Source organism: Canis lupus, chromosome 26, assembly GCF_003254725.2.
Source record: "Canis lupus dingo isolate Sandy chromosome 26, ASM325472v2, whole genome shotgun sequence".
NCBI classification, from domain to species: Eukaryota; Metazoa; Chordata; class Mammalia; order Carnivora; family Canidae; genus Canis; species Canis lupus.
Genome location: NC_064268.1, coordinates 37,842,447 through 37,979,661, shown reverse-complemented (window position 1 = coordinate 37,979,661; position 137,215 = coordinate 37,842,447). Strand labels below are relative to the sequence as shown.

The 137,215-nt window shown below is 56.6% G+C and overlaps 4 protein-coding genes and 4 long non-coding RNA genes across 21 annotated transcripts; 5 read left to right on the top strand and 3 right to left on the bottom strand.

Annotated features, from left to right (window-relative positions):
- The first annotated feature begins 3,868 nt into the window (after positions 1 to 3,868).
- On the top strand, positions 3,869 to 10,379 carry LOC125753752 (uncharacterized). 2 transcript variants are annotated; one of them, XR_007406241.1, is made up of 4 exons: positions 3,869 to 4,665; positions 8,378 to 8,625; positions 9,400 to 9,624; positions 10,025 to 10,379. It is a non-coding gene; the product is annotated as an uncharacterized LOC125753752 (long non-coding RNA). The 2 variants fall into 2 exon arrangements; XR_007406240.1 differs by having other exon boundaries at positions 9,400 to 10,379.
- An 8,788-nt stretch (positions 10,380 to 19,167) lies between these two features.
- On the top strand, positions 19,168 to 33,082 carry ACTA2 (actin alpha 2, smooth muscle). Of its 2 annotated transcripts, none has more exons than XM_025441419.3 (9): positions 19,168 to 19,265; positions 22,612 to 22,766; positions 23,985 to 24,113; positions 26,294 to 26,404; positions 27,852 to 27,936; positions 28,230 to 28,391; positions 29,676 to 29,867; positions 30,268 to 30,449; positions 32,795 to 33,082. In XM_025441419.3, the coding sequence occupies exons 2-9, from the start codon at positions 22,638 to 22,640 to the stop codon at positions 32,936 to 32,938; spliced, it is 1,134 nt and encodes a 377-aa protein (XP_025297204.1). In that variant the 5' UTR covers positions 19,168 to 19,265; positions 22,612 to 22,637; the 3' UTR covers positions 32,939 to 33,082. The 2 variants fall into 2 exon arrangements, with proteins under 2 accessions (XP_025297204.1, XP_035562060.1); XM_035706167.2 differs by lacking the exon at positions 32,795 to 33,082 and adding an exon at positions 31,938 to 32,108 and having other exon boundaries at positions 19,234 to 19,265.
- Positions 33,083 to 39,708: 6,626 nt separating this feature from the next.
- On the bottom strand, positions 39,709 to 68,075 carry STAMBPL1 (STAM binding protein like 1). 7 transcript variants are annotated; one of them, XM_049101715.1, is made up of 13 exons: positions 67,974 to 68,027; positions 57,758 to 59,018; positions 56,966 to 57,124; positions 55,883 to 55,960; positions 53,004 to 53,221; positions 50,844 to 50,919; positions 49,050 to 49,145; positions 47,241 to 47,598; positions 46,400 to 46,524; positions 44,258 to 44,395; positions 41,644 to 41,756; positions 40,717 to 40,816; positions 39,709 to 40,031 (listed from the first exon to the last, which is right to left on the bottom strand). In XM_049101715.1, the coding sequence occupies exons 4-13, from the start codon at positions 55,910 to 55,912 to the stop codon at positions 39,975 to 39,977; spliced, it is 1,311 nt and encodes a 436-aa protein (XP_048957672.1). In that variant the 5' UTR covers positions 55,913 to 55,960; positions 56,966 to 57,124; positions 57,758 to 59,018; positions 67,974 to 68,027; the 3' UTR covers positions 39,709 to 39,974. The 7 variants fall into 7 exon arrangements, with proteins under 7 accessions (XP_048957672.1, XP_048957671.1, XP_025297179.1 ...); XM_049101714.1 differs by lacking the exon at positions 67,974 to 68,027 and adding an exon at positions 66,458 to 67,381; XM_025441394.3 differs by lacking the exons at positions 56,966 to 57,124; positions 57,758 to 59,018 and having other exon boundaries at positions 67,974 to 68,075.
- Positions 68,076 to 77,480: 9,405 nt separating this feature from the next.
- Positions 77,481 to 79,011, bottom strand: LOC125753754 (uncharacterized). The gene is made up of 2 exons (XR_007406247.1): positions 78,329 to 79,011; positions 77,481 to 77,923 (listed from the first exon to the last, which is right to left on the bottom strand). It is a non-coding gene; the product is annotated as an uncharacterized LOC125753754 (long non-coding RNA).
- A 9,063-nt stretch (positions 79,012 to 88,074) lies between these two features.
- Positions 88,075 to 109,886, top strand: ANKRD22 (ankyrin repeat domain 22). 5 transcript variants are annotated; one of them, XM_049101806.1, is made up of 7 exons: positions 88,075 to 88,302; positions 89,354 to 89,552; positions 100,878 to 101,084; positions 105,109 to 105,216; positions 106,636 to 106,713; positions 108,987 to 109,085; positions 109,454 to 109,886. In XM_049101806.1, exons 2-7 carry the CDS (start codon positions 89,532 to 89,534, stop codon positions 109,529 to 109,531), a joined length of 591 nt encoding a protein of 196 aa, XP_048957763.1. In that variant the 5' UTR covers positions 88,075 to 88,302; positions 89,354 to 89,531; the 3' UTR covers positions 109,532 to 109,886. The 5 variants fall into 5 exon arrangements, with proteins under 5 accessions (XP_048957763.1, XP_048957764.1, XP_048957765.1 ...); XM_049101807.1 differs by having other exon boundaries at positions 88,075 to 88,307; XM_035706160.2 differs by lacking the exon at positions 88,075 to 88,302 and having other exon boundaries at positions 89,199 to 89,552; positions 100,878 to 101,069.
- Positions 109,887 to 110,671: 785 nt separating this feature from the next.
- On the bottom strand, positions 110,672 to 125,012 carry LIPM (lipase family member M). Its single transcript, XM_025441453.3, has 9 exons — positions 124,821 to 125,012; positions 122,781 to 122,898; positions 119,492 to 119,690; positions 118,650 to 118,759; positions 116,705 to 116,841; positions 115,443 to 115,589; positions 114,674 to 114,745; positions 113,537 to 113,608; positions 110,672 to 111,115 (listed from the first exon to the last, which is right to left on the bottom strand). Exons 1-9 carry the CDS (start codon positions 124,965 to 124,967, stop codon positions 110,825 to 110,827), a joined length of 1,293 nt encoding a protein of 430 aa, XP_025297238.1. The 5' UTR covers positions 124,968 to 125,012; the 3' UTR covers positions 110,672 to 110,824.
- Positions 125,013 to 125,096: 84 nt separating this feature from the next.
- Positions 125,097 to 127,589, top strand: LOC125753721 (uncharacterized). The gene is made up of 3 exons (XR_007406175.1): positions 125,097 to 125,188; positions 125,367 to 125,522; positions 127,325 to 127,589. It is a non-coding gene; the product is annotated as an uncharacterized LOC125753721 (long non-coding RNA).
- An 11-nt stretch (positions 127,590 to 127,600) lies between these two features.
- Positions 127,601 to 132,587, top strand: LOC112656229 (uncharacterized). 2 transcript variants are annotated; one of them, XR_007406174.1, is made up of 4 exons: positions 127,601 to 127,838; positions 128,207 to 128,318; positions 128,896 to 129,273; positions 131,364 to 131,554. It is a non-coding gene; the product is annotated as an uncharacterized LOC112656229 (long non-coding RNA). The 2 variants fall into 2 exon arrangements; XR_007406173.1 differs by lacking the exon at positions 131,364 to 131,554 and adding an exon at positions 132,103 to 132,587 and having other exon boundaries at positions 127,602 to 127,838.
- Positions 132,588 to 137,215: the final 4,628 nt, after the last annotated feature.

The following is a 137,215-nucleotide window of genomic DNA, read 5'->3' as shown; positions in this document are numbered from 1 at the left end:
AAATGATTCCGTGAGCTAAGGGAGCCCCGCTGTGCCGACAGCTCACGAGCGACGCGTTTTGCTGCTTGAGCCCGTCTTCCCCTCCAATGACCACGCTGTCGCCCGAGCGAGCTGCGCTGTGCTCGGCTCGGGGCCTGGGCCTCGTCCAGAGGGGGGCAGCCGGTCACGCGCAGCCGGGCGGGCCGTGCTGTTATTCGAGCCCCCCGTTAGGGCATGGGAGGGGGGCCCTAGGAAACCAGCCAACCAGATGGACGTAATGAACCACCGGGCGCATTTTGTACCCCTTTCCATTTACCTTCACGTTACGCCGCCCGGACCAAGTCCTACCTGAGCAGGTGCGAGCGTGCCCTGACCACACGCCCTCCCAGCAGCAAAGGGCCGAGCCTTGTTGGCTCTCAAGCCGCGGAGCTGCCACCACGGCCACGGCCAGAAACCCGGCTGGAGCTGCCCCCGTGCCTGAGTGTGCGCTCACCCCTCGGTGAGCCCCGGCCGTCTCTATCTGTGTCGCGGGGACACGCGCTTTACAGCCCCACGCACACGCACAGCCCAGCACGGGACACTAGGCTCCGCGGCTCGCTCGCCCGAAGTCCGTGGTCTTGGATGCTGAAGGGTGCTCACGGCCTGCAGCTTCTCCTCGCCCGGTGCTGGTGTCTAATGGCTGCGAGCACGGACGACGCCTCGGGTTCTGTATGAACGTGCTCCCGTGTGGCGCTCGGGCGGGTCCCCGCGGCCGGAAGAGGGGACAGGGGCCGCGGTCGGGCGTGGGCACGCCGGAGAGCGGGGGCTGCACCCGGACACTGGGCCGCTGCTCGCCCTGGGCCACAGGCCGCCCCTTCCTGAGCCTGCACACTCGCCTGCATCCACTTCCACGGGCTGGTCCGGGGGCGTGACTCCCTCGCTTCTCATATCCACGCCCAGAGGGAAGGTTGACTTTTCTTTTCCGCAGGAACAGGTAATGGGATCAAGTTCCCGAGGGAACTAAGGGACTCAGGTCTGCGTGTCTCTGAAGCTGCGTTCTCGGCTAGCCCCTGGGCATCGCCTCCCTTCTTCGTGATCGAGATGGTTGGCCTCTTTTTTTGAAAAACAAAATATTTATTTATTTATTTATTTATTTATTTATTTATTTATTTATGACAGAGAGCAAGCAAGAGAGCGAGCAGAGGGAGAAGCACCGTCTCCTGGGGCCCACATGTTACCGGCGCATGTGATGTCCTCGTCATATTACAGATTAGGACCCGGGCCGACGTGCCCAAGGCCCCCCGGCAGCAGGCGGTGGCGCTGGGCTGGGGCACAGGCCCGTGTCCCCTCACTGGCCCCTCCGCCAGCCGGTCCCGCACCCTGTTGGGCCGTGTGCGCTCTTGCCCTTGGCTCGCGCTGACCTCCTCCCAGAGGCCTCCCCCACCCTGGCCCCACCCTGTGGCCCCAACGGCCCCTCGGGACGGACCCGCTCTCTCCACCTGGAAAATCCAGCTCCCACTTTTCACATAAAGCAGCAGTAAGCCCTTGGAGCCTTCCTGGCTCGCTCCCCCCTGTGGCCTTTCCAAACTCAGTGCTCGGGCAGTGAGCGACACTGGTTTTTCTATTTGGAGTCTCCCTGAAATTAGCTTTCTTTTTAAAAATTTCAACTTCAGGGCAGCCCAGGTGGCCCAGGGGTTGAGCGTCTGTCTTCGGCCCAGGGCGTGACCCCGGGGTCCCGGGATCGAGTCCCACACTGAGGTCCCCGCATGGAGCCTGCTTCTCCCTCTGCCTGTGTCTCTGCCTCTCTCTCTGTGTCTCTCATGAATAAATACATAGAATATTTTTAAAATAGATAAATAGATAAATAAAATAAATAAATACTCCCACTTCAGACAAAGCCACATGGACGTGGAGCTGAACCACGCCCCAGCCCCGACGACACGGGACTTTGGACGCTAATCGGGGAGCGAGTTGCTTGGGATGAGGCAGTATTTCCCCGACCGCACTGACGTCTCTCATCTTCCGCGTGGCCCCTCGGCTCCTCGTGCGTGTGCACGCGAGCCCTTCACTGTCCGTTGTCGACCCAACGGGAGGACAAACAGGAAGCCGTGAACCCAACTGATGAGACAGTAAAATTTCCAGTGGAAAGAGGGTCCCGTGGGTGTCGGGCCCCCGCCGCCTCCCGAGCCACAGGCTGTGCCAGTGGCGCTGCTGCATGTGTGAGGGTGGGAGCCCCCGTCCCGCGACCCCGGGGCTGCTGCAGCCTTGCACGCGCGCGGGCAGGTGACCAGGACGTGGGGCTGGACGGGGCCTTCGCGGCCTCGGTAGGGACACACCGGACACGGGACGCGCAGGCAGGACCCGGCAGCCACGAACCGCAAGGCCGGACCCCGGTAACCTCCCGCCGCGTGGGCTTCGCATCACTCCTGAGTTTGGACACAAAGGGTTTGGTCCAAACGGTGACATCCGTGCTGTCCTTCCCCGTGTCTCAGGGACGGCAGGCGTGCCCGCAGGACCCACAGTGTCGTTATCAACGGCAGGGAGACAGAGACAGAGAGACGGAGACAGACATGGAGAGACAGAGAGAGACAGAGACAGAGACAGAGACATAGAGACAGAGACAGACACAGAGAGAGACAGACACAGAGATGGAGAGATGGAGAGAGAGAGACAGAGACATAGAGACAGAGACAGAGATGGAGAGATGGAGACAGAGACAGAGAGAGACAGACACAAAAAGGCACAGAGATGGAGAGATGGAGAAAGACAGAAACAGAGGGAGACAAAGAAAGAAACACGGAGAGACAGAGGTAGAGAGACAGAGACAGAGAGATATAGAGACAGAAGCAGGGAGACAGAGACAGAGACATGGGGAGGCAGAGACAGAGACAGAGACCAGGAGAGACAGAGACAGAGAGACCGTGATAGAGAGACATTAGTCTCAGCGTGGGAGCATCATGCTCCCTTCCCTACATTTTCCGGAGCCACCGCCACCTACACTAAGCAGAGCCTGAATCCGTCCCAAGATGAGTAGCCTGCACTTGAAGGTTCTTGAGGATTATTTAGGCGGCCTGTCGTCTCCTCTGAGCGCTGGCACGTTCAGCCGACGTCTCTCTCTGGAGCCAGCGGCATCCGGTGGGGGATGAATCACAAGGCCTGGCGTCGGCAGGAGACGGGCTGCCAAGCCTCTGGGCTGCGGGGCCTGGAGCACCCCCCCCACCCCGCCCCGGCCCTCCCTACAACCAGCCTCGGAGCCGCCAGAGGATCTCTGGCTTGAGTCGCGCTGGGGCCCCACGTGCGGCAGCGGACCGGGCTCCTGCCCCTGGGACTGCGCGGGATCCTCGGTGCCTCTCCCCGGTGCCCGGGTTTTGAGGGACGTCGGTTCTTCTTTTTTCTCTCTGCCTCCGGTCATGCTGCTTCTTCCTTCAGCAAACAGAGTAGACAGGGGACAAGTGGCCTCGCGAGCCTGTGGATGAGGACAAGGGGAGCCCTGTGTCCGCGCGTGTGCTCCAGGACGTTGTCAGGGGCTGCACCCGCGAAGGACGGCGACCCTGCCTGTAGAGCCACGTCTCCCCGCTCTGCCGGCGCTCCGGTGCCACCTTACGGGGGAGGTAGGGGCCTGGGTACAGGCCCCGGGTGGCCAGTGACACCCGAGCTGGGGGGGAGACGCTCTCCGGGTCACCCCGAAAACCAGCCGCACTTCGGTTGTCCCTTGGCCTGTGACTCTGGTGGTTTGTGCTGTAAGGTCACGGCCTCACCCCAACTCGCCCCCAACGGCTCAGGCCACCCGCACAGCAGAGAGACTTAGGGCACAGAGACGCGGGGGAAGTGGTCCCATCCCCCAGAAGAGCGGAGGTGGGCGGGGGCTGTAGGTGCGGGGCGGGGGGGGGGGGGGGGGGGGGGGCCGCAGGGTCGGCTCCGGCTGCAGACACAGGAGATCTGTGGACGCGGAGCAGCTCCCTATGCTTCTGGCTTCCTGTCCGTGACGGTGCTAACAGCAGGTCAGCGTAGACGCTCGGATGGGGGTGTCGGTCAGCCGTGGGACCCGCCCACCGTATCCGACACGGTTCCTGGTGAGCATCGGCTCCTACGCGTGTTCTTGTCACCGCAAGCGACGTGAAGTTGCCAAGAGAGCCAAGAGCGAGACGGCGGCCTCCCGCTCTGGGTGCCCGGCCGGCTTCACGGAGGAGGCGTGCCGTCTGTGCGGTGGGAAGGGGCCCACTGACCAACAGGCCCCCCGGGCGATGCTGGGCCCCCCCGACTGCGCGGGTCCCTGGTGTTCTACTGCACCAGACCAAGCGTGGCCAGCCCCAGGCCTCCGCAGGAGCCTGCCCGGCGTCACCTCTTCCCTCCGGGCTGGGGTCCCCATAGAGCTGAATCCTCTCTCTCTCCCACGGCTGCGGGCAGGCTGACCGGTGGGAGCGGATGGCACAGGCCCTCCCGGTGCCAGGGGAAGCAGGACCGCGGCCAGTGCAGGGCCTGACAAGCGTATTGGCGGTTATGCTTCTTCAGCTTCCCCAATTTAGCCGAAAGGGGGGGTAGAGGCTTCTTTTAGCTTTTCAATGATCACAAAAGTATCAATCCATTAGGGACCAAATGTGCAAGGAATAGATCTTCTCCTTCGGGGTCCATGGGAGTACATTCCACGACTCATCCAGAGGAATCTGGGCAAAATTCCCTAAAGCACAGGAAAGCATCTCAAATAAGGTAATTGTGTTCCACAAGCTACAGTAGCGGTTAAAGCCTTTGAGAGGGGCCGATGTTTAACAAAAGAAGTAATTGGGATGCTTGGGGGCGTGGCTCAGTGGTTGAGCGTCTGCTTTTGGCCCAGGGCATGACCCCAGGGTCCCGGGATCGAGTCCCACATCGGGCTCCCTGCATGGAGCCTGCTTCTCCCTCTGCCTGGGTCTCTGCCTCTCTCTCGGTGTCTCTCATGAATAAGCAAATAAAATCTTAAAAAAAAAAAAAAAAGAATTGTTCAATATTCAAACCTCACCTCGTATCTTAGTGGCTGGAGAGTTGCGTGTTGCTTTATTCTGTGAAACATTTTCACAGATTCGGTTCAAAATCTTCTTTGTATCATAGCTTCTTAATTAAGAATACGCATTTTGAAATGTCAATAGACTGTAATTCCATCAGTGGAAAGGATATTTAAATGTGATTAATATACCGTCTTTCTCCATTTCGTGTAACTCTCAGAATGAACCACTATCTCAACCCTATCAACCGTTGTTTGGGACTGAATACTGCCCCCTCCCTTTACTTGGCATCGCTTATTAATAATATCACTTATTGATATATTAGTTATATATTATCTGTAATAGGTCATATAATCATTATATTTAATTTATAATCATCATCATCATCATAATCATCTGTGACAGAGTCTTAACCTAGAAAGGACATAATGTGGCTGAGCCATTTGGCCCCGGCCCCAAGTGTGAGAGAGATCTCAGGTTTTGGCCGCAATGAATTTGAGAGTCTGATGAAGAGGAGCCAGATTTAAAAAAAAAAAAAAAAAAAAAAAAGAGGAGCCAGATAAACATGGACTCTGAGCGGAGCTCACAGAGCCACGTCTGTCTAGCAGCGTGGTGGGCACCGCGGGTTGCACCCTGATGCCGCAGCCAACACTCCCCACCTCCAAGGGGCGACGGCGGATGGATCCAAGGAAGCTGAGCCTCAAAAGCTGCAGGTGGCCGCAGCCTCGCTGGGGCTCCCGCTGCCTCGTTACTGTAGGGTGCCGTGCCCCCCTTTCGGGCCTTGTTTTTGTTCTAGGATACCCACCGAGAGCCCGCGTGGCCGGGCACCTTCTCGGCATGCAGTTGGAACAGAACTGAGAAACGGCGCCAAGTGTCCTGCAGCTCAGGACCCGAGGGAGGAGCAGGCCTGGCCGGGATTTGGGATTTACGGAGCCTGAACCCCCGCTGGCCTTCCGCAGGCTGCCTCCTCTCGCCCTGTGTCCCCCCCACACTCGCCTGCGACCCCGAGACCCTTGACCCACCAAAGGTCTGGGAGGTCAGGGGTGACGGGAAAGTTTTGTCACGTCTCCTCTGTAAGGAGCCCAACGCGGAAACTACAGACCTCTGGTATTTTTAGTTTCCTAAAAAAAAAAAAAAAAGAAAGAAGAGAAGAGAAGAGAAGAGAAGAGAAGAGAAAAGAAAAAGAACACATCGCAGAGCTGATGGCTTTCTCGTCTCCTCCGGATAGGCGTCTTCTCCTGCCTCTGATTTGTCACCTCCCTTCTCGTAAATTTAGCAGCTTTCTTCACAAACCTTACAATACCCAAAGTTCAAAGATTTAAACAATGAAGAGGGAGTACAACTGTTTACTCTCGCTTGATAGTTTTTTTTTTTTTTAACATTTTTATTTCTTTGTTCATGAGAGACACACAGAGAGAGGCAGAGACACAGGCAGAGGGAGAAGCAGGCTCCATGCAGGGAGCTCGATGCGGGACTCGATCCCGGGACCCCGGGGTCACGCCCTGGGCCACAGGCAGGTGTCAAACTGCTGAACCACCCAGGGATCCTCATTCTTTTTCTTTTTTTAGACTGATGACTAAAAATGTCATGTTATGTTGAATTTCAGTTGGTAATTTAATGGGATACAAACACAATCCATAATAGTAGTCAGACGCCTTGTGCGCTGATTCCACGTAGACACTGCACTAAACAATTCGCATTATCTCATTTAATCACAAAACAACCTTGTCGTTCTCCCCACTTTAAAGATGCAATTCTGGGGGCAGCCCCGGTGGCCCAGCAGTTTAGCGCTGACTTTGGCCCAGGGCGTGATCCTGGAGTCCCGGGATCGGGTCCCACATCGGGCTCCCTGCATGGAGCCTGCTTCTCCCTCTGCCTGGGTCTCTGCCTCTCTCTGTGTGTCTCTCATGAATAAATAAATAAAATCTAAATAAATAAATAAATAAATAAATAAATAAATAAATAAATAAATAAAAAAAAAGACACAATTCTGAGAGGTGAAGTAAATAGTCCGGGGGTCACGAGGCCAGCAGGTTGCTGACCCGGGGTCTGGAATGAGCTCAGCTGACTCCCGAGGCTGAGCCCTGAACCACACACAGCCCTCCGCTTTCTCTCCTGGAAAGTTACCCGGCTCCCGGCCATCATTAGGAATATTATTTCAAAGGGGGGCAACATTCCACATAGTTTTCACCCCACCGCGTTAGAGCCCTGGTCAGCTTCCCAAAAATGCTTCCTAATTAGAAGGAGACAGATTCGTTTTACCAAATAGAGTCTTAAGTGGGCTACAAATGCCAAGATCAGGTGGGATTCATGAACGCATGTTTGTTACTTAATGAGCACTAACTGATCCTGCTGGCCCAGAGGAATCCGTTTTTGCCAAAGGCCACCACCGTGTAATAAGCCGTATGCTATGGCGGTTGCTTTTTCCGTATTTTCTAGTAAGTTGGGCAGGGCGTTCGTTTTCATCTGGCATTTATTTATTTATTTATTTATTTATTTATTTATTTATTTATTTATTTATTCATAGAGACACGGGGCAGGGGGCAGAGGCACAGGCAGAGGGAGAAGCAGGCTCCATGCAGGGAGCCCGACGCGGGACTCGATCCCGGGACCCCAGGATCACACCCCGGTCTGCAGGCGGCACTAAACCGCTGCGCCACTGGGGCTGCCCTTTCATCTGGCTTTTAATCCATGAAGCCTAAGGCAAGGATGGAGTTCAAAGTGCAGATTCTTTGGACATGTGTTTTGGGGAAAGATGCCAAGAACATTTTTCTCTCTGCTGAGTGTCTCCTCCACGAGGGTCTTGAGAGGCTGTTTCCTTATCGAAGCCCGAAGCCCAGGGAAGTCTCACTGCAGGGCGACTTATTCACAGTTCACCGCAGCACCCGGGCGGGCCCCCTGTGAACATCTAACAGATATTATAGCTCAAAGGTCGCTGTTTATGTGAATATGCACGTATGCACGTGTGTTCTTGCTCACGTGTGGCCTGACGGAAACTAATCCGCCAGGTGACTTGGGTTCAGTGGGAAAAATGAGCACAGACTTTATTCAAATGGCTGCAAATTAATGGAGGCCTCTTGAGGTTCATGCAGGTCAAGAGCTTTCTTTCTTTTTTCTTTTTTTAAAGATTTTATTTATTTATTCATGAGACGCAGAGAGAGAGACAGAGACACAGGCAGAGGGAGAAGCAGGCTCCCTACAGGGAGCCCAATGCGGCACTCGATCCCGGGACCCCGGGGGCACGCCCTGGGCCCAAGGCAGATGCTCAACCGCGGAGCCACCCAGGTGCCCCCAGAGCTTCCTACCTGAAGAGAGAACAGCCCACGTTGATGAGGCTTTGGGGGCACAGAGGTTGGTGGACAAGCCTAGCAAGGACCCACAGGGCACATGAGTACCCGCCAAATCGATGCACCAGGATGACACAATCCATTTTTCTTTAGGAAGGGGAGAAGAAGACATCATTTCTAATAAGAAAGAAAGTCCGCACCACCCCCATCTCCGGGGCTGCCCTGTGAGCCCCCACTAGGACATCCCGCTTCCTGTTTCTCTTACCCCTGCTCAGAGGGCAATGACCTGGAGGACGCCGAGAGCGGGGCTCCAGTAGATCCAGGCAGGAATCTGCAGGGTCAATCCTTCTCGAGTCCACAGCAGTGCCAGAAATTATCCCGATGAGGAATTTTTTACTTCGGTGGGTCACACGGGGCCGAGGGGGTGGGGTTGGGGGTGGGGAGGGCGGGCGGGGGGGGGGGGTCCTGGCAAGATGCAAATAGAAAAATGACACATAGACGTTGAATTTCATTTTTGGAAAAAACGAAGGACTTAGAAATTTAGCTTTTAAGGTAAACCGACCACAAACCCCGTATGGGTTTGCTCTCTTTGGTACCCTGTGTGGCACCTTGCGACAGCTCCGCGCACACACGGAGTGGGTATCAGCCATTTACACCTCGAATACTCCAAATGGAGTTTGGGTTAGGGTTCTCAGTTAAAATGGATATTGGGGGGCAGCCCCGGTGGGTCAGGGGTTTAGCGCCGCCTTCGGCCCAGGGCGTGATCCTGGAGACCCGGGATCGAGTCCCGCGTTGATTTGTCACGTACGTTGTAACAGGATGAGGGGTGAATGCACGTAGACACCGGGAAGATTTTGACGCTTCCCACGCGGGTACAGCATCCACCCTACGTGGACGGAGGCGGTTTAGGGACGTATACTGTGAACCCCGAGGCCCCTGCTCACACAGAATGCAAACAAGTCAGCGCTGGGACAAAGACGGAGGCGGTAAGACGACGTTTAGAAAACATCCAGATCCCACAGGACAGGTCGGGGAGGAGAAAGCAAACCAAGGCGACAGACGGAGACGAGCCGTAGGACGGCAGGGTGGAATCCAACCGCACCAAATATGACATCAGAGGTTAATGAATTTGAAAAGTGGGGATTGACCGTCTTCCTAATCGCTCTGTCCCCCAGACTCCAGCACTCTGACAATAGTCAGTCACTATTGGGATAATGGTAGCCGGTCTCTTACTTTTCTGCTGTTGAAGAACAGCTGCGCGGAGGCTCCTCTCCTCCTCCGATGACCCTGCGGCATCATCGCCCGCGGAGTGGACAACTATCAGGCGGTCCCGGGCAGCAGCCCCCCGGCGCCCCAGAAACTAGAAATCTGGCTTAAACCAAGTGCTGGAAAAGCCACAGGTGCGCCCGTCAGCTCCCCGGGAACAAGCACCCCGACCGCTCACCCCGCGGGGTTTTATGGTTTTATGGGGTCGGAGGCAGCGCGGGGGAGGGAAGAGGCCACGGAGTTGCCGAAGCCACGAAGCCACGACGGGCCCGCGGCCCCCTGCGCTGTGGGCTTGACTCCCTGGGCTGGGTTGCTCCTTGGCGGCGTCTACCCCACACGCTTGGGAGTCCCGCAGCTGAGGCCGTGAGCTGGAGGGAGAGGGAGGGGGACCGCCGTCCTCTCCAGCTCCGACAGTAGGGTTTTCTGCAGCTCCCTATTTACTCCCTAAGTTAGAGGTGAGAGGTGCACGCGTGGCCTGAGCCCGCAAACAACGCTCGGGTCTGAAGACTCCTCTAGGTTCATCTTTCTTTGTAGGGGTTGATGCAGCGACAGCCCAGGCCGGTCACCAGAAGAGGCATCGGGGCAGAGACCCCCGCGCGGCCCTGGATGCTGGGCTGGGGGCCGGGGCCCGCGGGGGAGAGGGGGGCACCCTTCCACAGGCCGGGGAAGGTCAGACGCTCTGAAGGTGTGGCCGGGCGTCGGGCGCTCGGGGAGAGGCGTCCTGGGGAGACCCGCTGTGCCAGGGGTCCGGGAAACCCGGGTGGGGTGCCCCCTGCGCCCCCTCAAATGGTCCGGACAGACGCCAGCACGTGGAAATATTCATCTCTTCCATTGCAGTTTTTTGGACTTTTTTGGGATTTTTTTTTTTTTTTTTTTTTTGGTTTTGGATTTTGAGTGTTTTTTTTTTTTTTTTTTGGAATGGACTATTGACATTTAAGTCTGCGTACTTTTCTGGAAGATGAGAAAAATGAGGGCCAGCAGGGCCTGGGAACGATCTATTTTAATCTTGTGGAAATAACGCTGTGCTGCGATTTCCTCCAGTCTTACCGCCGAGGGTGGTACTTTGTGGTCAACCACCGGGATCCCACTCACTGAGTCGCCTCGGGTATGGGGCAAAAAATAAAAATAAATAAAAAATAAAAAAACCAAAGTCCAAGTGCAATACGGAGGAGAGCTTTCTTGCCGCACGAGGTGGGGGGGCTCTGCTGGTCCAGGAGGACCCTCCACCCAGACTCGGCTCCATCCCTCTGTGGTCTGGAGACTAAGACCCTAAGGCGACGGCTGACCCCACATCCCACCCCTGCCCCGGGTTCCGAGGGACGAGCTCTCCCTTTTTGGGGTCTGAGAGGCTCCCCGGCGGTGGCCACTTTGCAGAAAGGAGGCGTAAAGGGCCTGGGGGGTGCGGGAGCTGCCGGCCTCCCCGTGGTGGTCGGGGCCAGACAACGACGGAAATTCCTGGGCAGCCGCTGCCGGGATTTAGCGGAGCCTCATTCCAGGGGATGAAGCGGGAAAGGCCGCTCTGCGCCTCCGGAGCTGCCTTCCCTTATAAAGCAAGGCTCTCCCCACTGGTATTTCCACTACTTGGGGAGGAGGGGCTGCCTGCACCGTCTGTCTGAAGAAGCCTGGGTTTTCTGTTCGTCTCTCCCAAAAAAGCACTCGGTGGACACACGTGTGTGTGCGGCGCAGACGTTGCCCGCATTCCTCCAGGCCCGCGGCCCCCCGCGCCCGCCGTGGGGGTTTCTGGGTGAAGTTGTCGTCGTTGTCGTGGATTCAGGAGAACAAACAGGCTTTGGATTGTTGTGAGCCTGGAGCCTAAGGCGACCCAAGACTCTGGGCAGACGAGTGGCGAGGGCGGGTGAGGCGCACGACGGTGGGCCCCGTGGTCATTTGCATTCGGGGTAAAATAGGAACCTGCAGCATGAGGATCATCCCGACGAAACCTTGAGATGTCTCATTTTAAAAACTCCAAATTACACATATTCCGGGGAGTTTCCCAAAGCGGAGGGAGGGGAGAGGAGACCCTTGTCAACCATCTTCCTATTTTGTGACAATTAAAACGTGTGCAGGGGACGCCCGGGGGGCTCAGCAGTGGAGCGTCTGCCTTCAGCCCAGGGCGTGACCCCGGGGTCCTGGAATCGAGTCCTGCGTCAGGCTCCCTGCATGGAGCCTGCTTCTCCCTCTGCCCGAGTCGCTGCCTCTCTGTGTGTCTCTCATGAATAAACACATAAAATGTTTTTAAAAATTAAGAACCAGGAAATAAATAAATAAAACGAGTGCAGGCGCGTGGACGCCCAGGCCTCTGGGCGGGCTGAGGCGACGCTCGCAGGTTCCGTCGGCCTTTGGGGGACGTGACCCAAAGGGAGGAGCGCGTGAAACAGCGTCCCCAGCCCTGGAGCTCAGGAGTGTGGCCCTGCGCGTGGGGGGGACGTGGAGCACGGAGCACGCGGCGGCTGCAGCTGGGTCCCTGTGGGGTCACGCACGGCGGGGACAGACGTCACCGTCCCGTTCCTCCCGGAGGCCCCGCAGGCAGAGGCGCGTCGTTCCCCGTGTGCAGAAGCCTCAGGAGAAGCTGGAAAACTGGGGCTGGGGCACGAGCCAAGGGTGCAGCCGGGGCCTGCTCCTCCGCGGTGCAGGGGGTGAGCGCCTGGGCCGTGCCACCTTCCCCCAGGTCCGGCCTTTAAAGGAGCGGGAGCTGCTCCTTGTGAAATTACCCTATAGGGTCTCAGTTTGGGTGGAAAAGGAAGTGAATGCCTGGAATTCCAAGGCACAGCACTTGGAATTCCTGCGGCACCGAGGAACTGAGGAACCGTCCCAGGGTCCCTCCTGTTCATGCTCTTTTCTAGGAGCTGAAGTGCGTCTGACGCTAAGCAGAGCCCTGTGCACCCCCTGCACCCCCAGGGCCGCGGTGCTCCCTGTGGAGCCTTCAAGTGGAAGCTCCCAGGCCCCACGTCCCTTCGGACGGTCATCGCGGAGCATCTCCGCTGCCTGAGTGGCTTCTGACCCGAGTGACAGCCGGGCTGTGCCCTGGGCCGCCCTGCAGGCTCCAGACCCCTGGACGGTCCTCGTGTCGCATGCGGGGTGTGCTCGGGGCCCCGCAGGGTGGCCGATGCAGGATGGACCCCCCAGAGGCAGCGGGTGCTCCATGTCTGAGCCTTCAGCGACTTAGGGCCAGGCTGAGTGACAGGACGTTGAAACATGCAGGGCCACAAGCTCTACTCACAGGCAGGCCATCTGCTCAAAGCCGCCCCCGCCGCCCCCCGGGTGTCCCCGTGCCCTCCAGGGCGGTGCCGGCCCCTGAGCCCTGAGACGTGCCGACGAGCCCCGGAGGACCGGCCTCCCTGCTTCTGCAGGCTTCTGACAGCTGGGCGGCCGCGACACCCCGGCCCGGCCCCACGCAGGACACCGGGCTCGGGTCTCAAGGGATCCGACGCCCGGGTCTGTGCCGGAGGCCGCGCCTCGGGACAGTGGACGTGAGGCTGAAAGTCGGGCAGGGAGCTCAGAGCCGGGCCGCAGCGCGATGCACCAGCCCTCGGTGAGCTGCTAATCGGCCAGCACCAGCGGCGACCCCGAGGTGCCACCGAGGAGCAGCCGTTCCGCGGGTGGGGGTGTCCCGCCGGCCATGGGGAGAAGCCGGGCGGCCTCGCTCGCTGCCCTGACCCGGCCCCGCTCCGGTCCAGTCTCCCGCAGTCCCGTCCCGCCCTCGTGGGCCGCCTCTGTCCCGACGTGGCCGGGGGTGCGGATCCGAGGCATTCTCCGTGCAGACGGCCGTCCGCCGGACTGATGCCCTGTTACCCCGTTCCCTTAGAGGATGTCAAGTGATTTTTTAAATTTTATTTATTTATTTGAGAGAGAGAGAGAGCAGGGATCTTAAGCAGCTGCACGCCGAGCTGGGAGCCTGACACTGGGCTCGAACTCACGACCCCAAGATCACAACCTGAGCCGAACCCAAAAGTCAGAGGCTCAGCGGACGGAGCCACCCGGGCGCCTCGCACGTAAAGCCGCTTTTTAGGACTAAGTCTTGGTGGCACCTACACTCCCACTCCCCTCACTCATTCTAGAATTAATGATCCAATGAAACACTGTCAGGCTCCCGGGAGCCCTGGAGCTGCGATGGGATTGGTTACGATCGTCTGTGCCTCAGTTTACCACTGAAGGCCCACAGGAGGATACATTTGGCCCCCTTTGCTTTTTTTTTTTCTTTTAAAGTGAATCAGAAAAAGGAAAATAAATAAATAAAGTGAATTAGTTGCCTACATTGAAAAACAAGGGAGTCGCACATGAAACTTGCCATTTCGGCCTCGTCTTATATAGCGGGAGACCCCGCAAGCCTGACCGAGCACATGGGGCAGCTGACCCCCGCCGGCCGCCTGGGGCCCCAGGGCATCGCCATCTGCAGGTACCTCTGCCTCTGGAGGGATCTGGGTTTGCAGGACTTGCCCTAAGTTCTGAGCCCCGGACCGATGAGGGGCACCTGGCACCCATGCTGACGCCGGGACGCGTGAGTCACCGGGTCCCTTACGCGGCAGGAGCAGCCTCGTGGATGGTATTTTCTGGAGCACCGTCAGCAAACCCCAGGCTTCTTGTGTTTTTCACCCAAAGGGGACGCCCGGTTCCTTCTCGTTGAGACTCAGCAAACTGAAGGGAGGGACAAGGGGAAGCCCGCATGGGATGTCAGCCCCGGCAGAAAACACGAGAAGCCCCTCAAACCTTCACTTGAGAAGCGGCGCATCCAGCGGGCAGCCCGGGGCTCTGGTTCCGGCCTCAGGCTCTGTTTCCTGCACGGAGCTGGGGCGCCTCCGCCCTCTGCCCTCCCGGGTGGGAACGGGGCTGCTTCTGTCCTGTGGCCGGGTCCACCCTCGTCCGCGTCCCCGGGGGCTGCACGGGTCCTCCGAGAGCGTGGCTGTCCCCGTCCTTTGCTTCCCGCCCAGGCCTGAGGTCCTTGGGACCTGAGCTTGGACCCGACTCCGTTTGCTCTGACCTTGGGGAGGTCGCTGAAGTTCAGTTTGAGCTTCGTAGCGTCAGGAACGGACATGGTCGCGGTTTGGGCCGGGGCCCTCGGCCACCGACGGCTAGGGAACCTCTCTTTCCACCCCCGTGTCCCAGGCCCCTTGGCTGCCGCGGAGCAGCCCCCTTTCCATGTTTAGTCCCCGACAGCGTGTGACCCCGGGTTGGCGCCTGGTTCGGCCTCTCCTCCCCACCCCCCCTCCGACGCGAACTGTTCCAACTCCCAAACGCTCCACGGTGGCAACACCAACAATCCTGTATTTATTCACTATTTAGTGCCCCGAGGATCCGTGACGTGGTCTCCAGACTAAATAAGTGACCAGCGGTCTCCCCTGAGCCCAGCAAACCCGCCTGTCCACCAGGTCAGGCACACCCGGCGCACCTGTCACCAGGTGGGAAGGACCCCAGGACACACATGATCCTGCCCCTCGGGCCCGTGATATCCAATTTGTCTACAGATATGAGTCATTAGGGGTCCAAGCAAACATAGGCTCCGTTCTGGATGATTCCTGTAGATACTCAGCCCTCCAGGAGGTCCTGGGATCGAGTCCCGCATCGGGCTCCCCACAGGGAGCCTGCTTCTCCCTCAGCCTGTGTCCCCGCCTCTCTCTGTGTCTCATGAATAAATGCAGAAAATCTTTAAAAAGAAACAAAAGTCACTTCCTGTACGTGTGCTTCCTAGTGTGGCCGCCACCAGCCACATATGGGCTATTCAAATTAAGATAAAATAAAAATTTCAACTCGTCCCCACATTTCAGGGGTCAGTGATCACCAGTGGCGGGAAGTTCTGTTGGAGAAGGCTGCTCTGTATGGGTGGGGGGAGGAGGAGAGAGGGGGGTTGGGGGTTTGGGGGTGGACATTGGGGTGGGGGTGGGGGCCAGGGTGGGGGTTGGGATGGGGGGTTGGGAGGGGGTTGGGGTGGGGGTCGGAGTGGGGGTGGAGGGGTAGGGGTCAGGGTGGGGGTTGGGCTGGGATGGGGATCCGGGGGTATGGGCATCGGGGTGGGGGTGAGGGTGGGGGTTGAGGTGGGTGGGGGTGAGGGTGGGGGTGGACATTGGGGTGGGGGTGGGGGAGGAGGTTGGGTGGGAGAGGGGGGATCTGGGTGGGGGTGGACAGCAGGATGCGAGTGGGGGTGGGGGTGGAAGTGGGCAGGGGTCACGAGCAAAGGCCCTGAGCTGTGTGCTGGGCGCTGGGCGCTGTGTCGGGAGGCAGAGGGTGCACCATCCAGGGTGATCGGAGTGGGAGGGGCGGGGTCCGTGGAGGGCAGGAGGTCGGAGGGCGACGCCGGAGACGTGAGGCACAGGTGGCAGAGAGCGGCCTCCCCCCAGACTTGGCCCAGCTCGAGCTCCCTCCGTCCAGGGTCAGCCTCTCCTCCGGCCTCTGGGGACCCGGGGACCCGCTCCCTCTGGCCAGGGTCAGCCTCGCCTCTGAGGACCTGGGAACGTCCCGCAGGGAGGGGCGAGTCTTTCGTGCTTCGGCCAATGCACCGCAATGAAGTGGAAGTGAGCGGAGGCGCTGCAGGCCGTCTCCTCCCTGTGACCATGACCGTGACCGTGACCGTGACCGTGACCGCACTGGGCGCTCGGGCCACGTTCTAAATGTTCTAAATGGAGAAGGTGCTGCCGATTCCTGGGGGCACAGGGGGCAGCACGCGTGGCGGGGTGGGAAGGGGTGGAGGGGCCCCGGCGAGCCGGGAGTCACCTGAGGTGGAACAGGCACGTGAAGGAACCTCGCAGAGGTGCCTAGCGGGAGGCGGCCCTGTGGCATCGGGGGGCCCAGTGGGACCACAGGCCTCCTCAGAGGCAGAGGCGGGATGGTTGGAGCCAGAAAATGAGGTCTGCGGACGCTCCGCGGTGGCCTTGAGGACCGCATCCCACCTCTGGAAACCAGAGGCCCAAATCGCGTCCCCCCAGAGCTTCCAAAAGATCCGCAGCCGCCTTGATGCTGGCCCGTGAGACCCGGCGTGGACTTGTAGTTCTAGGAGCCGAACACGGTACGAACGAGCCAGGGAGTGTCTTCAGTGTAGACAAAGCGATTCCTACGGCCCCAATTTTCAACAGCAGCAGCAGATCAGGTTCCTTACCGGACCCGGATTGTGCGGACGTGCGGCAGGATTGACACGGGCGACTCGGCCACGAGGTGACGGGCTGCAGAGCCACCAAGAAGTTGTTGGGAAAAGTGGAGCACGCGCTGCTTCCTGGGCTCCAGACGGGCCCGGAGAGGATCCTACTGGCCCCAGATCGTAAGGGTTTGCAGTAGATGATCCCTGGATAACGAGAGGGAGGTGGCGGGTGACGTTCCACAACAGCACGTCTGGAGATGATCCAGGACTGTGTGCTCGCGGCCTGGAGTTTGTTTCACAGTTTTCCTGAACTGCGACCAACTCATCGGACACTAGTGTTTTTCTGATGGGTTCGTGACTCCTCGGATGCGGAAGGTGTGTGGCCACTTGGCTGGAGATTCCTCCTGGCGCTGCCTACGCACGCGGGGCTGTGTTCTCTCAGCCAAGGGACCTGAGCGGGGCGTGTAAGACAGAGCCAGACAAGGAGGCCATCAGTCACTCGCTTGGAAATTTATTTTCAGTTATGGGTCCTCCCTGGTTAGTATCATAGATGAAGAAAGGAAAGAAAGGGGGGGAGGGAAGAGAGAGGAGGATGGAGGGAGGGGGGAGGGAGGGGGAGGGAAAGAAGGAGGGAAGGGGAGGGGAGGGGAGAAGGGGGAGGGGAGGGGAGGGGGAGGGTAAGGAGGGAGGGGGAGGGAAAGGAGGGAGGGGGAGGGAAAGGAGGGAGGGGGAGGGGAGGGGGAAGGGTAAAGGGGAGGGAGGGGGAGGGAAAGGAGGGAGGGGAAGCGGAGGGGAGGGCAAAAGGGAAGTGAAAGAGGGAGGGAAGGAAGGAGGGAGGGGGAGGGGGAAGGAGGGGAAGGGGGAGGAGAGAGAGGGGAGGGGGAGGGAAGGGGGAATGGGAGGAGAGGGGAGGGGAGGGCAAAGGGGAAGGGAGAGGGGGAGGGAATGAAGGAGAGAGGGGGAGGAGAGGGAAGGGCAAAGGGAGGGGGAGGGGAGGAGAGGGGGAGGGGAATGGAAAGGTAGGGGAGGGCAAAAGGGAAGGGAGGTGGTAGGCAAAGGAGAGGGGGGAGGAGGGAGGGGGAAGGGAGAGAAGGAGGGAGGAGGAGGGGTGGGAGAGGGGATGAGGGAAGGAGAGGGACGGAAGGGAAGGGGAGGGAGGGATGGGGAGAGATGGAGGGGGAGGGAGGGAGGGAGGAGGGGATGGAGAGAGGAGAGGGAAGGGGAGGGGAAGGGAGAAAAGGAGAGGGTAGGGGAGGGAAGGGGATGGGGGAAGGGGAGGGGAGGGGAGGGGAGGGAAGGAGGGAAGAGGAAGTGTGTGGGGGGATGAGGGAAGGGGAGGGATGGAAGGGGAGGGGAGGGAGGGATGTGGAGGGATGGAGGGGGAGGGAGGAGAGGGGAAGGAGAGGGGAGGGGGAAGGGAAAGAAGGGAGAGGGGAAGGGAATGAGGGGAGAGAGAGGAGGGGAAGGGAAAACACCCCCAGGCAAAGCGAACCAGGGTCCTTCGCCCGCGCCCCCGCCCCCGCACCGCCCCAACGAAGAGGACAGCGGGTGGGCACGAGAGGGCGAGGATCCCTCGGCTCGGCTCGTGCGTGGCCGTTGGAGGAGCGTCCACGGGAAGTCGCCAGGCCCCTCGCAGACTGGCTGGAGGCGACTGCGGCCTCAGGCCCGGGTCCTCTCACCAGGGAGACCCGACGTCCTGCCTCGCTCGGGCCCTGGGACTCAAAGCCATCGGCTTAGTGTCTCCAATTTTATTGATTTATTTTTGAATCATAATCGACAAAGTTCACTGTCACACGTGCGCACGACATACGTGCAAGCTCGCCTAGTGCGGGTGTGAGGATGGGAGACGGGCAGGAGAGGCCCCCCGCTGGGTGAGCACGTGAGTCGCCTCACTTTGCTTCTTCATTTTTATTCATTCATACATGTTTCCATTTGCTCTTACGGACGCTCCGTGTGCGGGTTGTGCCGTGCGGCCCTCCTGCCTCAACACCCGGGCCGTGTGCGTGCTGGCGACAGGGACGAGGCAGAGGGGGAGGCTCGCGCCCCACTTGTGGGCCAGCACGCGGTGGACAGGGGTCGCGGCTGTCGAGCGCCCGGTCACCCTGGAGTGTCCCGGCGCGGCGGCGCTCGCAAGCACCCGGGCAGCGTGGCCGGGGCCCGCGTGGGCACCAGGGGGTCAGGGGGCAGAGGCCCCGAGCTGCCTCGTGACAGGGCGGCGTGGGCGCTGCTGGAGCCGGGCCTCGGCCGTGTCAGCGCGTGGATGGCCGGGCCCCTCGCGCCCCGGGGCTGGGCACCGTGAAATCACAGCCCGCCGTCAGCGTGTTTAGGAGCCGTGGGCGCCGTGTGTCTGTCGGGGGCGCAGCTGCCGCGGGGGGAGGTGGCTGGGCCCCGAGGACGCCCCGGGCCGCGTGTGCCCCCGCACCAGCTCGTGGCCCTGGGCCCTCGGCGGCGGCTCTGGAGGCCCGGGCCCTGGTCCCCGGGCGCCGGCAGCCAGCAGTGGAATGCGGTGGAAGAGCCCAGACCCGGCCCCGCAGAGAGGAGGCTTTCGTGCCGAGGCCCCTATATGGTCGTGTTGGCCTGGCCGCGCCCGAGCGGCTCTGCTCCTTGTTTGGGAAGCCAGTGGGAGGGAGGCCGGCCAAGGGGCTATATAACCCCGGGGCCCGGCCGCCCGCGCACCCGCCGCCCAGCCCAGCCAGCGCCGCCGTCGGGGTAAGTGGCAGCCGCCCAGGCCCCCCGCCCCCCGCAGGCCAGCGGCAATCGGAGATCCCCGAAGGAACGTCCTGCGTCGAGACGGCTGTGGCCCCTGCTGCCGGGGCTGGGGTGGAAAGCCCCGACAGGCGACAGGAGGCGGGGGCAGGGGCGCCGGGCCAGCAGCGTCGCAGCTGCAGCAGGGCCCAGAGACGCGGCCGGGGTGCCCAGGACGCCGTCGCCTGCACCAGGGTGGGGGCTGCCGAGCGCGGCTGCGGCTCCCGCCCCGACTGTGTCGCTGTGCGGCGGCCGTCAGGGGGCAGGCGGCGCCCGGGCGCTGGGGTTGAGCCTCTGGTGTCGGAGTCCCTGTGGCTCTGACAGAGGCGGGGCGGGGAGGGCCCGTCTCCAGGTGTGTTGTGGGGCCACAGGGGGGCGGCAGCCAGCGGAGCCTTGCCCTGTGGCTGCGGGGGGCGGGGGCTGCACAACAGCTGTGGGTCCTCAGGCGGCCACCTGCCTCCTGCACCTGCCCCGGGAGCTGGCTGCCCTGCACCCCAGCTGAGCCCTGGGGTCTGACCACCCTGTGCCCCAGCTGAGCCCTGAGGTCTGACCACCCTGCACCCCAGGCTGCACCCCGGGGTCTGGCCGCCCTGCACCACAGGCTGAGCCCCGGGAGCTGACAGCCCTGCACCCCAGCTGAGCGCCAGGGTCTGGCCGCCTTGTACCCAGGCTGAGCCCCGGGAGCTGATTGCCCTGCACCCCAGGCTGAGCTCCAGGGTCTGGCTGCCCTGTGCACCCCAGCTGAGCCCTGGGAGCTGACCACCCTGTGCACCCCAGCTAAGCCCCAGGGTCTGACCACTCTTGTTGCGCTGACCCTCTCCTGCCATTTTGCGATCCATGACTAAATATGGTTTGCATCTCAGGAGGGACGAGCTGGGAACCCAAGCCCCCCCCTCCCCCCCATGACACTAACTACTCATTTTTGGCACCAGCTGCGCGGGCGCTGGGAGCAGCCCCTCCCAGCTGGGGGCAGCTCCAAAGGGACACTGAGTGTGTTTTACCTAATTAGGAAATGCTTCGCTCCAACCCCGCGGCTCCTCCAGGTTGCAGATAGGGAGGGCAAACCTCCGGCAGGGCTTCTGAGGACGCAGAGACTTCCCCTCTGATGGTCAGAAAATCCCTCCTGCACTTTTTTTTTTTTTTTTTTTTTTTTTGCCCAATAAAAGCAGGCTTACTGATGTCGGGTGCCCCCCTGCCCCCTGCATGCTGCTGGTGCTGAGGCCGGGCTGTGCAGGGGCGGTGCAGGGGGCACCCCGCCCCAAGCCCTCGGCCCAGACAGCACTCAGTAGGGACGGGCGCGCTCACGGAGTGCATCTCCTCACAGCTTCGGGGGACCCTATTTCCAAAGAATTCATCCTATTCTCAACTGTTTTGGTTTGGAAAATCTGCTTAGTGCATCGGCGGAAAGCCTGGAGCCGGAGCTGGCCGCCTCCCACACGCGCGCCGGCTCTTCCCGCGGGTTTTGTCTTGTCCCCATGTCTCATTCCTCCTCTAGCCTCTTACTCCGCTGGGACGGAAGCCAAATCCCAAGAACGCAGAACAGAATCCAGTGTCTGGGAAGGGCAGGGCGGGGCAGGGAGGGGAGGGGAAGGGCAGGGAGGGTGGGGATGGGAAGAGCCGGCGTCCATGCGGCTCCTCTTGCGTTCTCACAAGTGAGGTCCACAGGTCAGGGGTCTCTGCGCCACAGCTGCAGGCAAAGACGAGAAGTGAAGCGATCTGGGCAATAATTATGTAATGACACTAATAACCGTAACGTTAAATCTCACGTGTGGGGAGAGCTCCTCATGCGTGCGCCACTGCAAATCACTTTTTTTTAAATATTTTATGTATTTATTCCTGAGAGACCCAGAGGGAGAGGCAGAGACACAGGCAGGGGGAGAAGGAGGCTCCCCACGGGGACCCGACGCGGGACTCGATCCTGGGACCGGGGTCACGGCCTGGGCCGCAGACGGGCGCTCCGCCCCTGAGCCCCCAGGTCCCCACCACTGCATATTATTCCACGTGCTTTTAAAACGTGTGGCTCCCACGCTGGCCTCTGCACAGCGCCTGTGGCGTCCTCGCCGTTGGGCAGAGAGGGAAGCTGTGACTCCGAGACATGGGGGCTCAGGAAGCGGCCGGCCTGTGCGTGGGGCCCAGGCGCCCCCCCTGTGCCTGCAGAGCGCAAGCCCACCGCCCGGCGCCCCCGCTCGTCTCCGAGGTCCCAGCATCGTCGGCTCCTGGACGGGTCACACCAGCTCCTTGAGTCTTGATTTCCTTGTTTGTCAATTGGAGCGAATAGTCCCTGTCCCAGATCTTATTTATTTTTATTTTAATTTTTGGTCCCAGATTTTAAAATGCATCGTCCTGGGCACCCGGGGGGGGGGGGGGGTGACGCGTGTGCCTTCGGCTCAGCTCATGATCCCAGGGTCCCGGGTTCGAGTCCCGCATTGGGCCCCTGCTCAGCGGGGCGTCTCCTGCAACCTCAAAGTCGAGCCGAGAAGCCTGCGCGTCCCCCTCTGTGTGGGATATTCCCACCTAATTCAGCTTTGGGGGAAGTGGAGGGACTGTGACCTGGAGGCCAGGACCTCGCCTCTCCCTCAGCTCGGCGGAGCCCGCGTGCCCTTGAGCAAAACCCCGCCTCTGGGTTTTCCCATTAATAAAAATGAGACATTGAAAGAAAACGGTCCTACAGTTTTGTAGGACCTTCAGTCCCCCAGACCCATAAAGTGGCCGCGTTTGCTCCCGTCTTGCAGATGTTGTCACGGGATCCAAGCTTAGGAGCCGGGGCCCCTAGACCCCAAAGCACCTCCTTAGACACTTTCCATCGGCTCTAAATCTTTTTCCAAAGGTAAAATGAAAGTTCTCTGGACCCAAAAGAGACTTTCCTCTTAAACACTTTACATTAAGCATCCCATCGCCACAGCGTTTCCAAATTTTCCCATGTTGCCCGTCCCTCAAAATGCACCGTTTTAAGAAAATACATCAAAGTGACAACATGTCTAGAAAAATGCGTTTGGGTTGATTCAGGGAGCGAATTCCAGAGGCTCCTGCAACGGATGACGGGTGCCTCGCGTCCCTGCCCACAGCCGGGCCCACACGGGCGTGGCCGTCGTGTAACGTCCTCGGAGCATGCGTGACCAGCCGGCTGCCGGGGCCGGTCGGGGGCCGGTCGGTGAACGGGGCCGCCTGGGCTTCGGCCTGTACAACACTGGGGGGCTGGTGGCTTGGAGACCCAGGGGGGCTGGGGTGTGCGCTCTCGGGGCACCCGCAGGAGGAGACGGCAGCCACGGGCCCCGAGAGCCGGTGACAGCGCCCCCCTCCGTCCCCCCAGGACCCGGTGAAGCAGCTGCAGCCGCCATGTGTGAGGAAGAGGACAGCACCGCCCTGGTGTGTGACAACGGCTCCGGGCTCTGCAAGGCCGGCTTCGCGGGCGACGACGCGCCCAGGGCGGTGTTCCCGTCCATCGTGGGCCGCCCCAGACATCAGGTGAGCAACACCGTGTGGTCCTCGGTCGCCGCACTCACCACCGGGAGACGTGCAGGTGGACCGAGGTAGCAGCTGCCCGCGTCCACCTGGTGCTGCACCTCGAATCCGTGCAATTAAAAAAAAAAAAAAAAAAAAAAAACTCCGATTGGAATAGAGAGAAACAGGGCTATAGATTAGGGCCCCTACGTCTGCGCGTCCGCGAGTGTCCAGACTCTGCCCAGAAATGGCGGGGCCGTGTCGAAAATGCAGCTCTGATGAGGTTAGTAAGTGCAGATTTCAAGTACCAGGGAGACAGGTTGCCTGCTGGGGGGCAGGGGGGGTGCTATGATGTCACCGTTTTCCTCCAATTCCTGTTTTTCTCAAGACGATCGTCGCATCATCGTCACGCAGCCCCAGTGAGGGCACCACAGCTGCTCTTTGGAAAGGAGCTAAAATAAGACCCGAGACTGCTAAAAAAAAAAAAAATTAAAAATTAAAAAAAATTAAAAAGACCCGAGGTCGCTCCCTGGCGGGGATCTGGACCTTAGAAGAGAGGAGGCCTTGCTGCCAGATGTAATCTCGCGTGTTTTAGGGTCGGTGGCGCCGACGTGCAGAGACACACGGCCCAGCTCACCGACCGTCTGTGTAAGCGAGGTGTTGGGGGCGGCCACGGCGTGAAGACGCCAGAAACGTCGCGGCTCCCGGGCCTGCCCGGTACTTTCGGGCCTCGGCGCGGCGGGCGACCCTGAGCCTGAATAACGGCCTGTTCCCCCGCGTGGAATCTGAGGCCCGTCTCCGCGGAACGGCCGCCGTGGTGCCCTGGCACCTGCCACCGCTAGGCGACTCTGAAGCCTCCGCTGTGGGGCGATCACACATCCAGGGACGGGGATTCCCTTTCTTGTGTTGCCTTTTTTTTTTTTTAAAGTTTCACTTTGATGATCAAAAAATACTTCTGAGCAGTTTAGGCCAATGTCTTTTTTTTTTTTTTTTTTTTTTTGCCAATGTCTTAACACTGATTGGCGTGGACTCAGCTGTTAGAAACCCAAAAGCCCCAGCGTAAAGTGCTGTACCCGCGGGGCCCCTGGGTCCCCTGGACACCCAGTCGGGCGCCCCCGACGGCTCAGTGGCCTCGGGCAGGGCGCCAGCGGCTGGCACCCAAGGAGGACCCTCGACGGCAGGACCTCCCTCGTGATTGGCGGCTGCCGGCTTCCCAGGCTCATGCCCTGTGGCTCTTTGCAGGGAGTGATGGTGGGGATGGGACAAAAGGACAGCTACGTGGGCGACGAAGCTCAGAGCAAGCGCGGGATCCTGACCTTGAAGTACCCGATAGAACACGGCATCATCACCAACTGGGACGACATGGAAAAGGTACCGGGAGGGTCTCTGCGGGTGCAGCCGTCAGGCCATCACCTTCCGTGGCTCGGAACGTCTGGCTACTGGTGAAAAATAAATCCTGAGACGCTCCCCTTGCCCAAGCGGGTGCATAAGCAGTTCCAGGGAGCTGTGCTGCCCACGAGCACGCAGCCCTTCGCCAGTGCTGGGTGCTGCGGGTCTGTCGCGGGGACACTGGGTGGGCTGTCCGGGGCCTGCAGCCAGGAGCCCCCCCCCCACCCTCCGGGGCCTGCAGCCAGGAGCCCCCGCCACCCTCCGGGGCCTGCAGCCAGGAGCCCCCCCCACCCTCCGGGGCCTGCAGCCAGGAGCCCCCCCCACCCTCCGGGGCCTGCAGCCAGGAGCTCCCCCCGCACCCTCTGGAGCCTGCAGCCAGGAGCCCCCCACCCACCCACCCGGCTCCCCAGGGGCCCAGGCCCAGCCTCCCAGCGCATAGGAGCTGCAGCAGCCCGACTGCACGGCCAGGCTTCCCCTTAACTCACCCTGAACTTTTTTTTTAAGTGTTTTGGTTCTCACACTGTAGACAGTGTGGATTTGGTACGTCCCCCAACTGTCCCCGAACCATCCCCAGCATGTGCAGGCGCAAGCCACTGAGGAGCGTTCCTAAAGGCATATTTTAGAGAGCGCGTCTCCGTGTGGCAGCAGGTGAACCTTATCTCCCGATTTCACATAAAAGAGCTTATGAGAAGAGTTCAGTCCTAGGGATTTTTTGTTTCTGTTTTTTAGATTGAGAGGGATTGCGGAAGGGAGAAGGGGGGAGAGGGGAGGGGGAGAGGCAGGGCTCCAGCTCAGCACCCCGATGTCATGGCCCAGCAGAAATCAAGAGTCTGAGATTTAACCAACTGAACTGCCCAGATACCCCAAATCCTAGGATTTTTTTAAAAAGATTTTATTTATTCATGAGAGATGGAGAGAGAGGCAGAGAGACCCAGGCAGAGGGAGAAGCAGGCTCCCTGCAGGGACCCAACACGGGACTCGATCCCGGGACCTCAGGGTCATGTCCTGAGCTAAAGGCAGACGCTCAACTGCTGGGCCCCCCGGGTGCCCCCAAATCCTAGAATATTAATGTGTATTATTAGGCATCATAGAAACACAAGTGATTGGGACCATTAGACAGACTAATGAGAAAATGGCATTATTTTTTTTTTTTAGTGTAGCAAAAGGGGTTAGAACCACGATATCTGGCTTTCACTGGTCAGTTCCCTGTAGGTACACGCGTGCACATGCATGGAGGAGAGGCTCTGACGCAGTAGGAAACCCTCCCGGGGTCCCTATCAGGGTCCCTCCTGGGGTCCCTATCAGGTTGTGCAGGGAAATTTTCCCAAAAGGTAAGAAAAATGGTCACTAGCGGGGGCCTGGGGGCTCCGTGAGTTCAGTGTCTGCCTCCAGCTCAGGTCATGTCCCAGGGTCCTGGGGTGGAGCCCTTGGTCGGGCTCTCTGCTCAGAAGGGTCTGCATCTCCCTCCCCCAGTGTGCTCTCTGTTTTTTTCTCTCTCTGTCAAATAAATCAAAAATTTTTTTAAATCTAAGAACAAAAAAACATCCATAAAACCTCTATTAAAAAAAATGGCATCTGGCCTTTTCAGGCCACTTTCCTGCTTCCACCCATTCATGCATCCCCGGCTCGTCCTTCCCTGCTAAGGGAAGCCGTGTCCCCATGAGCCTTGCCCGAGGCGGTTGGGGTCGGGGAGGACACAGCCGGGCCAGCCCGCTCAGTCCGAGGAGCAGAGTGCGAGCCCCAGGGTCTGGGGTCATGAGGTCAGACTCCACTTCGGGCATCGACATCACTTTTTAAGGACGCAGAGCCGAAGGATGACAGCCCCCCTTATTGTGGGCCAGGCGCTGGACTGAACAGCCGCCCGGGCTGTGGCCGCGACGCCCGGTTGTCCCCGTGGTCCCTGCTCACGAGGGGGCGAAAGTCCTTAGCTCACGGCCGGGAGCGGCGAGCTGGGGTCTGCACCTGGGTTCGACTCTGCAGACCGCATCCTGCCCACAGGCCAGGGCTGGGGGGCTTCGGGCACCCACTCCATGGGGGTCGTGGGTAGGTCAGTCGCAGTCTGAGCCCTGGTCTCTGAGTCGGTAAAAACGTGGACGTTTGGACCCGTGCAGGGTCCGCGCTCCCTGGGGTCACGTCACCGTGTTTCTCCTTGGCCCCCCCAGATCTGGCACCACTCTTTCTACAACGAGCTCCGTGTCGCCCCCGAAGAGCATCCCACCCTGCTCACCGAGGCGCCCTTGAACCCCAAGGCCAACCGGGAGAAAATGACCCAGGTAGGCGGCTGCTGCGGGACCCCGCACTCCGCAGGGCAGGCCCAGCCCCGCCGCCTGCTCGCACAGCGACAGCCTCCGGACCTCGGGACCCCGGGCGCGGGCGCCTCCACAGGGCTCACCCCCTGCCTGCGGGGCTGCCCTCTGTCCCGCGGTGGGACGCGCGAGGTTACACCGTGTCAACCTGCGGGGCAACGTCCGGCGGGAGCTTGGTCCTTGGGTCCGAGCTGGGTTTGCAAACTGGCCCCGTGTCCCCTGCCCTGCGAGCGAGTCTGCTCCGTTTCCCTCCTCCTGGTTCCTCCGTCCCCCCCCCCCCCGAAAGACCCAGTGCCGGTGTTTCTCCAAGTGCAGACATGAAGGTCAGGGAGGCCAAGCGGGGTGCGGGCGGGGGGCGTGTGGAGGGGCGTCCGGCTGGAGGCAGGCGGGCCTGTACTTGGGAGGTGCCGAGCCATCGCCTCCGGGTCTTAAGGACGGGGAGCAGGTCGAGCTGAAACAGTGGCGCGTCACGTAAGCCATCGCACGACGGCGTATCCGGGAAAAGCAGTGAACAATCCGGGCCCCTGGGCATCAGGGGGCTCCCCAGGTCGCCGGCCAGAAGCCGCAGCGCCTGGAGCCGACCTGGGCCCTGATGGAACACCTGCCAGTCCTGCAGGGCCTGTTCCTGGTTTGCACCAACACGCTCGAGTTGTCCTCTGCCGGGGGGATGTGTGCGTGCCTGGGAGTCACCCATGTGGCAGGCGACGTCGTCCCCGACAGCCAGTCCCATCCCTGTGGCTGGTGTCAGGGGGAATCGTGATGGGAAGCCCGGCCGCCGGCAGATGGCCTCAGATGGCCCGGGGGACCAACAGGGCGGGGGGTTGGCCGGGGGACAGGCGGAGGCCCGGGGGCATCTCCTGCGTGTGGCCCGCAGGGGCTCAGCTCACACCGTGTCCCCAGCCTGCGGGAGCCGAGGGGGCCCCTCGTGTCCATGTGTGTCGTCCGCTGCCAGCGGCCAGGGGCCATCCTCCAGGGTCCTCTCGCTGCGGCCCCGGGCCTCGGATACCAGGGCCGGCATTGGACAGCCCAGCAGTGCCGCGGACACCGCGGCCTGGCTGGACCCCAAGCCGGTCGCCTTCCGTAGAGCAGAGAGGCCAAAGCCCGGGGCCGTCCTGTCTTGCTCTTGGGCTCCGGCGTCACCCATGGGGCCCCAGGCCGCTCACGCTGCAGCTCGCAAGCCCCTCCGCCCGCAGTGGAGGCGGGGTGACGCCCCCGGGGTCAGCGGGGGTGCGGAGCTCTGCTAGGGCACGCTTGGACCCCACATGCCTGCCAGCGGCCGGCGGGGGACCCTGCTCCACCGGGCGACCTCGAGCCAGGCAGGCGCCCCTTCCCCGAGCCCAGCTGCAGGGCCGTGCTCCGGAGCTCCCTGCTGAGGCCGCGGCATCTCTAACCCTGCTGCCCGGTCGCTTCGCAGATCATGTTTGAGACTTTCAACGTCCCAGCCATGTACGTGGCTATTCAGGCGGTGCTTTCCCTCTACGCCTCTGGGCGCACGACCGGTAGGTGGCCGAGGGGCGCGCCCGGGCTGGGGCGGCACCGCGGGGTTCGCAGGCTGCAGTGTGGGATGGGGTGGCGGCAGGCGGCCGGCCCAGCCCTGAATGGACCCCTCCTGGCCCCATTTCCAGCAGGACTTGTTATTGAGAGAGAGGGAGCGAGGGTGGGGGAGAGGCCGGGGAAGAGGCAGAGCCCCGCTGAGCTGGGCCCCGGGGCCCCTCCTGCCCGTCGTCTCCCCGCGGCCGCCAGGGCCCAGGCACCCGCCGCGGGGACGTCCACGGTGCGCGTTGGCCCCCAGGCATCGTGCTGGACTCCGGGGACGGCGTCACCCACAACGTGCCCATCTACGAGGGCTACGCCCTGCCGCACGCCATCATGCGCCTGGACCTGGCCGGCCGCGACCTCACCGACTACCTCATGAAGATCCTCACCGAGCGCGGCTACTCCTTTGTGACGACCGGTGAGGCGCCGGAGTGACGGGGGTGCACGGGGCCGCGGTGGCCGTCCAGGCAGAGGATGGGGGGCACAGATGCCAAGGCTTGACGCAAACCCCAGAGCAGAGCGTGCCTCCCCATCCCCACTGGGCGGGCTCTGGGGCCCTGCACCCCCCCATTCCCCCCTGGGCTCTAGGGCCCTACACCCCATCCCCATTCCTCCCTGGGCTCTGGGGCCCTGCACTCCCCCGGGTTATGCCCTGGGCTCTGGGGCCCTGAACCCCCTCAGATCCCTTCCTGGGCTCTGAGGCCCTGCACCCTCTGTCCCCCCTGGGCTCTGGAGCCCTGCACCCCCCATCCCTCCCTGGGCTCTGGGGCCCTGCACCCCCCATCTCCCCCAGGCTCTGGGGCAGGAGGACAGGAGCCTGGAGGGACTGCGTGTCCTGCCCGTAGCCACACTGCGGGAGCAAACAGAAGCAGAGAAAGTCAATTCTAGCAATCTCTCTCAGCTCAGTGTCCAGGGGGTGATCCGTAGACAAATGATGGCATTTGACGCGCCGTCCCTGTTGCCCCTCGTCCATCTGGTGGCGTCCCGTGTTTCCCGACGTGCCTGGGGCTCCTATGGCCCGAGCTGGAGCCCCTTGGTGGGAGCGCCCCTTCCGGGAAGGGAGTTGGGGTCCTCCCCACGCGCCGCCTCTGCTCCAGCGAGGACCCAGGTCTCTAACGGGGCGGGGCTGGTGTGGCACCGTAGCTTAGGGGCTCAGGGCGTGGCATCTGGGGGCTCCTCGCCCCTGGTGCCCACACCTCGGTCTGCAGGGGTCCCGGAGGGGTCCCGGAGCCTCCCGGGCAGGGACGGTCCCCAGCCAGGGCCTCGGCCTCCCGGGCGGCGACAGGAGCATGGAGGGCTCTGGGGCTTTATGAAAATGGGGCGGGGATGGGGGGTGCATAGGACCACCTGATAACCGAGAACCCCGCGTAACCAGCGGTTATAGGACGACACCACACAGGGAACAGTTAGTCCTGGAAAAGAAAGGAAAGGGCCTCAGATGTAACAGGGACGGACGCCCCGCTCTGTGCCTCCAGCCGGCCCCCTGGGCCCCGGCCTGCGCGCCCCCGCAACCCTTCTGGGGGCCGAGCCCTGTGCTGGGGATGGAAGGGACTCCCCGCGGACGCACAGGTCATTGCCGTCCCGGATGCTGGGCCTCAGCATCCCGAGCCTGGGCCGGGGCTGGAAGGAGCCGCGCCGTCGGAGACACCAAGTAAGCAGGGCTTTTAGGGCCGCACCAGCCCCCCTGTCTGTGTCTCGGCAGCCGAGCGGGAGATCGTGCGTGACATCAAGGAGAAGCTCTGCTACGTGGCCCTGGACTTTGAGAACGAGATGGCCACGGCCGCGTCCTCCTCGTCCCTGGAGAAGAGCTACGAGCTGCCCGACGGGCAGGTGATCACCATCGGCAACGAGCGCTTCCGCTGCCCGGAGACGCTGTTCCAGCCGTCCTTCATCGGTAGGTCCCCGCGTCCCCCCGCGACGCCAGCCGCCTGTGCTCGTGGCCGTGAGCAGCCTGGCGAGTGGGGCCCGTGCCAGGCGCTCTTCCAAACCAGGGAAGGGGGGAAGCGTCGCGTTTGGGGAGAACAGGAGGCCAGGGCGGTGTTCTCTCTGGGCGAGTGGGTCTGTGTCCCGTCCCACCCAAAGCACCCGTGACGTGGGGGGACGCTGAGCAAGTCAGACGAGGGTGCGGATGGACGACAGGGCAGGGCCGTGCCGGGTGCCCGGAGGTCGGGAGGCACGGGGGCTGGGGAAGAAGCGAGGGGGCCCCTCCCGCCTTACACTGATCTTGGGCACCCATGAGCACGGGGAGGGGGCCCCGGGACGGGGCTGGGTCATGGCCCGCGTGTCACCCGCAGGCATGGAGTCTGCCGGCATCCACGAGACCACCTACAACAGCATCATGAAGTGTGACATCGACATCAGGAAAGACCTGTACGCCAACAACGTCCTCTCGGGGGGCACCACCATGTACCCCGGCATCGCCGACCGCATGCAGAAGGAGATCACCGCCCTGGCGCCCAGCACCATGAAGATCAAGGTAGGGCCGGGGGCGGGTGCCACGCAGGGCCGCCCGCAGCGCCACCGCCTCTCAGGCGCTGTGATGACTCAGTCCCGCTCCCAGGGGAAGTGAGGTTGTGTCGCCCACGGTTCAGTCCGGGCACCCTTGTCCTCCAGCTGCCGTCGGGACTGAGGTGCAGCGGAGCGCCCGCGCGTGCCGGTCCCTTGACGCTTTATGGAGACGTCTGTTAGATGCAGGCGTGCGACACGATTCACGGTTGCACTTGTGACGCAGTCGGCACAGCGTGCCCTGATGATTTCTGTCACCTGTCTTTTTTTTAACTTAATTTAAATATTTTTATTTAGATTTATTTATTTATCCATGAGAGACACTGAGAGGCAGAGACACAGGCAGAGGAAGAAGCAGGCTCCATGCAGGACTCAATCCCGGGACCCCGGGGTCACGGCCTGAGCCCCCCGGGTGTCCCTCCATCACGTTATGTCCCTTTCCCGTCACAGAACTAGCTCCTCTCCCATCCCAAACAGCACGAGTGATCGGGGAGCCAGACCTACCGCCCAAGAGGCTTAGAGCCGCAGCTTCTGTCGCCCTTTTCCACTAACTGGTCACGGCTCAGGGGCCGGGGGCTGCCGGATGGTCGCCGCTCTGTGCGGCCCTGCTGCTGGTGTGGGTGACGGAAGCACAGGACCCCCCAACGGCTGCACCCAGTCCCAGAGCCCCCAGAGCCCCTACACCGTGTGCCGTGAGTCTGGCCGAGGGAGCTCAGACATCAGAGTGCCCTTGGAGGCCCGGTGGCCTCTCAGAAGCTGTTGTCACCATGTGATGCCACAAGCTAGGCGGGTACTGCGCCCCGTGCCCCGGGGAGGGACACACACGACCCAGATCACAGTCCCCGTTATGCACACTCGCTTCCTCTGTGTGCGGACGACACAGCACAGAGAGAGCTGGACCGGGGCCCTCGGCCCGCCCCCAGGCTCTGAACCCCCACACACTGAGAGGACGCTGCCTCCAGAGGTCGGTGTCCCGCCGGGACGCCCCCTCCCTCCCTCGTCTGCGGGTGAGACTCGCACCCAGCGCTGCACTCATGACAAAGCGGCCTGGGTGGGGTGTGGTGTAGACGCGGTGGCAGCCAGAGCCGCCAGGCCTGCTGCTCCAACCTTGGCTTCTCGAATAAAGTGAACGTGGAACTCAGAGCTCCAAGGAGAGGAGACTCACTAAAAATCTGGGGCCCCTGGTGGCTCAGCGGTGGAGCGGCTGCCTCTGGCCCAAGGCGTGACCCTGGAGTCCCGGGATCGAGTCCCGCGCCGGACTCCCCGCAAGGAGCCTGCCTCTCTGTGTGTCTCATGAATAAATAAATAACATCTTAAAAATATAAAAATAGAGGAAAATTACCCCCAAATGAAAAGTTTGCTTCTAAAGCAGAACAAAACAAAACAATAGCTGGGCGAGGTCCAGGTGTGACTAGGGGTCTAATAGGGTGACCCTGTCACTTACTGACCCTTCCCTCAGGCCTTCTGTCCCCATGTAATCAGCTTGAACCCAATGCTCTCTGGAGTTCGAGGCGACCCGGGTAAACGCTTAGCACAGGCCCAGGCACGCAGTAGGTGCGCACCGGTATCAGCTACCTGCATGGAGAATAAGCGTCCAGGCAGAGCTGGGCGGTGAACAGCAATCAGGCCTTCCCCCAGGGTTCCATAAATACCCGGGCCCGTTGCCCAGGCGTCCACGTTGGTTTCCACTGAAGTGTCTGAGTCGGGAGTGGAACTGGGGTTCACTCGGCTGCCGCTGTGTTTGGGGGTCACCGCACACAGCTGGGGCCCCTGGCTTGATCCACCGTTCAAGGGACATGAGCATGCCCTGCAGGTCAGGCCGGTGCAGCACGGAAAGCTGGCAGCGCGGCTCCCCGGGACCCACCCCGGGGACCTGGGGGACCCAGCCCTGCCATGGGACATGGTGCATCCCAGTGGACTCGAAGCGGTGGGAGAAGCCCTGGGTAGTGGGTGCTCAGGTGCCGCTGTTGGTCTCTGCGGAGAGCGCGTGTCGTGCTGAGTTCCGGGCACAGCTTAGGGGGACAGAGCCATCGTCAGGGTTCTGGGGGGAGGCCGTGCAGGGGGTAGGCGCACCCCAGCGGTGCGGTGTTCGGAGGTGGTCGTGTAAAGCTGCAGAAACAAGCGTGCTCACTGGAGAGTCTCAGCCCTGGGGTTGGGGGCCGAGCTGGGTAGAGTCAGGACGGGGCCAGGGTCGGCTGCCCCCCGCCCGCCGTCCCCGCGTCCCCGGAACTTGAGCGAGGTCCGGCAGCCTGGCCGGCAGGGGAACGCAGCCCCGTCAGGCGCACTAACCGCGCTCCTCTGTCGCCCCGGCCGCAGATCATCGCCCCTCCGGAGCGCAAGTACTCTGTGTGGATCGGCGGCTCCATCCTGGCCTCGCTGTCCACCTTCCAGCAGATGTGGATCAGCAAACAGGAGTACGACGAGGCCGGCCCGTCCATCGTGCACCGCAAATGCTTCTAAGACGCTTCCTTGCTCTGTGTCTGGCGTGCGATTGTGAACGTTCTGTGGAATAATGCCTTCCATCCTTTTCCAAATCATTCCCAGCAAAGCTCTGACTTGTTACCTGTGTGTTTTTTTAATAAATCTGCAGTACGTTACTGGTTACCTGCAGGCCTGGCCTCTGGCGGCGCGGGGCGCACCTGCTTCTGAAGGTGCAGCCGGGGCTCCCCCTCATGGTGCCTCCGGGGCGCGCCCGCTAGGACGCGGCTCCCCCAGCTAAACGTGGCTGCGCAAAGATCTGAAAGTACACGGGTGTGTGTGTGTGTGTGTGTGTGTGTGTGTGTGTGTGTAAACGGGAACGTGAATGGAGGCGTACGGACAGGACCACCCGGGCTGACTTGCCGCTTGCCGGCTGTGACCCAGCGTCGCTGTCCTGCAGGCTCGGTCCTGGGCCCGGGTGAGCGGGAGCAATAACTCTGTGTTACACATACGCAGATGCACGACGTCAATATGCACACGAAACAATAAATACACACATTTCCTCCACCTGCGGTGGGGTCGCATCCGACAAACCCAACCTGAGTTAAACCACCGTTCGGTCGACGTGCGCTTCAGGCACCTGACCCACCGAACGTGGCGGATCGGGCCTGGCAGCCGGGGGTTGCTCAGCACTCGACAGTGGCCTCCGGGTGGGCAAAGCCCCCTGACTCCAGCCTGTCTTACAGAGCGGAGCGTTGGCGAGCCTGTGGCTTACGGAATACTGCGAAGTGAAAGACAGGACGGCTGCGCGGGTCCCAAACGGCGGGACGAGCGTCGGCTGCTGGCCCTGGGGGCCGTGTCCCCGCGCAGCCTCAGCAGACAGCCAGGTTCAAACCCAGAGTACAGTCTCTACCGCATGCCCCTTGCTTCCACATCATCATAAAGTCGAAAAATCTTAAGCCATGGTACTGAAAGTAGGACTTTACGTCTTTCAGGGAAACAGATTCTCAAAAAAGCAGGACACGCTGCTGTGAAAGCTCATCGGTTCCTTTCTCCCGATCAACGTCTGTTTGAATAAGTGGCTACAGACACACATCAGAAGGGCCGGGATGGGAAAGCCAACGGGCCCCCCGAGGACCCCTGGTGCCATGACCACACTAGGGCCTTAGACGTCCCCTCCTCATCCGTTCTTCAGAACGATGTGGGCACGCGCTCACCCTGCCCATTGTACGGGTGAGGAAACCAAGTGCTCCCGTGACATCATCACATAGCGGAGCCATCACCTTCACCTTCTCTTCTACCCGCTCTGCCCGAGAGGTCTAAAGACGCGCGGAAACACCTTCTGTACCTGTGAGGGCCTCCTGTGTGTGAGAGTCTTGGGGGGTGGGGTCTCTGTCGAATGCAGCATCTTCCTTCAGAGATTTACCCAAGATTTAATGCCTGTTTGACCCAGAAAATCCAAGCTTTCCGTGGTCTTCTCTGGCCTGGTAGCTTGAGCTAATTAACACCAATCCTAGAACAGTGGGAGTTGGCAGGTGCGGGATACGGGCCCAGCCCTCTATAGGACGCCCTCGTTTTATCCTGAAGCGACCCTATGGAGGTGGTTTTCTTACCGCCTTTTGCTGGGTGGAGTGACTGAGACCGTGGGTGGACCTACCGCTACCATATCCTACAGGCAGAGAGGGGCCCCTGGACCTTGGTTCCAGGCCCAACTCTAAGCCACTGGGCCAGCATCCCCAGGCATAGGCCTCGCAGGGCAGCTTCGGCGGAGGCACACTGGAAGCGGGCAGTTCCTGGATCATAGCCGAAGCCTGCTGAGCTAGAGTTCCTGGCGCCGATCAGATCACTCGGATGCTCCTTTTGCACGTCAGAGTTTGAGAACCACCGTCCCATGTGGTGTCCCGTGTGGCGATTGAGGCTCCTCAATCGAGCCGGGGAACCAGGACCGTTCAGCAAATGGGCATCCGTGAAGTGGTCCTTCCCCGTGTGAGCGCTCCCAATTTAGATCTCCGCTTACCAGGCGAGGGCTCTCCAGACCTACTAGGACGGAAGCTGGGGCTTTAGTGTGGATACCTGCGGCCAGGAGGCTTCTGGAACTCAGGCAGAGATCACCGACCACTCCCGTCGTCTCTGCAAGGTTCACCCAGGTACAACCAATCTGCGGCGCCAGGGCACTTTGCATCCACCACCGGAGGATGCGAGCTCTTGGGTGCAGGATTGAGACCACGGCCAGAGGCAACGAGCGGGGGAACCAGGACCATTCAGCAAACGGGCGTCCGTGAAGTGGTCCTTCCGTGTGAGCGCTCAGCTTTAGGGCCTGAGCGCTTGGCTCAGTCTTAAGTCAACACCTCTTCCCGAGTCTGCAGGACGTCCAGTGCGCTGAAGGGCTGGGCGGGTGGCACAGTCTTGCGGACGAGCCCCTTAGGACACACGACCAGGTGTATACCTGGCTGCTTCTCGAATCCCCTTCCTCTCCTAATAATAAGTAACGAGACTTTCAAACCCTTCTGGGACCACAGATCACCCCCATGACAGGCTCACGAGAGCATCTTCCTGGGCTTTGCGACACACAGCGGCCTGGCTGCAGGGAGGGAGGAGGCCGGCGGAGCCAACACGCATGGGCCCACCAGGAGCTTCCGCTGCACCTGCGCTTCTTCAAGGAGACAAGGAGGGGAGGAGGAGGAGGAGGAGGAGCAGGAGCAGGAGGAGCAGGAGAAAGAAGAGGAGGAAGAGGAGGAGGAGCAGGAAAAGGAGGAAAAGGAAAGCGGAAGAGGAGCAGAAGGAGGAAGAAGAGAAGAAAGGAGGAGGAGGACAAGGAGGAGGAAGAGGAGAAGGAAGAGGAGCAGCAGCAGGAGGGGGAGGAGGAGGCGGGAGTGGGGCGGCCGTGGCTGCGGCTGTTCCCCGTCAGAGCAGGACAACCGGACGCGCGGTCCCGCCATCCCCGGGGAACAGGGTGACCCAGGGGCTGCCCCGAGGACACCTCCTCAGGGAGGACGGCGCCAGAGGACACGGTCCGGAAAGGGCAGGCTGCACCCGCTGTGAGGGCCCCGGGCTCGGGGTGGGGGTCGGGGGGGGGCAGCCCCGGGAAGGAGGGAGGAGGAGCCCCCGGGAGCGGAGGGGGTAGGGAGGAGGGGGCGGGGAGGCTGGGTGTGGTGGGTGTTGCCCTCCCCGCCCCTCCCCCCGCCCGGAGCGCACAGCCCCCTGGGAGGTGCGGGCCCGCGGAGGCCTCGGGCCGGGGAGGCCGGGGAGGCCGGGCCGCGGGTCGGTGCCGGGAGCGCGGCCCGTGGGGTCGAGTCGCGGGCGGGCGTCCCCGGGACGGGCATCCTCCCGCTCAGCCGTTCTAGAACGTTCTCGAGGTGACGTCGCGGCCTCGGAGGCGCGGGGTCGGACGCCGGATCCTCAGAGGCCGCGGCCCCGCGTGAGCCCGGCGCGCCCGGAGGTGCTGAGGAGCCGCGCAGGCTGCCCCGGGGCCCCGCCCCCCGCCCCCGCGGCCGGAAGGAAGAGCCGGAGGAGCCGGAAGAGCCTTGGCCCGCGACCCCGCGACCTTTCTCCCGGCGGGACGGCTCCTCAGCGAGGGCTGGGGCGGCTGGCGGCCGGGGCCTCGGGTCGGCGTCGCGTCAGGCGGTGTGGACGGAGGCCCGGGCGGCGCGGGCACGGACTGCAGGGCGTCGCCGTGACCCAGGAGGACGCCGGGCCGGGGGGGGGGGGGGGGGGCGCCCGCGCCGCCGCCACGTGCGCACACCCCAGGTTACCGACGGGACGGGCTGCCGCGGCCCAGGGGCCTCCCCTCCCCGCCGGGCCCGACCGCGGGGTCACGCCCAGGACCGGGGCGCGTCGGAGGCCGGGACACCGCGGAGCGGACGGCTGAGGCGGCGGGCGCAACGGGGGAGGCCCGGCCGCGAGCAGCCCCGTGGCAGCAGCTCCCGACACCCCTTGAGGCAGGGAAGGCGCCGCCGCCTCAGTCCCGCCGCGTGTCCCGGGCGAGGCCGCTGGGGGGTGAGGTGCGCCGGGCACATCCGCCTCCCGCCCCGCCCCGCGCCCGCCGCGCCGTCGGCCTTGCCCCCGCACAGAAGTCCGCACGCCCCGCGAGCCGGGGTGACGGCCCCTCCGGGCCCCGGGGACCCAGGCGAGTACCGCCCGGGCGGCGGAGCGGGCGACCCCCCTGACGCGGACACGTGCCTCCGCGGAGTCCGAAGGGCCCTGGGGCCGGACCACGGCCAGGGATTGGCCGCAGGCGCGCTCGGCGCGGGGTGCGCGGGGTCCGCTGGGTCCGCGGGGCTCACCTCCCGGCCCGCCCTCGCCCTCGCCCTCGCGCGGCCCCGGCTGCGCCCGGATTCTGGCACCTTCCTCGCTAAATAGGGAAACTCTCCCCCCCTGGATTCTCGCCACCACCTCCACTTCGTTAGCTTCTCCCTGATTATTCAAGCATACACAGGAATATGGGCTTTATGAAGTCCTTTTAATTATAAAAACAGTATAAAATTAAAATCATACGGATAAAACATAAATATAAAATATATGGGTTTAAAGATTCCCCCCCCCCCCCAAAAAAAAAACACAAAAACCTTTCTTTTTGAGAGATTTTTTTTTTTCTTGGCAACCAGTACCTAGTATGAGTTCCTGAACTGGTGACTGTTGGGATCCTACCTTCTCCGTGGGTAAGCCCGTTAATCCACTTGAAGGCACTTCAGCACCAGATCACGGGGAAGAGAGTAACAGCTTCCACATTCTCACCGACGTGTGATCCTGGGCTTTCAGGGCGTGTACAACAGCACTTCCATAAAGCGTGACAAACGGATAAGGTATTTGCTTGTTGGCACCTGCCTTGTGATGTGGGTGCCTGTACGCCCCCCCCCCCCCATTCCACATGTTGAAATCCAGTCCCCAGTGTGACAGAGTGTGGAGGTGGGGCCTTCCGGCCTATTGCACCACGAGGGGGGATCCCTGATGGTGGGATTAGTGTCCTTCTCTGGGGAGACGAGCTTTCTCTACCTCGTGAGAACGTGGCCATCTGTAAACCCGGCAGCCAGCCCCCACGCAGCCCCCAAATGTGCCAGCCTGACCCTAGGCCTCCAGAACTGTGGGAAACGACCTGTCGTCTCAGCGCCCATGTCTGGTGTTTTGATCAGGGCAACCCACTGGGATACGCCTTCCCTCACTGAGGAGTCTCCTTGGACGTGAGTGTGATGAATCTCTGGGACCCCTGATGCAGCCGTCCCCAAGGAGCACAGACGCTAGAAGAGGAGGCACATTCCTTGAAGGAGACTCTGCTGTCTTTGGAACAGAGAACACAGCAGGTGCCTCTATGAGGAACACGGAGCCGCATGTTCCCTCCCTTCCTCGATCAACGCCAAGCACACGACGTTTCTCAAGCATTCTCTGGACAGGAAACGTTCTCTCGCAATGTGATCCCGTCACAACATGCCAGGCATGTGACATGCTCTCCACGTTTTTGGGTCACCATGGCTGGTTTCCCAACCATGACCCCAGGCCTGGTCCCCACAGTTGTGATAGCACAGCTTCCATCATGACCTGCGTGTCCACAGCGTGGAACGAGGTTGGGGGAGGCCCAGAACCAGCCACGGGAGCGGCAACAGCATCCAGGAGCCGCTGCAGGAGCGGAGAATGACCACGGACGCCCTGTCCTGCTGTCCTGCGAGGGCCAAGGCCCGCAGGGAAGAGGGTGACCCCTGCCTGGCAACCAAGAGAGTCCTTTCCAGAAAACCAGCAGCACCTTCAGCAAATATTTACGAGGTGCTGTGTGTGGCCGCTGCACTGCCGCGATACACTACCACCGCTGAGTGGTGCAGACGACAGAAACCGGTTTTCTCACCGTTCTGAAGGCTGGAAGTCTGAGATCAAGGGTCTGGTTTCTTTGGAAGCATCTTGCCTCAGGAGGGGGCGTCCTCTGCCCGTGTCCGCCCGGTCGGCCCTCTCTCACAGGACACCTGTCACATTGGGTCAGGGCCCGGTGGCCTCAGTTGACCTGAATCACCTCTTTAATCGTCCCACCTCCGATGCGGTCACATTCTGTCCCCCGCGGTCACCACTCCTAGGTTTTTCCTACTCCTCCAACGTGCCAACATAGTACACAAACCTCCCGTTCTTCTGTTTGATCAAAAAATCCATATTTTTTGATCCAGGTAAACGCTTTTATTATCCAGACACGGGTCACAAGTCCCCACCCACGCCTTGATAAAACCTAACGTCGTATTTATGTTCCCTTATTCGGCTTGAACGTATTTTTCTGTAGTCCCCATGCCCTGCTTCGTAGACAGACCCTTTCCACTGCAGGTGCACCTTTCAAATCTGTTAATCATTTGGGCTGCGAGGTAGGAGCTCCTTCTCTCGCTTCATTTCTTCTCCCTGTCACCCCGACTCTCACGGCAACAGGCCGTACGCTCTTATCTGAGCTTTTTGAATCCTCCTCTCAGGCGTCTCTGCTTCTCGTCTCAGCAGGTTAAGGCATCACGTGCTACCCCAGGCGTCTGGCACCTGCTTCCTGAGCAGAGGCTTGCTCTTCTGCTCCGTCCCCTGGGGTCCACCACAGATGCAGCTCCGAGCCGGACCTGCCCGACACTCAACGCAGGACGTCCCCATTGGCTGCAGCCGCGTTTCCTCTCACAGGTGGAAACGGCTCATCTTCGACCTCAGGGAAGGGTGGCAGAAACAGAGGGCTGGGCTTGGAGACCGCCTGGCACTCAGAACTTCTTGTTTAGAATCATGTTTTATAGGAACGAGGGGAAAACTAAATTCAGGGAAGCATCAAAAGCCCTGAAGACGTGCACAGACATTTCTAGGACTAACAGACACACTGTTTGCAGCATCGTTTATTGTGTGGTCATGGAATTGGCGCGTTCACAGTTACTGAAGTTCACACCACTGTGATCGCCCTGCAGACAGAGCAACCTGAAAGGAAAAACTTCAAAATGCGCAAGAACAATAAATATCAAACGTTCTGATCTAAAATGTATAAATATAAAATATCAGTCATTTCAGGAAACGTCTTAAGAAAATCCCGCAACCTCAGGTCCAGGGACCGGTGTCCGGCGTCAATGGTGCTCGTCTTCAGAACACATCACCTTAGATCCAGCATGGTTATTTTTATGTCTTTTATCAACACATGTTTGCAGACCTAGGAAAAAAAAATAATTGGTTTTACGTCAGAATGTTTAACATGATTCTCTGCAGAAAGGGAATATGAATTTCCTAATTTAAAATGTTCCTAATTTTTGAAAATGTTTCCGATCAGAACAAATAAAATGGTGTTCATTCACTTCCAACAAACACACACATACAGAGGTTGCCAAGTAACTGTCATTTTAGGTAGATTCTGACTTTAATGTTTCTGTGATGTTACGGCTGGAGAAGCACCACGTGAGCAGTTAGAAAAGATATAGTCGGGTGTCCCTCTGGGGCTGTAGGAAGCCAGCCCAGACGTGTGGTTGCAGTTTTCACTGTTACGGAAACATTAATCTGTCCACACGGAGCAGAAGGATCCATGGGACAGTCATCTCATTTTCTTTAATCGTTTCCTCCCGGGGTCTGAGGAAACTAGCTTGTGAAGCGTCAGGACGATACATAAATGGAAAGGGGGCTTGTGCATGACTGACCGGCCGCAGGGATACTGGTGTTGCACGTGCAGTAATAGGGCAAGAAATCGGGAGTAACTACAAAGACCGATGACCTCTCAGGGTCAGGAAGCTCCAGGCGAAGCAGTGCAGCGTTTTAGGCCGTAGCGCACCCTCCCCAAATCCGTAAGGACAATAAATGAAGAGGTGAAAAGTAAGTGTGAACAACAGCCAGCACAGTGTACTCACGCTGAACAGCCTGGGGTCCTTGGTGTGTGGGTGAAAGCCCTTCTTTTTACAAGCGGAGACCTCAAGCATGCCGGCGTTGGTGAGCCTGAAAATGCCAGTGCTGTTTCCGGGTGCAAACAAAAGGGACAAAGTCAGAGATCGTTGGGCTGCGGGGGGCGGAGTCATAGGCAAGTCCCACGGCCAGCACAGACCCCCACGCGGGGTGGGTCCCACGACCCTGAGGTCATGACCTTAGCTGAAAGCGCGAGTGGGGCGCTTCACCACCTTAGCCACCTGCGTGCCCTCACAGTGGTCTTTCAGGCCGACTTTACCACAGGGGTGCAGATGGGGAGTCCCCGGGGGCTGACACCAGCTGCAGGCGCCCACTGGGCCTCAGGGTGGGGGCCGCGGACCCGAACTGTCCCGTGAGGCCGGAGAGGAAGCAGGCCCCGTGGGAGGAGACCCCAGGCGGCACCTACAGCTCCTGTTTGTAATCATGCGCACGCCGTTCAAAGCAGCAGCACCTGCGTGAGTGGCGGCGGCTGCCAGACCTGGGCGTAGCTCTCCTCACCGACCCCCTGCAGCGGCTCCTTCCCACCCCTCCCGACGGGCGGGCCCGAGGGGCCTGGGGCTCCAGGGGCAGGTGTCCTGCTGGCCTCGCGCATGCGGGGCCGCAGCCAAGGTTCCACCCGCAGTTGTCCAACTCCTCGGCTCATAATCTGTGCCTAGCGGTCACTGTCTCCAACCCCGTGGACAGGCTCTGGAGGTCACGAGCTAAGGCTGGGAAATAACCCCGTTTATGCAGCTGGCGATCACGCTCCCAGGAGCCCCGGGCATTCTGCGGAAAGGACCTTAAGTGACACCAAGCCTGCAGAGCCGCAGGTGGGGGCGGAGACCCTGCGTCCCCAGCCGAGAGCCCACGCCCCCTCGGGCGCGGCCAGCACTTACTCCTTGTGCTTCGGGGAGCAGACGACGGCAATCGCCTCGGGCAGCATGAGCTGGTAGGAGCAGTGGGTGTGCAGGTCCACGCTGGACAAGAAAGCAGTCTGCGTAGGATGCGTCTGCCAACAGGAAAGAGGAGGGCCTTACCGGGTCGTCGTCGCGGCCCAGGCCACACCGCCCTGCAAGAAGTCTCCAGGGACCAGCCTGTCCTTCTTGACCGTCACTCATCAAATCGGACTTTTACAAACGCTTCGCGCCCCCGTGGAACGACCACGATTGGGGAGGAGGGCCCTGGCTCGTGCCCGCGTGCTTCCTGCTTACTAGGGAGGCCAGGTCGCCACGCCAGGAGCCGGGGGAGTCGCCCCAGCACCCCGTCTTCCACAGGGGCCCGGCGCCTTGGGGTCAGTTGCCCATTGTGCTCACGCAGCCGCTCAGCGGCACAGCTGGGGTCGAAACCCAGAGCGACTGTTGGCAAACCCGCGGCCGCGAGAGGAAGGCCTTTCGCGGGGTTACCACGCCGCACTTCGCGCCGTCCGTGGGCCGTCATTCCCTACAAGCAGGAGAGCAGAAGCCTCCGGGTGCCTGGAGACGGTCGGGGCTCATCCCCCCGGCAAGTGCACACTTGCACGGTGACAAGGACGGGGTCTGCATTGGGAAGTGTACCTTCCAGCTTTGGGGCCATATGCAGACTTGTGCTTCCAAGACACGGATTGGAGGCTCACACGAGTGTGAAACGCACGTGCACCCATCATGATCTTAGAATTCACAGTCAGCCCCAATTACTCTTGAAAAAGGAAAGGGACCCGTTTAATCAGGAAACCTGGGTCCCAGCAAGCAGTGTCTGGGTCCTGCGCCCGTCGCTCACTGGCTGTGTGACGCTGAGAAGGCCACTTAACCCCACATGCCCATTTCCTGGGCTGCTCAAAGACAGTATTTCCTCATCAGGTCGCTGCGTTAAAATTAAATGTGGTCATCCACGTAAAATCCTCAGGACAGTGCCTAACACAGAAAGGAACCAAAATTGTCCGCTGCATCTGTTACTGTCTTTGCTGCCATTATTTTAATATTGTCTTGGTCTACAAAGACACAGGCCAACTGAGGACCGGGATTATCCCACCTTTTCTAACCCAGAGCATTCGTGAGACTGAGGACGAGGGTCTGCCCGCCTGCTGACCTGTGCAAACCCGCTGTCACCACGTGAGCCATCTATGCCAGCAGGGGTGGGGGTACAAACTGCCCAGAGGTCTCCAGGGCTCCGGGCGGCAGCGAGCGACTGTCGGACACACAATGCCCGGCGGCCCCGGGGCTCGCAGACTGAATGTGCACGGCACATGCCCAAGCCCCTTCTTTCTGCCAGGAGCAGTCACGTGCACCCCAGAATAACCGCTCCTCCGTGGAGAGCGATGCAGCCGCCACCCCGACGGATAGAAGGACCAAGGCATGGCCCTGCCCTGGACGCTGATGGCCGCAGGTGCCACTGGCTGCGATGGCGGGCCAGGCTCTGAGCAGGTCACCCCACATGTTATCTCATTCGACTCTTAGACACGAGGAAAGTGCTGTGTTCACCTAGGAATCGTGCCACGGAATTCACGGACTCCTCTCCTCTAACACAGGCCGGGGTAAGCTGGTTACCGTGACGGCTGCTCTGTGGATGGTGACACAGATGCATGGATCGCTTACCTAACGGGCCCACGTTCCTGTAATGAATTCTGAGCAGAGTTGAGATCTGAACGTGGGTGTTTTCATTCATAAGCCCTTTCGGGGTGCCTGGGGGGCTCCGTGGCTGAGCGTCTGCCTTCAGCTCAGGGCGTGACCCCGGGGGCCTGGGATCGAGTCCCATATCGGGCTCCCTGCAGGGAGCCTGCTTCTCCCTCTGCCTGGGTCTCTCATGAATGAATAAGTCTTTAAAAAAAAAATTCATAAGCTCTTTCTCACGCCTACGATGGCCTGGTAGGTGCTGGAACCCAGGATTGCTCCACCGCGGCTGTTTACACAGTGGTACCTTCCTCCCTGGCCTGCGGGGGAGAAGCAGAAGGATGAATGGCCCCTGTTTGATATATAAAAACATCTGCTTAAAAGAAACTTTTTCCGGGGCACCTGGGAGGCTCCGTGGGGGGAGCGTCTGCCTTCAGCTCAGGTCGTGATCTCAGGTCCTGGGATTGAGTCCCGCATGGGCTCCCTGCTGCGTGGGGAGACTGCTCCTCCCTCTGCTTCTCTTTCTCATGAATAAATTAATAAAATACCAAAAAAAATGTTTTGGAAGTTCTCTTAGAACAACGCACTGTTGGCCCACGACAAAGAGAAAGAGAATATCAATACGTGTCTCATCAAGTCCGTTAAAAACCTGACGTGGTCCCCGTCAGGCCACATAAAATCATCGAAGGGGGTCACCCAATTTCTGTTTCTCTGTCTCGACACTGGACGGTGAGGGAAAAGAGCAGAGCAGAGCACTGCTCAATCGGACTTGGCAGCAGACCCAGCCCGACGCCGTGGAGACACTCATGGTGCTTGAAACCCAGAAAGAAGAAACGATTCCAAGGAAGCTCCATTTCCTCGAGGAACGCGGCCCCCGCCCCCCCACACCCGTGGAAAAGACACCGAACCCCGAGGCCCCACGTACATGGATCCAGCCCAGCGTGAGGAGGCCGTGTTGGTCCTGCACGCCGAATAGTTCCTCCACGTTCTCCACGTCGCAGTAGTCCGGCCCCGCAGACTGCTTTGGCACGATCACATGCGTGATGGTGAATTCATTGTGCATCTGAAAAACAAGTAGCGGAAAGAATAACCAGCATCTGAGAGGGAAAAACGGCAAGACCCCGCAGGCTGAGCTGGAAGCAGGGCGTTTCATGGCGAGACGAGAGACGACCCGCAGCCCGCAGCCCCCCGCCGCGGACCCTGAGAGCCTCACACGTCACAGTGGCTAACCTGCCAGAAGTCTGGGGGCCGTTCTCGGGGGCCCGAAACCTATTCTCACGATGGAAAACGTACAGTAGACAGGAGTGAGCGTCCCGGGCTGGTCTGCGAGGCGTCAGTCAACAAACAACGTCTTGATATGTTACGTTTGCGGTGGAAAAACTCAGAGATCACAACAAAACAGCAGGTGCATTTGGAGGGGGGATGCTATGGGGAGTCCATGGTTGTGCTGGGGGCACTCAGCAGTGTGCGGGGTCAAAGGTCTCGCTCGTATGTGACTGTACATAACTTCACGTCCTTCCCCAAATCTCTTCTGCTACTGAGTGGACTCACAGGGACTTAGTTCTCCACCATTAAGGTAATGTTTTGGGTTTGCATTTAGAGAAAAAGGAAAGCCCCCCACATTACTGCCTTCAGGGGAAGGGGCGGCGGGAGCTCAGGTGGGGGTGCTCATGCCGGGCGGGCTGTCCCCCCCGCGCCACCTTCCCTTGGGGCTGGGGCTCTCTTGCAGACGGGGTGCACATCCTGCGGCCTCCACTGCGGCTCTCCCCTCCGCGCTTGTCACCCCGTCCTGGCTGACTTTATGCCTTCGGGCCCGGGCGAACGGCCCATCTCGGGATCGCCCCGACGTCCCAGAGGAGAGCACTGCCCAGTCCCCAGTGGCCGGGCCACCCCGTCCTCCCACGAGCAGGCCAGCCCCGCCGACAGGAGGCACCCAGCCGCTCCTTCAGAGGCGCCCCCGGGGCACCGCAGGGCCAAGGCCACGGCCACGCGAGGCTACGACCGCCGACAGCTGCTTCGCGCGCGGCTGTGTGATGAAGGAGGGAGTGGCGTGTGGACGGCGATGCACCATCAAGCCAACCAGGTAGGACCTATGTCTTGAGGGAGCATCCACCGCACGCCGCCGGGGAGGCGAACCAGGTGGCGGTGAGGACGCGGCAGGTGGGCGGCTGCTGTCACCCTGTCTCCTGGAGGACCAGGGAGGAGCGGGAGTGCGGCAGGGAGGACGTGTGCTCAGTGAAACGGTCGGTTAAGTCACGGTTCCCCGGCTCAGTGTTTAGGGGGAAAACGTGCCCGGACCCAAGTGACGCCACAAAGGGCACTTTCCACAAGACATGACTCGCCCTCCTTGCAGGTGCAGATCCAACGTGTCTTCCGTCGCTTGTCCTCCTTCTATATTCACATTATCTTTCATCACTTATTTTGGATAAAATCCTCCGTAACGTAAATAGGGCCCGTGCTGAGAGGTCAGCTGGCCGAAACTACCACCTGAAACTAAGGAAAATAGCCAAACCCTGGTCTTACTCCGTGCATTTCTGCGAAAGGGAGGCCAGACGACGCCTGCAGAGTTAACGACGTGACCGTCCGTCACAGTGACAGCTGCGGCGGGGGTGTGGTCTAGGGAATCCGAAGACCTGACATCCATCATTGTTCTTTATTTTAGAGATTGTATTTATCTTAGAGAGAGAGCGCGCGAGCGAGCAGGGCTCAGGACAGAGGCAGAGGAAGAGACCCTAAGTAGACTCCCTGCTGGATCCCACGACCTTGACATCATGACCTGAACTGAAACCAAGACTCGGACGCTCAACGGGCTGCACCGCGCAGGCACCCCGGGTCCCTCATTTTTCTAGACCGAGACTTAATACGTGGCTCGATGCATTTACGACTGGCTCCTGCGTCCCGTGTCCCGGAAGCGTCAGTCCGTTAGTGACGACAGCTGTCAGTGGACTACGTCGGCCACGTCGTCATGTGTGCGGCCCTCGGGGTGATTCTACCCTGCCGTGCTCGTCACCCGTCAGTGGCGCCCCCGCGTGTGTGCTGGGCGGGAGGACAGGAACACAGGCCGTACCAGTTTTCCACAGAGAATTCCACAGGTTTCTATTCCTCTCACTGTATTAGATTCCGCCAGCAGCAGAAATTTGTGGCAAAGGTCTCTCGGTAAAACTACACGCCGCAGGCCTTCAACCACTAAGTCTACGAGAGAGCAAAGGCAGAAAGAGCTAAAGACACGTTCCCGCGTCCCGGCCACCAGAGCTGCGTCGGGCCAAGAGAAATACAGGGACGTGGCGTCCCGGGTGCTCCCTGTACTTCCGCAGCCCGAGAGGCGAGCTCAGCGAGGACGGCGGGGCTGGGCCGTGACCACGCGGGTGGCGCAAGCTGGGCCCGCTCTGCCCCTACGGCGGACGTTCCCCACTCGGCTCCCCTGTGACCCTGCGTCTCCACGGACGCCGGGGTCGGTACTGGGGCGCTGATCTTAGCAGCGATTGGCGGGAGGGGAACGCGTTAAGCGGCTGCCTCTCCTGACTCCTCAAGTGACCGGAAGCAAACGCCATCCGGCCGCGTCTCGGGTGGGGCGGCCACTGCTGGGCTCCGGGAAGGGGGCGAAGCCGGGCCCCCGCAGGCCACCTGCCGGCCACAGCCCCCGCGCACGGCAGTCTGGGCACCGGCTTTGCGGGTGTAAGCGAAGGTCACGCAACCTGCCCAGCACCTTGCCTGCGGGTGTTCACCTCTAACGCTCCCGCGGCTCGGGGTTGAACACAGGCCAGAAACCGAAGGCTTGCAATGCCCCCGCCCCCTCCCCCCGTCTCTGTACCGGACGCTGCAGGCCGCGACCCGAGGGCTGCGCCAAGGGGCAACGACACCGCTGCGCGCTCGGGTCCCGGGAGGGCCGCCCGGGGACGGTCACTTACTCTGCACGGCGCTCAGGGTGGCGGCAGGCTTCAGGGCCCGGGTCACGGGCGGAGAGTGGCCGGCACAGCTGGCGGCGCGGCTGGGAGCGGGCAGGTCTGCGAAGGCACCGAGCAGGGACTCGTCGCGCTGCGCGGAGAAGCAGGACACGGCGCCCCCGTCGATCTGCTCCGGCGGCGCCGGGCCTTCCTGGCTCCGCATCTGGCCCCGAGCTAATTCTTGCTTCTTGAGCTGGTCCTCGAAGAACAGGAACTGCTCCGACTCCAGCTGCTGCTGCCGCATCCGGGCCACCCGCTTCCTTTCGGCCTCGATCAGGCTCTGATGCTCCAGCTGTTTCAGGATTTCGGCCTTATACTTGTTCTGGAAAACGGGGTTGCAGAACAAGAGGTTAGTTTCCAAGGCAACGTCACCAAACTGGGACCAGCCGGTTCCAGGCTGGCGGCGGAGAGGCAGACGCTGCGATGTGCCCGTGGGGACGCGAGCGCCACGGCCAACGCCGTCCACCTGCTCAGGGCAGCAGGCCCAGGCCGCCCAGATCCCCCGAGCCGCGGCCGCCCAGCCCTCCGCTCCCCGGGGCTCCCAAGGACATCGCGGGGTCCAAACCCCTCCAGGCAGTATCTGGTCAGAGACTAGGAATCTTCAATTAGCTCCTCAGGTGTTTCTGATGAAAACTAGCTTGAGGGGGGTGGGCACCCCCTCGCAGCACCTGGCGGCCCCGAGCCACCGCGGTCTGGTCGGAAGGGCCGGGCCTGACTCAGCAGGCGCAGGGGTCCAACAAGCCCCGGGGGACGCCTGCCACCCGGGCCGTGCTCCGTCTCTGCGAGACGCCTCCCGAGGGAGCCCCGGGGATCCTGCCGGCCACTGTGACACACGGGCAGCATTAGGGCTGGCCAGGCCCTTCCGCCCGGGACCCTGCGGGGGGACGACCTTGCGCTCGCCGGCGTGAAGGGGGACCGGCCCGGGCCCTTCTCTCCGCGCGGTCGCCTTGCCTAAGCCTCCGAGATCATTCTCCTCTCTTCACCGGGCAAGTCGACCCGAGTCCTCACCCTCCGCACCTGAGGGACGCCCTCTCTGCCCCACAGCCGAGCCCTGCACTCCCAGCTGACTCGCAGCGATGTTCCCGGGCCGTGCTCGCAGTTCATGACACTGAGCCAAGGTGACAGCACGAGTGACAAGTCCAAAGCACACAAGCGCGCAATGGAACGAAAAGCAGAGCCACCTACACAACAATGGCAAACACGGGAGGAGCTCAAGCATTAAACTGGAGGTCCTAGAGACGGGCCGATGGCATCTCCAAGGCCTCTCAACCCGAGACCTCACTGTCGCTGTCCCTCTTTCTGTGGTGACGACCCAGAAGCCACCAGCCATTGGTGCTACGACCACATCTCATATGGTCAGCGGTTATTCCCTCTCAAGGCAACCTTGGCGTTTCCAAGGCCAAAATAATAAGATGCATTGGAAACCACCTCCCGTTCCCCTGCCTCCGCCGCCTCCAGTCACCACCAAAGAGCCGCCGCCCGCCCCATGGTCCCAGCGGCAAGAGTTGGTCAAAGGCTCCATTTAAATCACTGTAGGAAATTTATTTTCTAAAGCATCACATGATCAGATATTGCAGGGAAATAAAATTATGCCATGTTTGGTGCAAGCGCTTAACTTGCACGTCGACATGAATTTTTTATTGCTCTTCCATCACTGCGTCTTTAATTTTTAATTTAAATGCACATGACACTTGCAAAACTCACATGAAAATGAAATTCAAAAAATATTCGCACAGAAAACAGTCACGAAACAAATATACCAGTTGAACTTACTTTGCTTTGCAAATATTCTTGGTACTCTACATTATATTTCTTTAAAAGGTCCTTTTTCAATTCATCTGTCCTCGGGAATGCAATCTCCTTCAGTTTCTTTTAAAAATATATGTACACACATTGGTTAGCGGGATCCTCGGTACAGTCTCTCAGGTCATCAGCTGAGAAAGAAAAACAGCTGGCACGTGCGTTAGACATCAGGACACGAGTAACCGGAGGTGATGGTGGGAACGGAGCCCGTCTGCCGTGGCTCCGGCACACGACCCAGGAGGCCGGGGAGAGGCCGGGGAGAGCGGCGCCCCTTCTCCCCTTCTGTGAGGCCGGCAGGCGGTCCGCGCAGCACCCGTCCCCGGGCAGCGGGTCTGTGGCCACACACTCACCGCGTGCGGTCCGCGGGGCACCAGGAGGGACAGAGGCGCCCCGGGGGCCGGGCCGCCAGGCTCGGCCATGAGGAGGCACGGACGCCCCTGAGGATCCACATACCCCGGGCCGCCTCCCAGGTCCCCTCAATCGACAGGCTTAGGGGAAGGGCGGGGGATCCAGATCCCAAACGCCTTCTCCGAGAAAATCGGATTCATCCAAGCACCACCCTCCTTCTCAGACACGAGGGAACGGAGGCCCACGGAGACTCCAGGTCCTGCGCAGCAGCGACTGCCCGTTACCACCAGGATCCAAGTCCTCTGACTCTGGCCAGGCTCTTCCGCTAACACTTCCTTTCTCTTAATCTTTCGTCACCCGCCCGCCCCCTTCACTCCACAGGCATGAACCATTAGCTTTGGGAGAGCTTTATCCTACGGACAAAAATAAGAATAAAACTAACTGAGAGCAGGAGAGTCGGCTTGGGGGCCCCCGTGGGCTTGAACGAACGAGAGAACTCAGTGGAAATGCTACACGAGGCCTTGCAATGAGTGGCCCTTCAGATCAGCGTCTCCCGGAATTTAGGAAACGGCGGTGACCGTTTGACAGCATCTGAGCTCCTGGCGGCAGCCCCAGGCCGGACACGCTGGTGAGAGCCCGTCTCCCACTACCTGTAGGCCACGTGTCGTTGGGCGCTAAGATTTCGTGCTGTGGCCGGCTTTGCGCCCACTGTCTTACCCCGTGTAAGAGTGACCCAAACTAAAGACAGACAGGTGGGAAACATTTTAAAAATATTATTTAAAAGGCTATAGTCTCAGCTAAAAATACCTGAAGCTCCATCAGTGGCCAATGTGGACGGTGAATACGTAACTTTTCAACTACCATCTTCCTTTTCCTTGAGACCTTTAGGGCACCCCTCAAATATTTGATCCGCCTTCAGCCAGTCCCCCACAGGACCTTCATAACACCCTGCTTTGGGGGTTCTACAGGACAAGAAGTAGAACTTCGGGGCCGCCTTAATAATCAACACCGATTTTCAAACGGTTTTTGGGCTCAGAACCGTATGGAAGAGTCCACCCCAGCCACAGTGACTCTCAGTTCTGGGGCCTGGGACCACCTTCCTCGCCACCTCTGGGGAGAACAGCCAGCGATTCCTTCTTCACACCACAAAGCCACTGAGCACATTCTTGATTTTTTCTTTTCTCTCTCCCCCGACCCCGTCCAGGATTCAATTAGACATCCCATGCTGGCTCCGTTCAGTGATTAAAGGCCCAAGAAGAAATCAAAACATCTTGGCTAATGGAATGAATTTTCTGTGCTCGAACTCCCCAGAGGATGGGAGGAAGGAGGGGAGGAAGCGGAGGAGGAGGAGGAGGAGATCAATAAGGGAGCCTCCTGCAGCATTTGATCCCCCGGGGGAGCATCGACCCCACCTACCTTCATAATATCCTGCTTCTCGGGGACCGCACATTGCTGGTAATCTCGATGGCTGGGAAGCTTTTCCACGAACAAGCTACACAAAGAGAACACATCCTCAGCATTATGTGGGGGGAAAAGCTCCATGATGGGCGCCTCGGGGGGCTCAGCGGTGGGGGGTCTGCCTTCAGCCCAGGGCGTGACCCCGGGATCCTGAGATCGAGTCCCACGTTGGGCTCCTGCATGGAGCCTGCCTCTCCGTCTGCCTGGGTCTCTGCCTGTCTCTCATGAATAAATAAATAACATCTTAAAAAAAAAGAAAAGAGCTCAATGATAGTTTAATTTTTTTTGTTTTTAGGGTTTTTTTTTTTTTTAGACTTCATTTATTTTAAGAGGGGGGCTGCTCATGAGCAAGGGGAAGGGCCGGGGAGTGGGGAGGGAGAGAAGCAGACTCCCTGCTGAGTGCGGAGCCCTCGAACTCACAACCCTGAGGTCACGATCTGCGCCTAAATCAAGAGTCCGACACTCAACTGACTGAGCTGCCAGGCATACCATCTGTGACGGTTTCTAACAGAACGACACTCCTTTTCTAAAAGAACATCCTTGACTCGTTACTGTTTCACCTACATTCGTTCCATCAGCCTTTCCACCAAGGGCCGGGGTGGGTGTGATCTTGGTGTCACAGGGGAGCAAGCTCAGCGGATGAAGCACTAAGAGGGTCAGGATGCTCCCCACGCCCTGGCCCTTGTCAGGTCCTGGGCACCCCCTGATGCCCCCCAGAGCACCCCGCACACATGTGCCGCTGGCAACACAGAGGATTTGTAGAAATGTCAAGAGTCGGGAAGACCAAGGTCATCTGTGCTCACCACTGAAAAAGACTTCGACCCCTGACAAAGCAGGAGCGGCCTGGGGTCTGTGTCGGATCCTTAACGGGAAGCCCACTAAGGGACACGATGGCCAGAGTCCCTAGTGGATTACGAGGTGCTAATTAGGAGCCCACTACTTTTCATCACCTTTTCGAGGAACAAAGGACAGCAGAGGTGAAGGGAAATCCTTAGAGCAAACCACATGGATCACATCCCCATGAAATGAAGATTTGCATCGCCAGGCGCAGGGATTCTGGGGTTTGGTCCTTACTGAGCAGCCCTAACCCGTAGAAGAGCGTCCAGCCCACAATCTGCGCTCAGTAGACATCTGTTCGGGGCCTGAGGAGTCCTTCCTCGATGGATCACGATGGGCCGCGGATGCCATCTCTGCTCAACTAATGGGGATGCCTCCGTCGCCAGTGTCCTCTTGCTTAGTTCCCCCGGGAACATGTGCAAAAACGCCAGCAGAGGGAACCAGACCCGGGCAATCGGTCACTTAGGGCTCAGAAACTCAGGTTCTCGGGTAACGCGTATCGTCAGGGATGCCCAGCTGCTTCCCGTTGCACACGACCTGTGGGCTCCCTAGAAGCCAGGGGTTGCCCAGGCAGGCGAGTGCTGCCAACCATCCCCCTCTGTGTTCTCAGGCGAAGTGAGGCAGAGACCTAGGCAGACGGGAAGCACGCTCTGGGGGCCCGACGTAGGACTCAATCCCGGGACCCGGGGGTCATGGCTGGAACTCAAGACAGATGCTCAACCGCTGAGCCCAACCCCAACCCACGCCCCCTCCCCGTCCCCTGAGCCCCCCCGGGCAGGCCCTGGGCCCAAGGCAGACTCTCCGCCCCTGAGCCCCCGGGTGCCCCTAAATAAATCTTTAAAAACCCACTGACTTAGAGGGCAGCTGAGGGCTGCTCCCTGCCCGGAATCGGCCCGTGGTGGGACGCGGCCCGGCGCCAGCCCTACAAGCGCGGGTACAGGGTCCGCGGCGGCCCGGGCGCCGTGGCCGCATCTGGATAAGCTCCTGCCCACGACGCTCCCGCTCCCGTGCGCAGAGCAGCGCGCCACACGCTTCCCCGGGAGGCCGCCAAGGGCAGGGCCCTGGAAGCCACTTCTCTGGCCGAGCGAGGGGACGGCGGTCCCGGAGCCCAGGGAGGCCGCGGGGCCCTGCGCACAGTACCCGGCAGCGTAAACCCCGCCACTCAGCGCGTCTGGAGGTCGCGGCCGCGGGGTCGGGCTCGGGGTCGTCCCGCGTCCCCGGCCCCAGCAAGGCGCGTGCCCCCCACGCGGCCCTGGGCCAGGCTTCTCAGGCCAGACTTACGTTATGAATTTATTGTACAGGACAAAGGCGTTTTCCAGGTTCCCCTCCTCCAGGTACACAGACGCCATCCTCTCCATCTCCACCCCGGACCGGAAGTAGCGGCGCGGGGCGATGTCCTCCGTGATGGCGATGTTGGCCCCGAGCTTGCTCAGGGCGCGGACGCGCTCCTCTGGGCTCAGCGACACGTCCGTGTGGTCGGGCAGGGCCGCCAGCCTCCTCTGCAAGGCAAGGCCAGAGGCCCTGAGCCCCAGCAGGCGGCGCGGCACGGCGACCCCGCGCCTCTCGGGACGCGCAGGGGGGGACCCCGAGGGGAGGCGCGGCCGTGCACCCCGGGGAGCCAGCAGCGTCCCCAGCGGCGGCGCAGGTGCTGCGGTGCGTCCCCCTGGGGCGCGGGCGCGGCCACGCGTGTCCTCACAGGTGAGCCCTCTGGGCCGGGAGAAGAGGGCGGGCGGGGGTTGGGGGCTGTCGCCTGCGCGGGGCCCGGGGCACCTCCAAGCCGCGGTCTCCTTCAGGGTCTCCAGGGATGGGCGTCCCTTGCACAGCAGGCGCCTTGGGGACCCCTGCGGCCTCGGCCACTGAGCCCCCCCGCCCAGTCCCAGAGCAGCCTTTCTGGGCAGAGGGCCACCTCCTCTTCCTTTTTTTTTTTTTTTTTGGTTTTTAAAGATTTTGTCTATTTACTTAACAGAGAGCGAGGGATGGAGGGCACGAGCAGGGCGGGAGCCGAGGAGAAGCCGGATCCCCCCCAAGCGGGGGGGCCCGAGGCAGGACTCGATCCCAGGACCCCGGGGTCACGCCCTGCGCCCAGGGCAGACGCCGAGCCGCGTGGCCGCCCCCCTCCGATTTCTTTTTAACATAAAAAGGCTCTGCGAGCGCCCAAGTGCTCACAGCCCGTGACGGGCACAGGCCCTGGCCGGGGACAATGCGCGGGATCGCCCGCAGAACCAGTGACACGAGGTCACGCGCTTGTGTTTTGTGCGTGAAAATAGCATCTGCACACGTCCGGGGAGAACACAACGTGCGCCCCGGGGTACCCGCTCAGCGCAGAGGCCGGCCTCCGGGAAGGCCGAGGCCGACAGCTTTCTGTCTCCTGCTGCCGGCGGCCTCCTGGCGGGCACCTCAGGCTCGCGGGCCGGGCAGCAAGGCCTGAGCCCTGCGGGGGGCGGCGGCCACGTGCGACCCTCAGGCCGGGGACCGGCTGCGCTCACCCACGGCGTGGCACGGGGGCCGGGAGACACCCCCCAGCGTGTCGTGAGCCGGCCCTGCACCCGGGCGGCGACCCCCTAGCGACAGAACCAGAGACCCGACAGCTGCTTCTCTCGGTGGCCCCTGCGGTGGCGGGGAGGGACCCCTGCGGAGGCGTGCCCAGGACCCCTGCCGGTCCCCAGCCCAGGCGGCCCCAGCGCCCCGCTGCCTCCCCTGAAGGCATCCTGCGACCCCTCACGGCCACGGGGCAACCTGGAGCTTCCAGGGCTCCATCACCGACAGCAAGGCGCCCCCGGATCCCCACTCCGGCACCTGGAAGCAACTGAGGCCCGGTGCGGGGGGTGGTGCTGGCCGCAGCACCCACAGCAGCTCCTCCTCCGGCGCCACCCCAGCTCGGGGCACGCTTCCGAGTAGCCAACCTGCCGCACCCCCACAGGCTTTGGCCCGGACGCTGCCCCGGGCAGGGGTGCAGCTGCAGGCACTGGGGGGCTGCACGTGGCCTGGGCCACCGCTTGCCCCTCGCGGTTCAACCAACCGCAGGGCCCCAGTGACATCAGAAAATGATCGGAAATTTTTAAAAAAACTAACTCTGGAAGTAAGCACGTTTCCAAAGGGGGTTTCCAGCCCCCGGGACGCGCACAAGTGGTCTGCTCACTTTTCACTACTGCACGGCCTGCCCCGAACAGTGGTTATTTGTGCACAGCGTCCACCCAGCCCTGCTCCCCAGGACCGTCCCTCGCAGCACAGGCGCTGAGCACGGAGGGACACACGGAGACGTGCAAGGCGGACAGAACCGGGTTCTCTTTCTCCCTGAAAGTAAAAGTAAGATTTCCGTTTCCTGCACTGACTGGTCCTAGCTTCCCAGACTCAGAAGTGATTTCAGAAGGAAACTGGGAAAGAGCCTAGTGTCTCCGTCGACCTAGAAGCTGGGTTCGTGGATCTCGAAGGAAAATACAAAATCTCCCGGGGAGAGGCCTTCGTGCTCCCTTCACGGTGGCCAGCCGTGAACATTTCATCGTCCCTGCAGGACGCCCTAGAAACCCGCCGGCCGCCGGAGGCGCGATGGGGCTCAGCTGCCAGCGTCAGGGGCAACCGAGCATCCTGGAGGATGCCGCGGGCCGGGGCCTGTTTGCTCTGCGGTCCCCGATCCTGCCGGCAGTCGAGGGGTGACGGTCAGGCCCGCATGCGTCCATCAGGCCCCAATGGGCTGAGGGCGTCCCACATACTGCTCGGCTGTGCTGTGTGCAGAACCGGGCCACCTCCCCGGGGCGACTGGGCCCCCCGCATGTCCCTGAGCCCCCGGCCCGGCGCCCTCGGGCTCCTGCTCTTTGTACAGCCACTGCACGGGCATGATGGGCATAAAAGGAAGCGCGACACACGTGTGGGCACACGGTCCCACCGTGCCCCGGAGCCCTGGGCCGCGGGGTCAGAGGCTGGCCGCACAGCCTGCGCTGCAGGCACCCACGGCCGGGACAGAGGACGGCACCCGAGGGTGGCCTGGTCCACTGCAGGCTCACACTCTTGTGGATCAAAACGAGTTATTTAGCCGGCTCAGGAGCCACTTGGCAGAGGGCTGCGCGCAGGGTGGACGCCGCACCGCCACCACCTCGGTTCGCACCTGCCGATTGGTCGCTGGGGCTTTAGGCCCCACGGGGGCAGCAGCGGGCGCCACATACCAGGGAGGCCACGGTGAACGGCTGGTCCATGTCGTCGGCCGCAGAGGACCCACTCGCGCTGCGTCCCGGTCACTTCATCTGCGCAGAGACAAGCAGAGCCACAGTTACTTTCTGAGCATCCGACCGCGGAACACAAACCGCAGGGACCGTGCGCCCTGAGTGCTCGGCTGTGGGGGCCTCGCGCCGAGGATGGACCCCAGGACGGAGCTGCAGGACGGAGCCCGGGACGGAGCCCTGGGTGGAGCCCAGGATGGAACCCCATATGGAGCCACAGGATGGAGCCGCAGGACGGAGCCCAGGACGGAGCCGAGGCCATAGCCAAGGCCAGAGACGCAGGATGGAACCCAGGACAGACCCCAGACAGAGCCGCAGGACAGAGCCCAGGACGGAGCGCAGGACGGAGCCCAGGACGGAGCCCAGGACGGAGCCCGGGACGGAGCCCCGGGATGGAGCCCAGGACAGAGCCCGGGATGGAGCCCAGGACAGAGCCCAGGACGGAGCCCCAGGACAGAGCCCCGAGACGGAGCCCCAGGATGGAGCCCGGGACGGAGCCGCAGGCGGCCATGGACCCTCTTCCAAGCGGACCTTCAGGAGCGGCCGGGGGACACGCGGCCTGCTGGCACGCTGCTGCGCTCCCGCACTCAGGACGTGGCTCCAAGGGACAAAGGCCAGGCTGTGGGGGCCGGGAGCCTGGAGCCGGCAGGTGGAGCCCTGCCTCCGGGTCCCCAGGGTGTGGCACCTTCCCTCTGAGTGTGGACGAGAGGCGGCCGACTTGTCACCGAGGGACCTCACCTGCATGTTGGTGTGATGCCCCGGATGAGGGGTTGTGTGGATGTAGGAGGATGTCTAACCAGCGCACCAACTCCTGCTACAGAGAGCTCGGGGCGGGCCTGGCCTAATCAGGTGAAAGCTCTGGGGGCCCAACAGCTCCCCTGCCGGCCCTGCAGACTCAGCCATGGACATTGCTCAGCTGCAGGATCACGGATGCACCCCCCTGCCCCTCGGGAGTCGAAACAGCCCCGATGAGCCCCTACACCTGTCCCCCAGGTGGGCACCGAGCGGAGGACCCGGCTACAAACCCACAGGTAGTAAGTGCAGGTGACGGTGGCAGGAACGACTCAGGGCCTCCCGAGAACTCAAGCGGGTCAGCAGGCGGAGTGGGGTGCGGAGTGGGGTGCCCGGGAAAGTCCCTTGCACACCCGAGGTGACGAGTCTCAGCTTTTGTTGGGACCGTTATGGAGCCTGGGGGAGGGGAAAGTGGAGGGTGGAGGGGGAAGTGGAGGGGGGAGGGGGGAGGGGGAAGTGGAGGGGGAGGGGGAAGGGGGAGGAGGAAAGGGGGAGGGGGGAGGAAAGGGGGGAGGGGGGAGAGAGGGTTAGAGAAGGGGAGATGGGGAGAGGGGGAGATGGGGGTGAGAAGACGGGGGTGGGGAGACGGGGGTGGGGGGAGGTGGGAGGAGGGAGAGGAGGGGAGGGGGGAGCAGGAGCAGGCAGGCAGGAGCGCCCATCAGGAGTCCGAGCCGTGGCAAAGCAAGAAGAGAAAGGCAGCGTCTCACTGGCTTAGCTGAGTCCACGCCGCACAGATGCCCCCCCCCCGAGGCCGGGTCCGTTGGGGCAGCGGGATCCCCGTCCTGCCCCACCCAGGACCAGCAAACAGGGCCTCCATCAGGCCCCCTTGCCCGGTGCTCCGCTGGGCCACCTGCACGTTGGGTGCCGGGTGCAGGGGAGGATGAGGAGGAGCCTGAGGAGGACGGAGAAGATCAGGGAGGATGAGGAGGGTGGGGAGGACGGGGAGGATGGAGAGAGCGGGGGAGGATGTAGAGGGCGGGGAGGACCCCCTGGGGCGAGAGGCAGTGCTGCCACCACCTGCAGTCACACCTGGGCTCCTCTGGAAGTGCAGGCTCCAGGCTCGGCGGAGGCAGGGTGACGGCAGAGGCAGGGTGACACGGCCTTCAAGGCCCCGCCTGCCCCGCAGCCGCCCCATCCACCTGCCCGTCCGTCCACCTGCCGTGGGTACCTGCCGTGCTCTTCTAGGCTCACGGTCTGCACGGACACAGGGTGCCCCTTGCGGCGGCTCCAACCCCGGCAAGCGTTCCACAGGAGTGCCCAGGGTCACCTGAAGCCGCCCCTACCTCCCTGCACCCTGGGGGGCACCTGGCTGTGACCTCACCGCACCCAGCGCCGCTGCTGCCCCAGCCCCTCCCCGCGTGGCCGCCGACACCCAGCTCGCTCCTGCCTACACGGCCTTCTAAGGGGGACAGGGGTGGGGGCGGGGGGGCCTGGATTGCTGGTCGAGCTGAGCTGTGAGCACTGCCCGCAGGGGGGAGCCGGGCAGGAGCCGCAGGAAGCCCTGAGCACCCCCAGCTGGGCCCAGGGCGACGGCACAGGCGGGTCCCACTGGGGGGACGGGGCAGGTCCGCCTCCCAGCCAACACCTCACATTCCCCAGAGTCACGGCCCAAGAGCACGATTCCTCTTGAATTGGAGCCTGGGGTCCCAAAGGGAGGTCCAAGTGTCGCTCATGGCCCTGGAGGGCAGGGTGGCAGCGGCTCTAGATGCCACCCTGGGGTGAAAAGGGAGCGTCAGGGGTGCCTGTGGGGCTGCGGGGTGCAATGTCCACCTCGGGCCTAGGCCGAGTCCCCGGGTCCTGGGATCAAGTCTCACATCGGGCTCCCACCCAGGCTCCAAGGCCTGAGCCGGTCGGGCCCATGGAGCCCAGAGGTGCAGGGTCCCAGCACCGGGGCTCCCACCCGGGCTCCAGGCACAAACTGCAGGACCGCAGCCTCTCCCCCTGCACAGGGGCGGAGAAGGGCAGGCAAGGAGAAAGGACACTGTGTAACCCAGAGCCCGATGCTCGGTGTCAGCGACGGGCCACAGCACCATCCGCGTGCCCCGGTGAGGAAGCCCGGGCGCAGAACAGGTGAGCAACCCGAGCAAGTGGCGAGGCGGGGACTCCGAAGTAGGGGCAGAGGATCCCTGGCGTCGGCTCAAGCAGCATTTGATAGTTGATGCTGAAATCAGGGCAAGGCCGGTCTTGGTGCTTGGATAAGAAAGACAGGATGCGGACATGACATGTCACGCCTTCGATGACCTGGACCACGAACACAGGGAGGTGGCTGGCGGCGTGGGGGGCCGGGCGGCTGGGGAGAAACGTCACAGATTGGCTGGATGCTTTAAGGGTCATTGGAATATTCAGGTTTTCTGCTTTCTCCTGGAGCCCATTTTAGTTAGCTCAAGTTTTCTAATTGTGTCCCATTTTATCTGTTTTTCAAATGCAGATAATCAGAGCTCTCTTCAGACGGTCTCAATTATTCACGGGTCCCGGGGCGCCTGCGCCTCAGCCGGTGAGGTGTCAAACCCTTGGTTTCAGCTCAGGTCGTGATCCCAGGGTCATGGGCTCGATGAGGCTCACGCTGGGGGGGGCGGGGAGAGTCTGCTTGAGATGCTCTCTCTGTGTGCCCCGTCCTCCCCACTCGCTCTCAAATAAATAGATTTTTAAATAAGTAAATAGTGGGTCTGTAGTTATGCCTCCCTATTCATTCCTAATGCTATTTATGGGTTTTCCTCTTTCTTCCTGGGTTAACATTGTCAGAAATTTAGCTACTTGGCTAACGTTTTTTTTTCTTTTCTTTTTTTTGGAAAATGTTTTTCAAAGAATTAACTTTGGGTTGGTTCATCCTGCAACCTTATTTTTATTAACTTCTGTCCTTATTTTTATTATTTCATTACTCTCACCATATCTAGAATTAAGATACCAGTTCATTTTTAGCTACTTTTTTTTTTTTTTTTTAAAGATTCTGTTTATTTGAGAGACAGTCTGAGTGGGGGCAGGACGGAGAAGCAGCCGCCCCGCTGAGCAGGGAGCCCGACGTGGGGCTTGATCCCGGGACCCTGAGATCGTGACCTGAGCCGAAAGCAGGTGCTTAATCAACTGAGACCCTTAATCCTCACTTCTTGAGGATTGTTCCTAGTTGTCTATGTTCTATGATTTGCCAGTAAATGTACTTAAGCAGAGAAAAGGAAGAGATGACATTTCAGTTCAGCATAACAACTATCTGATCCACAATCTTCTCTCTGCCAAAAAGATAAAAGGGTGTTGATTCCCTTCACTTATATTTTATGCAGAATGACTGGCTGGCTGTGGACTGACCGCCTGTGCTCATCCCATCAAGAGCCCCCCTCAGTGCTCAAAGGGCATTTCATGTGCTCACAAATGTGCTAATTTAGGATTCCATTTTTTTTTTTCCCTTAATGAGACGGTCTGATTGATACGCATCATAAAACACTTAAGAGAATGAATTTGAGCTCTCGGGGAGAAATTCACATTTGTGCGCAATTATTTTGTCATCTTAAATCCACATGAGCATGTTGATTTTGTTATTCTTCTAGAGAGGTACTAAAATTTCCTGGAAATGATGCCTTCTAAAAATAAGCCACCTCCCCCCCCAAAAAAGAAAAGAAAAGAAGCCACCCGTAAGCCACTCAGCTTTAATGTATATTTTAACATACTTCCCTTTTTTGCTGCAATAAGCTTGTAACAAAATACCATCCAGGAGTTATCTAATTCCACGAGGCACAGTGAGTCAGAATAAATTTTTAAAATAACATCATCTTTTTGCCTGCCAGTTGCCTGAAGCTCAGAGATGCAAGGTCAGTGCTCGGGCATTATTAATCAATTTAATTTCATTCTCATGAATTTCCTGAGGACGGGCCATGACCAAGATGCCCTGAGCCCGGCACGACTACTCAAAAGCAAAAGCTCTCCTTTTGGAGAAATGGAGGAGCACGTCTCCGATGGTCTCCGATGCTCCCCGACCACAGGAACCGCGGCCGTTCCACGCGTCCCCCGCACGGCAGCTCTCACGGTTTGGGTTTTGCACGAGAAAACCTCATCGATGCAGGAGGCCAACGCAAAATAGGCCGTGTCCTTCCTCAGGCTGGCCTGGCCACCCCCCTGATGGTGCTCAGCGAGCCCCGCACGTGGCCTCAGCTGCCGGGCCTGTGTGCTCAGCTCTCACCCCCTCCGGTCTCCAGGCCCACGGCCGACGCCCCCGCTCTGACGCGGGGCTGCCTCCGAGTGTGGCTCCTCGACCACCTCCACCACAACTCCTTGGTAGAGCAGGAGAGTGGTTGCCAGGTCTCTATTCTCATCAGGCCGCCCAGCAGTTCTGGACGCACACCCAGACCCGAGGCTCACGACATCGGCCACACTGTTCCAAGGCAGTTACGAGCAACCTCCTGAAAGCCTGGCCTGGATCAGCTGCGTGTTTTCTGCCGTGGAACAAGCTCCTGCCGTGGGCTCTGCGAAGCAGAGGTGTCTGTCCCCCAACACCCGTCCTCACCCTGCATCTCAACTCTCCGTGTCCTGCCTTTCCTGCTAACACACCTTCATTCCTTCCCCGGGACACGTCTTGTCATGACTCGGACTGACGCTCCATCTGAGCCTCAGCACCGTGACTTCAAATCTCTTCCATCTGCTTCCACCGGGACACCCAACTGATCTCGCACCCGGGATGCCCCAAGGCTAACTACATCTTTCCTGCAAATACCGCTGGCTCCCAGTAAATCCAGTCGTCGGTTTGTGTATACGACGTTATTTATGAACCAACGGCCTGTGCTAGGCGCTAGCGACGCAACAGTGACCAGAGAGACAGATCCTAATGGATCTTCCGACACAAACATTCTGCGAGGGGCAGGGTGAGGCAGAGATGCATGGTAACCGCTACTGAGACAAAATACAGGAAACAGAGACAGCTATGCATTCTTTTTCTGGAAAAAAAAAACAAAGCAAACCTTCAGAAACAAGCGTGTCCTCCTCAGTGCACGGGGAGGCAGCTTTTGCCCCATCACTGGTGACGTCAACTTGGATCTCTTGTTTAAATCACGGCTGCCAGGCCCTTTCCTTGTAAAGATTCTATATTTTTCCTTTGTGAGTAACTTCAGGAACCTGCAAATACACCTTGGCCCCTAATTTTAGCATCGAAAGGTGATTGTTGCCTGAACAATGATTACCGTGCGTCTGAAAATGGTGCATTTTCTATTTCCATCCTCCGTCCGACATTTCTTAGTTTAGGTGGCATTTTCGGTCGAAGGATGTTTAAGTTTTGTACAAAATGTTTACATTTCAGCCTGTAAGATGGTTCCATCTTTTCCCTATGGTATCTGAGTTTTTTCATCATTTTTATAAAAGGTCTTCAAACTCACTAATGCCAAAAATATTCCTTAATGGGTTCACCAATCTCTTCTTCCAGTAGTTTTGTGTATATTTTTTAAGATGTCGTTTATTTATCTGAGAGAGCGCACAAGCAGAGGGAGCTGCAGGCAGAGGCAGAGGGAGAAGCCGACTTCCCACTGAGCTGGGAGCCCGACACGGGGCTCGAACCCGGGACCGCGAGAGCATGACCGGAGCCGAAGGCAGACGCTTCACCGACGGAGCCCCCAGGCGCCCACGGTTGGATAGTTTTGAATCTGTGTGGAATTCACGTTTCTGCGAGGAGTTTAGACACGGCTACAGTTTCCCTTTGCATCAGGCGAAGCCTCAATTACCCTGAGCTTCTTATGTAACTCGCAACTCTGCGACGCGAAGCCTGGAGGGGGACACGCAGCTACTGGGGGGAGTGCGGGAGAGCCCCAAACCTTGGAAGCTGAGCGGACCTCCTGGGGTTCCGGAGCAAAAGCAGGCAGCGGAACCGCCGGCGCGGACGCTGGCACAGACAGTCACCACATCAGGGTGGCACTTGCGACTTGTGCCGAGGAAAGGTCCCCTCCTCCTGAACAGCGCCAACCGCTCGTCAATCGCACAAAACCTGGTGAGCCCTGGAGACAGCTCCGTGTGCCCGCCGCCCGGTCCACACCCGCCTGCCGCTGTGCACCGCACGCACTCGCACACTCATGAAGAAACGTCAGGCCACACGGGTGGAGGCCGTTCCATAAAGCCAACGGCTACTGCTCTTCACAAGTGTCAAGATGATGGAAGACAGGGAGGGACTGTTCCAGATTCAAAGACACCACTAAGGGCCCGTGGGAGGCTCCGGAGGGGGGAGCGGCTGCCTTCAGCCCAGGCTGTGACCCTGGGGGCCCGGGATCGAGTTCTGCATCGGGCTCCCCGCAGGGAGCTGCTTCTCCGTCTGCCTGGGTCTCTGCCTCTCTCTCTGGGTCTCTCATGAGTAAATAAATAAAATGTTTAAGAAATAATAAAATAAAATAAAAGAGTCCACAGAGACGAGACAACTGAATGCCAGGCACAGTCCTGCAGGGGACCCAATCCTGGATCGGAAGGACGCTGGGGAAATAAATGCGAATAAGATCTGTGCATCGGACAATAACAAGGGGATGGTATTACTCTCCCGATTTTGAGAACTACTGTGATCACGTAGACTGTTAATATTTCGAGGAGGGGGGATAAAGGATATACAGAAATTCCATGTATTTTTTTAGAAGTCTGACATGCTTTTATTTTATTCTTTTAAGAGACCCACGGGGAGAGGCAGAGATGCAGGCAGAGGGAAAAGCAGGCTCCCTGCAGTGAGCTCGACGTGAGACTCCATCCCAGGACCCCGGGGTCACGCTCTGGGCCGCAGGGAGATGCTCAGCTGCTGAGCCCCCGGGCGCCCAAATTCCTTCAACCTTAACAAGGTTTCCTGTTTGATTTAGGAGACGTTTGGCTCCTGCCTCGCTGGCGTCCTGGGGGCCGTGGGGATGAGGGCTGGTGTGGCCTGTGGCCCAGCGACGCACGAGGGGCCAGAAGCGGGGCGGGAGTGTGGAGAGACACCGAGGCCCCGCGGCTCCTGCCCTGCGGCGGGTGGGCGCCCGGGAGGCCGCGTCCGGAGCCTGCGGGGAAGCTCGGCCGTCTTCTTACGTCGGGTTTAAACTCACAAAATCAAAAAAACAAAAACGAGACCCCACAGCTCTTTAAGAAGAACTGAACGCCCGTGACATGGGACCGTGTGACTGATGCGGAACGTGAGGCCGCGCGGCGCGGTGTGGGGACAGGTGAGATTCGAGGCGTGAGGGCTTTCCCCGAAGCAGCGCCCGTCACCCCGTCACCCCGTCCACGAGCAGGCAGGACCGCGCGGCAAGGCGCTGCCTGGGAGTCGCTGTGAGAACAGGCCTGAGGCCCAGTGGTTCAGGGGAGCGGCCACCCGCGGACCCACCTGCCCACCCGCCGTCTGGCTGCCTCCCCCGTTAGAACGCGCCTCTTACCCCTAAACCGCGTTACTTCCACGAGTCTAAAAATAGCTAAAATCGCTCGGCTCTAAGTCCAGATAATATTCTGAATGAAAACGGTTATTTTTTTTAATTGATTGGAGAGGGAGAGGAGCCAGTGAGCGTGGGGGGGGCGGGTCTGCGCGGACCCCGCGAGGCTCGGTCCGTGACCACGACGGCGGTCTGAGCGCCGGGGGCCGTGGGCACGACGGCTAGGACACGTCCTCGTAAGGCCACCGCGGCCAGGAAGGGAGGGTGCGCGGCGCTGGGGTGGACACGGGCGGGCGGCACGGACGGCTCCGCCCCACAGACACGCAGCAGTGCGCGGCCCGGACAGGTGAGCGTGTCAGAGGACGGTCAGCATGCGACACGCGTCACACCGTGTCCGCACACACGCACACGACACTGCTCCCTCACACCACGGAGGCCTCGTGTGCAGCCCCCCCAGCAGGAGCCCGGGCGCCGAGATGCACCAGGGCCCACGCCAACCGCAGTCCAGCGGCTTCCCAAGCCCATGTGGGAACACACGTGGGGCCTCGTGACCGGGAGCTCCCCGCACAACACCCGGACGCCCAGGACAGCTGGCGGGGGCTTCGGCGGTGGTCCCCAGAGCAATGCTGCGCAGACACGGCCTACTCCACGGGGGAAGTGACAGGACGCCGGAGCCCGCAGGCCCGGCCCATGTGCATGCCCAGCCCGTGTGCAGGCCCAGCCCGTGTGCAGGCCGCATGGGGGGCCAGGGCCGGGCCGCCGTCTGCCCACAGCCCACTGCCATCCTAGGTGGCCTGGTGCTCGGGTCTGCGGGTTCTTCATCCGTCAGGGACGCCCACTGCGTGCCATCGCTCTAGGGGCCACGGTGACAACGCCGACAGCACCCAGGACGCCGGGAACCCCGAGACGCCCTTCCCTGTGCGCCCACCGAGCCCTGCCCTGAGGCTGGGGACACACAACGGGACACCCGGCCGAGAAACGAAGAGGCCCGGGCTCGTAGGCGCCCGTGAGCTGCCCGAGGACACGTGGCCATCGGCGCCAGGAGAGACTCGAGCTTCTCGGCGCTCGGCAGCCCGTGAGGTGGCGCGCGTGACGGTTTTGCGCAGCGTCCGGCTCTGCCACACATCCAAGGGCCACCCTTTCTTCCTAGGCCTCTGCCAGGCATCTGCGAGCCGGCCGGGGGACAGCGACGGCAAGTTCCTGCCGGGCACTGAGGCAGGTCTGGGTGGTTCCCTCCCCAGTGTCGCTGGGATGCCCGGCAGGCCTGTCACTCTGCGACGCGACATCCCACCGCCCTCCCTCCCTTCCATCCTCCCCCTGCCAGACTGTCCCTTGCAAGGCCACCATCGTCCCCTGCAAGGCCACCCACATCTTGTGGTGTCAGCCCACATCTCTCAAGGAACCTCCCGGCAATTGGCCGCCTCACCTCCTGAAACCCCCTCCCGGGCCACGCAGGGCCCTCGGGGCAGGGGACAAACAGGCTGCCCGGGGACGGGGCTGCAGTGCCTGTGGGCCCAGCAGGTGCTCACCGGCCACCCATGGCTGCGCCAAGAGCGGCTCCTATGTTACCTCCAAACGGTGATGAGCGATGTTTTATTTGACATATTTACTTCGCACACAGCCCAGCAGAAGACGCTTCAGGATCTCACCTGATTTTTTTTGCTCAGAATGAAACAAGCTTGAGTGAAAGACACACGGGGAAGGACGTCAGAGAAAATGCACATTCTTGATGCGCACTAGAAGGCTAACACCCTAACATCCGGGGACATTTCAGGCAGCGTTCTGACCTTTGACCCTGAAACTAGATCATGAGCCACAGGGCAAACATCTAGGGACTGGGGACGGAAACTGACGTTGTTTAAAAAAAAAAAAAAGAAGAAGAAGAAGAAGGAAAGAAAAAAAAAAGGTCTAACAGCCTTAATAGTTGAGCTCAGATACCGCACCCACTTCCATGAGTACCTTAAACGGCTAAGTAGAGCGGCGTGGGGGGGGGGGGCAGGGGGGCCTCTGGGGTGGAGCATCTGCCTTGGGCCCAGGGCGTGACCCTGGGGTCCCGGGATTGAGTCCCACATGGGGCTCCCTGCAGGGAGCCTGCTTCTCCCTCTGCCTGGGTCCCTGCCTCTCTCTCTGTCTCTCTCATGAATCAATAAATAAAACCTTTGGAAAAAAAAAAAAAGGCCGGAGCAAACCAAGGCGGATATGAATCACTGCACTTACACCGAGGCGCTGCTGTTGATAACCGTAAGCCACCAAGTAACCCGCGGTCGGATCTAAGGTCCCTAGAGCAACCGCATCCACGGACAAACAACACGGACTTCATTTAAAATTTTTGAAAGCCAGACACCACGTGCTGGGCGGACTTAGCAGTCCGCCAGACGCTTACCTGGCTCCCCACTCGCGCGGGGGTGCACGACTGTACTGGAAGTTCACCTGATCTGCCTGCAAATGCAAACAGCGTCCGGTGTGGCTGCATCCAGATCATTCCCGAGCCGGATGTTCTGATGTTCTGGTTCAGCTCTGGGCTTCTGAACGTTGCTCATGTGTCCTGCTGCCTGGCTGCGTGTGGGTGGCTGGAACGGGCAGGCGACAGGTGCCCACGGGGTGCTGACCGCTACCTTTGTCCTGGTGAGGTCCTGACGTGCCTGGGGCCTGGGGTCCTGGGTCCTGACGAGGTTGGCCTGGGTGGGTCGGGCTCCGGTTGGAGGAGGTGACGGGTACCTTGTAGCATGTTGGGGCGAGGAACGAGCCGCACTGGAGGGTGGTCAAGCCGAACCGGGACGGTGCCCACTTCAGAGTCCCCAGCACTGGCCGGGCAGCTGTGACCGTCTAGCCCCAGGGACCTCACGCTGACTCCAATACTCCCGAGGATCACACTGAGTCATTTGTCACCGTTCCCACCCTGGTGACAGGTCGCGAATCCCACACAGGCTGGAGTAAAGAGCGCTGGTGTCGCAGAGTCATGAAGCCAGAGGAGGAGGATGCGTCTTGCTGGTGAACGTACCTTTGGGGGTGGGGGGATCCCCGGCGCCTCTCACGCTCCTCCTCCCCTCCTGTAGTGAGCAAGAGCTACCAGGCTTTTCTTTTTCTTTTTCTTTCCTTTCTGACTTCCTGGGTCGTGCCCGTCAAGCAGGCCTGGGAAGTGTCCGTACGGGGCTGTGCCCAAGCCCTGCTCAGCCACGTCCCGTGCACGGAAAGTCAAAGAGTAAAAAGCGGCAGCGGCTGCACCAACGTCTATCTAGGCCAGTCGCGTCAGCTGCGCCCCAGGACCTGCCGCCGACCTGCCGCCGGCCCCGGAGCGGGGGGCGGGGAGCGGGGAGCGGGGAGCGGGGGGCGGGGAGCCTCTTCCTCCGAGGCCCTGACGCGCGGACACGGACCCTGGGGGGGCGCCGGGGGGCGAGGGGCCCGGAACGGGCGGCCCCGCGGGAGCAGGAGAGCAGGAGGCGGCGTCCAGGGGGCTCGGCGCAGGCCTGCCCCGGTGACCTTGGGGCTGACCCCGGGCCCAGCGCGGCGGCCCCGCCCCCTCCCCCGCCCCCGCCCTGGGCCTGCGCCCCGCGGGGGGCTGCGCTGCCGACCTCGGCCGGGTCCCGGGAGCCCCCGCCCCCGCCCCCCGCCCCCCGCTCGGCTCCTGGGTGGTTGGCTGCGCGCCCCCTGCGCACCCCTGCGCGCCCCTGCCCTGGCCTCTCCGGCTCCGCCTCGGCCGCGTGGATGGCGCCGGGGCCTCCGGGGGGCACAGAGCGACGCCCGCCCGCGGGGCCCCACCGGGTCGGGGCCGGGGACCACCCCCCCGCGGAGCGTCGGCCCGGCCCGGCCCGGTCCCCGCGACCCCGCCCCCCCACCCCGCCGAGGGGTCGCCCCCGGGCCCCCCCGCCCCCCCCCCCCCCCCGGCCCCGCGCGCTCACCGCCCGCCGGCTCCTCCCCGCGGCGGCGCTGCCCCTGGGGCCCCCGCATCCGGGCCGTGCAGCCGCGCCCCGCCCGGCCTCCTGCAGGACCGCCCCGCCCCCAGCCCCGAACCCGCGCCGGGCGGGGCCCCAGAGCTCTCGGCGGGGCGGCGGGGAGGGCCGTGGCTGCGCGTCCCGACCCCCCCCGCCCCCCCCGAGGTCGCAGGTGCCGCACGCGGGGAGCCCCGCCCCCTGCCCCCCGCCCCCTCCCCCCCCCCCGGGCCCCCCCCCGCGGCGCGGCTCCTCCTGGCCCCTCGGGTCGCGCCCTGGGAGCGGCGGGGCTGCCCGGCTGAGCGGCTGAGCGGCCCGGGCCCAGCACGGCCACCTCCAGGGCCTCGTCCCCGCGTTTGCATTTCTTTTTTAATGTATTTTTAAAATATCTTTACTTATTTATTCATGAGACACACAGAGAGAGGCAGAGACCCAGGCGGAGGCAGGAGCAGGCCCCATGCGGGACCCGGGTCACGCCCTGGGCCAAAGGCCGAGGCTCCACCGCCCCACCCCGCCGTCCCCACCCCCCCCCTTCAACTCTTAAAATGCAAAGGTTTAAAAATAAATAAATAAAAATAAAATAAAAAAACTCCTGGAGGCGGCCTGCAGCCCTCATTTTTGAAAAGCAACGGTGTCATTGCTCTTCTGATTTCGGATTCAGTTCCAAATTTTAAAATCAGAGAATTTCACAGAAACTCAGACTTTCCGCACGTTCTGGAACGTTGAACAAGCCGTGACCCTCGGCTCACGGGGGTTCTAGTAACGGTCAGCCAGAGCCGGATGCAGGCGTCCCCTTTACCCTGGGAGGATGCTCCTGGGTTTTCCACGGTCTCCCCCACTCCTGTACCCCCCGCCCCACTGACTTTTGAGGATGTGATTCACCCTGGAGTCTGCCGTTCTGGACTAGACATCCCATGACCTATCAGACAACCTAAAAAAAAAAAAATCAGTTGTGATTAAGATTAACCAGATTTCTAACAAAATATGATGAAACAAACAAGTTTACATAAATATTCAGAGTGGTCATTGACCCAAGGCTTCCTACCCAGACTCCAAACTCTCCAAAAAGCCAGAACGGCCCAAGGCTCCCTGTCTCCATTCTCCAGCATGGATGGCGCTGTCGTGTGACCTAAGTCCATCCCATCGGAGATTCCCATCCAGGCCCTTGAAGCCAGAGTCTATGACTCAAACAACAGACATTCTGGAAAAAGTATCATCATTATATACGGGGGGGTTTTGCGGCCCTGGGCAGCGGTGCCAGAAGTGACATTTGGACAAACCCAGTGGCGATACCAGTGGCGTCCCAGGTGCTGTGACATGTTCGGATGCCAACTACCAAGTTCCCCTGCCTGTGTGATGAACCTGGGTCTCCTACCTGCTGCCCCTCCAAGACGTCTCTCTTCTGATGAAGTCATCGGAACTGGTTTCAGCGTTTGCCACCAAAACTCCGACGCAGTGACTTTCGGGATGTGTCGGCCCGGCCTCCTTTTCACTAATGGAATTAATGAGAAGTGGGCACAAGTAGATTTGTTCAGCTTTTATCTTGGAATTTTAAAGTGTTCCATAATTTTACTTGCACTTAAAAAAAAAAGATTTTATTTATTTGAGAGACAGAGAGAACTCAAACGGGGAAGGAGCAGACAAAGAGGGACAAGAAGGACCCCACCCCACCGGGCCCGCTGAATGGGGCTGACCCCAGGACCCAGAGATCATGACTGGCCAGAGGGGAAGGAAGTCAGATGTTCGACCCTCAAGTCACCCACGCTCCCCTTTACATGCACTTTTAAAGATTTTATGTCACTATGAGTCCGACATGCATTGTTTTTTTTAATGTAGGATAACAGTATTAGCAAAGACGGTGTGTAAATGAACACCCCCTCAGTACTGGTGGGGGGCAGGGAAAGGAGCCCCTCAGCCTTTGATGCACGGCCGCGGAGAGGAGTCTCGGTCTGTTAACAGAAGCTGGGAAATGGAGCCTTTCCCCCAAGTAATTCCACTTCCAGGAAGGCATTGGGCCTATGGAAATCTGAAACGGGAAATAAGATTTCTCCTTGGGAAAAAAAAAAAAAAGATTTCTCCTTGAGACATTGCTCATCAGCTTTAGGCTCGAGTCAGCTTTATGGTGAGCTCCAAACGACATTGCGGCTGCCCGTGATCCAACGTTAATGATACAAGATGGCGCCCGCGTATGGCCCCAACTAGGTCGAATCACAGGAAGAAAATCTAGAATTTATTAAAATTACCCCTGGAGATCGGCCACGGGCAATTATGCTTGCCTGCTTTGCACTTTACTAGGACTTTCATGTCCTCTAATGGGCCTGCCTGCCTCTTCTGGAGGAAAAAAGAATATTTAATAATTAAAAATAAACAGAATTGGTAGCCTGAAAAAATATGAGGTTCTGTTTATCACAGGGCCTCATTCATCATGGGCTCATAATCAGTATTTGAGGTAGGAACGGACCTAGAAAGAAGGGAGGGAGGGAGGAAGGAGGGGCCCCCCTGCCTCACGGTGATGAGTTCAGGGACTGAGATTCCTCTGCCGCCTGCTGAGGTGATGGCACGCAGAGAAGCGAGGCCTTGGCCGTTGCTTTAGTACGTAAGGCTGCGTTCTAACTGCGGCATGTGGCAACCCACTGACCGTCCTTCTTGTTGGAGGACTAACCCGGAGTCCGCCGTCAGGTACTTTCCGGTCCCGGGATGTGGGAGGTAGATCTGAGAAGGTGGAGGAACCACAGGACGCTGGTGTCAAGACCAAGACGCCCTCGTCGGCCGCTGGGTGGCTGCTCTGTGGGGTGTGGCCTCTCTGCGGCCCCCAGAGTCCAAGAGTTTGGAAGGGTCGCTAATGGCCACATCTGTTGACCTCCTCCGAGAATCCTATTTGTTGGAACTCACGGTACAAAGATTAAGGGTTGAAGGTAGGAAACCACAGTTACATTTGCGCACCCCTGTGGCCGGCGTCTGCACGTAAAGCAATAGTCCCGGGGCCGGGTGACAACCATCCTCACCCGGGGGCCTTGCTGAGTCTGCACGGCCTGGAGTCTTTGGTCTTTGTCTGCAACGTCCTGGCTGCCAAGTCAAGGGAAAGGCCAGAGCTCTGGTGCTCAGACGCTTCCACTGGGAGGTACGTTCACCCCAGGGAATATGTGCCTAAAAACGTGCGCCTCGGGCATCATCACGTTCCAAAACCACATGTTCTTAAAATTAGGGGGTTTGCTGTTGTTCATCCCAGTGGCCCTCAAAGCTCCCTGGAGTCCCCGATGGTCTGCAGGGTCATTGGAAGAGCGTGCCAGGAAGTCCCGCACACCGCGGAGCCAGGAGGTTCTAAACGACCGAGTCCTCGTCTGAGGAATCCTATCAGAACGAGGCAACCAGTCTGCGTCCTGGATCCCAGGACGTAAGTGCTCCAAAAACAGGCGCTGCGGGCACACTTGACTTTTCCCGTCTGTGAGAGTTCAGAGCTCCCTTGCGGGTAGTTGCTCCGGGCTGGGATTATTTTATGTCCGTCAGGCTCCTGTGGGCCTATGCACACCCGGTGAGCCTTGCAAATTCCCGGATCCGGGGCTTTTCCGTCTTCCTGAGCTTGGTTTTCCCCTGGAAATATGGGAATGCAGGCTTCGGGGAGCGCAGAAGCAGCCAGTGACTACGCCAGCATCCTGCAAGCCCTCGTGTACCTCGTGGGTCTAAGACTTGCCGTCAGACATCTCGACACCCAAGCAGACCTTTGACGAAAACGTAAATTCTCTCTTCGGCTGATGTTATCTGATCCCTGGATTTGGGGACCAGAGATGTTGTCCAATGTTACTAGGGGCACCTGGCTGGCTCAGCCGGTAGAGATGTGACTCTTGATCTCCGGATCTCCGGGTTGTGAGTTCAAGCCCCACGTTGGGCATAGAGCCTACTTGAAAAAAATATTAGTGTCTGCGGTGTTGTTAGGTTTTTTTTTTTTTTCCTAAACACCTGTTTTCCTGCAGGCTCGTTCGTTGACAGATACAAAGAATGCGTGTGGAAGGACAGGAAGGTGCAGGGGACGGGCAGCGGTCCAACAGCGGCTGGCCCTCACCGTCACACCTACCCTACGACGGTGGCCTGTCCCCTGGGACGATCCTTCCGTGGCAGGCCGTGACCGTTAAGAGCTGTTCAGTAGGCCCGAGCGGTGTCCTTCTGAAGGAGGAACAGAGAAACACACAGGATGGCCTTATGTTGGCTCTTTAAATTTAAAATTCCTTTGGTCAGCAGAGAAAGAAGCTGTCTTCTGTTTATAGAAGTGAAAAAAAAAAGTACGCACCGAAGTTTTTACAGGAGTGAATAGTACGATTTTTAATTAATTAATTAATTAATTTATTTATTTATTTATATTTGTTTATATTTATTTTTTATGTATGTATGTATTTTTTAATAGTACAATTTTAAAACAGAATTCTTCAATCTATGGCTATATAAGCAAAGACATGACCTTTTCCAAGGACACGTAGCAAAAATAGCAGATCTCTAAATGCATGTGCTGCTGGGCTTACGACTCAGGCTGGCAAGCGAGGTGACACTTCCGTCTTAGCCTGCTCGGCTGCCGTCACAGAGCACCCCCGACTCGTGGTTCTGGACGACGGAAGTCTCTTCTCACGGCTCTGGGAGCGGAAGTCACAGTGGAGGGGCCGGCCGATTCCTTTCCGTGGAGCTCCCCTCCTGGCTTGCAGAGGCTCAGCTTCCTGCTGTGTCCTCGCATGGGTCGGGGCGAGCGACATCTCTCTCTCCTTCTTGGTTTTTTAGATTCTATTTTAGGGGCTCCTGGGAGGCTCAGTGGCTAGCGTCTGCCTTTGGCCCAGGGTGTGACCCTGGGGTCCTGGGATCGAGTTCTGCGTCGGGCTCCCTGCAGGGAGCCTGCTTCTCCCTCTGCCTGGGTCTCTGCCTCTCTCTGTGTCTCTTATGAATTAAAAAAAAATGCTAGAAGAAAAAATAAGGAAGCGCATAGTTTCCCCTGAGTCTCTTAGAAGCTACAGGATTCTTTGTACTTACCCAGTGTCTGATTAAACGCCCGAGACTGAACACAGAGAAACACACGCCCCTTCCTGAGAGAGGAAGCTTGGTGATACTGCCTTTCTCTGACTTACTGTTTTTATTTTAATCAGAAAAATCTATCACTCCTTGAGGTGGAAAACAGTGCACTCTGAACAGCAGAGTCTTCGAGTTTGGGAATCGGGAGGTACCACGGACGCGGGCCGGCCCAGCCTCCTGCTCACGGAGGAGGAGACGGAAATCTTAGAAGGTGGCGGTAACTTGCCGAGGCCGCTGAGGACTGTGTGCGTCTGTCCCGTGACCGTCGGGAGACGTGGTCAGCTCGCCCCCAGCCCGTGTGATTGGGTCTTTCCTTGACTGACTGCATGGACGTTCCCCGACATCACGCCGGTGGGCTCTCTCAGCAGCCCCGCGGGGGGAAGGCCGGGTGCGCAGGCAGGGATGGAAGCTCCTTGTGTGTCTAGAAATGGACCCCAGAGGGCGTGGGGGCTGCACTGCAAATGGGCAAACCCCGGGGCAGTAGAGATCAGGGTCGGGGTGGGACTCAGGTGCCGCCTAGAGACGAGGGGCATCTGTTACGTCCTACAAAGGACTGAGTGAATTTGTGGAAGTGGAGGATTAGGTGGCAGAGTCACTGATCGCAAAGACTGGGGGACGGTTTGGGCTCCAAAGGCAAGTCCATTCGCTCCTCCAGGCCCCAGCGGCTTGAGTAGCTCATGGAGTCAGAGTCCCAGGGTAAGTGAAGCCAGGTGGGGAGAGCGAGTAGCGCCCCACCAAGCACAGGAGGGGTCGCACCAAGGTCTCCGAGGCGGGCCATGATACAGGCCGCGTAACGTGGCGAAGAGCCAGCTGGACGTGCCAACCTCATGACCCCACGGAATTAGCCTTGAAATGTAGACGTGGGGGTGCCCTGCTGAAGAGTGATGAGCGAGACCCAGACAGTGGGTGAAAGCCTCAGGGACCATGCGTGAGCAAGGCCTGAGCCTCCACCGATGTCCACGGCCCTGGGCAGCCGCAGGAGCGAACGCTTCCGGGGGAGCAGTGGGCCCGTGGGCCAGGGGACGGGGCGAGGGTTGGGGTAGGACTGTGGTGCCAACCACGGACCCGTATCCCCACGGATGGCAAGAGACCGGTTGGCAGTCAGAGGGTCCTCGGAGCCTGGCGGCTTCTGCCTGCGAGGAGGGGCGGCTGAGGGCAGGAGCCTGTAGAAAGAGGAAGACACCAGCCACCGACTATGGAAAAGAGAAGGCGAAGAGTAAGATCCTGAAGGAGTCGGGACGGGCTCCCGCGAGGACTCCTCTTCTGGAGGAAGAAGGCCGAACTCGATCACGTTCCACGACTTCCTTAACCTCCCAGCACACTTTCACATCCAAAGGAATATCCATCCCGCATCCAGACTTGAAGTAGGATCTAAAGCATCGCTGCGTGTGTGTCACAAAAACGCCAAAAGGGTCGTTTTCACAATGTTGATTATTTTTTTTCCTCATTCTTAATGTCTTATAAACGGCGATCCCTCTAGGATTACGCTGTGCTCCTCATCTACACCAGGCCCCTCTCTTTGCTATAAATCTCTAAGGCTTCCTAGACTCTTTCCACTGATCTATTCTCGGGGGACCCAGATTCCCTCCAAGGAAAGAGAAACCAGGATGAAGTCAGCAAGCGAGGGGCCTCTCACCACCTCCTGCTACGTCTCCAAGACTAAGAAGCTGGTGGGAGCCGGAGAATATGCATGAATTTGCATCCTTGACGCACACGATTCATCCGAGACACAAGGAAAGGATGGAAAGTCTGGAGTCAAGGATACACTGTGGCCATCCCCACACCGAGTGGTTTGATTTGATAGAGTCCATCAGGCCGAGGTGCTTCTGGGACACAGGAAAAGCATTCGACAGCATCTGTACTCGACCAAACAGCACTTGTTGACCTTATAGCAGTGGATTTTAGTCTCAAGGTGGGATATTTAGAGACATAAGGCTGAGTGAATGACGTCCTCCAACGGTCTTGGTCCAGGGCTGTCCTCCTACGTGGGCCGTTAGAACATGTGCCACGTCTGTAGGAAGTGAGTCTATTTACTAGAGAGTCTGCTACCTACATCGGTTAAGAGCAGGCGTTTGGAGTGAGACAGCCTTGGGTTTGAATCTGGGTTCCACAGGTTGCAGCTCTGCGACCTTTGAGCTGTTTAGTGAACTCCTCTGAATCTCAGTTTTCCCATCTATAAGACAAGGATCCTAAGGGATGCCTGGGGGGCTAAGTTGGTTGCGTATCTGACCCTTGATTTGAGCTCAGGTCATGATCTCAGGGTTGTGAGATCGAGCCCCATGTCAGGCTCTGCACTGAGTCTGCTTGAGATTGTTTCTGTCTCCCACCCCCCCAGCTCAGGATCTCTCTCTCTTTCTCTCTAATTCTCAAATAAATAAACAAAATCTTAAAAAAAAAAAAGGGGGGCGCAGCCTGGGTGGCCCAGCGGTTTAGCATGGCCTTCAGCCCAGGGCGTGACCCCGGGGTCCTGGAATCGAGTCCCACATCGGGGTCCCCGCAAGGAGCCTGTTTCTCCCTCTGCCTGTGTCTCTGCCTCTCTGTCTCTGAGTCTCTCATGAATAAATAAATAAAATCTTAAAAAAAAAAGAAAAGAAAAGAAAAAACCAAAACAGAAACCAAGGCCAGGGATAGTCATACTACCTCACGGGGAGTTTGTCAGGATTCGCTGCTCTGGTGCTCGGCATGGTCATCAGCTCCTGTGGCCCCGGTGCAAAGTTCTCATCACAGCTGGTCGTAGGAGAGGTTTCCTGATTAGCCAGCGAGACGGGCAGAGTCAGCGGAGAGACACCCCTGGGTGACCCCGAGTTCATTAGCCACGGTGATAGGAGGGAGGCGCTGGGAGGTGGGTAGAAGAGGACAGGGTCTGTCTCGGCACTTCGGGGCCATCCAGCGTGCAGACACCCGAGCTCCCTTTCCTAGACGACGCTGCGCTCTGCTTAGAAGCCCTGGTTACTCTTCCAGCCCCGATGGCGGAGCCAAAAGGAGATGTCGGCGGCGCGGGCCGCGCTCAGGAGACACAGGCATCTTTCAGCAGGTGCTTCCTTAAGCTCTGATTTGGCTTGATTACGTCTGTACTGACTCAGCCTAAAGGAGGCCGCGCAGGAGGAATCACGTCCCTACCACGACGCCGGTGCCCGCGGGACGATTTCAATTCCAGAAGCACTTGGACGGTGGGTGGGGAACGGACTTGTGTGTGATCTTTATTTCCCCCCTCTGTAATTTTTCTGTGTTATTTTTCCCGTTTTCCCCAACATTTCTGCAAAGAACATCTATTACTTGTATAAGAGCACAAATTTAAGGGCCGCCTTGGTAGCTCAGCGGTTGAGCGCCTGCCTTTGGCTCAAGGCGTGACCCCAGGGTCCTGGGATCGAGTCTGGCGTCGGGGTCCCTGCATGGAGCCTGCATCTCCCTCTGCCTGTGTCTCTGCCTCTCTGTGTGTGTCTAGTATTCACATCTGCCTCCCACAGCAGCCTCCTTATGACAAGAGGATCCTTTTTCCCCTGTCACCCCAGGCTTTGGGGCACAGGAGACCATTTGTGACGGGGGAGCAACAGGGACAAGCAGACTCTGCACTAAGAGGAGGGACCCAATCTCATGACCCTGAGATCACAACCTGAACGGAGACCAAGAGTCAGACGCTTGCCCGACTGAACCACCCAGGGGCCCCTTTAAATATACAACATAACTTCTTACAATATAATTTTTACACCCAACTGGGTCAGCTCCACAGGTTGCCACGGGGTGACTTTTAAGCGCCAGCACTGCGGCAGATGCCATAAGAGTCCTGCTGGGTCACTTGCAAGCGCTTTAAGATAAGCCACTCAACTTCTCTAAGCCTCAAGTGGTGATAATACCTGGTTTAATGTTTGAGGGTGATTAAATACTGCAGTGCATTTAAGGCAGGTTCCTGGCACTGAGTGAACACTCAACAAAGATTAGATAGCTTTGTTATTTTAAATAGTGCTGGTCTCGACACTTTTCAGGGACGTCTATCACCCTGATCCTGCATGACTGGTCCATTTCCCAGTAGGAATGCTTGTATTCTTTTCTCTTCCTGCAGACGCATAGTTCTGGGGCACATTAGTGCCATGTTGGTCTAGAAGTTCCAGCCCAGCGTTCACTTACATCATTTCGGACACGTAAGCCTGACTTTACATTTCCTCGCAGCCACATGCATTATACTCCTTACCTTCCCATCCGAACGTGTGTATGACTCTGTACATGAAAATGAGAAATAAATTTGTAAGCACCTTAAAATCTGAAAACTAACTAAATAAATACAATTTTTTAAAAAAATCTGAAAACTGCTTCATAAAAGCATTAACCTTCCTCACCACTCGGGAAAGAAGGGGGTCATCTTTAGAAGCGGTGAGCATGTTAAGAAAAAGAAGTAATAACAGGCAGCTGAGTGGAGAAATTACCAACAAGTAAGTGAAATATATACTTTTATTTAAAGCATGTAAAAATACACACGCAGAAATGAGCGTCTGGAAAAAAAAATGCTTGTAGGCATGGATAGCCAATACTGTTGGGATGACTTTTTAAAAACAGGTTCTTTTATTTTCCAATAAAAAAAATAAGCAAGGATCACTTCACTGCTTCAAAATAAATTTAACAAATGGCATGTTTTTAAAGGAAACAAAAGGCATTAAAACGTATATAGCATGTGAGATTTCCGTCCTTCTTTTAAAACTGAGCAGTAAACCGGAAGACGGCCCCGTAAGCCCCTCCCTGCTCCAGCAGTTTAGGAGTCCCCACAAGAGGGCGAATAACTTGATATGCGATTAACTTGAAATGTGCAGTTCAAATATCATCAAGGCAGCAGACCGCAGGGGCAAGATGACGCAGTATGTACGGTCCATCTCGGGAACCTGCTGGAAAAGTATTTTTTACTATCAGGACAATGCAAAAACTGTAACATTTTTGGGTAAGAAAACCAATGTCCAGTTACGAACTGTTTGGGAGACAATCCTTCAGGCATCACTTTTTTTTTTTTTTTTTTTTTTAATGATTCTCAGCAAAGGAAGCATAGACTAACCAAGACACGTGAAAACTTGGTCATTATCCAGCCATCCAGGAATCACAAGGCAAGAACTGTGAGACACTATCCTAGGGAGCTCTGCTGGGGAGTACACATCAACACATGCATAGACTCATCAGCGGGCCTCATGAGGCTGCGTCTCTTTACATCCTAGATTAAGACAAAATCTCCAGGTCCTAGAAACCTGCAGGCCGGGGATCCTACGTTCAGAACGCGTACGACCAGGGGATCTTACCTCAGGAGCAGGATCTTCGGGCCGTACAAATCCCACTTCATTTCCCTTTAAGACTGGACTCCGGAGAGATCTCACACCTGGCTTTGGTGGATGGGTAGATGGTTTACCTAATATCTAAGAGACTAAAGGAACCAACCGAAACAAAGGGCAAGAGTTGGGCACGTGTAGGCATTTTCCAATGAAAAGTCATGGCTTCTTCAGTGTGTTAGTCAGGGTAGGCAGGTGTGAGTGAAAGAAGCCAAGAAAATATCCGCCAGAGCTGACTAACTCCAGATGGGTCCAAGAACCAGGTGTGTAGCCGACGCAGCCGGGGCCATGCTGGAGATAATGCTGCAGAACTGGTCTGGTGGAGACACCACTGGCACCATTGTTCAGTTGAGTCACCGCAATTAACACCTCCGATTTCATCAACACCGGTCGTCAACCCTGTGCTAGGACACGTTTCTCCATTGGCCGCCCTTGTTCCAGACCATCCGTCAAGGGTGCTTGCGTATGTCTGTTGGCCATTTGTAGGTCTTCTTTGAATAAATTTCTGTTCGTGTCTTCCGCCCATTTCTTGACAGGATCATTTGTCCTTTGGGTGTCGAGTTTGATAAGCTCTTTATAGATCTCGGATACCAGCCCTTTATCTTATAAGACATTTGCAGATATCGTCTCCCATTCTGTGGGGTGTTGACTTTTGGTTGCGTTGACTGTTTCCTTGGCTGTGCGAAATAAGCTTTTTATCTTGATGAAGTCCCAATAGTTCTTTTTTGCGTTCGTTTCCCTTGCCTTTGGAGACGTGTCTGGCAAGATGATGTCATGAGCACGGGGTGTTATATCCAACTGATGAATCACTGAACTCTACCTCTGAAACTAATAATACACTATATGCTAATTAACTGAATAGAAATAAAAATTAGAAAAGAATGCTTGCACAGCAGAGGCCTTGGAAGGTAAAGATTGTATTTCCCTGCAGAGCAAAGGGGTAGACGTGACTACTGCCCATTATAAAAGATCCAGTGTGTTCTCCTGTGTGCCCAGGCATCTCTTTGGCCCATCTGCTTTGCTCCCACAAGAATTAGGGCCACGGGGAACTCGTTTATATGCTGATATTCACGCTGCTGATGTGCCATGCTCTGATAGAGTCCATTGTCTCTGACCAACGTAGTGTCTCCTAGCTGCATCCATGGAACTGTGGCAGACGAATCTATTAGCCTGCAAGTAGGGCAAATTCTCGTATCTTTTAGTTTTTGCGCTTGCTGCTGGAATCGCTGCCATTGCTGTCTTTAGATGGGAGACAGTCGTGAGAACGGAAATGGCAGTCTCAGCTTTTTCTCTTCTGAGCATCTATTTCTTTTCTTTCCTCATTTTTAAAGATTTTATTTATTTACTTGAGAGAGAGAGAGCATGAATGGGGCAGGGAATGGGCAGAGGGAGAGGGAGAAGCAGACTCCCCACTGAGCAGGGAGCCCTACACGATCCCGGGACCCTGAGATCATGACCCGAGCTGAAGGCAGCTGCTTCACTGACTGAGCCCCCCAGGTAACCCCTGAGCTTCCAATTCTAAGCTCAGGTGACAGGTGCTTCTAACCGGTGGCCCCTAGGTCACGTGATGCCTGAGGTAAAGAGAGTCTGGGAAATCCAATATTTGTTTTCCTACAGTTTCCATAGTGGAAAATCCCCAAACATAGCTTGATTGGGATGACAGAAAAAACAACAACAACAACAACAACAACAGACCAAGGTCCATTATTAAGTAGTTATTCTATATTTCTCAATATAATGGGAATTCTTAGGACTTTGTCAAAGGTTAAATCCAAAGACAGAGATGTATGATATTCTTTAGGGAAAGGCTTTAAGTTCCAGAGCTCTTAGCGGAGATGTTGGTGCCACTTGGCAAAAAATACACCAGATGGCACTCTTAGTAGTAATTATAGTTCTGCTTTCCCCTAACTGTGTTGGGTGCGTTGTTTGGGCACAGCAGAATCCTTCTAGGAAAAGAAGATCAATGTGGCCAGATTCCAGCTGTTCCTATCATATTTCTCAACTAAGATGACTTCTCACGCCGTTGGGTGATTCAGGGCTGGGAGGAAGCGTGTGTGTAACAGGTGTGCGAGGCCGACCATAACGGCAGGCAGTGACTCAGTTGCCACCAGCTGGGGCAGCAAGGAGAAGGCAAGCCTGGAGATTGGAACATTCTCTAAGAGGATGGTGCGCAGGTGGGAATGAGGAAGCAGCTCGGAGGGGAGAGGGTCCTAGAAAACCATATTTGCTGGAGATTTTAGTCTATTCGTTCTGTAGAAATCTGGACGAGTATGTTATGTTTAAGAGTAACATACGTGTAGAAAAGTGTGTGGATTATAAGCTCAATTAATAACCCTAAAGTGAATATACCTGTGAAATCGTGCCCCGCGTGAAGAACTAAAACTTTGCCGATACCCAGAAACCCTCTCAAGTGCCTGCCAATTACCATTTCCTTCCCTTCCTCAAAGAGAGCCACTACTCTGATGCTAGTACATTAGTTCGCCCTTTTGAACGTCAGAAAAATGGGGTTGTATGTACACACCCTCTGGGTCTGGCTGCTTCACCCCACATTATGGCTCTGGGACTCACCCATGCTTTTGCATGTGACAATAGTCTGCTCCTCTGTATTGCTGTATGGTATCCCATTATGTTGCTATACCAGATTTTATGTATCTCTTCTGCAGTCCGTGGAGTCCAACTTTTGTCCATTGCAAATAATTCCACTTGAACTTTTCTTCTGTCTTTCCTACTTACATTTTGGGTAAGTATATGCCAAGAGTGAAATTTTCTGGTTGTAAGATATTCACGTGTAGAAGTGCAGTAGAAACTTTCAGAAGATTTTCCAGAGTGGCTGTAGCATTGTAGGCCTCCACCTGCACTGGGGTTAAACTTTGAGGGACATCAAATGTCTGAAGATGAATAGAATCTTCCATCTTGGATCCTCGAACCTCTTGTGTGGTTCACTGATGTTGGGAGGAAGAAACTCTCTCTGCCGTTCAAGGTCCTTCCAGCTAGAAGAGGAATCAAACTGACACTGACCCATGACAGATCAACAGGAGAAAATCAATTTAATTTTTAAATTAAATTACTCACTTAAATTTCTGAGTTTGTGGAATCCACACAGTTGTGGAAATTCCAAAGACAGGCAAAATGAAGTATCTATGGGAGTTCGAACTGAGGAACACAGGACAGGGGTCTGGGACTTCAAAGGGAAGGAATGCAACTCACTGGAAGATAAAGGAGCAAATGCGCACTGGGTCCTTCAGAAACCACAAGACCCAGAGGACTTTGATCAAACGGCCCTTGCTGGGTCCCTCCCCGCTACCACGCCTGGTTCCTACCACAGCACAGTTATCAGTAGGGATAGCCCTCTTGCTAGAGCAAGTCCTCTATCTGAGTTACTGTGAATAGGGAAGTAAAAGAGCTTTTCCCGGCTCTGCTGGGTTTGATTGCTTTCTTTTTATCTTTCTTTCTTTCTTTTTTTTATTTTTAAGATTTTCGTTTTTTATTCATGAGACACACACACAGAGAGAGAGGCAGAGACCCAGGCAGAGGGAGAAGCAGACACCATGCAGGGAGCCCGACATGGGATTCGATTCCGGGACCCCGGGGTCAGGCCCTGAGCTGAGGTGTGCACACACCCATGGAAAGATTGGAAGGCTGTATGTCCAAAGAGAGGCCAGAAAACACAGTGTGGCTCTAGTAACAGATTCTGAGGCCAAGCGCCCTGGGTTTTGACCCTCATACTGCCATTTATTAGTTGTCTCATCCTGGCGAGTTCCTTATGCCTCTGTCCCTCAGCTTCCTCATCTGTTAAACCGTTGTTGGGTTTAATGTGGTCATGGATGGTTGACCCTGTTGGAGGAGTTAATACATATAAAGGGCTCAGACTACCCCCTGCAACACCGAGTGCCAACCATGTGTTTGATACGGCTACAGGTAGGATTCTTAGAAAGTAGTTTCTTCTCTGTTTCCAAAATTTAAAATTTGTTTATTTATATCATTCTTTTTAGAGATTTCATTTATTTGTTAGAGAGGGAGAGGGAACACCAGCAGAGGGAGGGGCAGAAGGAGAGGGAGAAGCAGATGCCCTGCTGAGCAGGGAGCCTGATGCAGAACTCGATTCCAGGACCGTGAGACCATGACCTGAAACGAAGGCAGGCGCTTTGCCGGCCAAGCCACCCAGGGGCTCCATAAAAGTTGTTTATTTTAAAAATTAGGAAACTAAGATTGAATTCAAGTGAAGCAGTATTTCTCAAACTTTTCTTCCTTTTTCTTTTTGAGGAAACTTTGTAGACATCCTTCCCTAATTGACCCTTCTCCATGAAACTGTAGCAGCACAGATACACTGAATATCCCTTTATGTACTGCATTTATATCTGGGCTATATTAATAAAAATTCAATTTTTCTTCTCCCTCCAATTTTGCTGGAAGGAGGCAGTGATATCATCCCCATCGAGCACACAGTAGTTAAAATAAAAGAAACAAGCAAATATTGATGACCAAGGAAGAAAAATCTGGGGTAGAAAATGTAGTAGGTCAGAACTCCGGTAGCAGCAATTCAGACACGTGCGTGAATCTGTTCCTATTTCATGGGTTGTGTACCATAAGGTCTTTTTCAGGTTTTATGCCAAGAATAGAAATGAGCAGACAGTTCTGGCCAGAAAATTGCCTATTGAGAAGTAAGTGTCACTGTTGAGAGAGTAGAGCCATTAAGGTCAGGAATATTATTTGTTTTACAGCTTTATTATTTTTTTTAAAAAATATTTTGTTTATTCATTTGAGAGAGAGCAAGAAAGAGAGCGAGAGAGCGAGAGCGTGAGCAGAAATGGGTAGGAGGGAGGAACAAGCAGACGCCCCCCTGAGCAGGGAGCCCAATGCCGGGCTTGATCCCAGGACCCCCGGGGTCAGGACCTGAGCTGAAAGCAGATGCTTAATTGACTGAGCCACCCACGTGCCACACAGCCTCCTTAATTTTATGTGAAGAATTTCTAGATTTGCAAACTCAGATGCATTTATTCATTTATTTTAAATATTTTATTAATTTTTTTAAAGTAGGCTCCAGACCCAGTGTGGGGCTCAAGCTCATGACCCCGAGATCAAGAGTCCCGTGCTTTACCGACTGAGCCAGCCGGGCACTCCACAAACGCATTCATACGAGTCCAAAACTGCCTTTGGAGCCAGAGAAATGCTTCTTGTTCGAGCTTCTAGATCAGAAAGGTCAAAAATCACCCTTTCTCAAAGTGGCCGTGGATACCAGCTTCAGAATCATCTGGAGGGTTTATCACCACGCAGCTCCCCAGGTCCTCACATGCTCTGGTGTGAGTGTGGGGAATGTACACTTCAGCAAGCTGCCACGCTTTGTGTTGGCACGTTTTGGAATAATGATAAGGAAGATGCTAATGACCATGGTAGCTCCCAGGCGTAGAGTGATGTGTGCCAGGTGCCAAGGGTTCTGGTGTATCCCAAGGCAGGGGAAACCCCAGGGAGCTTGAGCAATCTTGGATTTCTTCAAAGCCTCGGAAAGTAGGCTCAACCCACTTGATTTAAAGGAATAAGGATGTGAGATGCCCCGTGTCCTCTACGTGTCCTGTGGAATTCCTATCCATCGGAGTTTCTCACTAGTCTGCGAAAGCCGAGCATAACACAGCTGGCTCACAACGTAATTGTGCAAGTGCAAATGGGAAATGGATAAAGGGGAAGAGGGGCTAGGAGCACAGACCAAAACTCTCATCAGTTAGCATGCTAAGTGCCTTCCGAAATGGCTGGCCCTGAATGCAATACTACGGTTTTCAGGCCTTCAGATGCGGCCATTCTTAATGCTTTCAAAGCAATTTAAAGATGGCGACATAATGGAGTGTCCCAGGTCAGGGAATAGCTCTGTTCACTTATTTTGGTGGATTCATGATTGACAGACAGAAAGGAGGAATGCCTTGAACTGAAAGGTTGGCACATGACCCGCAGGCCTCGGGACCCTGCCTTATTCTACGAGAAATGGTTGGTGGCAAGGTCTGGGCATTACCAAGAACCGGACGTCAATCTCTAGAGAGGAAGACTCCGGCCCTCCAAAGTCTGACAGCCTCGACCTTGACAACGGCTTAACTCAAAAAACAGAACAACAACAACAACAAAAAAGCCCCCCTTTATTGTAAAATAGAATGAAACAAAACAAATGAAACCCATTAAAAACTTGAAACTGCATTTCATAACCTCAGAAGGGAATGCAGTAGGTGAGTGTCAAGGCCCCTGGAGAAAAGTAGAATAAATCGTCTCTTTTTCAAGCCCCAAAAGGCACCAAGAACAAGTGAAAATTGTAGTTCCAAGAGTAAATAAAATAGGAAACATCCTCCATCCTGGGGCACAGTAGTAAACCCACACCCTAGAGAGCGTAGCTTGTCTCGTCCTGGGAAACTGGTTTTACTGCAAAATTGCAAGAGCCTTATAATTTAATTCACCCAGCAGACTCCTCAGCCACTGTGGGGAAGAGCAGACGGGTCGAGGAAGGCGGGGCCTGTGTCCCGAAGCAGTCACCCAACCTAACAGGATTTGTCAGTAATATAGTTACTTCTTAGCTTCAGTTTTTACCAAGAAATAAAAATGCAAATGAACTCTCATCTCAGGTATGTGAAGTCATCTGAAAATTTGGGAAGCACAAATCGCAGCATTCCAGTGACTGTGGGGCTGTGAGCATGATATTTACTCTTTCTGTTTCCATTAAAGCACGTGACAATAACTAATTCTGTGACTATGTGACAGAGGGTGACACAGAAATGGAACCCGCCGTGGAATTAAGTGTTGCGTAAGTGCTAAACAATTAACCGACCCACTTTCAATTTAAACCTACAGTCCCAGTGTGGTTCTTCATTTTAAGGGCTGGCTGACCCCATTTCCTCTTCCATTACCGTAAACTTCTTTCTGGAAAATTCAAGAGCAGTTTCAAATTTAACAAGATCTTTTAAGTCTTGGAGCAAAGACCCCATCTCAGTACGAAACAACAATTATTGCGATTTGACCTCAGAATCCTGGATTTAATTTCAAGCAAACAGTCTAAAATGCTCTTCACAAGCGAGAGAGTCGCAGAAAGATGGCAGGGCTCCGAACGAAGCACAGAACTCAGAAACACATTCTGATTTAGCGAAATTAGATCGCGGGTGTTAACATTTAAAGGTGCTGAGATGAAAAGAAAACGTTGTTCGGTTGTTTAGAGAAGAAATAACCGTACAGGGTTATTCGGAGGAATTCATGCAGGCTGTAGAGGGGGAGGAAGGCTGCAATAAGGTGTCTGAAGGCTCTCATTCCTGACTTTGGGGACTACCGGTCTGTTTACTGAGAACCCTGAAGATCTCTGTCCCTAGAACTCCTCCTGTGAAGTTCTAGACCCACGTCACCCACTTCCCGCTGGATATCTCCACTTAGACGCGCTGCCGGGGTGTCCCTTAAACACAGCTCGGCAGATCCCGAGCAGATCCTGTCTCCCAGCCCTTCCCTAACCCGGTTTCCCTTCCAGGATTCTGCATTTTGGGGAAAGGCACCAAGTCGGAAACACGTACGTAGGCCATCCTTGATCTGCAATTCCGCTCGTCGCCTATATGGGATTGAGACTTCCTGCTGTTAGCTTCTACACGTTATCAGTCAGAGCCCAGTAAGGAAAAACACACAGCTTACTTTTAATTTTTTTTCATTTTTATTTGTATTTATTTGTTTATTAATTTAAGAAAGAGAGAGCAGGGGGAGGGGCAAAGGGAGAGAGAGAGAGAGAGAGAGACAGAGAATCTCAAGCAGGCTCCACGCCCAGTACAGAGCCAGAAGCAGAGCTCGACCCTACAGCGCTGAGATCATGGCCTGAGCTGAAATCAAGGGTCGGATGCTTAACCCACTGAGCCACCGGGCGCCCCAACCACAGTAGGTATTTTAACTGGAAGCATTTAATATAAAGAATCTGAATGGATGTCACAAGGCTGAGAAGGCAAAGGGACAGCACGGAGGTGACGGAGAGCCAGGAGCAGCTACCTTCTCCAGCCGGGGCAGGGAGGAGAAGGGGGCGGCTAGCAGAGCGCGGGGGGCGGGGGGGGCGGACCCCGAAGCTCCTGGGCCCGGGCGTTGAGCAGGCCATCGTGTGCCGCTGCTACGGGAGCTCCGGGGAGAAGCTGCCCCTGGCGGGGCTGCAGGACAGAGGTGGTGGTGCCGGGTGCCACTGAGCGGCCGCTGAGGCTGGTCCAGGGCTGCGGGGGGGAGCGGACCTGTTGCTGCTTCCAGGGTGGAGGCCTGTTGCTGGGCTTAGGCCGCTGGCCTCGGAACAGTAGGAAGGGGCAGCTCTCTGTGCCCCTCCCCACGTCCGGTGTCTCCCTTGAGGGAGGGACCCCTCCCCCCTCCGTGTCCTCCCTGCTGACTCCACGCAGCAGCCTCCAGGCCGGCCTTGCTGTTTTCTCGATTGCGGCCTCCAAGCCACGTTCCGCACGGAGGCCGGACTGATGGCTTTATTACTTTATGTTCTTACAAATAAAACTCTGATCCTGACACTCCTTTACTCACGTCCCGTCGCTGGGAGCCGTCGCACAAAGTCGAGGGTCGAGGTCTCCTCCTGAGTCTCTAGGTGGCCTGGCCCACGCTCCGAGTCCCCCTGCTGGCCCTCGAGGGAGAAAGACCCGCCCGCCCTCCGCAGCCACAGCCGCATCCCATCCAACACTCAACTTCTCCAGTCCTCCCCTCTCCCCTCTAATTCTCCCCTGACCTCGGTGAGGGCTTCCCCACCTTGGTGCAGTCTGGGCCGCGCCAGGCTGTCCTGTACGCAGGGGGGTGGGCTTCTGGCTTTCTGCCCCCTGGATGCCAGGAGCCTGTGTCCATCCCAATGGTGACAACTGAAGTGTCTCCAGATATTGTCAAATGTCTTTTTTAAAAAAATATTTGGCCCATCCATTCATGAGGGACACGGAGAGAGAGAGAGGCAGAGACCCAGGCAGAGGGAGAAGCAGGCTCCATGCAGGGAGCCCGACGAGGGACTCGATCCCGGGACCCGGAGGTCATGGCCTGGGCTGAAGGCAGCGCTAAACTGCTGTGCCCCCCGGGTGCCCCTCTTTCTTTCTTTTTTTCTTTTTTTTTTTTAATGATTGATTTATTTATGATAGACACAGAGAGAGAGAGAGAGAGAGAGAGAGGCAGAGACACAGGCAGAGGGAGAAGCAGGCTCCATGCAGGGAGCCTGATGCGGGACTCGATCCCAGGACTCCAGGATCGCGCCCTGGGCCAAAGGCAGACGCCAAACCGCTGAGCCACCCAGGGATCCCCTCTTTCTTTCTTTTTCAAAAAGATTTTATTTATCTGAGAGGAGAGAGAGCAGGAGCAGGGAAGGGCGGAGGCAGAGGGAGGAGCAGCTCCCCCCCAGCCGGGAGCCCCCACGTGGGGCTCGGGCCCAGGATCCCGGGATCAGGACCTGAGCTGAAGGCAGACACTGCACGGACTGAGCCCCAGGCGCCCCTTTAATTTTCAGTTAAGCAACACAATCGTCTGGTATGAGCACGCCCCGTGGGGTATTTCAGAACTTTACCCAAAATTCAGATCTACTGTCTGTAGCTGCCCAACGTGGCCTTGCTGCCTGGGGGCCGCGTCACCGCCGCCGGTGACCCTCACGGGCCTGCAGGGTTTTTACCGATTGCAATGAGCCGATTTCTCTTTTATGGGTTTGTTTGTCTGTCACTTGTACAGCGAAGCAGCTCCTCTTCCGTAATTACAGCGAGTGGTTCTCAGGGTCAGATGGTGGAGAGGAACAAGAGCCCGGCCTCTCCCTCCAGGCCTGCGGCCCAGACGCCCGTAATAAGAGACAGACCAGCAAGAGAAGGACCAACCAAGTCCAGTTACCGAGTGTGCCTCGTGGGTACTCACGGGAGACCCAGGAACCTGCGTGCATCCTGGAAACCCAGAATCGTTCATTCTTAAGCTCCCGCGAGGCTGGGCCTACAGCCAGGTTCAAGGTGAAGTACGTGATTCTTGTTTTAAGTGGTGTTAGGATATTTAAGTATTTAAGACAACTTAATATCTATTGTGTTAATAAGTTTATTAGCTCTTCAAGCCCATGTTAGCCGGGGAAGTGCTTCTTGTTAGCTTCAGAATCAAAGCGCGTATTAAAGAAAATTAAACATAGTGATACCGGAAGTATAATTTAAACATTTAAAGAAGAAAAAAAGAGAGAAAAAAATAATTAAAAAAATAAACATTTAAAGATAATTAAGTAGGATATAAATGGGACTGATTCTTCAAAGAGATTAGTTGTGGGTGTTTTTTTGTTTTTTTGTTTTTTTTTTTTTGGCATTTGAGTCCGGTTTTTTTCAAGTTGAGTCACTCAAGCTTTATTCAAAACACCCTTGAAAGTGAACACCTTTATGTATTTAAAATAATATAGCTTAAAGATTGACCTTCATTTATTAGTTTTTTACCTTAATTTGTTTATATTAATCAGGACCATCAGGGAAAAGCAAATAACCTTCCCTGTGCTTAAAGATTGCACATAATCCATAGTGACAGTTTTGAAGAGTCTTTTCCTCTCTTGTGTTTTGAGCTGGGGGTGGGGGCAGGAGGAAAGGGAAGGAGTCTCAGGAAGACTCCGTGCTGAGCGTGGACCCTGAGATCAGGACCTGACCCCAAATCAGGAGTCTGCTCCTTGCCCCACTGAGCCCCCCGGGCGCCTCTCGAGGATTATTTTTCATGAAAGTCAAGATGGACAAGGTTCTAACAAGTGGGTTTGGTCACCCGTAGCCTTTCTCAAGAGCCACTGGAAACTAGATTTCAATAAGGAAATGTCTGAAACTCAGCACTTTATTTTGAACCCTGGGTCCTTCCTGCCAGAGGGAGAACTTCCCTTTCCCCTTTGACTTTGCTCCCTTCTTTTCTTCATGTCACCACTGGCGGAGCAAATATGACTCAGAAACCGGTTCCTCGGGGTTGTAACACTGGATGATGCACACTTGGGTCATTACGCCGTAAACCAATGCCTGTGTTCGTTGGGCTGGGTTCTGGGTTCTCCAGAAGGCGCATCGCCGCCGTGTTGCTGAAGAATACTCACAGGTGTGGGGACAGAGGACGAGCCACGGGCCGCGGCTGCTAGGGATCTGTCGCTTGGCTGGGAAGGAGTTTATGTGAATCAGAAATCCTGCCAGAAGATTCAAGAAGCTGTAGAGGTGGCACAAATCTGTGAAGGACCAGCATGGGGATCCTATACTCCGAGGTATGTGACCTTTCTGGAAAGAAGGTTCCAAAGGTGTTGAGAATTGCTCTTGCTTTTCTAATGTGATTTCCTGCTTCTGTTAAAAAATGTGTCCTTTTCTGGTTTGGCTTTCTGTGAGACTGTTAAGTCAAAGCCAAATGCTGTGTACGAAGATCTTTTTGATGTATTTAGTATTTTAAGGCAAATTATTTCGCGATTCTAAAGCTCTAGCTAGGTCGGAGTGGAGAACAGTACAATATATATATATGTCGCAAAGTCCAGACGTTCGTGGGGTCATCTGGGTCGTGCGGGAACTCATGAAAATAGAATTAATGGAGTCATGTTTCTGATGTCAAACTTCCAGAGGGAAAGTGAAAATTGTACCCAATTGGATTTTTTTTTTTAGATTTTATTTATTCTTGAGAGAGAGAGAGAGAGAGAGAGAGAGAGAGGCAGAGACCCAGGCAGAGGGAGAAGCAGGCTCCATGCAGGGAGCCCAATGCGGGACTCGATCCCAGGACCCCAGGATCAGGCCCCGGGCTGAAAGCAGACGCTCCACCGCTGAGCCCCCCCCGCCCCGCCCCGGGCGCCCCCCAATTGGATTTTCTAACCATACAGAAGTAGACTGGCTCTTGTAGGGAACCGCAAGAGACGGAGTGACAGCTTTCAGCCTGGCATTTGAAAAGCGATTCACTACCAGCAATTATAAATACAGATCACCCCCGCATGGGAGGGGTATCCATGCAGGATATATTTTTGATAGCTTGAGTTTTTGCTTTTCACATCTGACGAATACAAAAAGGTCTTCCCCTGAATTGAAAGTAACCTATTAGGATCAAATCAATTTGTAGTAGTGTGTCGGGGGCGCACAAGCCACACGCCAACTAGAGTGTAAGAGGTGTAATCACGTCATTGTTCACCCTTTACTCCCTTTTCTCTCGGACAGAATTGACCTGTTAGTCTGCATGTCGTTCCAAATGCTCAGCAGAACCTCCCAAGGTGGTTCTCCTCATATCAAAGGCAGTTTCTCCGCTCTTGGAATCATTTCTAATGCCCGCGGTGCGTGTATGTGTGCCAGCCTCCCTCTAGTCAGTGAGACTAGAGTCATTGAGTCTCTATAGTCAACGCAACCTTGAGGAGGTTTAAATTCTACGTGTGTCTTGCTCAAAGGCTTTATCTGGGTGACGCGATCATACATACGAACTGACAACACGCGCAGTTTTCTGCGCTGCTGGTTCTCAGACTCTCGAGGGCCTGCAGGTTGAGGAACCTAAAAGAGAGGAACTTGTTTAATGCGATGTCGCGAGCCCCCAGCCCAGACGGTCTGTTTCACTCCGTCTGGTCTGCGGTGGGGTCCAGGGACTTAGTTTTTAGGGGAGCATCCCAGCTGAGTCTCCCATTAAGCGGTGGATTCACCTCCCCGGGGAGAGAAATACTGCTCTAGGCCAGGGCTCTTCAAATTTTAATGTGAGTACAGATCACCCAAGGCTCTTGTTCAAATGCAGATTTTTGTTCTGTTGGTCTAGATGGGGCTGAAGATTTGCATTTCAATTCCTTGATGCTCGTGCTGTCCGTCCCTGGACCACACTTTGAGTAGCCAGATTGCAATAATTACGTTAAAAACAACAACAACAACAACAACAACAACTTAGAACAATTGTTCTTTGCCAGGCAGTGAGTTGAGTCAAGGCGAAGTAAGATACGTTGAATTATTTACAAGTATTGCTGCTGGGGCGGAAGGAAATTTTCCTCTACACTCGTTGAAGAACTTAATTGACCCGAGATAGGTTGATGGGAGAAAATGGAATTGAATTTTGTACACATGGGGACCCTACGTACATGAGAGTTTAAAGGCAGAAGGGTGAGATGAGGGACAGGAGCCCTCCCGAGCTAAGCCGTGGAAGAGGGGCCCAAAATTTAACAGAGAGGAGGCCAAAGCACAGGCAAAAAGCAGAGCAGATATTTGGCAATTAGACGTGTGCCCTGCCCCCCACACGGTCACTCAGATACTATTTCTCTCTGGTAAAAACTCTCATTCTGGGAGAGACTCCTAATTTAGATTCTTCTTGGTAGTTAAGGAGAGGGCATAAGTTTTTCTTGAGCATGTGGGATCTTGATTGCTTCTAGCTAAAAAGGAGTTCACATGCCAAAGTGGCATATTTTGGGGAGACTTACTCTGAACCCCTCCAGTATCAGTGTGAATATCCCCAGAAAAGGAATGAATCTTTCACTTTTCAAATATACAGAGGACCAAGTGACTTGGAATTTACTATATTTAAAGACAAATTCAACAACCACACACGTGCAAACACACATGCATACATGCACCCCTAAAAATCCCTAACACGGGGATCCCTGGGTGGCTCAGCGGTGGAGCATCTGCCTTTGGCTCAGGACGTGACCCCGGGGTCCCGGGATCGAGTCCCGCGTCGGGGTCCACGCAGGGAGCCTGCTTCTCCCTCTGCCTGTGTCTCTGCCTCTCTCTCTCTCTGGGTTTCTCATGAATAAATAAATAAAATCTTTAAAAAATAATAAAAATAAAAATCCCTAACATGCCTACAAGCTCATTGGTCATTGTTCAAAGTCCCTAATTAATATTGATCCCAGGTAGTCTAAGGTAGTGTTGACACAGATGTTGTGACCATGCAACTCCACACCACAAGTGGAAGTGGATTCCAGGCCCTTCCATCTCTACCCTGTCTACTCACTCTGCTAACAGCAACGGGACACACAGGACCCCCGGGAAGTCCACCATTTCTGGAAAGGAGATAGTTGTTTCCCTTTTTGGCAAATAGTTTCTCAACTTGCAGAATTCCCCCTTGATATCAACTACCACTACTATTTCCCCTCCTCCTCCTCTTCCTCCACCCCCTCCCTCTCTCCCTCCTCATCTTCCTCCTCTGTTTTCTTCTTCTTCTTCTTCTTCTTCTTCTTCTTCTTCGTCTTCTTCTTCTTCTTCTTCTTCTTCTTCTTCTTCTTCTTCTTCTTCGTCTTCTTCTTCTTTCTTCTTCTTCTTTTCTTCTTCTTCTTTCTTTTTAAGGTAGAAGTAGCCACCACTGAGGATAGTAAAAGCATTGGAAAACCTAGCTTGAGTGGCAGGTTTGTATGAGGAATAAGGGTTAAATCTTCCTTAGTGTCAGCTGGGTCGAGGATGCTGTTTGTGGCACGGAGGTGTTTATTTTGCTGTCTCATTCCTCCCCAGCAACAGCTGATCCCGGGGGATCCTGGGCTAGTAGGAGGGCGTTCTCAGGAAGCTCTGTCCCAGGGGCTCTGGGTTGTGGGCCCGCTTTAGACACTTTGCATTTTCTATTGACCGAGTCATGGTGTCCAAGGCAGTGGGTTCTAGAGCTGCACCAATTCCACTGAAGTTTTTGAAGATACCTATTATCCCAGGATACCACCTTCTTGATACCTAGACTGACATTGTGTTATTCCACACTTAGGACTGGAGTAATCTGGCTCGAGCAATGGTTTTAAGTGCTGAAGAGAAGTGGGTCCTTTTAGATCAGAAGAAAGCTTAGCTCGCTTTCTATAAGCTGCAACTGTCGCTGCATGTGGGAGTGGGAATTACCTGTGAATGGAAAAGAAAAAAAAAAACAGTTTACTCTTACCCTGGGGCGGGGGGTCCTGATGCAGAAGGTTGGGGGGTGGACCTTTTGTGAGACTCTCCCATCTCCAATTTTAAAGAGGTTGAGAAGCTCTGGAGTAATCCCTCAAATATGAAAACATAACCTACTCATCTGTCATGTGTGCACCGCTCTCTTTTCTGCCCCGTGTCAGTCGCTCTGTGCTTCCTAAATATAAAGAAAAACAGGGCAAGAGCGAGCCAGTCCTGCCCCACCCTTGGTCCTATACTGCCAAAAGCACCTTTATGGAAAAAAATTAATTCCAGTGTAGTTAACACACCGTGTTGGTTCTATTAGCTTCCGGTGTACGATGCAGTGATTCAACAGTTCCACACATCGTTCAGTGCTCATCAAGATACGTGTACCCTTAACCAAGGCACCTATTTTTTTAACAAAAAAACAACTTAATAAAGTTCCACCTCCCGCCTTGAGTGTGAGAAGCTTTTCTAGATTGGGAATGTAGGCTTGTCATTTTTCCTTAGAGCTGTAGGAGAGGAGAAAATTCCTTGTCCCTCTTCTCATCTCGGGTTGATTGCCTGGAGCCCTGCAAGTTAGATTGACAACTGAAATATTAACAAAATAAAAGCAAACAGAAATTTATTAGCACAGGCATTGTGCATACGTGTGGGAGCATTCATCGAGGGGTAACTCACCAGGGTGATTAGTACTTGGGATCTTGCAGCATCTCAACAGAAAGATGATGCGTGATCAGAGGAGCGATCAGACACGGGAGAAGGGCTTTGAGTGTCTAGGGTGGCAAACTGTGGAAGTGAAATATAATGTGGCGCTAATGGAAGACGAGGGCTACTTAGTAAATTTTATTATGTCGATTCCCTTGGTGCCTTCTCTGGGCTGACAAGGGTAACCTCTGTTCTTCCTGGGAGGGAATTTCCTTCACAAATTTACGTCATGCTTTTAGCTAAATAGGAGGAAGGCAGAGAGCTTTCCTTAAATCTGCTTCTTCTCAGTTGCCTTCAGCTCAAAATAATTATTATGCCGGGATGGATTTGGGGTCCATATTCTGTATATATAGACATGCACACATATATTGGGGAATGCTTGACATAACATTATATTAGTTTCAGACGTATAGGGTAATGACCCCGTATTTGCAGCAAAATGATCACCACACTGAGGTCAGTTAACGTCCATCACCACAGATCCTTACACACTTTTTTCTTGTGACAAGAACTTTCAAGATCTATTCTCCTAGCTACTTCCAGACATATATTATGTCCCCATGATTTATTCGTTTATAACTCAGAATTTGTACCTTTTGACTCCCTTCAACAATTTAGCACCTTCCACCTCTTCCACCTCACCCCAGGCAGCCGCCAATCTATTCTCATGCCCTGGATTTTGTAGTTGTTGTTGATTTTATTTTGTTCCTGTTGACATTGTTTAGATTCCACACATAAATGAGATCAGATGGTATTCACCTTGCTCTGAGTTATTTCAGTTAGCATGATGCCCTCAGTGAGCTCCATCCACACTGCAAATGACAAGGTTTCATTCTTTTTTATGGCTGAGTAGTATTCCATTGTGTGTGTGTGTGCCACCCCTTTATCCATTCATCCATCTGTGGACATTTGGGATGTTTCCAGTATATTTTTATTTTTATTTATTTATCTATTTTTTAAAAAAAGACTTTACTTATTTATTCATGAGACACACAGAGAGAGAGAGAGAGAGAGAGGGAGAGAGAGGGAGAGACACAGGCAGAGGGAGAAGCAGGCTCCATGCAGGGACCCAGATGTGGGACTCGATCCCAAGACCCCAGGATGACACCCTGAACCAAAGGCAGACAGACCCTCAACCACCGAGCCACCCAGGTGCCCCCCAATATATTTTTAAGAGAGAAGGAGAGAGTAAGGAAGCATTCCCAGGTTGGTCCTGGCGTCTGAACAGAGGGTGTGTTAGAGCTCAGTGAGAGAACCTAGATTGGAATAACCAACCCCTGCTAAGGAAGCTGGGCCCTCAAGCAGGGCTGACTCATTTAAGCCCTTATCACACATATTTGTTCATACTATTTACAATCACAGGAAACATTTAATTAGGTCTTGTTATATATGGGGTCATGTTCAAGCACTTCATGCATATTAACTGATTTAATACTTACAGCAACCATATGAGAGAATCACTATTATTGTCTTTTTTTTACAAATGAAAACATTGAAGCAAAGGTAGTTTAAGTAACTTGCCCAGGGTTATGCAACTAAAAGCACTTCCTGGCTAGAGACTGGGGGCTGGGAGAGGAGACTTGAGTTCGTCTACTCAGGGAAATTATGCTTCCACCACTGATGAACACGTCGGTTCTTTGCCCACTTACTTTCTCAATCGGGACACCACATTCCATAAACGAGTTGGTCTTAACCCCTCTGCTTTCTGCCAGTACTCCTCCCCGCTAGGATACACTGTCCCCTGTTTCTCCGAGGGAAAGGATAGGGAACGCTGAATCCAGGTAGCAGAGAGCTACGGGCCGCTCGTACCCTGCAGACCAGTACTGCACTGCAAAGTATTACACAACTTGGAAGGAAGGAAGATGTGTAAGAACTCAACTCCGAGGCGTCAGGAATTCATACTTAACAGACATGTAGACTCTTCTGTGGACTCTTCACTCTACTGGCTGGCGGGGGGAATGTCTTGAAAATAACATCAGAATGATGTTTCCCTTTAAATTTGGAAAGGTCTAACGATAAATGGAGGTTAAATAGGGTTTTGGGGGAGAGCTGGTTGAGTCAAGAGGAGACGGGGTGAGAGCTGTTGGCAATGGGAAGGCCATTGGACTGGAAGTCAAGTAAACTTATAATTCAGTACTGACCACACCAGGAACTCCATGGGGCTTTATAAAAGAAGACAGCAGGATGAGGTTGGGTTTAGTGTCCTGTCATTCTGCGATACGAGAGAAGAAAAGGCAGAGATGATGGAAACAAAACGCTTCCTTCGCGATCTTACCAGCTCCCTCTACTTTGTCTGCATGTTGAACCCCTAGTTTTGGCATTGTGTATTCAGAAAAAGGCAGCACCATGGGGCTTCCGCTCTATTTGGTTTCTCAATTCTTTCCTTATTTTACAAATGGTAATGTACCAAGTCACATTTCTTTTTTTTTTTAAAGATTTATTTTTATTTATTTATGATAGAGAGAGAGAGGGGGTGGGGGGGAGACACAGGCCGAAGGAGAAGCAGGCTCCATGCAGGGGGCCCCACGCGGGACTCAATCCCGGGACCCCAGGATCGTGCCCTGGGCCAAAGGCAGGCGCTAAACCGCTGAGCCACCCAGGGATCCCCCAAGTCACATTTCTAAAAGGAAATGATAACTTGAGTGTGTGAGCAGAAATCAAGACCAAAACTTTGTAAATATTTATTCATTCACTCACTCACTCATTTGTTGAATCAACAATATTTGTCGACCACACTATTCCAGGCACATGGTAGCTTCTGGGACGTGGTGATAACCGAATGAGAGTGGACCCTGGCCTCTTGGAGCTACCAATTTTAAAAATGAACGTATACGCATGAAAAAAAATTATAAATAGTGGCCATTGAGATCAAGGAAGCATGAGGATATAAGGGGGGGAGTGGTGTACCCAGGTTCTTTGACCTGAAGGGCCCCCGGGGTTAGGGACACTGGGGGGGAGTTCTGAGGAAGGAACGGCCTCTTCGGAAGCTGGGGGGGAGGGCCGCCGACGGAGGGATGGGTGTGTGGAGAACTGGAAGCTTCGACGTTGAGCCAGTGGGACCGACGGGCGGGGGCGGGTGCAGGTTCCGCGGGTAAGAGCGGCTCGGCCAGCTGCGGGCCACGGGGCTACTGTCTCTGCGGGATTTGGAGGCCCATGAAGCTGACCAGAGCTCGTCCTGCCTCTGAGTATGGCCCAAGCTGCGAGGCTCTGGCACCGGCCTCCTCACCGTCTGGCAGGGGGGCCCGAAGCCCCGGAGGGCTGTGGGGGGCGCGTCCTCACTTCCCCCGGGCCCTGCCCTCACCTGTTCGGAGGCCTGGGGTGCTGGGGAGATACCTGGGCTTCTGATCTGCTGCATCCTGGGGGCTAGAGCCTCCGTTGGTCCTCCTCGGTGGGGGAAGGCTTTCCTGCTCTCTCCCCTTGCTGCCACCGGCGTCGAGCTTCCTGGGTCCGAGCCCGCAAGCAGCCCCTCTGGCCTCCTGGCGGCAGACGCGACTTGTCCCCAGCAGATCTTGTTGGAGAAAGAACACAAAACAGGCAGCTGTGTGCCCTGCCTCCGTTTGTCCTCGTTGCTACGAGTCCCCACAGTCCAGCCCCTTCCGGGGCCTTCCTTCATGGGACAGAAGGGCTAAGGGAGCCTAAGACAACCTTTAAAACAAAAACAAAAACAAAAACAAAAAAAACTCTGTGCCTTTTGTATTTGTCTGGAAGAAGGAACTTCTTAAAAGTCTCCAAACCCTAGTGTGCGACCAAATGACTCCTCAGAGAGAAAGGCTTGAGATCAGTTGTTGGAATAAAAGGAAACCCTTGCCGCGGTCCCTGAGGGGGGAGTCCGACGGGGCGGGGGGGGGGGGCGTCCCTCCAGGTTTCCTGGGAAGACCCTCCCCGGGGCGCGGGTCCACCTGAATCCATTGGCTTCAAAGGGCGCAAATCCTCCTCGGAAGTTGTTATGAGACATTTTATGGGGCTGGAGCCTCAGCACGAGCAGGTTCCCCAGCAGCCCGCCCGGTCCCCTGAAGGCCGCCAGGGACCCGCGGGACCTCTCCCCAGGCCCGGAGTCAGGGAAGCCCCATTACTTTTTTTTCTAAAGGTTTTATTTATTTATTTGAGAGAGAGACACAGCGAGAACGAGAGTGCAGCAGGGGGGAGGCAGGGGGCGGCTCGGCTGGGCAGGGAGAGGCAGGCCTGGATCCCAGGACCCTGAGGCCATGACCTGAGGGCTGACGCCTCACCTCCGCAGCCCCCGCCCCAACGTGGTCATGTTAGATAATAGACGCAGAATCTGTAGTCGCTCGTCCGCAGGCTGCAGGTGTCACATGTCCCCGAGAGAGGCCGCTGCCGCTTCAGTTTGAGGGCCTGGGAGTGAGGCCCCAAGTGGGCTGGGCCTGGGGTTCCAGCACCCAGACTGGGGGTATTTTGAAAGCCAGGAGACCTCGGACAAGTAAAGCTCACTGAAGCTCGTCCCTGACGGTCCAGGTTTCTGGAGTTTCTTTTTTTCTTTTCTTTTTCTTTTTTTTTTTTTAGTTTTCAGAGTTTCTGCCGCTCCTCACCTCTTATTAGCATAAGGGTCATCACGGCTCCACTATTGTTCCCCGGGCACCCTCCTGCGTAGTTTGCAGAGGTTCCCAACCTTCCCTGTGTTAGGTGACACTAACGCCCCCACCTGGCTCCAGTCTCCCCCCTAGGTTACTGGGACGCCCAGGGTTGAGCACCTGCCTTGGGCTCAGGGCGTGACCCCGGGTCCTGGGATGGAGTCGCAGGTCGGGCTCCCAGCATGGAGCCTGCTTCTCCCTCTGCCCGGGTCTCTGCCTCTCTCTCTCTGTGTCTCATGAATAAATAAATAGAATCTTTAAAAAAAATCTAAGAAAATCAAAGGGCCCTGATGCTTGGCCAGGCTTGAGGCCCCCTGCGCTGGAGCAGCAAGTGGGCTCTCAGGTCAAGGCCGTGGTCTGGTTGCAGAGAAAAGGCGGAGGCCCAGGGAAGCGCCCGCGGGGCGGGAGGGGCTGTGCGGTGGGCAGGGAGGTGGCCCTGGACCTCACCGAACCAGCTGGAGGGCAGGTGGCTCATGGCAGGGGCACAGGGTGCCGGGGCAAGAGGCGAGGGGTGCAGGGAGGCAGGGGAGAGGGGCGAGGGGAGCAGGGACGAGGGGTGCAGGGGCAAGAGGCTCAGGGGCGCGGGGGGCACAGCGGCGCAGGGGCAAGGGTCCGGGCAGGCCCCAGCCCAGCGCACCCCGGGCTGTTGCTCCATGGCGAAGCGCACGGGGCAGGGCAGCCAAGGCTGGAGGACCCAGGGTCAGGGCGGCCTCACTGCCGGGGTGAAGGAGGGCGCGGGGGGGCAAGGCCTGCGTGCCGCCCACGGGGTCGGTCCTGCTGAGGACGGAGCCCGGGCCTTGGGCCCTGAGGCCTCACAGGGCGGCGCGGGGGGGACAGGCACCGCCATCACCGTGCACCCCTGCACCTGTTCCCTCTGGGCCGGGTTGCCTGACCCCCCCACCCCCCACTCCGCAGCCTCCTCCTCCAGGCGGCCTCCCTGGGCTCAGCGAGGGCTGCCCGCTGGGGGACGCTGGGGCTTTACGCGGGCCCAGAACCTTCTCTGAGATGGCTGGGCACTGGGAGGAGGCTGATGAGCCCGGAGGACGCCTCCCTGCACGGCCAGGACTGTGTGCGGGGCTGGGGGAGGCCGGGAGGGACCCTGAGGGTCGGACCCTGAGAGACCACGAGGCTGGTCACTCCAGGGGCCCCAGGAAGCACCCGAAGGCAGACCAGCTCCCTTTCCCCTCCCTCGTCTTTCTCTGCAAAGATTCTCAGGAGCCCAAGTGCAAGGGCCCTTACCCGGTGTCCCCTGCGGTGTCCCCTGCCGGTGTGAGCTCAGGCTGTCAAGGCTTTTAAGGTTTTTGTTTTTTTTGGAAAGCCTTTAATTGCTTAAGAGCAGCTGGAAATCTGGATGACAACATGAAATACTCCGTTATTTTTAATGTCGTGATTTTTAAAAAAAGGGTCACCCATTGGCCTTACAGATGATGCGGAAGGTGCATCGGTTGGGGAGGGACTTGAGGTCCAGCGTGTGGCCATCGTGGGGTGACAACGTACAACGACTTGCCCCATTCCTCTGTTTCGTGACTGAGGACACGGACACACGTAGGGGAAGGGATCTGCCCACGGGCCGCAGGACGGTGGCCGCGGAACCAGACGTCGGGCCAGTTTGCTGCCGGCAGACTCGCATCGGTCCAGCTGCTCGGGGCCCCGTGCGGCAGCCCAGCTGGTGACCAGGTCTGCTCCCGGGGTGATGCCAGGGTGGCAGGAAGGTGACGTGCGTCATTGTGCATTTGGGCTGCTTTTCGGACCCGTGTCTTGTCGCCCAGGAGAGCCGCCTGGACGCGCAGGGGCAGTAAATCCCGCCGGCTGAGCGGCTGTGCGCCGCGCATCCTTCTGGGCGGCGGGTTTGGTTCACGCTTCTGAATAAAATCAGCCTGAGAATGTGGAGTGTTGGCCTCCGGGGCCCCGGGCGGGGGACGTGGGGTGACGAGGGCCGGGGCGGCCTGAGCCTCAGCCCCTCCCGGTGCACCAGCCTGGGCCACGCCATAAGGAATCCTCAGGAAAGAGCGACAGGTGGCGATTGTGGGGAACCAGCGCTGGCCTGGGAAGGCCTGATAAGGGGAGAACTGAGTGGTGACCTGAAGGGCCGGCTCGCCCGCAGCTGGAGGGGGACGACACGGGGGCAAAGGTGTCCCGTGTGGAGGGGCCGCGAGGGCTGCAGCCCAGATGGAAGGAGCCGAAACTGAGGCATTGAGAACAGGGGTCCGGGGGGGCCCATGGGGCAAGGGGAGGTCGGCTTCGGTCTTGCTGTTAGGCTCCCATCATGCCTTGCAAAGCTCATTCTAACACTTTCTAAATGATTCAAGCCGCGGTGTGATGGAGACCGAACGTGTCACCTAGGATCACAGCTTGGGAACACTTGAGTTTCAAGTGATGGGCGAGGACCCCTCTCACGGGGGGCTTCGTTAGAGCCGTATTGAAACTCTGCTTTCGCGTGTCGCCCCTCAGCCCATCTGCCAGGCGGCCTACCAGAACGACTTTGGGCAGGTGTGGCAGCTGGTAAGAGACGACAGCGCCTGCATCAACGTGCGAGACGGCTTTAATGGAGACACCCCCCTGATCTGCGCTTGCAGGCGAGGACACCTGAGAATCGTTTCCTTCCTTTTAAAAAGAAATGCTGACGTCAACCTCAAAAACCGGGTGAGCCCATTACACGTGAGTGGAGGGAGCCGTCGACCATGGTCATCCGCCCCCCGCACGGCAGTGATGGATGCCGTGCTCCTTGCGCGGAGCTCCTGGCACCAACATTTCGTTTTTGGCCTTACTTTAGAGGGACAGACACGTACTATTCTATTAGGCTAAGAAGGCAAAGAAATCATAGCTCAAGCAGCAGGCGTATTTTGTGGGGAATTACGTCCTCCTGCTTCTGAAAAGAAAGGTTAATGGTTCACTCACTTGACTAGTGAGAGCTTCTCCCTCTTTTCCTCCTCCTGCCCCTGCTGTTCCTTCCGCTTGCCTCCCCTGCTCCTCCCGCTCACCGTCACAGAAAGATTTCCCGGAAAAAAATAGTGACCTGGCGGTGCTATGTCATTAGGCTTTTACCTACTGGGTCAATGTTCTCCAGAAGAGCCTACACCTTGCCTATAGGATTGCTTATAGGATTGAAGAAAGCCAGAGAGAGATTGTCAAGGACTAGCAGGCTCGTGACCCAGAGGCTCCTTGAAGCCCCACAGAAGGCTCAGAGATTGTACCCAGATGCGGCTCCCGCTGGTGGGTCTTCAGGACCATTGCTGTGAGCATCCGGTCGGAGCACGTTCGAGCATCCAGTGTCCACCTCACAGCAAAAGCGACACTCCAAGGACGCTGAATACATAGGAAAAAAAATAACTAATGACCACGAGTGGCCTGTTCCCACTGACACACATTCAGTGAGGCCAAACGGGGGCAGGACCCCGCTGACCCCTTTGTGTCAGTCCAACACCAGCTCGTTTGGAGCCATAATATATTCTAGGAAAATGGATCTCTACTGGACCTTCTTGTTCGTACTTAATACTATTTTCTGCCTGGTTGAGTTTAAACGCAAGTCATAAAAACAAACAAACAAACAAATAAGTAAATAAGTAGATAGATAAATAAATAAAAATAAATGCAAGTTATGCCTGTGCTGAATCTAACAGGAGCACGGCGCAGTGGGGTACGACACCGTCTCCCTAGCACACCCCGAGGAGTGTGGGTCAACACGGGGAGGGGGCCATGAAAGCAGAGAACCTGAACCAGCCTGCTGGGACCCCCTGGTATCATGAGCAGCTCGGAAAGGACTCTAGGGATCCGTTAGAAAAATAGAGATTTTATCAGAACAAGGCTTACATTTTCTATTTTTTAAAACATGGTTAATGGTTTTTGAATGAGTAATCTTTTTTAAAAAAATTTATTTTTTATTGGTGTTCAACTTGCCAACATACAGAACAACACCCAGTGCTCATCCCATCAAGTGCCCCCCTCAGTGCCCATCACCCAGTCACCCCCACCCCCCGCCCTCCTCCCCTTCCCCCACCCCTAGTTTGTTTCCCAGAGTTAGGAGTCTCTCATGTTCTGTTTCCCTTTCTGATATTTCCCACTTATTTTTCCTCCTTTCCCCTTTATTCCCTTTCACTATTTTTTATATTGAATGAATAATCTTAATTTTTCCCCACTACTGATCGTGGTACATAAATAATTTAACCGGTGCCTCCTCATTTCTTAAGTCTATGTTTACGACGTATTTTCAGAAGTAATAAATAGACAAAGGCCTTAAAACATTTCTGGGGCAATTCATATGCGCATGCCTACTAGAGAACAGCAATTCTACGGGAAGCCAATTAAAACATAAGTATACTTTTTCCTTTTTTTTCCACCCCATTGGCCTGTCAAATTGACCAGGATTAAAAAAGGAAACTGAGTGTTGGTCAGGAAGGAAGTTTAAATCCTTATGGTTTTAGCGGAGCACGATTTAACAAGGGTTCATACCTTTCACGTCAGCAATCATCCTTTTAGAGACTTTTGCTAAGGACGAATCAGGGAATGTTGACAAAACCTTGTGAATCAGGGCGTCCTATCAGTATAATTCGTAAGAATAAAGAGTTAAAATCTTGAAATGTCCAACAGGTAGAGTTTGGTAAATCGATTGGAATAGCTCCGTTCAACAGACAGTCATGCAGCCGTTACAGTCAGATGTTTAGAAGTGTTAAAAGGCACGGAAAATGCACACATTCTAACTGTTAACTTAGAAAAAAAACTGCAGATATGATTTTGCTTATGCGGTAGGATCCTGCGGTTTCAAATTCCACACGATGCAGTTTAAAAGACTGGAAGACAATACAGACAAAATGTCAACAGATATTTCTGGGCTGTTCGAAAGTGGCTGATTTTATTTTATTTATTATTTATTGTTTATTGTTTATTATTTATTTATTTTTATTTTATTTTATTTTATTTTATTCTATTCTATTTTATTTTATTCTATTTTATTTTATTCTATTCTATTCTATTCTATTTTATTTTATTTTATTTTTTTTGAAAGTGGCTGATTTTAAATTGTCGTTATATACTTGCGTAGTTTGTAAAATTTTTCAGGGAACATATATACCTTGGTATTAAAAAGACAAAAAGGGGATGCCTGGGTGGTTCAGCGGTTTAGCGTCTGCCTCCAGCCCAGGGCGTGACCCCGGGGTCCTGGGATCGAGTCCCGCATCGGGCTCCCTGCATGGAGCCTGCTTCTCCCTCTGCCTCTCTCTCTCTCTGTGTCTCTCAGGAATAAATAATCCTTAAAAATAAATAAAAATAAAAAGACAAAAAGTGAAAAGGTGTTCTTATTTAAGAACAGTGCCTCCTTCAAGCAGAACGTAGCGTCTCTTTTCTCTCTGGCTTTCTCTCTCTTCACATTGACTTGGTTGGCATTCCAGTCACCGTGGCCTGGTTTGCGTTATTTTTATTGTGCTTATTTCTGTCTCCCTCTGTTTGGTCATGAGACCTTGAAGTTTCACATCCCCCACCACCTCTAGAAGCTTAAGTCTATCACCTGATACGTATTTGCACATCCCAATCCTTTGCCCGGTGCGCGTATGCGTGTAGAGCAGGGAAGGTACGCCTCGCGGTCAAGGTCTTCCCGTCGACAAACCACAGGAGGCATAATCCTATACCATAGATGTTCAGGGATGACTATAGCATTTCACACTGAATTCAGTCCTATATTTGTATCTCAATGCTTTGCCCTCAAAACTAACACACACGTAAGAATTCTTTTTTTTTTTTTTTTAAAGATTTATTTATTTATTCATGAGAGACCCAGAGAGAGAGGCAGAGACCCAGGCAGAGGGAGAAGCAGGCTCCATGCAGGGAGCCCCACGCGGGACTCGATCCCGGGACCCCGAGGTCACGCCCTGAGCCCAAAGCAGATGCTCAATCACTGAGCCACCTGGGTGCCCCAGGATTCATCTTTTTTTAAAAAAAATTATTTATTCATTTTCAAGAAAGAGAGTGTGATGGGAGGAAGGGCAGAGGGTGAGGAAGAGAGAGAGTCTCAAGCAGATTCCCCATGGAGCCCTGGACTGGGCTCGATCCCACGGCCCCGAGGTCAGGACCGGGACTGAAACAAAGGGTCGATTGTTGCTGAGGAGCCACTGAGGCCCCTGAAAATCCATCTTTTGATGACTAATAAGATGAGCTTGTCACTCTTGTCGCTCTGTGGCTTCCCCCCGACTTGTTCTTCAGGCTGTGCTCTGCTTGACATCCCAGTCAATGGAGACGTGGTCTCATGAATCAGACACACTCCACACAAAGAGTTGCCATGGGTTCCATAGAAATAAAAACCACAAACCAACTTTGTTTTTAATAATGTAGTATTTTTTTTTTTAAAGTAAGCTCTCCTGCCCAACATGGGGCTTGAACTCATGACCCTGAGATCAAAAGTCGCATGTTTTATCGACTGAGCCAGCCAGGCGGCCCACAGATGGAACTCTTTTTTTTTTTTTTTTAATTTTTTTAAATTTTTAAATTTTAAATTTTTAAAAATTTTTTAATTTTTTTAATTTTTTAATTTTTATGTTTTTTAAGTTTTTAATTTTTAAAATTTATTTATTTATTTATTTATTTATTTATTTATTTATTTATTTATTTTTGAGATGAAACTCTTTGATTTGGTGATCTGAAAACGTGAAACCTGAGACAAATATTAATAAACAATCCTTTTCTTAATTTTCAGAAAGGGAGAAACTGCTTGCATTATGCTGTGAAGAAGAGATTCACCTTCTTTGATTACCTACTCATCATCCTCTTGATGCCCGTTCTGCTTATTGGGTATTTCCTGATGGTGAGTGGCACCCCGGGTGCTCACGGGGTCGGGGTGCACGCCGGGGGCGCTGGGGGTTAATACTGTGACTCGTTGGGTTGCCTGGGCCGGTCAGAGGCAGAGAACCAGGGACCAAACAAGCTCTTGGTTCTTGTCCTAAACGTAGAAAGAAGAAAGGTAGCCGACCAGGTGAATCAGTAGTAAAATAAATAATCAGAAAATAAACTAATAAAAATAACTAGAAAAATAAATTAACCTTGATTAAGCATCCTCTGAAGAAAGCAGAAAATCCTGAATTTTAAGAAAAAATTCCCTTATCACCTCTTTTCTCCAGCACAGTCTTCCAGCGGGAAGTGTCATTACCCCCTTGGGTATTTAAATGTCATGAATACATAAATAAAATCTTTAGAAAATTAAAAAAAAAAGTCACAGAATTTGAGGAAGTCCAGTTAACTGCGATAACGCTGATTATGATGCTTGGGTTTATGGGAAGGAGAAAAATCACAAGTCACTGAGAAACACATGATCTGTTGATACTCCGGGGAAGTTCTTCAACAGTTAATTGCGTGTTCGGCCCGGCGTTGGCATGTGTGCGGTCTCCGGGCTGGCGGGGGCCCGGCCGTTCGCTTCCGAGACCATCACGGGGGTGATGAGCAAGGATCTGTTGACCCACAACCCTGCTCCCCAAGACGGTCGGATGTTTCAAAGCCGGAGGCCTTGGTTGAAATGCTGCTTGTGACCAATAACCGCCTCTGACCGTGCGTTTGTCAGGCGTATTCATGGGCCTGCGCTGCACGTCTGTGACGCGTGAGGCCTAAGCGCCAGGACAGGACGTTTTAGGGGAAGGACCCGAAAGGCCTACGTTGCCTCAGAGAAAGGAGGAGGAGAAAACCCGTGTAGAGGCTGCCGCAGGGGTGGGGCTGCAGGGCGGGAGTGGGGGGATGGCAGGGTGAGGGGGGAACTGGTGGGGCGTCGTGCGGGGCCAGCGGCTGGCCCACCTGTGCCCCCGAAGCAGCCGGGCGGGTGCCCGCACTGTCGCGTGCTGAGCCTCAGGGGACTGGGCCGGAAACGTGGGCTTTGAGGAGCCTCTTCATCTCCTTCCTTGTCCAGTCCCTCCCAACTGGCTGCCCCGGGCCCGCCGTGAGCCCGCGCTGCGCCGGGGAGGCCGACGGGGTAGCCCTCGGCCTGGTGGGAGCTAGAGCCTCGTGAGGAGCGGGTCCGTGGAGTGACCACGGACACGCACGTGGGATCACAGGGCCACAGGCAGAGCCGATGGGATGGGTGACGGGACAGCCCAGGAGGGAGGGCTCCCCGGCTCCAGGACGGGGAGCGCCATAGACGGGTCGGGATCACAGTAAGTCCCGTTGAGTAGACAAGTGAGGCACGAAGCCGAGACAGTGCCCGTCGAGGAACCCGCTCGGTACCCGCTGCTCGTCACAGGTGTCCAAGACCAAGCAGAACGAGGCCCTGGTGCGAATGCTGCTGGACGCCGGCGTCGACGTCAACGCCACCGACTGCGTAAGTCCCTGCGCTCGCTCATCCGGAAAAACACTCGAGTCGGTGTTTGCCCGCGTGGGGGCGTCTCCTGCAAAGCCGCTGGCCGCGTTTTTCTAGACACGTCTGCGTTTTCCTTTTCTTCCCTGGCACCCCATTTTCTCTCTGTGCTCCTGCTGCTAGGCAGGCGGCCTGGAAGCCGTTGGGGTGCTGCTGCTGCGCTCACGGGGATGAAGCCTCCATCGGCTCCGGGACGTTTTCATTTACGTCTTTATTTCTATTAAGATTCTGTGTATTTCTATCTGAGAGAGGAGCGAGTAAGTGAGAGGGAGCACGAGTCGGGGGGCGGGGAGGGGACAGTGGAGGGAAAGGGAGAAGCAGGGAGCCCGATGGGGCGTGACCCCAGGACCCTGGGGCCATGCCCGGAGCCTCACCCACTGAGCCCCCCAGCTGCCACCCTCGAGGACGTTTTTAAAGGAACCTCCGGCCTTTGGTGAGAAGTTAGGGGACATGCAGGCTCCGCTAAGGAACTTCCATCCTGGGACGTTAAGACACCGGGGGCCGAACGCGTCCGTGTTACCCGGCCTGTCCCTCCGTGCCGGTGGGCGTTGTGGCCACTCAAACCCACCCAACTCTCGGCTTTGCCAGCTGTGAGGTGAGGACACTGACGGGACCTGCATCGCAAGGCTGGCGGCGCCCGGCCCGCAGGGAGCGCCCGGAGGACCCGGGTGTCGGCGGGTCAGTGGGACCAGGACCAGGCCGGCCGGCAGCGTGAGGCCGGCGCCCAGCAGCAGCCTCTCACGTCCTCCTGGTTCTAGGCCCGAGACTCTGTCTCCACCTTCCGCCCCGACCCCATGCTCCTCGGCCTCCCGCCAACCATCGTAACTGCATCCAGTGTTTATTTCTATGAGCTTTTATTTGCTCATTTTCTATTTGGCTTCCCGGGTCTTTATCGGAAAAGTAGCCGGTTGAAGTTTGAGTAGACGAGAACCAATATTTTCCTTGCGGTTCCTAACTTATTTCCTGTTGTGTGCCTCTGCGTGTGTGCACGTGTGTTACCACTGTTCCGCGGTGCAGGAGATGTGCCCACCCCGTTTCTATTGCTCATTTACATCGTCTTAGTTTGGTTGTTGGTATCATGTGTTTACATGGAGGGAGCTCCGCGTGCGTGTGTGCATGTGGGTGTGTACGTGCATGTGTGCGTGCGTGTGCACATGCATGAGTGTGTTCATATGGGTGTGTGCATGTGTGTGCATGCATGAGTGTGTGCATTTAGGTGTGTGTGCATGTGGGTGTCTGTGCATGTGCGTATGTGTGTGTGCGTGTGCACATGCCTGAGTGTGTGTGAATATGTGAGAATAAGTTCATGAAATGCATGCTTTTTCTTCTATCTAAAATAGGACTTTTGAATGGATTTGGGCAGACGGCTCCTGTGCCCTGCCCTTTCCTCAGGCAGCCGTGCAGTGTATCACGTCAGCCGGTGGTAGCCCTTAGGTGGGGGCGCCCGGGGGGGGCTCAGGTCATGACCTCAGGGTCTGGGCTCCGGCGCAGGGGCAGTGGCATCCCGGCTCGCTCTCCCTCCCCTGCTCGCTTGCTCGCTCTCATGAATCAGTAAAACCCTCCAGAGAGGACGAGGTAGGAGACGTGCTGAGGCCTCTTCCTGGTCTCCCCGTTTAAATTCAGAAGGTCTGGAGCTTTGCCTGTGACCCCGATTTCTCTGGGACATCTTTCTGCGTCCCTGGGTCTGTGTCTGGCTGCGCATGTCATTCCCGTGTACACGCACACTCTCTCACACTCACAGTCACACTCCTTTCCCTTCCACCTCGAGGTGCCCCGTGCACGTGCCCTTCGGTAATTGGACCCTTTATTTCACGCGGGGAGGTTCCGAGCCGGGCTCCCTTGCGTGTCACCGCTTCATGGAGGGGAGTGCCCGGGCAGGACCCGCGGGGACCGGGGCGGGGGGGTATCTCTCGTGTGCCCGCTCACCAAGGCCACGGTCCTGTCATCTGTCGCCGCTGTTCTGAGCGAGTCCCAACAGAGCAGGTCCAGTGTTCCAGAACGCGGGCCTGGGGGCCTCCCTCCGGGCTGCGCCCCCGCGGACCTCCCGGACCTCCGCCGCCTGCTGCAGGCTGTGGGGACTTGGGTCGACACCCACAGAGGATGGGCCCGTGTGTGTCGGGGGCGGGGAGGTGGCGGCGCTGCGGACCAGGAGCGTCTGCTGGGTGTGCCCTGGGATGGGGCGTCCCGGCCGGAGGGCCACCTGCCGCGGTGGCGAGCGCTGAGCCCGTGTGTTGTAGGCCGGCTGCACCCCGCTGCACTACGCCTGCCAGATGAAGAACCAGACGCTCGTCCCCCTGCTGCTGGAGGCCCGGGCGGACCCCACCATCAAAAACAAGGTAAGAATCCCAGGGCCTGGGTCCCGGGGGTGACCCAGGGGTGGGCGCCTGCCCTGGGCTCAGGCCGTGACCCTGGGGTCCTGGGATCGAGTCCCGGGTTGAGCTCCCTGCAGGGAGCCTGCTTCTCCCTCTGCCTGGGTCTCTGCCTCTCTCTCCGGGTCTCTTTGAATAAATAAATAAAAGCCTAAAAAAAAAAGGAATCCGAGGCCACGGCCCGAGGGCCCTCCCAGCAGCGGCGGCTTCGTGTTGGGGTGAATCAACCGGCTCCCACGCTGACAGCGCAGCTCCCCGTCCTCGCCGAGGGGCTAGTCCCCGCTTGGGCCCGGCGCGGCTGCACGACCGACCGACCGTGACTTCTGTCTCCGCAGCGAGGCGAGAGCTGCCTGGAGGTGGCGCGCAGACTGCGCTTCCCGCAGATTGAGGCCATGCTAAGGAAGGGCTCCTAACCCTGGGGACGCCGGAGACCTGCGGGACTGGATCGCGTCCCCGGCTGCACCGGCTGCACCGCTGGGCGGCCGAGGACCTGGGCGCTTCCCGGCTTGGCAGGTGCCACGGTGATGCCGCTCCGGGGAGCTCCTGGCTGGTGGCCGCTGGGGACCCCGCAGCTCTCGGAGGGTCCGCTTCGGTCTCAGACTCAGGGTGTCCCGAGGAGGGAGGTGGCGGCTGCCTGGGTCGCTCCGATGAGCCGCCCTCCTGGAGGCTGCGCTTCCCCGTGGCGCCTGGGGACCGGCTCCTCAGTCCTGCTGCAGGAGCGAGAGGGGGAGCGAGACTGTCGGGCGGGGACGGGACGGGAAGGGAAGGGACGGGCGGGACGGGACGGGGCGCTTCCTCTGTGAACCTTCACCGGCCACGCGCTCCAATAAAAGCCCGTGTCGTCCCGCTGGGAGTCTGCACGGAGGGGACGCGGCGCTGCCGCTCGGGGCTCGGGGCCTCCCCTCTTCCCCCCGGGAGCCGACAGGCCCTCTTGTCTTTGACTTTCATTTATTTGGGAGATGACGGGGGCGCAGCCAGGGGGCAGCGGGGCCAAGGAGGAGCCGGAGCCCACGTGGGACTCGTTCCGGGGCCGCGGGTCGCAGGCTGAGCCCAGGCACCCTGCTCGAGGGCCTCGAGCTCTGGGGCCACACGCCAAGGCCCCCCGACTTCAGGGGCTCCCGCAGCCGGACCCCTCCACCCTGCTGGTTCCTCTGTGCGAGGCCGCTCTGCAGGCTGCGCTGTTCACGGGTAAAATCCAGAATATTTTATCCTCCCTCCTCCCTCCCTCTCCCCTCCCTCCCTTCTCCCTCCTCCTTCCTCCCTCCTCCCCTAAAGCAGCCCAGCACCCCGAGGTAGGCTCCTGTCTCTGTGACAACCAGGTGGAAATGCGTAGCGTATTCTGTCACGGTTCCAGCAATCCAGAGACTCAGGCCCTCCGTCTCCGTCCCAATCACTTATTCACTTGACCGTTTCAAAATTCTGGCTTGTGGGGGAGAAACCTGGAGAAACCTGCAGGCTGCAGGTGCACCCGGGGCCGTGGGGCGCCCTGGCTACCGCCTCCCGCCAGGCGAGACCCGCCCTCCCCGACGGGCCTTACGCAAGGACCCATGAAGTTCATCCAATGAGTATTTTAATTAGCTGAAAAAATTGCAAATGCCAGTTTTAGAGCCAAGGGCAGGAAGTCCTCCGCCCGCGCCGGTCCGCCCCGCTTCCCCCAGGTCTGGGGGCCCCGCGAGTCCCGCCTGCGGCCCCCGCCCTGCGGCCTCCTAGGACTTGCCGGCTTCCGCCTCGTGGCCGACCGCGCACGTGCCCGGGGACAGGCTGGCGTCGTCCCGCCTCATCAGGTGTATGATCTCGCTGTACAGACGCCGGGGCGCGTCCAAGCCCCAGATGAAATCCACATGTGCCCATTCGGGAATGTTCTTATGGTAGATGAGATTGGTCACCTCGGAGAGCAGGGCCTTCACGTCCTCTGGGTTGGAAAGCCAGTCCTGGCCCCCCGTCCACATGGCGGTGGGGACCGTCATGTCCCTGACTTTGTACCTCACGGGCGTCGGCTGGAAGAAAGGGATCGTTGTAGCTGGCCTTTCTGACGGTCACCCTCGGGGTTCCAAGCCCAACAACTAATATTCCAAGTAAACAGTAAAAATACGGCCTGGGCGACGGGGATGGGTCCCGGGCACGCGGGCGGGGGGGGTGGGGGTGGGGAGGGTGGCCCCCGGGTGTGCTCAGCCCCTCCGTGCGGGTCCCGCTCGCCCCGGGTGCCTCGCCTGCGACGGGGGGACCCCAGCCATGAGGAAGTGAGGGACAAAGCTTGGGGTCAGGGGTCCCCTCCACCTTAAGCATGAATTTCCCTTCGTCCCCCATGAACAAACGCGCACCCCGAGAGGGACACTTCACAAACTTCACGAGGCCCAAGGGACAGAGGTTCTCGGGACACAGGCCAGAGGCTGGAGCCCCGAGGGGGCCGCGGGGTCTCCGCACAGACTCTGCGGGAGAAGGGAAGGCCCCCGGGGCAGCCCCCGCTCCAAACCCCTCATCTAGCACCCCGGAACCCAGTGGTTTCAGGGGAGGGGAGGTCCACACCTGGGGGGCTTTGGAGGGCCTGGGAGAGGCCTGGGGGGGGTAACGGGAGGCCCAGGGGCCCTGGGCGAGGGCCTGGGGGGGACATGGGGGCATCTGAGGGGTCTGGGAGGGCCTGGGAGGAGGGCCTGGGGAGGTCTGCAGGGTCTGTGGGTGGCCTGGAGGGGTCTGGGGGACCTGGGGGACCTGGAGGGGACATGGGGTTGCCTGAGGGGTCTGGGAGGGCCTGGGAGAGGCCTGGAGAGGCCTGGGGATCTTGGAGAGCCTGGGGGAACATGAGGGCGGCCTGGGGGGGGCCTGGAAGGGCCTAGGGGTCATGGGGGGGACATGGAGGAGACATGGGGAGCCCGGGGGCCTGGAGGGGGCCGAGTGGGCCCCAGGGGTTCCAGGTGGGTCAGGGGGGCCTGTGAGGGCCTGGGGGGTCCTGGGGGGGCCTTGCACTTCCCGCCACCCGCCCTCCGCTCCCCTGCCAGCTGCCCGGCCCGACTTGCAGGCCTTCGTGCGGATCGTGCACCCAGCGGCCCAGACGTGCCTGAGCTCCGGGGCCGTGTGGCCGGGGCTGCGCCCAAGGGGACGCGGTGAGGAGCTCCGATGAGAGCCGGCGGCCCGCGGCCTGAGGGAGACCTGGCTCGGCTGGGACCAGCGGTGCCCCCGCTCCCCTTGGGGCCCACCTGCAGACGCCTGGAGCGTGCTGGGCCTGACGGCCGCCCCCCGACCTTCCCCGGGGCCTACGTTGCCCGAGCTGCTTGCTCCAGCAGCTGACACACGGACGCTGGTGGTTTAAGACCGTCCTGGGGCTGCATCGCTTCCTCCAAAGACACGTTTTAGGGACCAGCCAACAAGGACCTGATGCCAGGGAGTGGATGCCCGCGCCAAGCCTCCTGGTCCGGGCGCTGCCCGTGGGGACCCGGGTGACGCAGGCGGCAGAGGATCCAGCTGATCTGGGCGCGTCTGCCCCGTGTTCTGGGCTTTGTGGCCTAGGCTGCCGTGGGGAGGGGACGTCCCGCAGCCACACTCTCAGGAGCTGGCCCCTGGCCACCTACTGGGCTCCCTCCGGCTTTAGGGCCGTGTGGTGGGCACCTGTTTGCAGCCTCACACGAGTTAACAACGACCTCCAGTCGGGACCTTCTGCTCAGAGGAGTACGATGCCCGTTTCTGAGTCCCCGCAGCTGTTCATTTGATTCCAGAGCATCGACTGGGCATTTTCTTAGATGATGTAATGACTTTTCGTATTTTTCACTCGCAAATTACAGATGCATTAAAAGTGTGATTGGCAGAACTTTTAAGGATCGTCTAGTCCAATAATAATAATAATAATAATAATCTTTAAATAATTTGAATAAATAAATATTTGCATAAAATAAATTAAGTAATTTTGAGTAAATTATTATTATTATCAGTATTATTATTATTATTTAAAATAAGCTCCACATCCAGCAGGAGCCCAATGTGGGGCTTGAACTCATGACCCTGCGATCAAGACCTGAGCTGAGATCAAGAGTTGGACGCCCAACTGACTGAGCCACCCAGGCGCCCGTAACCCAATGATTTTTAAGGATAAAGACCTGGGGGACAGTGGAATGGTAGCAGCCTGTCCATGACCCCACAGCGGTAGTGCCTCACCCCTGCCGTCTCCCCTGGATCCCTCCAGCCACCACACAGGCCATGCTCTTCCCTTCCCTTCGCCGCCGGGTCTTTCTCCCTAGAACCCACCTCCCCCACCTGGAGCGTCGTCCTCTCCGTCCTGAAAGCAGGAAGCCTCTTGGCCGAGCTGCGAACTTCTCTAGTTTCAAATGCAATCAAGCCCGAACTCGTATTTTATTTCCTCCTCTACAAAAACCTGTCACTACAACGTCCCCCTCATTCACCTCAAAACGATGCGTTGACTTTCTTACCTGATTGCCTTTCTCCAGATTTTTGGTTTCGCTCCCCCAGTCAAATGCCCGGAGCTCCCCAGAATTCACCGCCTGAAAGGAAAGCACATGGACGGGACCTTCGAATGCACCACCGGGTAGGGGGTCGTGAGCCGAAGCGGAGGGCAGAGCTGAGCCGCTCTTCCGCTCGCTGTTAGGACAAACCTCAAGAAGCTAAGGCAAGAGGCGGGCCCCTGGGGCACAAGAAGGTCCCAGAGAAGCCCCGGCCACCAGGTCCCGGGGCCCCGCCGACCCCCGCGGGCTGCGAGGAGCGGCCCCCGAGCTGCGCCAGGGGCTGACGCTGGGAGGAAACCCAACCCAAGTCAGAACTCTTCGCCCTTTTGAACATAGGTCTCCGTCCTGTCCGCACTCCTTACACATGCACGCACACTCACACGGCCTTGGGGGGACTCCGGGCTCTGAGTCCCCAGAGAAACAGGACCGGTGTTCGTGATGTTTAAGTTCAGTGTTGTTAAACCTCTCTGCTTGAACTGGGGGCCTTCCCGGCTTTTTTCAACAAAGCTGTGGTTGTAGCAGGTGAGCATCTGAGGTCAACCGTGCTCGAGCTCCGTCTTTACGTGTCTTATTTCCACAGCAAATCGGTCACTCCCCCGTGTCGCCTACAGTGAGCAGGATCGGGGCAGTGCTCCTGCGCGCGCGAGAGCATCATCAGCACCCACTGCCCCTGAGTGGATTCCACGGGGTCCGGGATCTGCCCCACTGGCCCCAGAGACGGTTGTGGGACTGACGATGGGACCCTCGCCACTGGGGCCTGCAGCCAAAGGGCTCCCATGAGTTAGATCCTGCCTTTGCTGGAGGAACCGCAAAAAGAGTGAAAACGCACTCTCCTGCCCCACGCGTGAGGTGGCTCGAGGCAGACAGAGGTCTCCCTGGACCATCTGAAGTCACTCACTCAAGGTCCCCCAAGGATTCCTGGGGCCAGCCCTTCCCCCCATCTCCTGAGAAGGTTCCGTGTTCTAGATCGAATTCACGGTCGAGACAGCATTGACGAGATCCCGTTCCGTCTTGGAATAATTGTGAAGTAACACCAGGGACATCCTTTGCTCCAGACAAAATGCACAAAGACCCTCGGAGAGACGACAAGGTGGGCATTCCTACCTGGCTCCAGTGTAGGATATTTTGCACAGATGTTCCAGCAAGAGTGTGAGCGACGTACACATTTGCTCGGCTCTGTAACAAAACACGAGTGGGTGGTGGGGGTCCGAGAGCTCACAAGACGTGCGCTGACACCTCCGGGGCGTCAGGCTAAGAAACGGAAACATCATTAAGTGACTCCTAACTCTGGGAAAGGAACTAGGGGTGGTGGAAGGGGAGGTGGGCGGGGGGTGGGGGTGACTGGGTGGCGGGCACTGAGGGGGGCACTTGGCGGGATGAGCACTGGGTGTTATTCTGTATGTTGGCAAATTGAACACCAATAAAAAATAAATTATTATTAAAAAGAAGTGATCGCAAGGATTCACCAAACCGTACTACACACATGTGCACGGATAAGAGACGCCACTGAATGTGCTCCTGGGCATCTCTGTTGTCATCTGAGAAGAGATTCTCTTTAGGCAAACTTTACTAGGGACAGAGGTTGAGCGTCTGCCGTCAGCCCAGGTGTGACTTCGGGGTCCTGGGATCGAGTCCCCACGTCAGGCTCCCCGCAGGGAGCCTGCGTCTCCCTCTGCCTGTGTCCCTGCCTCTCTCTCTGGGCCTCTCATGAATAAATAAATAAAATCTTAAAAAAAAAAGTTTGCTAGAATAATTAAGATGAAGGCTCTAGAACTGGGTCTGTATTCACGGCACTCGCCCACCCTCGGGACGTGAGACCGGTCACTCCTCGCTTGGCTTTGGAAAACGAAACCTTTACTAGGCTCCCGCTTACCATGTTCATGTTGTTGGTGTTAAATCCTCCCATAAGCAGCAAGACGTTGCTACAGATCTGATCGATAATCATCTGGCCACACAGGTAAATAGCAAACTGTCTGAAGAATCTGGTCTGGTACAGAAATTCTTTCTTACCAAACAGTCCCTGTAAAAACATGACGCGGAAGAGTAGTCATGACATCATGGCCAGGAAGACGTGAATCCAATTTAGTCTAATATTCTTCAGTTGACGACGGAGTTCCATCCCCTGTAAACCCGTCATGAGTTGGAAATATCATGAAGTCGAAACCGGGGACTGCGGAGGCTGCCCAGCATCACGGGAGAGGTCCGGCCCCAATATCTCTGGCCCAGGAGAAGATCAACATTCAAAATTTCAAGTATGGTTTCTACTGGATGCGTATCGTTTTTGCACCATCATAAACCCCAAAATCATTAGGTTGAGCTACTCTAAGCTCCAAAATCATTAAGTTGAGCTACTCTAAGCCCCAAAATCATTAGGTTGAGCTACTCTAAGCCCCAAAATCATTAGGTTGAGCTACTCTAAGCCCCAAAATCATTAGGTTGAGCTACTCTAAGCCCCAAAATCATTAGGTTGAGCTACTCTAAGCCCCAAAATCATTAGGTTGAGCTACTCTAAGCCCCAAAATCATTAGGTTGAGCTACTCTAAGCCCCAAAATCATTAAGTTGATCTACTCTAAGCCCCAAAATCATTAGGTTGAGCTACTCTAAGCCCCAAAATCATTAGGTTGAGCTACTCTAAGCCCCAAAATCATTAGGTTGAGCTACTCTAAGCCCCAAAATCATTAGGTTGAGCTACTCTAAGCCCCAAAATCATTAGGTTGAGCTACTCTAAGCCCCAAAATCATTAGGTTGAGCTACTCTAAGCCCCAAAATCATTAGGTTGAGCTACTCTAAGCCCCAAAATCATTAAGTTGATCTACTCTAAGCCCCAAAATCATTAAGTTGAGCTACTCTAAGCCCCAAAATCATTAGGTTGAGCTACTCTAAGCCCCAAAATCATTAGGTTGAGCTACTCTAAGCCCCAAAATCATTAGGTTGAGCTACTCTAAGCCCCAAAATCATTAGGTTGAGCTACTCTAAGCCCCAAAATCATTAAGTTGAGCTACTCTAAGCCCCAAAATCATTAAGTTGATCTACTCTAAGCCCCAAAATCATTAAGTTGAGCTACTCTAAGTCTTAGCAAATAGGGTTGGAGGACTCGTCTACGCAGACAAGGAATTATCCGAGGAGTCACATACCTTGATCATCATATCCGGGAGCAGCAAAAACTTGGTGCCAGGGCTTTTCGCATATTTAACAGTGGCTATGGGCGCTAACGCAAAATACATTTTGACTTTCTGAGCCAGTTCTGGCATGGTGGAGAAAGCAATAAAGCCTACGAGAGGAGAGACAGGTCAGTGTGGATATCGCAGAGCCGAGAACCCGTAAAACGCTGATTTTACTTTTACCAAGTTATTTCAGTAACGACGCGTGCTCCTGATTTAGGTGTCCTAGGAACGTGTAAGCCCCAACACCTCGGCGCTCCCTACGGCGCCTGGCACGTACCCTCCAGCTAGTAGGTTCTGCTTGCATTACGGGGTCGAGCTATTGGGGCCAACGGTGCAGACTGTACGTAGACGCACACGGAGAAGCAACTGCGCCCTGGACACTCCTCAGGGGACTGTCACAGCTCTCACCTCATCGAAGTCCCAAACTCTCGTGAGGTGTTTTTGACAAATCTCTACCCCGCAGTGAAGGAAAGGGAGGAGAGCCCAGCCGCCTTGCTGGTCGGCGACAAGCACGTTCTGAGACGCAGGGGGTGTGGGGCTGGTAGGATGGTCTCCCTGATGCCCACCTTTCCCGGAACCCCACCTGTGATATGATCCCATAGACAAGTCATCTACGAAACTGGGCCCCAACGCTTATCTTTGTGCTAGACCAGGTCTAGGACCCTGGCTAAATCGGGCTGGCCTCTGGGCCCGTGAGAGTCTCTGAGCTACCGCTGCCCAAGGACCATCTCCACGGAGCCCTGGGGCAGGGCGGGGGGCGGGGAAAGGCCATCGCTTGAGGCCGGCCATGGTCGCCGTCTCTGAAGGGCTCTACGTCCGTCCGTGCATCTCCGTCTAGGCTGACGTTTGCAGCCCGAGCGGGAGGGGAACCTGGAGCGAGGGAGGGGAACCTGGAGACGGAAACTTGGGTCACGTGACTTCCTCCGGTTGCGGGAGGAGAGGGGGTGTTTGTGTCTCCACTCTCCCCTCCGTGTGGTCAGGTTGGCAGCCACACGCAGGTGTGCCGTCGGGAGGATGGGCCGGGGCTCCGTCAGACCATATTCCCGCTGGCCTGCGACCCTATTAGAGCTGCCCTCGGATGTCAGCTTTGAGGACTCGAGCGAACCTCTCCCAGCAAAGCGCGTTCAAGTCCTGCCGGGAAGCGGCCGCGTGGCCGACGGCCAGAGGGATCCTGGAGCTTTTGCCCCCTTCCCCATCTCGAAGCAGCCTTTGGCTCCGTCATTGCACCTTTGTCTCGATGTCAAGCTGGACAGTGTGAGTGTAGAGAAAAGACAGTCCCACCGGCCCCCAGACCTCGGGGCAGCCCAGGCCTTAGTACCCGTTTTCCTGGAAGTGCGTGGTGAGGCGGGAGGCCACCAGAGCCGGCTCAGGGTGTGGAAAACCCCGGAGAGGAAATGGGAAAGTCGGAGAGCACTGGGGGCGGGGGGACAGGCGGGGGGACGGGGTAGCTGGGCCACGGACAGGAGGGAGGGCGCACCGGGGGTTCGGCTCACCGCCCTCTACCTCGGGCACCAGTAATACATTATATGGGGATTAGTTGACTTTAAATTAAAAAATATATTTTAAATAAGGAAGTAAACCAGCGCACTGATCGGCTGCCCTGAGTTCCAGGGGGCGCGTGCCCGCCTGGCTTCCCGGAATCCCATACCCGGGACTCCCCCGCTGGGTTGGCTTGAGGCCCGTGGAGCGCACCGGGCCGCTCTGCTCCTGCCTTGTCCACGGGTGCTTACCCCCCCCCCCCCCGCCCCAGCCGTCGCCTCCAGCATCCCGGCCCTTCCCGCATCCCCCACTTCCAGTCCTCAGGGCCAGCGGGCCGGGCAGGGCCGGGGCCAAGGGAAGGTGGGCGCCAGGCCCCAGGCCCCGCCGTCGCCCCCGCCCGCACCCCTGACCCTGCACCTGCCCCCCGGGAACCTACCCATGGTGGTGCCCTGTGAATAGCCGACATAATAGATCTTTTCCTGGCCGCTTTTCTGCAAAATAAAGTTTATGACTGCAGGAAGATCAAACCTAGCCATCTCATCATAACTACAAGGGGAAAAGACAAAGTCACGTGAAAAATTAGAGTCAGAAACAACGAAAGCAGCTCCCCCCGGGGGTTACAAACAGGCCCTGAGTGTGCCCCACTGGCTTGCGGCTGTGCCCCCGGGGCCCTCACACGCGACACACGGCGCCGCTGGGCCCGTGCACCCTTTGCACTCTCTGCACACGGCGGTTTTCTGCAGACGGTGTCACGTGACCCGCCGCCCCGGGGGTGCCCTACTGAGCCCCAGCGGAACCCCACCTGGCCCTGCAGATCATCCCACGGGAAGGGCCTGACATGCCTCGGGGGCCTCCCTGTGCGGCTGTGGATAAGGAGCGGGTTAAATGCCAAAAGGTCATTAAAACCCTTTTGTAGACCGACCGTGACATACGGATCAGCCGCATTAAGTCCCTGGGGCCGAACGGTTTCCCTGATGTCTCTAAGGTTGCCTGACGGCGGCTCTTTCTGGGGGTAACAGTCCGCTCAGTACCCGAGGGGAGTTAGTCCCGGGTCCATACCTTGTCTCGAGCCCTGACCCCAACCACCACTGTCGTCCTATTAGCCAGACCCCTTCTTCCGTTGGAGAAACCCAGTCCTCCCCCAAAGAGTCGCTCACTAACTAAAGCAATCGGGGAGATCCCGGTGGGGTGTTGGCGACCCGACCGAAGTGAATCATCTGAGTGCGAGAGGCCAGATTCGACCCCGCGTCCGCCTCCACTCTCAGGACCGTGCTGTACCTGAAAGCCCAGAACTCATCTTGGTCTATGGAGAGGGTCTTGTGCTTCCGGGACCAGGTGTTGCCCCTGCTGTTCCCCAGCCACACGTCAAAACCGGCGTCGGCCAGGATGAAGCCCAGGCTGTTGTTGGGCAGGTTGGAGATCCAGTTGCTGGCGTCCCCCAGCAGGCCGTGCTGCAGCAACACCACCGGCCGGGGCCCTGCGTGCAAGAGACTTCAGCTGGGAGGCGTGGCCTCCATCTTCCTGGCCCCCCTCCAGCCTGCAAGCTCTGGGGCCCAACACGCCCGTGTTTGCCTGTGGATTGAGCGGCTTGCTGTATCGACTGTGTTAGTTGCTCGCTTGACCTGTCTGTGTCTTGATTTCCTCAACAGAAAAAACAGGATTTTCATTAGGATTAAGTAAAACAGTGCGCAGGGAGCAGAGGTGACGGTGCCCAGGACGCGCCGTGTCCCAGCCATCAGGGCGCTCACGTAACCATGAATATAATATGTTGCACGATGGTCAACGTACGCGTGGTTGTGTTAGAGGACAAAGGTGCCCGTGCGTGTGTGTGTGTCTATGCCGAGCGTGTGATGGTTTAACGACGACCCTTCATGTCAAAAAGAGTGACAAGGCAGCTGGGAGGAGCCCCCACACTCCAAGTATGAGAAAATTTGAGGCTCAGAATAAATACTGGTAACGATAAATCACCCCCGCCGCCGCCCCGTGAGCATTAAGAGCGCCCGGGTCGAAGGGCGGCAACCATGGGGCGGGCCGCAGCGGGCTTCACGACGCCACGCGGCGAGGGCCCGGCTACGCCTCTGCGGTGTCCCCACCCCGCGGCCTGGGGAACCTGGGACGTACCCCCCCCGCCCCCGCCCCCTGCCACCGGCCTCCTTCCCAGCATCCAGGTGGAAAGCGCCAGGAAGTCAGGCACACAGGGGGCGCGGGACGGGCACATGCGCGGCTCGGCGCTCATGACCCAATTCCCTACTCCCGGGGACGTGCCGCGAGGACACAGGAGAACGGCCTTCTCTCTAAGGGGGTGCACAGGCGGGGTCCCCAGAGCTTCCCCCCCGGAGGCCCCTGCAAGCTGCAGAAGCAACACCCGCCTCCAGAGGGGACTGTCCTTCCCCAACCGGACCCAACCCAGGGACGGTCCCCCCAGCTCCCAAACCCCGAAACCGGGGTGACCAGTTGGGGGAGGTTAGCAGGATGTGAGCGGAGAAGCTCCGCCTGGGAACGGGGCTGCGGGGGCCCTAGCCGGGGCGCCGCTCGGTGCCCCCGGGAGCTGTGCTTGCTCACCTCCCGGCAGCTGGAGCTCAGCGAACGTTCCCTCTGCAGCTGCAGGCTCCCGTGTGCTTGTGCAGGACCCACTCACTCACCCACCCCACGCACACGTACGGGCGCCTGCGTGTGCTCGGCACGCTTTTAGGTGCTGGCTGTACGGCCTTCCACGAAATAGAGAAGATCCCGGCTCCCGGGGCGGTTACCTTCTGATCGGGGGAGACAGCCAATGAGCCAGCACACGTGTGTCCTAGCGGGTGGCACGTGCTCGGGGAAGGAACGAGGACACGGGGCCAGACCCCACCTGGGGGCACGGTGCTGCCATTTTCAAAGGGGTGCTCAGGGAAAGCGCGATGGAGAGCACCCGCACGAGGCCCAGGCCAGGGTGCAGGACCCCATGGCGAGAACCGTGCATCCGAATGCACTGAGGTTGGCTCATGCTCCACATGCAGGACACCAAGGGCAGCTGGGCAGCTGGTATTTAAAAAATCCGGTTTTCGGGACACCTGATGGCTCCGTGGTGGAGCGTCTGCCTTCGGCTCAGGGCGTGACCCCGGGGTCCCGGGATCGAGTCCCACGTCGGGCTCCCTCTGCTTCTCCCTCTGCCTGTGTCTCTGCCTTTCTCTCTCTCTCTCTCTGTCTCTTGTGAATAGATACATAATTTTTTTTTTTAAAGTCGGTTTTCAAAAAAGCTGCAAACGGGCAAATTGGAATACAACAGAACCCTGCAGCTTGTTGGCCCCGAAGACCACAGCATCCGCCCGACCAGCGCCGGTCCCAGTTAAGAACTGGGTCAGGGTGGCGGGCAGGTCTCTGCAGGTTTCACAACCTTCCAGCAAAGTGCCGGCCTGGGCTCCCGGACAGGTTGCCCAAGCTCCGTGAGCGGCAGTTTCTCCAGGTTATTGTGAAAGTTAAATGAGACGGATGCGGATAGAGCCCGCGGCACCGTAGCTGGCGTCCAGAGGGCCCTACGGGTGTCCTCATGACACGGCGCAGCTGCTGCCGTCCACGCAGACCCACAGCACCCAAAGGCACAGAGCACACGCTCACTGGTGACGACCATGAATTTTTTTAAGCCGGCAATAGCTGAAAACCCCATAAACCGAAAAAATGGGATTCTATGAATTGAAGGAATGTATCAAAAATAAAAAATGCACACCTACTGCTTGATTCTTAAAACACTCCAGTGAAGCGCTGGGCAAGGCCTCAAATACTTAAAGGGCTATTTGGCTGGGGCTACGGGGTACGCAGGGTGTTGGCTGGGGCTACGGGATATGCGGGGTGTTGGCTGGGGCTACGGGGTACGCGGGGTATTTGGCTGGGGCTACGGGGTACGCGGGGTGTTGATGGGGCTACGGGGTACGCGGGGTATTTGGCTGGGGCTACGGGGTACGCGGGGTGTTGGCTGGGGCTACGGGGTACGCAGGGTGTTGATGGGGCTACGGGGTATGCGGGGTGTTGGCTGGGGCTACGGGGTACGCGGGGTGTTGGCTGGGGCTACAGGGTACGCGGGGTGTTGGCTGGGGCTACGGGGTACGTAGGGTGTTGATGGGGCTACGGGGTACGCGGGGTGTTGGCTGGGCTACGGGGTATGCGGGGTATTTGGCTGGGGCTACGGGGTCTGCGGGGTGGGCCCGGGCGCCGCGCTGGAGCTCTCCTTCTTCGTTAGCAGGGATCAGCGTGGTCTGTTCAAGAGACCGTCCCTGGTCGTTCCAGATTATCCACATGAGAGGGGTTTGGGGAATGGGTTAAGGCCTAGAAGGCATCAGGAAATGGACCTTTCCTGAAGGTCTTTTTTTTTTTTTTTTTTTAAGCAAACCCTATGTTTCTTTGAGATCATTGAGGATATTGGGGCCCACCGGGGCGGTGATGATGGGGTGGAGGAGGGAGCGAAGCTGCCTTCCGGCCCAAGCAACGGGCCGCAGTCTGTCACAAGAACCCAGACCCCGTGCGCACACTCAGGTCATGAGGGGATCCTCACTACCGACCGGTGGGCACGTGGGGTGCCCGGGGTGAACCGTACCTGCGTCCCTAGGTTGCGCCAGGCCTTGAGGAATTCGGTTAACAGAAAGGATGTACCCGTCTTCCGTGACGACTTCATACTCCTCGCAGGGATAGCCTTGGTGTCGGATGATCTCACTCTGAGGGAAAAGCAGCGTCTTTTGAATTCAGGGCTGTGTGGCCGCGCGCTCCATGACCCAAAAGCTGCAAACTGGGACGCCCGGGGGGCTCCGCGGTGGAGCGTCTGCCGTCGGCCCAGGGTGTGACCCCGGGGTCCCGGGATCGAGTCCCGCGTCGGGTCCCCGCAGGGAGCCTGCTTCTCCCTCTGCCTGGGTCTCTGCCTCTTTCTCTCTCTCTGGGTCTCATGAATAAACAAATAAAATGTAAAAATGTAATGTGGAGACCGGGCTAGAGCAACGGTTCCCTAAGTGTGGGCCCTGGACCGGGAGGGTCAGCGTCCCTCGGGCGCCTGTTGGCTTCCACGCCAGCCTCGAGCTGGGGACTCTGAGGACGGGACCCAGCACTTGCATTTCCACGGGCTCCTTTGGAAAGTCCGATTCGCTGTAATGTTCCAGAACCGGTCGGCCCGAGCGCGGGTGCCGGAGCGGGGGTGCGTGCCGGGATTCCCCGGGGACACGTACACGTAGAGGGTCCCAGCTCGGTTCGGGGCGAGGGCCCGGGTCGTTGTGACGCAGCCAGTGGGGCATCCTGCCCAGGACAGCTTATGAGAAACTGTAGGTCATGCGTTCCCTACAGCTCTTTTCTCCCTCGGGTCTGTGGCTCTTAAGGGAACAGAAAGGCCCCCGAGGTCCCCCAGCTCGAATTCTAATCCTGGTTCTAAGGCTATTACGCAAACCAGTTGGGCAACCTTGAGACAATTAGCAAACCTGTCCCCATTCCTCAGCCTAGTCACCTGCACGTTAGGGGTTCTCGCAAGGAACGTGGAGAGATGATGCACGGTAACACCCACCGGGTCCCCCGGCACACAGTAGGTCGTCAGGGAGCATTGGGACGACTGTAATTAAGAACCCCCCGCACGCTCTTGGGTAAGTCCTATAGGTTTGCAGACTTCAGCTGGAGAAGCCTTTTTTTTTTTTTTTTAGAGCCGCTTTCCTGAATCCCTGACTCGGTTCCCCCTCTAAAGCCCCGAGAGCACCCTGCGAGGCACACCCAGGGCGAGGTTCGGGGAGACCGGCTAGACAGATTGCCTCTGTGCAATAAGGCAGAGGAATGTGTGTGGGATCCGCGGGCCGGCAGCCTCCCCTCCCCCGGGAGGGCTGCGATTATGGGCTACGTGCTCGGGCAGGCCCGGGCTGAAGTTGTGGCTCCGCCGCCTGCCGGGCTGCGGCCTCCCTTAGGTTGCTTATACCCCTGGATCCCCAAAATGGGGACCACCCTACGTACTGACGGGGCCGAGCCTCGACAGCTCTCAGTCTCGGTGTCTCCTAGGGGGCGAGTCACATGATAGGGTGGGCGACCCTAAACTCAGCTCAAGAACTTGAGAGTAAGCCAGAAAGTCGGGGCGAGCGAGAAGGTTAGCGCATCGTCCGTGAGTCGTGCTCACGCGAGGCTCCAGGTCCCCCCGTTGCCAGTCTACGGGGTACCCGGTCCGGGAGGCGGAACGAAACCCCGGTTAGAATGGCACAGGACGCTCCTAGAAGCAGGTGTCCTGGCGGGAAGAAGGGCGAGATGAGAGCAGGCAGAAAAGGAACAAAAATCCCCAAGGAAGTGGAAATGCCAGAGCTGGGTGTGGCCCAAGATGGGATTTCTCTGCTCCTGGAATGAACCTAAGAAGCCAAGAAAAAGTTCGATCGCGCTCTGCTCGGGGCAAAGGGATGAGGTCACTCACCCGGGTTCACTGACTCTGTTCAAGGACAACAAAGGCTGGCCCGTCCCCAGGTTAGCGCATCACCGACCGGCGAGCGAAAACCGCCACCGCGTCGCAGGGACGGGATACTAATGCACTAAAGCAGATGATGCCCGGGTGCAAGAGTGGGCACGCGAACCACTTCGTTTCCCTCCAGACACGGAAAAAAAAAAAAAAAAAAAAAACCCAACTTACGATATTCATGAACGCCTCCGGATCCACAGCTTTGGTCGGCAGACGTCCCGAATTCACGTTCCTCTGGAACAGATACGCCACCAGGATCAGAAGCCACATCCCCGTCCTGGGTGAGGCGGTCCACACTCTCGACAGGATCTTCGGCATGATCCGACGTCTGCATGGATTCTGTGCCTGGCAGCGTAACGGCTGATCCCGATGCCGGAAGGATCTGCAGCTTTGAAACCCGTGTCCCCTGTGTTCCACCTACGGTTCCTGCCCCCGAATTCAGAGGCAAATTCAGTGGAAACATGGCCCAGGATGTCCCAATGCCATCGGGCCCCTCCCACCACTCACATCACCCGTCGTCACCAGCCCTCGCCTTGCAGGTGTGTGGGACTTGATGCCACCCGCAGTCACGTGCAGAGGACGCAGCCCATAAAACCCTGTTCCTCATCATCAGGAAATGGGAACCATAGGGAAGATCTTTTTTTTTTTTTTTTTTGTGGGGGGGGGAGATCATTTTTATTTTTATTTTTTTTCCTTCGTTTTTATCTTTCTTGGAAGGATGGAAAGATACGGCGTCGGCAGAGAACGTTCCAGGCTTCTACGGCCGCGTCCCGAGGCTTCGATGACCAGTCGTTTCACTGCAGACCAACGTAGCCATGAGTGGTTTTGTTGGACGAGTCAAAAAATAAGGACATTCCCTCTTCCTGGCGATGGGTGAGATCCCCGATCGGGAGCAAATGACTCTTCCACGGGTGGGCCGCGTGCACGCGGCTCAGCCAGGCACACGCAGGAGGCTTTATTCTGGGTCATGAGCGCTGGCGAATGCCGGGGGACGCATTAGCCGGGGGCCTGGCGGGGAAATCATCTGCAGGAGCTACGCGGAGTTGCAGCCTAGTTACTTTCGGGGTCTAAATGTCCCAGTTGGGCCAACTGTGCGGCAGTGCGGGCACCCCCTTACCCGACTGTTATGTAGGCGGGCCAGGAGCACAGGTAAAGAATGGGTTAGAATTTAGGAAAAGAAGGGGCGCCCGGGGGGGCTCGGTCGGTGAGGCGTCTGCCTTCGGCTCAGGTCATGATCCCGGGGTCCTGGGGTCGAGCCCCGGGTCGGGCTCCCTGCTCCGAGGGGGTGGGGGTGGGGGGGTCTGCTTCTCCGTCTCCCTCTTCCTCTCCCTGGGCTTGTGTTCTCTCTCTCTCTCTCTCAAATAAATAAAGTCTTTTTTTTTTTTTTTTAAAGGAGTTTAAGGAAAAACCCCTTGTTATTTGAGGTAATGTATCTCCTTGCCTGTACCCCAGCTCTTTGGAGCTGAGCTGGCACAGCCGCCGTGAGCTGAGGCTCCTGGAACGGGGCCCGAGCAGGGGCGGATGGGCCTGCTGGAGCGTGCCCGGCGCTGGGCCCGGTGCCCACGAGGCCTGCATCCTGCCCTGCACCTCCCGGCTTCCCTCACCCGGCTCCGGGGAGGGGTCTGCACCCTCGAGTGACCCTGACGTGCCCCACTCGGGCTCCAGGGGCCGTGAGCGGCGTGGACCCGTGCCTGACGTCACTGGGTAGCTCGGGGCTGCGCCAGAGCCGCAAAACCAGGGGCTTCAGCTTGTTGGTTAGTATTTTCCCCACGTGGGGGAAACGTGTAACATTTCGGGGTCTTCTTCCCCAAGGCCTGACAGCTGTGTCAGAAGAAATGAGGGCAGTCTCTGGGAATTCTCTCCCTCCGACTTCTCTCCTGGGGCCCCTGGGGAATCAGGGGTGAGCACCTGCCTTGGGCTCAGGGCGTGACCCCAGTCCTGGGATCGAGTCCTGCATCGGGGTCCCTGTAGGGAGCCTGCTTCTCCCTCTGCCTGGGTCTCCGCCCCCCTCTCTCTCTCTCTCTCTCTCTCTCTCATAAATAAATAAATAAATAAATAATCTAAAAAAAAGAAAAAGAAAACAGCCACTCAGGGGCACCTGGGTGGCTCAGGCGGTTAAAGGGCCCCGTCATCGTCTAAAATGGGTTTTTACCGTGTCCGCACATACAGGCGGAGGCTCTGAGACCCCTACATCTTGAACGAGGAAAACGGATCTTCCCTAACGTGTGCTACGTATAAATCAATTCAATATCAAAATTACATGGAAGCAACAGGCCTCATAAGACGGAAATTAAAGAAAGATTAGGACACGGAGGACAAAGAATCAACACGTAGTCTTATCCAAGATGCACTATGTGTCAAAACTAAAAAAAAAAAATAAATGGAAGCACTGAGGTGGGCACTTGACGGGATGAGCACTGGGTGTTATTCTCTATGTTGGCAAATTGAACCCCAATAAAAAATAAATTTATGTTTTTTAAAAAAAGGAAGCCGTTAAAACAAACAAAACAGGACAAAACCCCCCAAAGAGAAAACTGTAATGCAAGCGTAAAAAAATAAGATAAAATGAAGAAACCCCTCAACGTGGGAAAGAAGCCCTCTTCCGCGTTGAGTCGTGCGTTCCCCTAACCCTGAGCTGAGTCGTGCTGAAGCGGTTCCTGATCTTTTTCCTGCAGGCCCCGAGTCCCCCAGAAAGTCGGAGTCTGTGCTCTGCTCAGACTCGCTCTGTGAGCAAATGACCGGAACGTCCGGATGCTCCAACTCCGGCCCGACCCTTCCTTTCTCACCAGGCCTTTTCTGGATCCCCAAGGACACTCCAGGCCTTCAGGCAAGTGGCCTCCCGGTGTGTCCGACACGCTTGAAAATACGGGATTCTCATTTGGAAACCACTCGATACCTCTCATCTGGATCCAATGACCCAGGATAGTTCTTTTTTTTTTTTTTTTTTTTTTTTTAAGAAAATAAGAATTGTTTCCCATTAGGGATAAAGGTATTACATTCTAAAGCAAGGCGTGGTTAATTTAAAAAAAAAAATTAGAGTTCGGGGAAGATACTTAAAACATGATTGCAAAAGAAGACAACAGAATGTCCCTAGGATTACATTAGGAGTCAGGACACCGCAGGGTTTTACAGGGACAGTTGCACAATATCGCGGTAGCTGGGTTGACAGAGGCGTAGCCGAAGACGTGGGTGAGTTTGTTTTTTTGTTTTTTGTTTTTTTTTAAGATTTATTTATTTATTTGAGAGAGCACGAGAGCGAGCACGAGCAGGGGGGAGGCAGAGGGAGCGGGAGAGGCAGGCTCCCTGTGCACTGGGGAGCCCCAGGCGGGCCCCGATCTCAGGACCTGAGCTGGAACCAAGGCTGGACTCCAACCAGCCGAGCCTCCCAGGCGCCCCGATGTGGTTAACTTCTAAAGCCAGAGTCGTACCCTACAAAAGTCCCCCGTCCCCGCTTCTGTCCGTCTGGAAAAGCATTTAGGTTGCCCGCTTCCCCGCTCTCGAGGGCGGCCTTGCCGGGGAGGCCCCTTCCCAGCGCCTCCCGCCGCCTCCCGCTGCAGGGTCTCTGCTGACACCCGACGCCGTCGCTGACCCGGTTGCAAGTCCTCCTACTCGCACGAGCACCACCGTTCGTCCGTTCGTCCGCATCCTCCTTCATCAGCTCCGCGTTTCGTGAGTCTTTTTAATCGTGCCAGTCTGATGGGACCGAGGGGGCTTTGCACATTTTGTTCGCGTTTTCCTGAGTTAGAACGGACTTGGGAAATTTTCCTGCGTCCCGGCTCCTTGATTTCCCTTTACAAATCGCTCTTTCAGATTATTGACCTATTCTCTCTGCATTTTAAAAATGATTGGTTGGGCTTTGCGGTTTTTTTTTTTTTTTTAATGAATATTGATCTTTAGCTCGTTCCATGTGCTGCTGGTATTTTCACATTTTCCTCTTTCAAAATTTTGATTGTGGTCTCTTTCTTCCGTTCCCTTTCATGCTACGGAGATGTCACCATGATACGGAGCAAAGTCTCTTGGGGGCTTCCCTTGGGGCTTTTAGGTTTTCTGACTTTTTCCAAGACGAATTTTCTTTACCCCAAGGTTACAGAAATATATCGTCTCTATTTCCCAACATTTTCCCGATGCTTTTCATTTAGAACTCCAGACCGTTTGAAATTTATTTTTCAGTATGGGTGGGTATCGAATCTGGAATTTTTAAAATATAAGTAATTACCCAGTTTCACAAGTACAACTTCTCTTTTAGTCTCTTCTGATTCCACCGCGATGAACGACACCTTGACTTTTCCATCTTCTGTAATAAGCTCCGGAGGCCCCGGAGAGCTCACATGATTTACCTGAAGCAACTCGATGTTTCCAGCAGCTTTCGGTGACATCTGGAGCCGGTTCTGGTCCCCGGCCCCCGGGGAGGTGCTACTGGCCCCAGCAGTAGAGGCCAGGGCTGCCTCTAGACACCCTGCGGAGAACGTCCCCACGAAAGATACCCCGACACCCGGGTTGTGGAGTCTCGTCCTAGAGTCCTGACAGCCTGTGCGTTTAGGTCTGAGAAGAAATTCTACTTGGAAAAGGCGTGTGGACACGTGTCACCATCAGTGTTCGGAGTGGCTGGCCTTCTGTACCGTCGGTAAGTCCTCCAAGCGTAGGGTGGCCTATGAGCTGGTTATCAGGAGTCAGGGCTGCCTGGTTTCCCGGCGAGAAAAAATGCAACTCTTTGCACCGACTTCTGTGAGATCTCCTGCACGCTCCACGCCCCTGCGTCTTAGTCTCCCCAGCTGCAGGACACCTGTCGGCTCCTTGGGACCATGGGTGCACATGCTAGGACGGGTGCACATACTAGGATGGGTGCACATGCTAGGACGGGTGCACATACTAGGACGGGTGCACATACTAGGACGGGTGCACATACTATGACGGGTGCACATACTAGGACGGGTGCACATACTAGGACGGGTGCACATACTAGGACGGGTGCACATGCTAGGACGGGTGCACATACTAGGACGGGTGCACATGCTAGGACGGGTGCACATACTAGGACGGGTGCACATACTAGGACGGGTGCACATACTAGGACGGGTGCACATACTAGGACGGGTGCACATACTATGATGGGTGCACATACTAGGATGGGTGCACATGCTAGGACGGGTGCACATACTAGGACGGGTGCACATACTAGGACGGGTGCACATACTAGGACGGGTGCACATACTAGGACGGGTGCACATACTATGATGGGTGCACATACTAGGATGGGTGCACATACTAGGACGGGTGCACATACTAGGACGGGTGCACATACTAGGACGGGTGCACATGCTAGGACGGGTGCACATGCTAGGACAGGTGCACATGCTAGGACAGGTGCACATACTAGGACGGGTGCACATACTAGGACGGGTGCACATACTAGGACGGGTGCACATACTAGGACGGGTGCACATACTATGATGGGTGCACATACTAGGATGGGTGCACATACTAGGACGGGTGCACATACTATGATGGGTGCACATACTAGGACGGGTGCACATACTAGGATGGGTGCACATACTAGGACGGGTGCACATACTAGGATGGGTGCACATACTAGGACGGGTGCACATACTATGATGGGTGCACATACTAGGACGGGTGCACATACTAGGATGGGTGCACATACTAGGACGGGTGCACATACTAGGATGGGTGCACATACTAGGACGGGTGCACATACTATGATGGGTGCACATACTAGGACGGGTGCACATACTACGACAGGTGCACATACTAACTGCTCTTTTCCAAGCCCCGGCTTTGAGCGGCCCCGTGGCCATGGCCCTGTGCCGCACGCTCGTGGAGACCCCGTAAGAATCCTATGATTGCTGACGCGGGTTTCTGTCCCCACCAGACAGGCCGAACCAGGATCTCCAGGTCTGGGAGCAGGGACCTGTGCTCTCATCAGGTGCCCCAGGTGGTTCCGAGGGTGAGCTGGGCTCGGGCCACTGCGGGGCTGCACCCACGGGTCCCTGTGGGGCTGATTCTTCCAGAGGGACTCTCACCTCGGGGGTGGGAGGGGTGGGGATGGAATCCCGAGGGTGGGGTAGGACTGGAGCTTTCAGGCTTCAAGTTTTCCCTGTGTTCACCAGCACCAAAAAATGCAGTAAAAAGATGATTCATCATCTCCACGGCCTCTTGAGATTTTTAAAACCTACACGGGAAAATCGGGAGGGTTGAAGAAGCAAACACGCGGGTTACTCATTTCTATGACTGCTAATGATAGTTTATGTCCGCTCAGTTTTCTTTCATCTCCACGTGGACTTAAATATTAATTATCGTACATCGATAATCATTACATCGATAATTAACATTAATTATCGTACATCGGGGCGCATCTAACGAACCTATGTAGCTCAGCCCAGAGCCTAGGATCACGCAGATTTGGTCCGCACGATGCCAAGAAAGTGCTGGGAGTCCCCACACGCCGCCCGTGGAGGCATTTTGCAAATACTACGATAAATGGGCCTTTCCACGTTTATTGAGATGTTGAGCACCCAGGGCCACTCAGTCCCAGAGACAGGAGGTTTGAGAATAGCAGTGAAGGGCTCCAACTTTCCAAACTGCTTCCAGGATAGCAAAATAATTTTCTTAAGTAGCACTTAGGAAGGGACAACAACAAGTGGTTATCTTGAAGCTTTTGGAGTTTTAGCATCCCCCGTTTTTTTTTTTTTTTAGCTTTTAATAGATTTATTATACGGATCGGTCACATGATTTCCTGGAGAGCGCGTCAAAGCAGGAAGAAGAATTTGAGGCGAACTGACAAAAATTCAGCATCGTGAAGGAAGACGTTTAGGATGAAAGAATTCGTATGAAAAAAAAATCTGAGCAGCCAAGTAGCTTAGGAGCTGACCACACCGACACCTCTGACACCTTTTTTCCCCTAATGATGAGAAATCCCTGCTTTGTTTTGTCACGAGGCCTGAGGTTCCATGAATACAAAAGAACGTGGTTAGTGAGGCCAGTGAAGTGGAAGGAGCACTAGAGGAGGAGTCAGGGTCTGGGGTCCCCGGGGAGCTGGTTGTGAGACCCTGGGGGATTCACCTCCCCCATGGAGGCCCTGGAGTCTATAAAATTCAGTTGAAACCACATCCGTAGTTTTCAAACTGTTTCGTTGGAGTCTGGTTTCTTTCTTTCTTTTTCTTTTTTTCTCTTTTTTTGAGAGAGTACAGATGTCATGACATTTATTAAAAGGCACGCTACGATGCTATACTTGTTAGGACAAGAGATTAGAGATATCAAGCAATAGCCAGCAAATATACAAACTGAACGAAAATGGAATATATTGTAGAGTACAGAAGCTTGAATTACCATGCACTACGCATATAGAAGATATGTTTTTTAAATATTTTATCTTCTCTTTGCATTTATAACATAGTTCACTTAAATGATCACAGAATCCTTTTTTTTTTTTTAGATTGTATTCATTTATTCATGAGAGAGAGAGAGAGAGGGAGAGAGGCAGAGACCCAGGCAGAGGGAGAAGCAGGCTCCATGCAGGGAGCCCGACGTGGGACTCCCCGATCCTGGGACCCCGGGGTCACGCCCTAAGCCGGAGGCAGATGCTAAAGCACGGAGCCACCCAGGGGCCCCAAGGAGTCTGGTTTCTGTGGAAGGGCCGCAAAAAGTCTGCTGACAGGGGCATTCAATTTTGTTTTCAGATGTAATTTTACTCATTTAAATATCTTCGTTTCACAGGTAATTGCAAATGTCTGTTTGTATATCAAAGTTCACATGGCAGCCACGTCTTCCTTAACCGATGCTAGAGATGGAGAGGGGAATGTCCTGTGCTGTCTTGTAGAATTGAAAAAGAATTAATGGGAAAGGAGAAAAAAATGAGTGAGAAATATCAGAAAGGGAGACAGAACATAGAGACTCCTAACTCTGGGAAACGAACTAGGGGTGGTGGAAGGGGAGGAGGGCGGGGGGTGGGGGTGAGTGGGTGACGGGCACTGAGGGGGGCACTTGACGGGATGAGCACTGGGTGTTATTCTGTATGTTGGCAAATTGGACACCAATAAAAAATAAATTCATAAAACAATTTAAAAAAATAAAATCATCTCACATACTAAAAAGAAAAGAATTGAGGTTGTTTAAAACCTCTTCATTGTTTAAAAAACAGTTATGACTTCAGCTACTTTTGTGTGCAGATTTTATCACATCATATTGCTCTGTTTTGTCGCGTGTAAGCCACGGGTATTCCCTGGAGTGCTGTTGCTTATACGAATTGCTAATTCTGAGGATTATCAAAGTGACTTCATCCTTATTGCTTCATACTGGCTGAAGATTATAAATGTGCATTTATACAGTAAACTTAGACTCACCACCTACTATTCATTGATTTTACACGTGTTGGAGCCTTAGGTCACATTTTTTTTTGAAAAGATTTTTTTTTTTTGGCAAATTGAACTCCAATAAAAAAATAAAAAATAAATAAAACTATTTGCAACAGGAAAAAAAAAAGAAATTTTTTTTGTTTTGTTTTGTTCTAAAACTGTTTTAAAATCACTGGAAGAGGTCAGCCCGGGTGGCTCAGCGGTTTAGCGCCGCCTTCAGCTCCGTGCCTGATCCTGGAGACCCGGGATCGAGTCCCACGTTGGGCTCCTTGCATGGAGCCTGCTTCTCCCTCTGCCTGTGTCTCTGCCTCTCTCTCTCTCTCTCTGTGTCTTTCATGAATAAATAAATAAAATCTTTAAAAATAAAAAAATTTAAAAAAATCACTGGAAGAGGTGGTTGGTACGGTCTCTTCTCTGACATTCTATCGATGTCCTTCTTGAAAACATTAGAAATACTGTCAGCCTTTGAGATTCTGGAAATGTTGATGATAAGCAGTAGAGCAATGGCTGGGGATTAATTTAGTCCGGGAGCACTTCGGACATTTGGGCTTGGGTGGACTCAGAGCAGCGTGAAGCAGCACAAATCCTCACGTAGAGAGAGGGCTCCCCGGAGACACAGAAGTGGTGAGGCCGTACTTCCCCCGGCCGGTGCCTGCCAAAGCCCATGGTTGACTCTGCTTCTTTATTTTTGATTTTTAATTTAATTTAAATTTTTATTTTTTTGAGGGGAAGACGTGGAGGGGCCGAGGGAGAAGGAGAGGGACAGAGAATCCCAAGCAGACTCTGCACCCAGCACGAAGCCCGACCCCAGACCCTGAGATCATGACCTGAGCCGAGACCATGAGCCAGGCTCTTAACCAACAGAGTCACCCAGGGGCCTCCAACTCTGCTTTTTATTTTTATTTTTATTTTTTATTTTTCTCAACACCTCTATTTTATTTTATTTTTTCATTTTTTAAAATAAATTTATTTTTTTATTGGTGTTCAATTTGCCAACATACAGAATAACACCCAGTGCTCATCCCGTCAAGTGCCCCCCTCAGTGCCCGTCACCCAGTCACCCCCACCCCCCCGCCCACCTCCCCTTCCACCACCCCTAGTTCGTTTCCCAGAGTTAGGAGTCTCTCATGTACTGTCTCCCTTTCTGATGTTTCCCACTCATTTTTTCTCCCTTCCCCTTTACGCTCATTGATTTGGGCAACTCCGCTTTTTAAAAGCGATCACGTGTATGGGGACTAGAGCACACCGAGGCTAACGGAGGCCTGGCAGCCGGGACGGCTTATGTTGCAGGTGAAGAGGCCCAGGACGGGGAAGGGACTTGCACAGATGTTGACGATCCGCTTCAGCGCGACGAGGGCAAAGGCGAAGGCAGGCAAGAGCACTGGGGGCTGAGAAGCGAGCGGAGGAGACAGGAAATAGCTGGCGACAGGCTCCCTCTGAGGCTCAGGGCATGTCCCAGCCACAACCGCCTCCTCCTCCTGAAAGAGCTAAGTCGGAGGCGACCTGTGTTCAGAAGCTGCTTCTCCTCTCTGTGCTTCTCGCTTGGGGATTCCTCCATCTCCAGAACATAGCGGCCTCCCTGTCCCTGTCACCAATGTTGACTTAGACCATTTCTGGAAGGTTCCTCCCCAAGGGTTCCTGCCTTGAGATGTTTATTCGACTGTCTATGATAAAGCCTAGCATATCCCTCCAACGGGGAACATGAAGCCCGTCCTTAATCCCGTCAATAGACACCAAACACATGAATCACAACAAACAACAGAAAAATCCAGAAGATATCCAGAAAAATCCAGGCAGATACATTTCCTGTATTAACTGTGCAATTTTAAAACAGTGTCCTCAAAAATAGAGAAAAGAGTGTCTTCCTGCTTTTTCAAACTCGCAATCTACGTAACGAAGGATGCGACGATTGAGGAACACGAAAGGCTCTAAATATCGCGGAGTTTCTTTAAAAGTGTTTTCCTCGAGTCTTTAAAAGGGTAAGCATGGGGATGTATAGGGTTAGCTGTGGAGCTGGAAATCCCGCCCGAGACCTCAAGGCACGGGGACACCCGGTGTGGAGTCCCACCCACCAGAGGCGTCGGGGATGCTGGCACCTGACAGACGCAGGTTCTGCGCTCACCAGCTGTGGCCCTCGGACAACCTTCGGGTTTTCCTAACCTGTAAATGACTAATAACACCTTCCTTGCAGCCTTGTGAAGCCTGAAGAAAACACAGGGGCGAGGTGCCCAGCACCGGCATCTAGAAGCTACTTAATGTGCCACTGGTATTTATCGTTGCCATTATTACCATTAGGATTCATAGTTTGTGGGCTTGAGGCGGAGAAAATAAAATAAGAAATAAAACCTGGTTACCTGGAAATTTTCCGCCTCATGCGTCAGTTAGAGCGTGCGAGGAGCTTGAAGCAGGCCCTCCTGGTAACAGACCGCGGCCCGGGCAGCGCAGGTTTGCAAGGCCAAGTGGGGGCAGAGCCGGAGTCGTGGAGCCACGACCGTACTGGGCGCGTGGGGCATCTGGAAGTTCTGCACCTAGCGACCTGCGTAGACAGCCGAAGCGGAAAGGGACTTTGAGGCTCTGCAATCTGATCGTCTGTGCTGATTGAACCAACGGGTCTATTGCTGGCCGAGGCCGGACCCCGCGGCCCTTCTGATAAGGGCAGAGACCGTGGAAAGAGCTTTGACTGACCTTCCCCCGTTCCACAGCGAGGACTGTCCCCTCCCCCAACACCCTCCCACCACCAGAAAGTATAAATTCATGCGAATATCAGAGGAAGAAATAACCTCACCTATTTAATCTTCCCTCTTTAAGAAATCACTCCATTTCCAGGGCATCCCTTCCTGACATTTGTCTTTCTCCAATACGAGGTCCAGAGGAAGGCAAGCGTGCTTTGTTGAACACACAGAACAGGAAGTAAAAACACTCTTCTCGCTCTTTCCCCCCCAAAGATCACTACTTATTTCTTTCTCTTATATCCACTCAAACTTGCAATTAATTCCAGAATTAAATATAATTTTTTTAAGATTTATTTATTTGAGAGAGCGCGAGAGCAGGCGCGTGCACCTGAGCAAGGGAATGGGGGGCGGGGAGAGGGAGAGACAGAGGCCCAAGCAGACGCCACACCAGACGCGCGGCCCCGTCTCACGACCCCGAAGCCACGACCTGAGCTGAACCAAGAAGCGCAACCGACTGAGCCAGATACTCTCCACATTTAAGAATTAAATATTCTTAACTGAGAAATTCATTTCCAGGACCCAGGTGGCAAATGAAAACAGCGTAAGTAGCCACGTGAAGGAAATGGAGACGTAAAATCTAGTTCCATCTCACAACCGTTGCAGATATACGATAGCAGCACATCCACGTGTTCATAGTGTTTCAACTCGTCCCGTTCCTAAATAATATTTACTGAATAGGAATAAGACCAGAAAGAAAGCTACGAAATGTTAACCGAGTCGTTCCTGGTGGTGAGAATCTTGGTTACTTGCTATTTTCCTTGTTAGCGTCTATTTTCTAAAATTTCTAGCATAAGCAGATTGTACTTTTGCAATTGAACAAAAACAAAATAAATCTTTAAAAAAATATTCAGATGGATATTCCCAAACCTATTTTAATCCAGAGAAAGGCAGTGCAATTCAGGAGCAGGAAGAAGGCTGGGGGCGGCCTGCCCGAGGGCTGGGCCCACCTGCGGAAGGCGGGCTGAGTCAGGAGTGCTGCGGCCTCAGCTCAGGACTGAAGCAGGGGAGGAGGCGGGCGCTGGCCGCTCGCTGCTTCCCTGTAAACAGCCACCAGCCCTTTAGCAACCGGCTTCCCTGCCTCAGGCCCGGATTCTCACGCAGCGGCTTTCATCTGGGCCACCAGTTTCCCTGCTGACCCAGAGGAGTTCCTCAGGCGCCGTTTCCCCAGGAGTGGGCCCTGCTCCCCTGGGCCAGCGGGGGAGGCTGCTGGGGCACAGGGAGGTGTCCGCTGCTGTGGGATCCCCGGGTGGAAGCGTCGGTTCCCACAGCAAACGGCCACAAAAGTCAGTAGCTTAAAATCACCTAAGTCTATTCTCTCATGGTTCTGAAAGCAAAGCCCAAGGCCAGAACGCTGAGAGCAGGCGCTGATCGGGCTGCGCTCCTTCCGAGACTTGGGGGGACAATCCTCGCTGCCCAAGAGAGCACTAGAAACTGCTTATTTCGGTGACGTAGGAAGGGCACA

Excerpts from the sequence above, each read along its gene's own strand:
- ACTA2 (XM_035706167.2), top strand. The coding sequence starts at position 22,638 with ATGTGTGAGGAAGAGGACAGCACCGCCCTGGTGTGTGACAACGGCTCC. Across the intron at positions 28,392-29,675 it reads CTACTCCTTTGTGACGACCG|CCGAGCGGGAGATCGTGCGT; the intron begins GTGAGGCGCCGG and ends GTGTCTCGGCAG. Across the intron at positions 29,868-30,267 it reads GTTCCAGCCGTCCTTCATCG|GCATGGAGTCTGCCGGCATC; the intron begins GTAGGTCCCCGC and ends TGTCACCCGCAG.
- STAMBPL1 (XM_025441394.3), bottom strand. The coding sequence starts at position 55,912 with ATGGACCAGCCGTTCACCGTGGCCTCCCTG. Across the intron at positions 46,525-47,240 it reads CACCCTGAGCGCCGTGCAGA|ACTTAGTGGTTGAAGGCCTG; the intron begins GTAAGTGACCGT and ends GCTCTCTCGTAG. Across the intron at positions 41,757-44,257 it reads TCACGCTGGGCTGGATCCAT|ACGCATCCTACGCAGACTGC; the intron begins GTACGTGGGGCC and ends TCCTGTTGGCAG.
- ANKRD22 (XM_049101806.1), top strand. The coding sequence starts at position 89,532 with ATGGGGATCCTATACTCCGAG. Across the intron at positions 101,085-105,108 it reads ACCGGGTGAGCCCATTACAC|AAAGGGAGAAACTGCTTGCA; the intron begins GTGAGTGGAGGG and ends CTTAATTTTCAG. Across the intron at positions 106,714-108,986 it reads ACGTCAACGCCACCGACTGC|GCCGGCTGCACCCCGCTGCA; the intron begins GTAAGTCCCTGC and ends CGTGTGTTGTAG.
- LIPM (XM_025441453.3), bottom strand. The coding sequence starts at position 124,967 with ATGCCGAAGATCCTGTCGAGAGTGTGGACCGCCTCACCCAGGACGGGG. Across the intron at positions 115,590-116,704 it reads TCCCGGATATGATGATCAAG|GGACTGTTTGGTAAGAAAGA; the intron begins GTATGTGACTCC and ends ATGTTTTTACAG. Across the intron at positions 111,116-113,536 it reads ATCTGGAGAAAGGCAATCAG|CCGACGCCCGTGAGGTACAA; the intron begins GTAAGAAAGTCA and ends CCTTTCTTCCAG.